At 32.2% G+C, this 144179-nt stretch overlaps 1 protein-coding gene across 1 annotated transcript; it reads right to left on the reverse strand.

Moving 5' to 3' along the window:
- Positions 1 to 14559: 14559 nt before the first annotated feature.
- Positions 14560 to 109990, reverse strand: LOC143389982 (cadherin-10-like). Its single transcript, XM_077108072.1, is given in 12 exon segments — positions 14560 to 14754; positions 17742 to 17854; positions 57792 to 58043; positions 60850 to 60958; positions 65808 to 65929; positions 77826 to 77962; positions 81607 to 81860; positions 83711 to 83898; positions 102055 to 102222; positions 102611 to 102730; positions 105012 to 105306; positions 109835 to 109990. Coding segments are annotated over 12 exon segments (2109 nt in total).
- Between the last annotated feature and the right edge of the window lie 34189 nt (positions 109991 to 144179).

Genomic DNA, 144179 nt, shown 5'->3' on the forward strand with positions numbered 1-144179 from the left:
AAACTTAGATAAAATGTGAATTTGTGATTGATCCAATGACAAAGAATAATCTATTATCTTAGAGAAAAATAGAGATGCTCATAAGAGAACCAGTGCTGTTGCTAGAAAAGTGAGTGGAAGAAAAAGTGTAAAAATATTTTTGTGTCAATGGTTTATTTCCTTTAGATGACCACATTATGTGGGAGCAAAATACTTGTTTTATACATTGTTTAGATGTTCTTGGTGTTTTGTAGAAAGAAAGAACACTGAGTAGAAAATGAATTAATTCTAAAGAACACCTGATCAAGGATTATTCTCATAATGTTTCTTTAAAGCAATAATAGCAGGGCTGGGGTTGTAGCTCAATGGTAGAGCACTTGCCTAGCATGTGTGAGGCACTGGGTTTTATTCTAAGCACTATATATATATATAAAATAATGGTACATTGACAACAAAAATTATATTTAAAAAAGTAATAATAGCAAAAGAAAGTGTGGTGCTAGTCAGGAGCATGATTTTACCCCAAGCATATATTATTTATTTTAATGATCTTTAAACTTCCCAGAAAGTAGTGAGTATAGGAAGAGTGAACAACGATCTTTCTCAAGTTAGATCATGCACAATGTTGTGTTCAATTGATTTGCCAGTTAGACAATAGTATTCCAAATGTAAATATCAGGTGTGTTCTACCAGAAACCTGTCAAGAACATTTGGGTTACCTCTTAATATGGGGCTGATGAAATGTTCAAATAGGAAATCATGGAAATTGTATTATGGAAGATGTAGTGGAAAATGTATACACATTTTATACAAATTAAGACAAAAATAGAACCTAAGAATAGATGTAGAAACTAGAAAAATATTCTGATTCTTTCAACAACCTATTACAAATGCTGAGAAATCTGTTAGACTATGGGGTTCAAATATTAATTTCTCATTTCCTCCTGTGTCATTTTAAATATCCCCCACTTATGCTCTCTGTTCTCTTTAGTTTTGAAATTCTTTCTTTGTACTGCACTTCATCTTCATGTCCTTATCACTGTGCTTTTGCATGAACATACTATTCAACTAGGATCCATATAATTCTGTGAAAATAATTCTAAATCTATAAATATCAAAGTTTGTAATAATTTTATTTTTCCCATTGTACTTTTCAAAAAATGGGTTATTTGGTTTTAAGCATAATTTTTGAAATCAGTGTGTATTAATTGGAGCAATATGTGGTACTTCTAATAAAATCCTCAGAAACTCAGTAACTTAAATTTATTTTATGCTAACTTGATAGTTTATTGCAGGTCCACTGACTCTCCTGGGCAGTTCTTCCATTCTGGCTTTCAAATGTTGCATTTCACGAATCTTCTTTTATATTAGAATATTTTCACACAAAGTTCCATCATTTGCATGTTTTTATTCACTCATAGCAGTTAAATAGCTGATTTTATAGAAGTGAAAATTAGAATAGTAGTGACTATACAATAGGAAGAGTAGGGGGAAGGACAAACAGAGTTTGTAGAACAAGTACCAAAGTATGTTATTGCATGGAAGTAGTAAAGTTCTAGTCTCTTCCAACGCAGCGGGGTCATTATAGTATATAATAACTTATAAAATATTTTAGGAAGAACTAAAAAAGAAGAGGTCAAAAATTACTGGTACAAGTGAATAAATGTATTCAGAAATGCTAATTATGCTGATTTGATCTTTACACATAATATAAATATATCAAATTTTCATATTGCATTTCATAAATACACACAATTGTTACGTCAATTAAAAGTTTTAAAAATATTTTTGAAAAATTTTATAATCCAGTTTCCTTTGGAGACCAATCTCAGAACCTTTAATTTATCAAGAGTTTTATCCATCAGGTCTAGATCTAGATTGTTCCCTGTTCAGAAAGCTAACTTATGAACACTAGCAGACATGTCATTGCACATGCATGCAGATGTGCTCCCATGTGCAGGAGCATGCACACACACACACACACATCAGTTGCACTGGGAAAAAAATCTCCTTTGAAGATGAAAAGTACATAAATTAGCTGATCCATTTTATTCTTTTTAATTTTTTAAAATTGATTCTAATTTGATATATATGACAGGAGAATGCATTACAATTCATATTACCAGTATAGAACACATGTTTTTTATATCTCTGGATGTACACAAATTAGAGCTACACAACTTATGTCTTCATACAAGTACTTTGGGTAATGATGTCCATTTCATTCCACCATCTTTTCTACCCCCATGCCACCTCCCTTCACCTCCCACCACTTTGCCGTATCTAGTGTTCATTCAGTTCTCCAATGCTCCCCCAACCTCACCCCACCCCTGCAACCTCATTGTGAATCACTAACCTTATATCAGATAAAAATTCAGCATTTGGTTTTGGGGGATTGGCTAACTTCACTCAGCATTATTTTTTCCAACTCCATCAATTTACCTGCAAATGTCATGATTTTTTCTCTTTTATTGCTGAATAATATTCCATTGTTTATATATACCAGATTTTCTTTATCCATTAATCTACTGAAGGGCATCTAGGTTGGTTCCACAGTTTACCTATTGTGAATTGTGCTGCTATGAACACTAATGTGGCAATGGCCCTGGAGTATGCTGTTTTTAAGTCCTTTGTGTATAGACTGAGGAGTGGGATAGCTGGGTAAAATGGTGGTTCTTTCCAAGTTTTCCAAGGAAGCTCCATACCGCTTTCCATATTTGCAGTCCCAATTTGCAGTCACACCAGCAATGTATGAGTGTGCCTTTCCCCCTACATCCTTGCCAACACATATTGTTATTTGTGTTTTTAAGAGCTGCCATTCTGACTGGAGTGGGATGAAATCTTAGTTTTGATTTGCATTTCTCTAATTGTTAGAGATGTGCAACATTTTTTCATGTATTTGTTGATGTATATCATCTTCTGAGAATTGTCTGTTGAGTTCCTTGGCCCATTTATTTACTGGGTTATTTGGTTTTGTTTTGGTGTTCAGATTTTTGAGTTCTTTATATATCCTAGAGATTAGTGCTCTATCTGATTGATGTGCTTGTGGTAAATAGTTTCTCCCAAAATGCAGGCTCTCTATTCACCTCACTGATTGTTACTTTTGCTGAGAAGAAGTTTTTGAATTTAAATGCATACCGTTTATTGAATCTTGATTTTAATTCTTGTGTTATAGGAGTTTTATTAAGGAAGTTGGGGCCTAATTCTACATGATGGAGATTTGGTCTTACATTTTGTTCTATTAGGCACACAATCTCTGGTTTAATTCCTAGGTCCCTGATCCATTTTGAGTTGAGTTTTGTGCATGGTGAGGGATAGGGGTTTAATTTAATTCTGTTGCATATGGATTTCCAGTTTTCTCTGTTTTATCCTATAGGCTTATAGGGTCTCTGCCGGGTTCCAATACCTCTCCTTTAGGGGGGTGGAGAACAATTTTAACAGATCCCAATATACAAACTTAAACCTAATAGTTGCTATTAAGATGTTTCAGTTTGGTCACAATATACAGAAATGGTGAATTCAATTATTATCTACAATATAGGTTTGTAAATGGGTTTACAGTTTCTGATGGTGGGAAAAGAAAACCTTGGATGAGGTGTAGAATGATATGCTGAGGAGGTAGGAGGTGAGAGTATAGAGTTATTATATCTTAGAACGTATGAAATAGGAATCTTAAGGAGATTAGAAGCAGGAATAGAAAGAGAAAGTGAGATTTGGAGTAAACAAGTAAGTGGGGAGTCAGTAGAGTACATAAAGCACATAAATATTAAGAACATTTTTTAAAATGTAACAATATTAAAAATGGGAGAAAAAGAAAGAAAAAAAGAATATACAGCACAACTGTAATATACTATTTAGACATTCCAGTTTTCAGTATCCAAATTCATGAAAAATACTTGGTTTCACAAATGTTGGGGGATGTGAGGTGGGAAAATAGGTAGAAAAAAATAAATAAAGAAAAACGTGAGGTGGGAAAATAGGTAGAAAAAAATAAATAAAGAAAAACATGAAGGAAGAAACAATAATTTTTTTTTTGGTTGGTGATCAACATCTTTCTTGTTTCCCTTTTCATCTAATAGGTGAGGTTGTCTGTACTTAGCTGGTATCTCAGCCCTTAGGATGGTCGAGGCTACCAGGGTATGAGGATTGGTCTTGGCTGCAGGGCACTAGGAGGTGGGGTATGGTACCCATCTGTCCCAATGGGAGACTGCACCTCAAGAATCTCCTTTGGTCTTTGCTCCTGTGATGTGGGTGCCTGGTCTTATCTCCTAGTCTCTCCTGTAGACCTCACAGCTCCTGGCCTCTAAATTAGTCTCTAAAGTTTATCTCTCTCACCCTCTCCTTTTCTACTTTCTAATCATGAACATTTCTCTTTGAAGATCTTGTGTGTTGCACTCTGTTGGCTACTCACTTGTTGCAAAGGACTGTTTTGTATTGTGCAGTCACTGTGCTGGTTAGTGGCTGCTGTGATTGGGGGAATTAGAAACTATGAGTACCAGGCTATCTGGTGTTGCAAACTGGTAGTTGCCCCAACTAATGATTGCAATTGAGGTGACCCTAGATGGAGGCTGCTGCTTTCAGCTAGGGGGTGGTAGGTTGGGTGGGGGGAGCCAGGCAATAGTGTTGTGTGATATGTTCAGAGATGAGCTCTGTGATGTGCAGTGTTGTGGCTGTTAGCTGTCTTTAGAGACTATGCAAGGTCCCCAGGTGCAGGTAGGCTACCAGGTGGGCATAAGGGACTATAGCAGGAGCTGCAAGTCCCAAGATGGAGCCTACCAGGGGGAGCCCATGTTGGTAGATGGGAATCCACACAGGAGTGTAGCTGGAGTTCCTGCACATGGGTAGCTGCTGAGTGTCCTTCATGGGAGCGGTGTCTGGGAATTCTCTGCCAGTCCTGATGCTGGTGGTCCCACTAAGGCACCCTTGAGACAGCGTGGGCAAGTAGTCCTGCTGTAATATTGAGGCCTGGAGCTCTGCACATTCAGGGAGGCTGTGATTACTACGTGGGAGCAGCTGTGGAGGGGTCCTCTATCACTCTCAGAGAAGCAGTATTTCCACTAGTTGAGACCCAGGTCACAGAGTGACACAGAATGCTGCCTCTCTCTGACCTGCCATCTTGGATCCCCCACCATCTGATTCTTTGTATCTACAAAATCTAAGTAATGGGAAAGATCTTAGTGTTCTTTCCTTGGGGGGCTTTGTCATATCATCATTATTGGAACTAATCTGAGGTCTGATAATAATATATTATTCAGGAAAATGCTGAACATTTCAAAGAGAAGGTTTAAAACTTTCTATTGCTTTAGCCAAAACAAGTCACCCTTAGAAGCAAAAGATGCCTGGAAATATAATCCTGTATGACTACAGGAAAAGCAAATTGATTTTAGGAAAATAAAATTATATAAGCTTAGCTTCTCCTAGGACACAACAATTCTGCTCTGCCTCTTTCTGATCTGAACTCATCATGTTACTCAATCTATATTCTTCTTTCTTCATTAAAATGAGAGTGATATCTTAATATAATTTATTATTTAAGGAATATTAAGTTCCTGATTGATACTGAGTTTTAAATTAATCTTGCCTTGGGCAATTACATAGGAACCCTGATACATTTTCTTTAGCATTTTCTTCTCTGCTTAAAGTGGTAAAGGTGATTCTGCAGTTTGAATTTTCCTTACCATCATCTAGAAAACAGTAGAACAAAATAGACATTTTTTAACCTGAATTTTATTAGCATGAGTTTAATTTATTTAGAACAATATTTAAATTTGAAGCTAGTTTGTTCTTTTAGGTTTGATAAATATACTTCTTCTATTCCATATGTGTTATCCTCCCCCAGGATTGTATGAACTTTTTGTGAGATACTTGTGCTACAATTTGGAATGAAACAATTCTTCCCTTTAAATATTTTCTTACAGGAATCTAGGAACAATATTTATAAAACAATAAGGTGAGCCCTTAATACTCTTAAATGTGCACTTATTTATCATGTATCAAGGTTTAGTTCTTGAAGTATTTAAATAACCACAGTTCCTGGCAATACACATACTCTTCTGTGTTAAATGTTAAACTGAATAAGGGAAACTACTTAACCAAAATAACTCTATCCCTAAGCAACAGGACAGGGATCTTTATTTGATTCATTTAATTATACACATTGTCTATCACAAACTCTTTTGAATTAAACAGGTGTTCTATCTTTGAAGGGTGTTAAGATTATTGATTGCTTATAAGAAGCAAAACAAAAAGCAAGATATGTTATACCTATTTGAGATTGTGTCATAAAGACTACCAGGTTGAAATGTTTTGTTTTCATAATTTGAACATAGAAGCACAATAAGTCTCCATGCTACACCAACATTCTCATAAGTACATTGAAATCCAACACTTCTGCATTTTCAAACCACTGAACTAAAAATCGATTTTTAAATAGTATTTTATTTAGATAGGTAAATGATATAAAAATAAGATGAAAAAAATCAACCTACTTCTTTATTTGTATTTAGTATCTGAGCACTGAAATTTTCATGTAGTGCTGAACAGAAAGCCTCAACCAACTCTGAATTTATCTTATTCTGAACATATATAATTCTAGAAATATGATAAAAAATTGATAGACAATTATATTGTCTGGCTTTGAGACGAACATCCATTAAAAATAGATATTTATATTTATATGCTTTCTACTTTAGAGTGTTTTATTTTTAGTTGAAATTAATAAGACTTGTACTCATTCAATATACCAAATATTTAATTTATTCAGTCATTAGAAATTTTAGTGTTATAAATTACTTAGGCAAAATATTTAAGTTTCTGGAAACAAAAATCACATAGTAGGCAGAAGAAAAATTCACAGGTCTCAGGACTAAGGAAAAAAATGCTGTTTCTTCCCCCCCCAATACCTGAAATCTCTGGATCAATGAAGGAAACTTTTTTCTTCAAAGTACACATTTTATTCAAAAGGTAATCCAATCCCAGGTTTGTACCTTAAATGAAATGTTATTCTGGTTAACAAGAACAGCAAATGGAGAGATAAATGTGATAAAAGATTTATAAAGCACTTAAAGTAAAAAATATAAATGAAACATTAAGTAAAACCATCTCTTCAATTTTCCATCGAGAACATGAAGCTCATGTCAAAAGCATATCTAATTTTAGCCTTCTTTCCTCCTTCTTCATACTATAAATTTTAGTTAAAAGAATGTACTTGTTTATGAATAGCTACATACATATGGGTTCTTATATAGAAGCATATATACATGTCAATTTTACTGGTTCTTTTGGAAAAGAGCTTTGAAAGAATCTTTCTGGAATTACAAATAGAAAGTTTTGTTGGAATTAAAATTAAACAATAGAAATGAATTTAATCTATTCTAGGAAGTTTTCAAATCAATTTATGTATAATATTGAAAAGTGTCACATCATATCCCAACAGATTGTTTTGTGCTAATCTACCATATTATTTCAACAAGAATGCTGGTTTTCATAAAACACTGCTCCATTTAAATAGTAATGCAGATACTGCTATGGAGTTCTCTCAAAGACTATAGGTTCTAAATGCTTAGTTATAGAACAGGTGGCCTTCATAGATATAATTGCTTTACTTAAGTTAAAAAGCTGTAACTATTACATCAGTTACACATCCACATTTTTACATAATGCCATATTAGTAACTGTTGTATTCCTTTCATATGTAATTCTGCAATCTGTATACAGGGTAAAAATGGGAGTTCATAACCCACTTGAATCTAAAGTATGAAATATGATATGTCAAGAGCTATGTAATGTTTTGAACAACCAATAAAAAAATAAAAAAAAAAACTTAAAGTAATGAAAAATAAGGTCAAGATTAATCCAAAGGCAGGAAAGGACAGATACAAAGAAATGATAATCACAATAAAGTGTATATAAGTTAAAATCTGTTTATTAAGGATGATGATTGAAAAAAAAGCTGTATCTAGAAAGAAAAATGACTTTGTCACTGTATTGGTTCTTAATATTATTAAATATTTATTAACATTCAACAGTACACTTAGAACTGTTTAATTAACCTACTTTCAGAAGACTCTTAATGGAGACATGGAGAGTACACACATTTATGTTTATGAACTTCTTAAATATAGCTAGGATTCAGATTCCATAACTTAAGTCTGTGTTCATTTGCTAATTTTTACAGAATTATAAAAAACAAGAAAATTTTCCCTTAGCCTCTTATAATCAGCTTCTTAAAGTAAAAACAGATACATTGTTCTAGACAATGATGGTATCCAGAATGATCAAAAAAAGTATAATCTACTTATATTACAACATGGTCATTTTCTTTAACTTTTTATTTCTTTTAATTAGTTATACATGACAGTAGTTTGCATTTATGTACTTTTATATATCATACATAGACGGGATATAATTTTTCATTTTTCTGAGTGTACATGTTACAGAATCGTATTGGTCATACAGTCACATACATACATACAGTAATAATGTCTGTATCATTCTATTATCTTTCCTATCCCCACATCCCCTCTCTTCCCCTTCCATCACTTTCCTCTACCTAATCCAGGGTAATGCTATTCTTCCCTAGTGCTCCCCAATTTATTGTGAATTAGTATCTGCATATTAGAGAAAACATTCAGTCTTGGTTTTGTTGGATTGGCTTATTTCACTTAGCATGATATTCTCCAACTCCAATCATTTACTGGCAAATGCCACAATTTTATTCTTCTTTAAAGCTGAGTAATATTCCATTGAGTATATATGCCACATTTTCTTTATCCATTCACCTATTGAGGGACACCTAGGTTGGTTCAATAGTATAGATGTTGTGAATTGAGCTGCTATAAATATTGATGTGGTTGTGTCACTTTAGTATGCTGGTTTTAACTCCTTTGGGTATAAATCAAGGAGTGGGATAGCTTGGTCAAATTGTAGTTCCATTCCCAATTTTCTCCATACTGCATTCCATAGTGGTTGCACCAATTTGCAGTCCTATCATCAATGTATGAGTGAAACATTTTCACCACATCCTTGGCAACATTTATTGATGCGTGAATTCTTGATGATGGCCATTTGGACAGGAGTGAGATGAAAATTTAGAGTACTTTTTATTTGCATTTCTCTAATTGCTAGAGATGTTCAACACTTTTTCATATATTTGTTGATCAATTGTATTTATTCTTCTGTGAAGTGTCTGTTCAGTTCCTTAGCCTATTTATTGATTGGGTTATTTGATTTTTTGGTGCTAAGTTTTTTGAGTTCTTTATATATCCTAGAGATTAATGCTTTATTGGAGGTGCATGTGGTGAAGTTTTTCTCCAAATATGTAGGCTTTCTCCTCACATTTTTAATTGTTACCTTTGATGAGAAAAATCTTTTTAATTTGAACATACCCATTTATTAATTCTTGATTTTACTTCTTGCACTTTAGAAGTCTCATTAAGGAAGTCAGATCCTAGGTCAACATGGTGAAGATTTGCCTGTTTTTTATTCTATTAGGCACAGGGTCTCTGTTCTGCTGCCTTAATCTTTGATCCACTTTGAGTTGATTTTTATGCATGGTGAGAGATAGAGTTTTAATTTTATTTTGCTATGTATGGATTTCCAGTTTTGCCTGTACCATTTGTTGAATAGGCTATCTTTTCTCCAATGAATGTTTCTGGAACCTTGGTCTGGTATGACATAATCATATTTATGTGGGTTTGTCTCTGGGTCCTCTATTGTGTTCCATTGGTCTATAAGTCTATATTGCTGCCAATACCATGCCATTTTTATTACTATAGCTCTGTAGTATAGTTTAAAATCTGGTATTGTAATGCTTCTGCTTCACTTTTCTTACTAAGGATTGCTTTAGCTATTTTTGGTCTCTTATTTTTTCAAATGAATTTCATGATTGCTTTTTCTATTTCTATGAAGAATACCATTTGTTTTTGATTGGAGATCGGAATTGCATTAAATATGTGCAATGCTTTTGGTAGTATGGCCATTTTGAAAATATTAATTCTGTCTATCCAGGATCATGGGAGACCTTACCATCTTTTGAAGTTTTCTTCAATTTCTTTATTCAGTGTTCTGTAGTTTTCATTGTAGAGGTCTTTCACCTCTTTTGTTAGATTGATTATCAGGCTTGTATGTTTCTGAGGCTATTTTGGGTGGAGTAGTTTTCCTAATTTCTCTTTCAGTAGATTCATTGCTGATGTATAGGAACGTGTTTGATTTATGGGTGTTGATTTTATATCCTGCTACTTTGGTGAATTCATTTATTAGTTCTAGAAGTTTTCTTGTGGAATTTTTTTGGTCTTCTAGATATAGAATGTCATCATCAAATAGTGATAGTTTTGAGTTCTTCTTTACCTATTCATATCTCTTTAATTTCTTTCTTTTGTCCAATTGCTCTGGCTAGGGTTGCTGATGTTGAAGATAATTGGTGAGAGAGGACATCCTTGTGTTGTTCCTGTTTTTAGCAGGAATGCTTTCATGTTTTCTCCATTTAGAATGATGCTTGCCTTGGGTTTAGCATATATAGCTTTTACAATATTGAGGTATGTTCCTACTATCCCTAGTTTTTCTTGTGTTTTGAAGATGAAGATATGCTGTATTTTGACAAATGTCTTTTCTGCATCTATTGAGATGATCATATTATTCTTGTTTTCATGTATTACATTTATTGATTTCCAATTATTGAATCAACCCTGAATCCTTGGAATGAATCTCACTTGAGTGTGGTGCACTATCTTTTTAATATATTTAATATGTTTTAATATGTTTTGTATGAAATTTGTCAGAATTTTATTAACAATTTTTGCATCTGTGTTTTTCAGCGATATTGATCTGAAATTTTCTTTTCTTGATGTGCCTTTGTCTGGTTTTGGTATCAGGATGATATTAGCTCATAAAATGTGTTTGGAAGGGTTCCCTACTTTATAATTACATGGAATACTTTCAGGAGTATTGGTGTTAATTCTTCTTTGAAAGTCTTGTAGAATTCAGCTGAGAATCCATCTGGTCCTGGGCTTTTCTTGGTTGGTAGGCTTTTGAGGCATTTTCCATTTCATTACTTGAAACTCCCTCTATTTAAATCATGTAAGACCTTCTCATTCAGTTTGGGTAGGTCATATGTTTTTAGAAATTTGTCTATGTCTTCAATATTTTCTATTTTATTAGTGTATAAATTTTCAAAATAGTTTTTAATTATCTTCTGTATTTCAGATGTGTCCATTGTGATATTTCCTTCTTCATTTGTATTTTAGTAATTTGAGTCTTCTCTTTTTCTCTTTATTGGCATGGCCAGGGTTTTATCTATTTTATCTATTTTTACAAAGAACCAACTTTTTGTTTTGTTAATTTTTTCATTTTTTTGTTTCAATTTCATTAATTACAGCTCCAATTTTAATTATTTCCTGTCTTCTGCTTTTGGTGTTTATTCATTATTTTTAGGGCTTTGAGATGTAGTGTTAGATCATTTATTCATTGACTCATTATTCTTTTAATGAATGCACTCAATGCAATAAACTTTCCTCTTAGTATTGCCTTCATAGTGTCCCAGAGAATTTAATATGTTGTGTCAGTATTCTCATTTACTTCTAAAATTATTTTATTTCATTCTTGATTTCTTCTACTATTCATTCATCATTCAATTGTGTATTATTTAGTCTCTGTCACAGTAGCTTCTATTTTTAATTTTATCATTGATTTCTAGTTTCATTCCATCTCTTATTTTTAATTTAATAAGAATTGCTTTGTGGTAAGATATATTCTGTTTAAGAGAAGGAGTCATGTGCTACTGAGAAGAAAGTGTATTTGCTTGTTAATGGATGAAATTTTCTATATATCTGTTAAATCTAAATTATTAATTTTATTATTTAGTTCTATAATTTATTTATATAGATTTTGTTTGGAAAATCTGTCAGTAGTGAGAGAGGTGTGTTAAAGTCACCTAGTATTATTGTATTGTGTTCTATTTGACTCTTGAAATTGATAGGGGTTTGTCTGATGCTCATAGATGCTTCATTGTTTGTGGCATAAATATTTATAATTTTTATGTCCTGCTTATATATACTTCCATTCAGAAGTATTAAGTGTCCTTGTTTGCCTCTTCTGATTAACTTTGGTTTGAAGTCTTCTTTATCTGAAATGAGAACAGAAATCCCTGCTTGTTTATGCAATTCATATGTATGATAAGTTTTTTTCCATCTTTTCACCTTCAGCCTGTGGATGTCTTTGCCCATGAGGTGAGTCTCTTGAAGACAGCATATTTTTGGGCCTTTCTTTTTAATCCAATATGCCAGTCTGTTTTTTTTAATTGATGAATTTAGGCCATTAACATTCAAGGTTATTATTGAGATATGATTAGTATTTCCTGTCATTTTGACTTATTTCTGATTTTTGATTTGTCTTAGTTTCTTATTTGGTTGAATGTTACTTTACTGTAGATCTTCCCTTTGTTGGCTTTTACTTATTTTTTTTTGCTACTTCATCCTCATGGAATATTTTTTTAAAAAATGCTGTGTAGTGTAGGCGTTCTAGTTGTGAAATCTTTTAATTTTTGTTTATCATGAAATGTTTTAATTTCATATTAAAATCTGAAATTTAATTTTGCTGGATATAAAGTTCTATTGGCATTCGTTTTTTTTTTTTTTTCCAGAGCTTGGAATATGTTATTCTAGGACTTCCTAGCTTTGAGGGTCTGGGCTGAGAAATCTGTTGAAATCCAAATTGGTTTGTCCTCATACATAACTTAGTTTTTTCCTCTCATAGCCTTTAAGATTTTATCTTTATTCTCTGTGTTAGTCATTCTCATTATAATATGTCTTGGTATGGGTCTGCTGGAATTTTGTGCTTTTGAGGTCCTGTAAGATACTGGTATTTGATTTTCCATTTTATTCTTTAGGTTTGGGAAATTTTCTGCTATTATATCATTGAAAAGATTTCGCATTTATTTGGTTTGTATCTCTGCTCCTTCATCTATTCTGGTAACTTGTTAATTTGGTCTTTTCATGTTATCCCATAATTCTTGGATGTTCTATTCATGGTTTCTTATCAACTTCTCCACATGTTAAAATCTACTTTCAAGGTTATATATTTTGTCTTCATTGTCTGAGATTCTGTCTTCCAAGTGGTTTAATCTATTGGTGATGATTTTTATTGAATTTAAAATTTGATTTACTGATTCGTTTTTTTTCAAGGATTTCTGCTTATTGTATTGTATGTTTCATGATCTCTAACTTTTTATTGAAGTGCCCTTTCACTTCCTGTATTTTTTCTTTGATTTCACTCTTTATACTATCCTTTACTTCACATATCAGTTTACCTATATACAATCTGAAGTTACACTATGTTATTAGTGGCTTCTATTGTTGAAGAATCTCAGTTGGTTTGGGGTGCTTTATTCTCTTGTTTTTTTGTTTGTTTTTTAAAATATTGTTAGTGTGTTTTTCCATCTAAAAATATGAATCTAAGGCAGAATAAATTCTATCCTGTAGACCTATAGTATTCCTGAAGGTTTCTAGTGCTTTGCCTTTACTGGTAAGACCAATATCAACAGCACCCAATGAACACAATATATTGCCTTAAACCTAATAGCTCCCACTAAGGTATTTCCTGTTTTCTTGCATTGAACCAAAATGATGAGTTCAATAACTATCTGTAATATAAATATAATGTTTGTTAAAATGATTTACAATTTCAAATGGTGGATGGGAGAACTGAGGCAGTGTAGTATGCAATATTTTCGAGGGAGGAAATTAGAAGCTAGAAGTAAAAATTCACAGGAGGAGTGGAAGAGTAGCCAACAAATATTGGCTGTTGATTGGAGAAAAGTTGAAAATAAAATCCAAGTAAATAGACAAGAGAGAGGAAAAATAGAAACAAAGAGAAAAACTTAAATATATAAGAATAAAACAAAAATGCAAAAAAACTAATTATATATCATTGTCCTCCACACACTGATGCATTAAAAGCATCCTGTTCCAAATATGGTAGAGTGATCAAAAAAATAAATAGTGAATCAAAAAAATAAAATAAAACAAGTCTTGCTGGAAAGTCAGACTGTCTCTGTCAGTGTTCAACAGTTTCACAGCCCTGTATCTGACATCTCTTGTGATCACCAAACCCAGGTTAGCCCTGGCAAACCCAGTCTCTATCCAACGGATCTGTGCTTCAGATACCTCAGGATCAGCCTTGCTGTAGTCCCACAATCTCAATGATGTTCCAACTTGCAGAGAGACCACAAGGGATACACTCACATAAAGAAGCAACCCTGAGATTCAGCAGAAAGAGAATGGCAACCAACACTCTCAGTAGGAAGACTCCAGGCTCCTCCAAACCTGCAGGCAACCCCACAGGAGACCTGCAGGTCCCAGCTGTAGTCCCCAGACAGAGGCCCTTATGGTGGTAAACCTACCCACACCTAGTCCCTGGCTGGTGTCCCAAAATGGATGCAGCCACATAAAACCAAACCTAGAGTCTCTCTGAAAGAAGTCCTCTAGGCTGTGGTAGCAGCAGTAGTGGCAGTGGTCCTTGGCCCCAGAGTCAGCATTAGCTGTGGCTTCAAAGTCAGCTGCAACTGCAGCTGTGAGGGCAGCTTCACTAGGGATCAGCAGCAGGGTTGGCTTCAGTTACATCTAGGGCAACGGTTTCTTCTGTGGCAGCAGCACCCAGAAAGAAGGCCTCCAGGTGATCTAAAGCTGGCAACAGCAGTATCAGAGGCAATGGCAGCAGTGGTGCAGGTGGTGGTTGATTGACAAGAGATTTCCTTTCAATGGCAGGAATCGAGGAGATTTCCTTTCAATGGCAGCAATCAAGGAGATTAGTGTGTTGGAATTCTCAACCAAGGTAACCAAAGCTGTGCCCAAAGAAGAGACCTCTGGGCATAACAGCAGCATCTGCCCATCATTTTCATTAATACATTGAATCACCAACTGTAGGAACATCATGAGACTCTGAGATATATTCATTAGCTTTGCCAGCAAAGAGCTTGTGTCCTAGATGAGACTTTTTAAGTGAGACTCAATGGGCATAATTGGACCTTAGGTGTTTTCTTTGACAATATAAGGTTTATACCAATGTGTCAATGATGAGGACACATATACACCATTCAGAAGTTAAGTTATAAAGCTATATATTTAGCTAGAAAAAAATAGACCTTATAAACTTCAAATAAAAGCCACTATCCTAAGTAGCTGCAAATGACTCTGAACTCTTTTGTAGAACTTTTCTATCATTTTTTTCATATTAAATTTATAGTGTTCTTTAAAGTGTTTGATTAAAATGATGTCTCTAAATTATTTGTTTTGATTGAGGAAAACATCCCTTGAAGGGAAGTTTTTAATGATAAGGTCACATATTTATAGAGAAAGTATTATTTTTTGTAGGGTTAAGAGTGAGGAAAAGAAACCCTTGTTCTATGCAAAAAAAAAAAACTCTTATAATTGAACTATTTCTCATACTTAACTGGTAAATATTCTCTTCCTTTATTTAAAAATTTCTCTTTGAATTTTTAGGGTCAAATATTTCTACTCTTATTATTAAAATTAGTTAAATACAGACTGACCAAAGACTAGACATAAGTTTTGTATGCTTCATATTTTCCTCCACTATTAAAGAAGTAGGAATTAATCTTCAGTACCATCATATGCCAAGGGATGACTCAGAACTCTCCAAGACTTCTCTAGTTCTTGCTGTAATGAATCATGTGTGATACCATTTGGCTTCCACATGACATAGAATCATTTTGTATTAATTTTTACTCTCTTATCTTCTCAACAGATGTCATTATGTTCAGAGAGGCTATGCAGTGTCCAATAGCAAGCATTGAGATGAAATCATGTGCTTAATTTGTGATGATGTTTATGATTGTTGTAGTGGTGGTGGAAATAATTATCATTTGTAACATAATTGTGAACATCTAATGCTATCTACCATTGATCTGAGAACTCCTAGATAATTAGGCATTGCTCTTTTCACTCCAGGCTTATTATCTCATTTATTTGTCCACACAGTCCTATGAAGGAACTAATATGACAGTTCTCTAATTTTAGATGAGTAAACTTTGACAAGGTTGAAAGAACCCACATTAAAGACCTTCATGCCAGCCCAATTCACTTACAAAGTATATACTCCAATTTATTCATATACTATTTATAGATATAATATATAATGCAATATGTAACATATATGTGTGCATTATATCCAGGTGTATGTATCTGGATGCATACTTGTATGTGTATATATTATATGTGTAAAAGTTGTCAGAAATGAAATGGAAGCAGTTTTGTCAACCCCTACCCCCACAAAAAGGAAATAAAACATAAAGGTGGGAGGTTATATAGGTGGGCATCTCATGCACATATTCCTAATAAGCATTATCATCACAAGACTCTGACCTAAACCAAATCATGATCTTGTCCAAAGTGCACAGCAATGTTTTACACATGAAAAATAATTCTGCGAGAACAACTGTCCAACCATGAGCCATTTCATCTTGTATTGGCATTCTTATTGTTCTTGGTTCATGCATCAACAGGTCATTGTTTCATAATAATTTTTTCTAATCCTTCTTATTTTGCTTTTAAAATCTTTCCATTGAATAGCTCGTGATTTCCTTCATCATCCTGCAATTTACAAAATTTATACTGTCTGTCATTTGTCCTTATCAGAATCCTTATTCACTTTACAAATTGTTTTGGCTTACTTCAGTGACTCAATTATCCATTGCACAATGTTAGAAAGAAAATCAGGGTCTTAAAATCATATAAAAGTGCATATTCATATAAACTGACTAGAGGAGTCAAACCAGATTAAAAGGTTATTTGGAAGTTCCCTTATGTTTTTATAGCTGTTGGGATTTGAATTTACTTAATCTTCAATTTGGTATGAAAAAAGAATTTGAAATATAAGGAATAGTGTTTTCTTAAGTTTAATGAGTTCTACTACATGTGTTATAAATAATTAGATATTTCAAGCTGCTTAGAGGGAAGCTCAATAATTCAAAACAATCTATTTTCTTCTCCCTTCTCCCCAACAGGTGCAAAAACTCCTTCTACATATAAATCATGGAGTTCCTGTGATGGTCCGAATATTAGTTGTTCTTTCAAATTAGTATGGTAAAGCTCTAACCTTTAGTGTGATTATACTAGGAGACAGAAAAATCTCTCAGAAAGCAATTAAGGTTATACACTGTTATACCTGTGGAACCCTGATATAATAGGATCAGTGTGCTTAAAAGAAGACATATCACATATCTTTTTCAAAGAAGACACAAAGAAGGTGAGAAAACAATGAGAGGACAGTGGTCTATAAGTCACAAAAAGAGGTTCCACCAGAAACATCCATGCTTGGTAACATGATCTCATACTTCCAAACTCCAGACCAATGAAAAACAAATTTCAGTTGCTGAAGCCACTGATCTTTATCATTTTGTTATGGCATAGTTCTGAAATACGATGTTCCCTTATATTTTCAAATTAATAAAATATTTTCATGTAATAAAATATTTTTTACTGAACATTATGGGGGCAATGTAATACACAGGATTACATTTAAATAGTGTCTTTAGGCATTTCAGGAATAGCTTCCAGCCTTGATTCCATTTGGCCTCATTGCAGCATTCAGGGGATACTGGCATCACCTCCAGGTTATGAGAGTTAGTTCTGAAGACTTAGAGAAGCTCCTGCACTTATGACTGGGGTTATGTACTGATAACATCACCACAAACTGAAAATATTATGCCAAAAACATATTTAAAACATCTAAGCTACTGAACATCCTACCTTAGCAGCACAGTACATGAGAGAGAACCATTTGCTTCCCTTCATGATAGTGAGGGAACTGCACCTGGTGCTGCTGTTCAGCCATGAAAGATAATCATGTCCCCTTTCACAAACTGAGGAAAAGAGCAGCATTCCAAATTAAAGTATGGGTTCTAATGAATGAATGTTGCTGTCACCCCATAGTAAAGTAAAAAAAAAAAAAATTCGTAAGCTGAATTATTGTAAGACAGAATCTATATATACTTATTTCTAAGTCTTTGACTTTTAAAAAAATTGTTTATCAAATCTTCTCTATCTCAAATATGCAAAGTTAAATAAGACTCACTTGTTCCCCCAAAGCCTTACAGTGGTAATGATGATTTTATTTCCAGATTTAGAATGAGATTAGAGAAGCTCAAAATGGTTAACTTATTTAAATATTATTTTTATTATTATTGTTATATTAGTTTTTTTTTCTGTGCTAGAGATCAACCTCAGGTCATGCAACCTAGGACAGAATGCTACCACTGAGCCACATCCCCAGCCCACCAATTTTTAATGGTTTTAACAAATCACCTATGATACATAATCATCTCTTCCTAAAAACAAAACAAAAACATTATCCTGGAACTAATTGTAACTAATTTGTATCATAAGATCCTGCTAAGCTCTTTTGTACCTTAACCTCTTGATTTTTACTAAAGTATGTATGTCATAAAAGAACAAGAAGCAGATCTAGTCTTCAAGACTGGCATAGATATTATCTATTAATGGCTGTGAAACAGAATGCTTAGAAATTTCAATTAGATGATAGTTTATTATCGTACAATCTAAAGAAATAGTTTCTAACAATATTTGTTACCTTTGAAATATTCTCACTTAAATAAGAAGGAAGTAGATATTTGCTTTTACTAAACATTGGCAAATATTAAGCAACTTGATTAATTCTAATAATCTATGAGAATAATTTTACTTAAGAATATCTATCTAGAGTGACAAAATTATTGTAAAACTTTTAAGGAGGTCATTAAATTCTTAATCTATGTTAGACATAGAAGTAAAATATAATTTCAATATACAACATTGATTGGAAAATTCTATTCTGCTGCAGTCTCTGGCTGGGCACAAATCACCAGTCTCCACACAGCTTGTAGATTCAAACAGCAATTCTTTATTCCCGAACTCACACCGGCCGTCTACAAACACGTTCTGGGAAATCCACCTTCTCTGCCCAAATCCACTTCTCCCAAATCCACTCTCCACCCAAATCCACTCTGCATGGGCTTCTGTCTCCCAAAATATACTGTCTGACCCTAAGAACTCAAGAGGAACTCAGCAGCAGGATACGCCCTATTCTAAAGGGGAACACCCTAATCTCCTATTATGCTAAACTGCCCTATTCTAAAGGGGGAACACCCTAAACACGGATCCTGCCCTGGTCCTTGAGCAAGGTCACCTTTCAGAAGTCCTTCCACTAGACAGCATGGGAGTAAGCTGGCAAGGAATTTGTCATACCTACTTGGCTGATGGCTCCCAGCACTATTCCATGAATGACAATACTTTAGCCATGGCATTATATGACACCTCATTTTGTTGTTGTACTATAATTAGGTTAGCTGTACTATTGGGAAAGTTAAGGTTTAATTACACAGGCTCTAGGTATGCTTTATAAATAAACAATCATTTATGGGTGCATTTAATGCACTATTGATTCCCAAGCTCATTGTGGACCCAGTGTCAAATTCTGACTTTAGGCAGGTGAAGGAGCTTTTCTTCAAGGATACAATCTAAATTTACTGAATGGCTTAACATTTTCTTATTTTGTGCAAAACTATTTTACAAAGTTTGAAAGATAATGATTTAGATTAAACTATTTTAATGGATTCTGGAAATGGAATTTTTTTTTTCATCTTTGGAGGATGTCTCTGGAAGTACCTGCCTCTAGAGAAATTAGATCCTATTCTCTGCCTGATTCATTTAGCGTGCAATTCTCACAAAACAAACAGCACTGCCCGTCACCAGAGGCTTTATATTTGAAGAAGAAACCACTTTGGTCTTAAAGCCTATGGATTTTTTTTTTTATCATCTTCTCAGTGTGCTTAGGTAAACAACATCTAACTATTCGCTCTGTGCCTTAGAAGGACTGTAAAGAAATGCTTCAGCTCTCTGTAACTCGTCTTAACTTTTAAAGAAATAAGGATTCCACAGTACAGCTGACTCCAAGCAGCCCCTGTTCTCCACCTCCTCTATATTTTCTGAGCTGTTGTCAGTTGTCTCTTCTGAAACACCTAGTTCTTTTATACATACCATTAAGTGGTCATTTATGTTATCAGCTTGCCAAGAGCCATAGAGAGAAGTCACGTGTTGTCATTAAAAGTTGCACAGGCAGGATTTGAGATTTTTGCAACTACAGCAGTCCAGTAATTCTTAATGTCTCTCCTGATCTACTTGTCACCCCCTATTCCACCCCCATTTGCAAAAGGGAATTCACAGTTTATTCAATCTCCAAAACCAATTTAACTTTGGGGTTGAAAAATAGATGCTGAATGGCTCTCAGACACTTGAACGGGCATATTTGCTGTTTAGTTATGTGAAAACTTAGCAAAAAATCTAAAAAAATCATCAGGTATTAGAAGTGTATGTTCAGATATCTTGAAAAATATTCCACATCCTTTCTTTGGTATGAGTGAGAAGAATATTAAAAAGCTAAAACATTATTAAAAACAACTACCTACATTAACATAGGTAATGGAATCGATCCAATGGATTTTTATGACTTATACTCAGGGAATTTTCACTAAAATTATATTTTAAAATGTATTAAAAGTATATTAATCCTGAATATAACTGGATTTCTCTCTGTATTTCTTTTTGGTTCTGAGGATTGAACCCAGGGGTGCTGTACCACTGTGCTATATCCTCAAACCTTTGTTTTTTATTTTGATACAGGGTCTCTCTAAGTCACCAAGGCTGGCTTCCCAAGTTAAGTATTTTCATTTTTAACGTTTCTCCCGCTAGTCCATACCATTCAGGCATCTACTAATGTGAGAAGGTATCAACTAGGTAGGGAAAAGATGCATTATCCTAAGGGAAAAAATGAGAAAGAAGTTATGTAGCCACAGCATTGCCTTCATTTTAAAAGACTTTTTAAATATTACCACAAAGTATAGAAAGTGAGAAAGCAAAGACATAAGAACAAGAAGTAAAAAATGAGATGCAAGAATCTCCTGATTAAATCTCTCTACAGTGACATGTGTTTAAGACAATAAAGTAAAGGTGCTTATGGAGTTAGAAAGTCTATGCCATTGATTATGAACTAACTGTTTTACTCAGCTCTGAATTTCTACATTGAAATCCTAACCTTCCATGTGAGGCCATGCTAGCTTTTCAAGGTACTTAGGTCATAAGGTGGGACCTCCAGAAAGGGGATTAGTGACCTTGCAAGATGAGACTTGACTGTTCTCTCCCTGCTGTCTGACCTGTGAGGGTATAGCAAGGAGTTGGCATAAGTGAATAAGGTCATTTTGTTCATTTCAGCTTCAACACAAACATCTTCAGAGTTTACACAGTGTTGTATATTCTTTCTTTAGGCCCAAGTCAAGCAAATTGAAACTTTATTTTTTTTAGTATTCACACCATATGGGATACTGGATGAGCCTGCCCATTTTTGAAATTTACTTTATGCACTTTAATAAAGTCATGTTTCTTGTCTTGATGAAAATCAGATTTTCTTTTAGAAATCACAACACTGGCATTTTGCTCACATCAGGCATCTTCTTTCTTTATCACAGCAACATTAGTTTGACAAGTGTGGTTGTTCCTTGTCTCCCAAGGCTGAGTCATTTCAGCTTACTGTGATTTCAGACCCAGTGAGGACTTTCCACATGTATCCATAAGAAATACATCCATTATTCTTTCTACTCTTGCTCAAGTCTAGGAGATAGATCATATACCTCTTCTTATCCTCTGCTCCCCTCTGGCAACCTCAGTGTTTTAGAAACTCATAGAGTTCTCTGTAATAGCAACAGCTTAGAGACTGGCAAGAGATGTTCACTTCTGCTCTGTTCTTCACAGGCCGATCTTGGGACAAATGGAAATTTATATGTTGTATTAAAAATATTTTCAAATATCAGGTTTTAAAGGTTAAAAAACACTACAGGGCTATTTAAAGGTGGAAAATAATTTCATATATCATCATAAAAACTAAAAGCATTGTTACAGCTACTGGGAAGGCTAAAGTAGGAGGATCATAAGTTTGAACCCAGCTTGGGAACAGAGATCCTGTATCAAAATAGAAAAATTAAGAAAGGGTCAGAGATGTAGTTCAGTGAAAAGTTGGGTTCATTCCATGGGTTCATTTCTCAAACTATCAAAGACAAGAAAATAAAGCAAAAGAAAACTGTTATTTTATTTTCTTGTATAAATAAAAAGGTATAGAAACATACAATGTAATTCTTGGGCAGTCTATACACTAGAGAGTATATAAAAATGGCATATATTTTGACATATATTGGAAACAACATTGCAAAAAGCAACTTGTTCAGAAAATAGTCTAAGGAATTTATTATTACATATTCTGATCTCTCCAAGTGTTTTAGATGTGATTTATTATATAATCTTGTCTTATATAATATTTCATTTGAAACCACATATTAATACTCATTTATGTTATTAACACCCATTTATTAATGACAGTCTTAGAAATTTAAGTGACTGGGTTTGAGGATCAACAGCCAAAAAGTTGTAGACATTAAATTAAAAGTGAGGAAAAAGTTTTGCTCTTATTCACTCACGTATCTTTCTCCATGCCTTGAACCAATATCAGGCTTTTTCCTAATGGAGCACACTTATAAGAATAAATGAAATGAATTGACTTTCCTTTCAGAATTTAGCTTCTTTCAGAATTTGTTAAATGTATGTGCCACGTGATGTGCCTGGAAATGATACATACGGAAAGATTAAAACCCACATCATTAGGATCGTGCTTTGTCTACTTCCGTTGTTTCTTCATCTAGAACTGGGATCGACGTGCTAGTCAGACATCTTTCATCTGTTCTCTTATTGATATTTGTCAGCTTCTCTGTGTAGTAATCTACTTACTCTGTGCCTACATGGATCACTGTTTAATTATAGAATGCCTTCTTTGTACTACTTTATTTTTCAATTCTCTCCCATCTAGAAGATTTAGTAATTTCTGCAATATAGGCAAAGATGTTGATTTGTAATCTCGCAGGCTTAATCTCATGTCATCAAAACTCTAGTATTAAATACTTTCCCTCTTTTATCTCATTATTATACTGTTTATTAAATTATAAATGTAGATGTGATGCTAAAATTGAAAGCTATTTGAATTTATTAGAAACCAAAAATGTCTTCTTTCATTGTACATAAGTATCTAAAATGTTTTAGAGAAGTTAACTTTAAACAATATGTCACTAAAGGACCATGTCTAGCTGATCTTTCACACCAATTCACTGTTATATAAAGCTGTACTTTCAAGGTCATAACTTTTGTCACCAAGCTTTCTTGTAAGACTCTAAGAAGATGATGTAAACACATTTAGTTGCATTCTCTGGTAGTGGCAAACATAAGAAATAGACACCAGAGTATGTAACGCTGCTCCAAGAGTGAGTTATGATATGACCTTGGGCAAGATACTTAAATTTTTAAGCTCAGTTCTCTTAAATAGAAATCACAAAATTTGTCTTAAACCGATACTGTGGGATTTCCACTCTGTCAATAATAGAGTGCCACCCATAACACAAGTCTAACTCAGCATCTAAATGAAATAATGAATGAATGAGTTAATAAATAAGTAAACTAAACAAAAGACCATTTTTAGGTGTTGGACAGAGCAGTATTCAATTTTCTCTGAGAAAGAGAAGTCACTAAGATCATTCTACCACTTTGCTTAGAGAGAATTTCTAGATTTTGATGAACAAAAATGATGCTGAAGCCAAGCACAAATGTTTTGAGAATTAAGAAGGTAGAGATTAGAGTTCTTGGACACTTAGATGGCTGCAATTTAAGGTTCTGAAGAAGACAGTTTTACAAAAAAGAAGGTCTAGAAATTTGCACAAGTTATTCTTAAGTTTTTGACCATGAAATATGTGGTGAATTTGCAGTGTTTATTAGTTTGAAAAAGAAAAATTACCTAACACTAGACTCTTGATAGACCCCATGAAAGCCTTGTGCAATCATTAGGGTGACTTTCCTGAATGATCTTCTTGGATTACCCTAATTAATATAAAAGTAAATATCTAAAAGATAAAGCTGACACAGTATCAAATTATCTATCTTATCATTACCTCCACCCCAAAAAAGTTAATAAAACTCAATAAATTTTCTTGAAAGATAGATAATACAATTCAGTGTCAACTATGGAGTATTAATAATGTCCAGCAAACAGTGAAAGTTTCCTAAGCATACTAAGATAAGAAGACTGTGAAAGATAACCAAAGAAAAAGTAGTCAACACAAAGGCAACCAGAGATACCAAGCTGTTGAAATTAGTATCAAAGAATTTAAAATAAATTATTCAAATTAAATAACAGAGGAATACTGAAAAGTTAAAATGAGTTTCAGTGACATCAAATTTTCTAAGGCCTAGCAGAGATAAAAGAGACTATACAAAGATGTAAATTGCTAAATACAAAAACTAAAAAGATAAATGTAAAAAGTGTATATGAAAAAATACTAAAAAAAATCATGAATGTGGGGAATAATAAAATTATAATTGTTTCTCTTTGGAAACTATGTGTATTATAGATATTGAAAAACTTTCAAAATTCAATTTTTACATTTCATAAATATTGATAATATCTTTCTGAAATGGGGGAAATAAAAATATTTGAGATAAATCAGCACTGAAAAAAATTCAACATCTGGAGACATGTATCACAAAATATGCTTAAATACATCATGAAGGCCAAGGAAAATTCATAGCAAATTGAAACTTCATCTGACATAAATTTTTAAAGATAGCAGAAAAGTGAATATAGGTAAATATAAAGAATATTTTCATCTGTACATTTTTAAAAATGAATGTCCATTTATACAAAATAACAGTGATTTAAAAGTCTATGGTATAATTAATAGCAACTTGTATGATGAACAGTGAAGTCATGAGACGGGGCTAAAACGAGACATGATATGATAAGATTTATATTTTACCTGGTGTTTTATGATATTGATCAATGAACAGAATAAGAAGCAAGTTGTTTTCTCTACTGCAATTATTAAAAATGAGTTCAACTTAATAAATCCAAAAAAAGGAAAATGGAATAGGTAGGTTATTCAATCCAATTAAAAAGAGGAGAAAAATTAGAAAACTATCTATATTTTACTTGTGAGATACCATTGTATCCTAATCAGAACTGAGATTTATATGTATTGTATTGCAAAGAGTGAGATTTTGTAAGAATGCAAATTGGATGATGTAAAGTGAAATTTTATTTCATAGAACTTACTATCATTATTATTTAAAAGTCAAGTGTGTAACCAAGTATTTTTTCATAAGAATCTAATTAAACTGTTTTCCTTAATTACTAAGATTAGAAAACTTTGAGTGCATTTATGGCTAGACTGTTTGTTTTATAGCCATTATCTCAGCAATGATAGCAGCTATTACATATTTAACTATATTGTTATTAACTGGCATTGTATTAGATAAATTATAATTTGATTGAAGATAACTATAGGTTAAGAAAATAAGCCTTATTTATTACATTGTTTCTGGAGAAATAATATTCTGAGTAGTAAAAAACCAAGTAATAAATAATTAAATATGAGAATTAATTTCATTTCATGAGGATTAATTACCTTATGTGAACTGTATAAATCATTTAAGCTTCTTTGCTAAAAACAACATGTGTTTTGAAAAAGTCTCTGATTACCTTCCATGAATAACAAGTAGGAGCAATTTTAGTCAGATTGCTTGGTACCTAGAGGAGTGTTAATGTTGCCCATCTTCGCTATAGGTACTCTGTTCGAGGTCAAATTGTGGCCATGCATCTGCTGTGGCCATATGTCATCTCAGTAGCATGCCATCAAGTGAAATTTGTAATATAACAAACTCAGATTCTTAAAACGATCACAGTAGATGCCATAATACACAAGATGTTCCCCTACATGACCTTTCAGTCCAAATAGGGGAAATGATTCCATATTTCAGCTAATATTATTTTGAATTCTGCCATGAAGCTGGAAACATTGTTTGCTTTTTAGAATCTCCCACTGGTTCCAAGAAAGTAAACATAAGATTAAACATCAGAAAAAAAAATAATCCCCATGAGGAAATATTTTTGAGCACAAGAAAAAAAATCTGTAAATCTTACTTAGTTTGCCTGAACTTAAATCTCTCACTCTCAGAAACACTCAGTGATTAGATTTTTTTCTGCTTTGAAGTAGCCATGTAGTCTAGCTACCTTACTTTCCATAAAATATAGACATTCTAGATTTAGTAAGATATTTCCAATACCTTAAAATTTGTTGTAGTTTTATATCATACTTAAGCTGTTATGTCCATCTTTCACTACTGTGGATCACTTTATTTGCTTTTTAACCACAATGACATCTCAATTTTTCAATAAATTAAGATACATGATGCCAGGCACGGTGGTGCACACCTGTAATTCCAGTGGCTCAGGAGGCTGAGACAGGAGGATTGTGATTTCAAAGCTAGCCTCAGCAAAAAGTAAGGAGCTAAGCAATTCCGTGAGATCCTATCTCTAAATAAAATACAAGACAGGACTGGGGATGTGGCTCAATGGTCCAGTGTCCCTGAGTTCAATCCCTGGTACCCCCCCAAAAAAAAAAAATAAAAAAGATTCACGATGTCCAGTACATAAAAATCTTCAGCATTAAAACACATAGTATGTAATTTTAAAATAAATACAAGTAATTATTGTTGACATTCAAATACTCAAATGACAATGTGGCCTAGAACAGGAGTAGTGAAATTTAAATGTGAGAATATCAGCACAACGACAAAAGCAATCAGGGTCAAAATAGAAAAAAATATAGTAAATATTAAACAGTAGTATTTTATATGTGGAAATGTACATAAAAATTATGTATCTAGATATGACATGACATCCAATGTATCTCTGATTTTTAAGAGTTAAATCTTTCCTAGTCACCTACATGAAGGGTGGTTAGTAATGTTTCTTTCTTTCTTTTTTTTTTTTTTTAACTGGGAAATAGGAGACTAGGATTTTTTGTTTGTTTTTTTGTTTGTTTTTTAGTTGTAGATAGACACAATATACTTATTTTATTTAATTTTATGTGATGCTGAGGATTGAACCCAGTGCCTTACACATGCTAGGCAAGCACTCTGCCACTGAACCCCAGCCCCTATTAAATTTTGGGGAAAAAAATCTGTGGGAGAATTCTAAGATTCCTCAAGCTTCCTGTCTCCTGGTATATACAGATAGATAGATCTCTCTGTATCTATTTCACATGTATGTACATTCATGTCTTTTCCTCTTGAGTGTAGGTGAATCTGTAATATGATGGGCTGTCATTTCTATGCTTCGATTACCAAAAATTTACTTTGGGTTGATCAAAGGGGAGATTGTCATGGGTGGACTTGTTTTAGTGAGATGAATGTTTAAAAAGAAGTGAAGCCTCAGAAAGACCTTCCTATGTTGGCCTTGAGGAAGTGAACTTAGGCTGTGGAAAAGGCCACCAGGAACAAAAACAGTGGGTGGCATCTTGGAGTTGAGGACTTCTTTTCTTGTTACTACAAGAAAATAAGTTCTGTCAGAAGCCAATTTAGTGATAGAGAAACAACCCCAGGCCTAAAATGAGATTTCATATCTCTGTATGAAGACTCTCAGCATAGAAAGACCCTCAGCAAAGGCCCTTCCTTAACCACATCCAGATTCCTGACCCAATGAAATTATAAGTAATGAATACGTACACTAGGAAGTTTGTAGTAAATTGTTACACAGAAATAGAAAGCTATTACATTGTCATATTGAGCTTGTAGTTACTCTCTCCAAAGAACTAAAATTACTGAAAATGTTAGGAAGCATACATATCCAAGTCCATAATATGAAGGAAACTTTAACTGGCTTTCGTTCTTTTTTCAAACATGAAAACCTATAAGTCCTGCTTATGTAATATTATTATGTCTAAAATTTTTGTTATTCATAGAAAAACAATACCCAGTTGAAATAATTTCTCTCAAGAATGAAATTCAAAAAATAAAGTTATATTTCATGCCTGCTCTACTTAATTCATGTATTGCTTTTTCAGATGCATGATATGTTAAGGTCTTTAAAGAAGATAATGTTTTTTAAAGTTAGCAACTTCTTTGTTTTGTTTACTCTATTTGACATTGTATTTCATCTTCCAATTTCTCCTTCAGGTTACCTTATCTGCATGTCTTTAAATCACCCTGTTTAATTTTACTATGTGACCATATTCTCAGTTTGCTTGGTTGTTTACAAAATTGTCAAAGTTAGTTCATCAAAGGAATAATGAATACTACATATTACATTTGTTATTTTGATTTTCAATAAATAGGTGAATTGCATCTACATCTTATTACTAATTTCACTTTGAAATGATACAGATCATTTTCCCAATAATTATTCTCTCTTTATATCAACAACAACCAGTCTCTTACAAGAATATCAAGTATCAAGTAGACAGTGGCTTATGTCCGTAATTCCAGGGACTCAGGAGGCTGAGGCAAGAGGAACCATGTTCAAATCCAGCCTCAGCAACTTAGTGAGGCCCTAAGCAATTCAGAAAGACCCTGAAGACTATCTCTAAATCAAACATAAATTAGGACTAGGGATGAATCTTAGTGGTTAAGCTCCCCTAGGCTCATCCCCACTATTAAAAAAAAAGAAGAAGAACATCTACTAATGGCTCTTTGGGTTTTTATATATTAACAAGCACACTCTGTGCCACATAGACAAAAAATATATTTCTATAAAACATAAAATTAAACAACGTGAGTTAAAAGAATATAGAAAGCAAATATAGTCCCTTTGTTAGGCAGAATAATGCACTGAGCTGTCCTAACGATATTCATATCCTAAAGATATTCATGTCCCAATCCCAAAAAACCTGTTAATGTGTTATGTTACATGATGAAAGGAAATTAAGGTTGCAGATGGAATTAAGATTGCTAAATAGTTGAGTTTTACATAAGGAGATTACTACAGATTATCTAAGGGGAGGGAACAATGTTATCACTTAAAAGTGGGAGAAAAGTTCAGAGGAGGAATTCAGAAGGTACACTGGAGGATTCAAGCTGCCCTTTTGAAATGGAGGAAGGGCCCCAGGAGCAAAGACTTCAGGGAAGCCTCTGGAGGCTGGAAAATACAAAGAAACAGATTCTCCATAGAGCTTCCAAAACAAAGCACAGTCAAACTTATCTCTTGATTTTAGTCCAGCGAGACCTGTTTCATGTTTCTGATCCACAGAACTGTGAGATACTGAATTTGTTTGCTGTTGTTTTGAGGCACTACATTGTGTACAGTGATTTGTTATGATAATAACCCAAAGCAAATACAGTCATCAACTTCTGGAGAGTACCTTATCATTGATTCATAGTCCAAGCAGAGTGGTTGCAAAATGAACAGATATGACCACAGACACATTCAGTTTTCTCCCAGTGTATTCTCCCAAGGAGGAAGAGTTCATGGGGTGCCACTGGAGAAACTTAGAAGATGCCTATGCGCCCACCAGTAAGATGGTGTATGGCAACAGATGACAGATTCACAAAAGTAACTTTCTTTGGAGAAAAAAAAATATTACCTTAATAGATTGCACAAATATATTTTGTATACATACGTTAGTGGTTTTCCCAATAATTTTTGTATTTTATTCCAATGATGATAAAAACATATTGCTTATATTCCACTTAACAGCTTAGAGATAGAACACCTAGATCTACTGTTCATATTGCTTCAGGGAACAAAAAAGTTTAAAAGTTATGCACACACACTCGTACACACAAATTCTTTGGCATTTGATAAATGACTATAAAGACAAGCCTTTGATTTGGTTTTGGAAATATAAGACTGTAGTCACTTATGAATTTGCCATAATAAATTGAAATATGCTTTTTTCCTCTTTATCTGTTTGTGAGAACATTCTTGCTTTGCTTGTCAACATTTGAAGAGGAATGAAAAAATTACTTTATAAGGTATGAAGGAGCAGGAAATTCCTCCCTAATGTTGTCATGTTATCATTCTGGCCACCTGGCCAGAAGAGACACAAGACAGAACATTGTAGCTTATTATTTAAAGCTGAACTTTCAGTTCTTCGTGAGAAGGCTAAGAATCTAAAGGTAATACTTTAACACAAGCTGTATTAAAGTACTGTGACTTGGCTCCCTGTTTCATTAATAGTGAACTCTTTTCATTTCAAATTCCCTTTTCTATTAAAGCAGTAATTTGTGTCAAATTTAAATTTATAGAGAGAATTGTGACACATTTGTAGATTGGTTATTCTCAAAAATATGAGTATTGAAAGGTATTGTTTTATTTCAGGGTGACAATGTAGTGAAGTCAAGTCATGTCCTAATATATAGCAAAAATAGATATAAAAAGCAGATGTACATGTAAACATTTAAAAAAAATTATTTTAAATCATTCATCTCTGAGATAAAGCACTAATTTTGAGTAATTATTTTTATTTCTTCCTTTTCCTCTTTCTTCTTTTATAAATAAATCCTATTAACCAATTCTGTTAAATGCAAAACTCATACCATCAAATGGACTATTTTACATTAGAAAGTGGCATATAATATGGATTGGTAAAACAAATTTAAAATTCTTGCTATATCAGAGGACACAAGCAAGAGTTGATGTTTATACTTACTAAGAGCAAGACACTATTCCAAATATTTTACCTCCATAAACTCATTTTGTTGGCACAAAAAGTAGGAACATTATTACTTGCATTTTACACAAGGTTAAGTAATTTGCCTAGAAACACACATTGGATCTAATAGAAAGAATAATCAGGGCCAGAGTTGTGGCTCAGTAGTTGAGTGCTTGCCTAGCACACATGAGGCACTGGGTTTGATCCTCAGTACCATATAAAAATAAGAATAAATAAAATAAAGGTATTGTGTCCATATACAACTTAAAATATTGTAGTAATATTTTTTCTCTGTCCATTCAAAAGTTAGATTAACATTAATTTAGGTTCTTTGGTTGCAAATAACAGAATAACTTCAAGAAATAAGACCCTCAACAGATTAAATAAGGAATGTAAGAGTAGGTTCTCATGGAAAATAATGACAGGAAGCCTGGGGTTTGAACCACGCAATAAAAACATCTAGAATCACATATCCATCATTTTACTCCAATCTTGCTCTTCTTGATCTTCTTTGTAAACTAGTCTTATCTGTTTTGCATTCTTCCCAGTTGATAGCAGACACAACAGAGCTCTCATGGCCCACTATGTTTTTTTTTATGTCCAGATCATGTAGGCATCCTCCAAATTATGCATTTTAATACTGGAGTATTAGATTGGTTTGATTAAGTCTAATTAACCACCTATATCAAAATAGTGCCACTGTTTGCAACTTGGTTTTCAAATAAAAGAAGTGGAACGAGTGACTAGGAAACACAATTTTTGGTATCATGTGACAGCATCAGTGAGAGGCTGATTATCTCCTGTTATGTAAACTATGTGACTAAAGAAATGAATATCAAAACTAAAATGAGAAGTTATTTCTTGATTCCAAACTGTCTGCCTCCTAAAAAGAATTAAGCACAGGGCAACTTAAAATGTAAGAAAATAATTATTTCAAAATGGCATAATTATGTGATTGATAAATATTTTTATTATTAATTTGAAATTAGCATCACTAAGTGTGAAACAACAGTCCTCTCATTGTAATCTGTGATTCTATGTTCATTTTTATATAAAAATTCTTAATTGTTTAAGTAGCTATATTCCAGTGTTTCATGTATATAATTAAAAACAAAATAAAACAAAAGGTTAAGTTTGAGCAGGTCAGCTATGCAACCTGCTTTTAACACATTTCCAGATAAGATGCTTTTGGAAAGAAGCTTATTAATTATATGATAACTAAATTTTGCAAAAACAAGCAAACATAAATCTTATGAAAATTGGTTGATTCCAGCATGATATGGAAAACTCTGAGTGAACAAACAGAACACTGGGCCTTAAAGAATGGCAGGAATCTCTGAAACAAGAACTGGTGTCAGTGATGTAATTGGAACATAAGACTGGGGAACCTGGAGTGCCCCATGTCAATAGGTCATTACGACCATAGCACAGGGAGGTGAAAGTTCTGCAGAGAAGGAAACATCATTAATTTAGGATTCAGATTTCTACAAACTAAAAATTATCCAATAATGAACTAAGAGTGAAATATCACCACTACCACCCCAACACACACACATATATCAGAAGTAAAAATTTGTGGGGGTAAAAAGGCAAAAGCAAATTTAGATTACCAAGCACTTCAATGTTGAAGTTTAAAGACATTAATATAAATTGATTTACATTGAACTACACATGAGATAAATGGTAAAATATCAAAAATGAGTGGGCAACAATAAGTGAGAAAAAGCAAAGTTGTATGTATGTTATAACAATATTTTTAAAAAATTGAAAAGAAAGTAAACTAAACAATATGGTATGTAAAGATAAATAATTAGTGCAACTATGAATCAAAAGGAACAGCATGATAAATTCAAAAATCAAAATATTATTATCTATGAATGGAAGAATAAGAGGTATCAAGAATTTGGAAGTGAGTGTGGAAAATGCTAGATGGAAAAGTGATGACAATGTTGAGATTCTTAAGTTCTGTAAGATTCTCAGGTATTCTTTTATGTGTCATAAATTACATACATGTCATATATATTACATATATGAACTATTTTAAAATAAGAATACAACTAAAAAGTATTGCATTAGCTCTTTTCCCTAATATGAAATTAAATATTATTTTGTAAGCAGGCATTAGAGTACAAAGATAAACAGGTCTAAATCTGTTTCTCTCATAGAACCACATATTCCTGAAGGCTCTGAAAGTTTCCTTCTCATTCCCCTTCTCTTTTTGATGTACTTATTTCTCCCTTCCTCTTTCTTTTCCTTAGCAGTTACCTTCATAAATGTTTATATATATGCATTTACTTTAATTATAAGTTCAAACAATTCAATGTCTACCTTAGAACTACATAGTTAATTATAACTATAATGGCAACATTACTTACCAAACTCAGTAAAAGAATTTACTTTTATGTTTATGTTTTATTGAGTCAACATATTATTTTACATTTTAATGGGTTCAGGTTAATGAGGAAAGAATAGAGGTCAACAAATAAGTAAATAATGTATTTGTGTTTAACCAAGATCATGGATGTAACTTTATGGCATATTACATAAATTCATATTTTAGGGTAGTTAGAACAAGGCGTTTAAAACTGATACAGGAAAAGGATCAAAATGTATTAGACACTAGAGAAAGTATACAGAACTCAAGAAAATCATATTTTTGTGACAATGATGTCTTTATACTTAAAGTGGTTATTTAGTTTCATCAAATCACCAAATTAACTTGAAACATCATAATAACTTCCTAATTCATAGATATAATAGTATTATTTGATTTGTAATATTTAGTTGTATAATTGCATAAATGACAATGAAGATGATTTATAATTTTATGTATATTTAATTAACTTTGTGATAAATAATTTGATACCACTGAGAGACAGCTAATTTATTTTTCTCTTAAAGACTATGACTAAACATATCTCAAATAACCAGATTGTGCATTAAAATTCTCATATAGCTTTCAGAGTGATGCATTTCTGTTGACTTGAATTCTCATTTTAAAATCTGAGGGTGTCATAATTAATTGAATAAAACAAGTTAACATCTCTACTTATGATTACGACTGCTGAAAATAAATTAAATCAATAGTATTATGTAGTAGGTAAGATGGCAACCATGATTACAATCCTACATTGAGCACTTTATAATGACTCTTCAATTTTTTTAGGAGGGTTGGAAGATACTATATAGCTTTTATTAGAAAGTAATTCTAACCATTCTTGAAAATCTGACTGTTGGTTATTCTTACCCAACACTCAAGCTCACTGCAGGAAGGTCTATTCATACAAGACATTCATATTTATTTTATGATTGAATGAAGGAAATAAGGAATGAATCTTTGAGGAATCTGTTTTATTCCTGAGATAGTGATTTCTTTCAAATGAAGACCCATTCCAGGTTCCTAAGTGTTAGAAATGGAAAGTTTCTTATGGTATGTTCCTGATTCTTTTATGTTTTCTTTAATCCCCTTGCGTGTTCCTGCTCAAATGCTTCTTCTAAAGTGTATCTGGATATATTTAATTGAACAAGATTCCTTACAATCCAGTGTAATTTCATTTTTATGGAATTAAGATTTTGTAAATATAATTTTGAGACATCATACATGACGTCAGTGTGTGGTCTATGTGAAATTCAAGGAGCAAATCACCTTGCGAAGAGTCTACAAACAAAATATGAAATATTATTAATAAATTGATCTCAGGTTTTGAATTCTCTAACTTCAGTTTTATTAGAAATAAGAGCAAAAGGAATCTGATTCTAGGGAGAAGATATTTTGGAGTAAAAATATGATTTGATATCCATTTTCTCCCTTCCCTCTCCAAGGGAAGGCACTGATGCCTGCTCTCCAGTGCTCTTTTGGGCTCAGAACTCTCTCAGAGGTATTTGTAGAGGTCAACTTGTGATTCCATCATTGGTGAGGCAAAGCAGATTGGGACATGACTCCCAATTCATAATTCTTGTACAAGAAAAAAGAATGCAGTATTATTCTTAGATGAGTGTGTGTGATTTGGGATGGACCTACACCCCTTGGGTGTTTCATAATTGCATGTACAGTGCACATAGATATTGCCACATGGAATTGCGGAGGGAACTCAGTAGTAAGAAAGTCAAAGTGTATTACTTGGCTCAGGAAACTATGACCAGTGATTATTTAAGGTAGAGGTTAATATGCCTTGGCTAGGAAAATGGCAAGAAAGTGGTCCCCATTGAGGAATCTCAGAAGAATTCAGAATTCCCAGAATACATGTGTTTTCCAACATCTCCCTTCTTGATATGGCCATGTATTGTAAATATCAGGCACATTCTCTCAAAAGGAACAAAGACCATTTCCAATAATTTGTATGGATTACAAGTGTTAAAACAATTCATCAATTACTAACATTTGTGTATATGGTCTCTGATATGCTACCTTCCTAATCCTTAATTTTACATCAAGACTTATACCTTTTCCCTATTATCTCTTTTACATGTTCTGTACACAAGTTTAATCTCTGGGTATTTAATATCATTTCAAGAAAATTCATATTTCACAACAGTCACTCAACATAAAGAGAAGTGATAGATTTTAAGCTCCAAATCCTATAATTGGTTTGCATTTTTTAAAATACTGGAGGCTACTATATTTCCTTTCAATAAAAGTAATGTCACCTTGTTTTTCTATAGAACCATTAAAACATCTCTATCAGCATCTTTACCCAAAGCACTTTACTGACCTTGTAATTTGTGCTTCAAAGACTTTGCTGATTAAGCATTTGTTCAGATGATATTTTGAATCACATTTATTCTCCATCTTTGTCCTCCATACCAGGTATAAATCTATTGTGTCCCTAAAACACTTTGAAATATTAATCCCAAATTTGTCTTTTTATTCCTGTTTTCTTTTACACCACTATTACATTGTACCTCTTAAATAAAAGAAGATTAAGAATATATGTATATAATAAAGTTTTTAAAAGGAATATGTATATATACATATGTACATGTATATATGTATACATATTCCATGTTTTACTATATTTTACTTGTTATTTGATTGTCATACCATTGGCTATTTTCTCTATTGCTTCACTACCATCAGTAAGCTAAGAAAACTAAGCTATTGAGCCACGTGCACTTTGTCCCTTTCATTGGTCTCATTGAACATTCTTGGAATCATCACCCCAGCCTCTGCTTCCTGTGTGTCTTCTGATGTCAGGTCAGTTTCCTCTCACCTTTCTGCAGCATCATTTGGGCTGTTGGAATACCATCCCCCTTCTACCCAGCCTGAAACACTGTGTCATAGGGTGAAGTTCCACCTCTGCTCTTTCCTCTTTTGTATCTCTTGCTAAGATTCTATCACTTGAAATGCTGCAAGATCCTAATGACTTATAAATATATTTTTCTGGGATAAATCTCTTTCTCAACAGATGAATGGATAAATGCACATATAAGATGGAGTATTACTTAGTCAACCTTAAAGAAGAACCAAATTATGGCATTAATGGTAAAAATGGATGGAACTGGAGACCATCACGATAAGTAAAATAAACCAGACCCAGAAAGTCAAAGATCAAGTATTTTCTATGATATGTGAAAGCTAGTCCAAAATAGCGAGAGTGGGGAAGGCAGAAAATAAAGAGAGAGAATTACATCAAAATGGAAGAAAAATCAGTGGTGTAGAGAAAGGGGATTGAGGAGGAGGGAGGAGAAATGGGACAAAGGAACAACAGTGGAATGATTCTGACTTAACTCTCCTAACTAAGTAAAAGAATATACCATAGGGAATCTCAACTTTACTGAAGTGTACAAGACACTAATTTTAAAAAGATAACTGTAAGTTAATAGAAGACAGTTCAGTCGTGTAGAGGAAAGGGAACAGGGAAGGAGGAGGGGAGGAAAAGGAGAAGCACTGGGGAGTGAATTAGAGACAGTTCTGCTGCCTGTTTTATAATCATGTCAAAATCAATCAAAATTTTATATATAATTAATGAGAACTGATAATATTTTTTTCAGACACATACAAAACATATGATAACTTGAAAAACACAGAGATACTACAAAGGAATTTTTGTAACCTCTCTATATAAGTCAGACTAAGCACCACTCCCAAGATGGCAACCTCTTCCTAAACCCCACTCTTTTCCCTCTGATCTCTACACCTCAGAAGGATGTGTCTCTTCAGTGCAGGGCATTGGAAACTGCCTGGACTCATTAATTCCTTAGTCCAATTGTTATTAGCCAGCCTTGCCCTCAGATTCCTCAGATATATATGCAAAATAACATAGATCAAAAACCTAGGTTTTAATTAACTTTTATCTAATAAAAACAAAATAGATAAAAAAACAATCAAGGAGCCATCAAATGTATACCATATTATAGGGTGATAAAAAGTGCAATGAGTGAATGCGAATCAGAAAGAACAAAAATAGTGGAAATTGCTGTTTATTGAAAAAAGAAGTTCTAACAAAGATGTTCTCTCTAAAGAGATGACCTGGAGCATAACTCTGAAGAAAACTGCAAATGAGTTAGACAAATATTTAGGAAATTATCTTTCTGGGTAGAGAAAGCAACAGCTATAAAGATATAAGGTAGGAGAACATTACAGAGTCTTCAAGAAATATGATGGAGATAACATGACTGGAGCTTCTCAAATGATATATTTTAATACAAAGGTAAAGCTATACTATATGACCTAACAAAGCAGACAGGTGCTTGCCCTTATGTATTGAATTACTGAAGCTTGCAGGTATAGCTTTTGCCTGATTTTGCAACCCGACTTCACTGACACTTTTACTGTTGGCAACGCAGTTGTTCAAATTGTGAACAACACCTGCCATAGTTAGGAGGATAACACAGCCCTAACTTAATTGATTTGTCTAATTTTTTTCTACCTAGAAATTGGAAAGTAACTTTCCTTTAAATCTAATGTGATGTTGGGGTAGACCAGACATTGACAAAATATGAACATGCAGGTCAAATCTTGGTTGTGTGGTATCATCCCTTGGATTTCACAATATCTGTCTTTTGAATCTTACTAAATGTAGTCGTGTTACAGGTAAGTGTTTTAATTTTTTTTTTCAAATTGTTCCTTGGACATATTGATAAACATCTTAAATATATTTAGGTCTAATAGGGAATGATTTTAGTCTATTAAAGAAGAACAACATAGTCAGATTTATATTTTAAAAAGATCATTTGAGCTGGACCCATACCCTAATGACTTGTGAAGCTGAAACAGTAGGATCGATTGAACTCGAGGGGCCTAAGGCCAGACTGAACAACATAGCAAGACCCTACCTGAAAAAAAATATTCTATCGATTAAATGCTGAAATTTAGGGCATGAAAACCAAAATCAAAAAGAATATCTTTATTTATATATGTTTTGCTTGTGTTTATTTTACCCACCATGTTTTAGAATGAGTTGTTATTTTAGGACAAATATTTGAATTTATTTTAAAATATCAAGCTTAAGTATTATAGCAGAAAACAAGTTTGAAAGAACTCAAGAATATGGGCAATTTAGAAAATAGCCTCAAACTTGAGCTTTGGAGTTGATGTTCTTGAGTTATAATAGTGCCTGTACTGTTAACCACCATGGGAAATTGAGGAGCTGCTTCTCCACCCTCATAAATGTGAATCTGAAATTGCATTCTATTTCCAAATGACTCCCTATTAAAAATAGCAGGAGATAACAGAGTTTTCTCTCTCATTTCAAACAAATACATAATATAGCAGTGGACAAACAAATGGAAAAAAAGCAGGGGATGGATACTCTTGGCTTAAAAGTGAATTGCTATTTATCTTGTTTTGCTTTCGGTTTCTTTCTCCTGATACAAGCTTTTTAATCTCTTAAATCATCCAGAGATGAACTGGCAGTGTAGTAAGGAAGACTACTCAATGCAAAGAGCTGAGTAGTCCCAGTGGAGCCTAAACTTCTCTCTGAGCTTTATACTATACACCATTGATTCAAAAAAAAAAAAAAAGATAGTTTAAGAGAGATGCTTTTTCCTAGGTCCAATTCATCAAATATATTAGAAAAGTTTTCACACTAAAAAAACTGTGTGTAGCAATAAATCATTTGATAGTGTCTGTGAGATGGAAAAGGAAAATCTCTTTTAATTGTTACAGCAGTTAAATCAGTCACAAAGGAAGCACCAATTAAGAAATTTTGACAGTCAAATCTCATTTATGAACCATCTGTTAAGTTCACTTATCAAGACCATCAAGTGAATCATTAATTGCATATAAGGAAGCATTTTATTTGATGTTATTAGCATCCAAATATTAACCTATATTAATACCAGAAAAATGTGGGCCCAGAGCTGCACATGGTGGTGCATGCCTGTAATCCCAGCTACTTGGGAGACTGAGGTAGGAGTACCACAGGTTTGAAGCCAGCCTGGGCAATTTGGTGAGACCCTGTCTCAAGATATAAAACAAACTGTGGATGTAGCTCAGTGGTGCAGTGCTCCAGATTTCAAAGAAAATCACAGAAAAACAATGAATAGTGGGTTCAGGATCAAACAATGATCACATGATTGCATGCACAGCACTGGAGGAAGCCTAGCACTTGATTTAAGACAGAGCTCTGTATTTTGATGCTCTTGATTTAAATTAGCTGTACCACTATCCAGATATGTTACCTCCAGCAAGATACTTTCTTTTTCTGATCTCAGTTTCTGTGTCTGTGAAGGAATTATCTACTTCCAGGTGTCCTGTGAGGAATGAGTAAAGTCGTCTTGGCACTCAGAATACTGAAAATATAGCCAGTACACAGGAACACATGGAAAGGATTTGACATCACTGCAATTATTCAGAGGACAAGATATACTAAAAGTTGTGTTTTGGTTTAAAGGAAAGGGACATATATATTGATGCAAGGATAAGGGAGGATATAAAATTAAATACTTAATTGAGCTTAAGGAACACATTTTTCCTATTATATAATGAACCCCAATGCTTAAATAAGTTTGTCTCTCTCTTTTAAACTGAAAAACAAACAAACCAAAAACCACATATATCTGAACTTTAATCTCTTCTTTTTGCACAATAGGCAGTTTCTTTTGTCACAGTTGGATTAAAGACAAGATGTATATGATGACAGCACAAATATTCTTTAATCAATGTGTGTGTGTGTGTGTGTGTGTGTGTGTGTGTGTGGTTTGAGTTCATAACCTTTATTGAATTTTGTAACATGCAAAGACAGAAATAATAGCTATGAATAACTTTGTGGTTTATACTTATTTCTATGAGGTCCTGGAGGAAAACAGAGAAGCTAAGAAAAGTGATAGTAAACAAGGAAAGCAAACTTTGAGAATTATCAAGATTATTTAGCAAACACAAAGTTTCTGCTTTGACTCAAGGCATTCAAACAAATTCACCCAAGTTGGGATATCTGATTGATACCTGCTCCCATTTTCAACTTAATTTTAATTGAGATATCATTTATATAAAATATTAAAATTATCAAAGAATGTAGAATACAATAGAATCTTACTCTAATTTTAAAGATTAATAAATATGCATTGAGTACATTTTCCAAAAAAAAGGTTGAAAAATCCTAAAATAATATAATATATTGTAATAATGTTGACAAACTGTAAAGGAACCCACAAAAGAGACAGAAAACATTATAAAATATTAATTATAACTTGAAAAAGTTTCATACAACTTGTTTCTTGATCCTTGATTTAAAAAAGGTAAAGAATATGTGACTCCTAGTTTTCAGTTGTCTCTGATTCATGTGAAAGAAAATAAAATAATTAAATAAAAAATTACAATAAATCACAATGATTTTGGTAAATGTTAAGATAGAGGGCTACTTAACGGGCATGGTGGTGCACGCCTATAATCCCAGCAATTTGGGGGGCTGAGGCAGGGGAATCAAATTCAAAGCCAGCCTCAGAAGATTAGTGAGTTACTTAGCAAATCAGCAAGATCCTGTCTCTAAGTAAAATATAAAAAAGGACTGGGGATGTAGTTCAGTGATTAAGCACCCCTGGGTAAAATCCCAGTACCCCCCCAAAAAAATATATGTGTATATTAATTACAAATTTTATATATATGTGTGCATATATGTACATATTTGTATACTTATCTAAATATACATTTATGTAAATATATATTCGTACACATTAAATATTTAATATATTAAATAATAAATATCTAAATATATGTATTAAAGATCTCTCATGAAGGAAGAATTTGATAGGTCTCAGGAGTTAATGAAGAAACGACATGAAAGATTTTAGTTTTGAAAGCTCACATTCCTTCTTCAAGATTCTCAAGAAGACAAATATTATAAACAGAGAGATAGACCCCAAAAAAAGAAAAAAAAATATATATATATACATATATATCAAGGGCTTTTCTGATATGTGCACAATTATGAGAGTCTCACATGAAAAGAAATTACATTGGATAGCATGAATGAAAGGCCAGAGACAAATAGAAAAGAAAAAACATAAATTATATGTGTGAATTAACATTTCTTACAAACACTTTATAGTAGGCTAGTACCACACTTTTTTAAACTTTCACCAGAACAATGTTTTTCTACTTCCTGATGGAAAATCTCGTATCTCTTTATAAATTTCTACAATCTTATTCAAATTTGCATTACCCTTGCCTAAAGATATCACCCAGAATATAATAAGCACCTCCCTCTTCCAATGCTGTTGCTCAACAGAATCATGCTAATTGGACCAGTTAATTCACTTTTTTTTCAAGACTCAAAATGCAATTCCTTGGGGAGCATACTTATTGCCTTTAATTCACTTGGAAGCATAAAAGACTAACAGATACTTTTTTTTACTGAGTTCTGTTTTGATAGGAAATAAAACATAAAAGATGTTAGAGATGAAAATATTCCCAGACAGGTAGTAAAAAAAAAGAAAATTTTAAGTAAGGGGAGAAACCTTCTTTTCTTTGTTTGACCTTTGAGCTTATGGCGCACACACACATGCACACAATATAGATGAGAAGAAAATCTGTATTTATTTTAGTTTATCAACGAGCAAAATTCATTTAAAGTGAACTTTATTTATATATTTTACCCTTATTCAAAATCATGGCAGAGAAAAAACATTTTAAAGTAAACTTTATTTATACATTTTACCCTTATTCAAAATCATGGAAGAGAAAAAACATATAATGGCAACAACAAAAAAAGCCCCCCCAAAAATCATAGTTCAAATATATGGCATTTTTTTCCAGATTTGTGTAAGGACCAAGAATACAGGAAAAATCTAAAACTGCCATTACATTATTAGAACTCTCACAAACACTATTCATCAAAGGTTGTATTATTTTTGTGTGCATGGGAGGATAAAAAGAAAGAATTCCTATATTTTTTTTATGACTAACTCCTTCATTTTATGTTATTTGTCCATCAAATACTGCTATTGTGTTGCTCTCCATTTTGGAGTTCTTACTGTGCTAAGCAAAACTACAATGTAATTCTTTATTATTGGTTCTATGAACAATGTTAGTCCTCACTGAGGTATCAGCAGCAACTGCAATAGCAGGAATGACCACATCTTGCAAACTAAAAAGATTTCTGAAAGTCTGAAAAAGAGGATTGGGAGTTCTCTTTCCAATTATTGTTAAAATAATATGTATTTGACCATATGTACAAGGTGCTTATTATATGTTGGGTGATATCTGTAGGCAAACTTGAATGAGATAGTAGAAACTCCGACCAAAGCCTCAGCAGCTTTACTCAAGAGCAAATACCTGAATCCATTTGAGGATACTCAGACCGCTGTTCTTCACACCTCTCCTTTATTATCAGTGTTGGCAAATATTGTTAGCAATAATTCCAAACTGAATGAAGGAGCACTGTTTATGGAAGTGGGGAAAAGAGGAGGGTCTACAAAGAACAAACAAGCTTCCTGCATCTTTACGTTTCAGTAAGGCAGACACTAATCTTAGGTGGTGACACTTTCAGTGCTCAAGAATTGCTTTCAATATTTGTATTGACCATAGCTTATTCTTTGAAGCTGCTAAAAGAAACACAAACTGAGTGGCCTATAAATGACAGAAACAGACAGGTACACACCTGTAATCCCAGCTACTCTGGAGGCTGAAGCAGGAGGATCCTAAGTTCCACTTTAGAGAGACACTGTCTTAAATATTTTTTTTTAAAAATGAGTAGGGATTACTTGTGGTGGGGACTTGCCTAGCATGCAGACGAATTTGAAGGGATAGTATGGAGTAATGACTTAAGATTGCAATGCAAATGGAGAGGAAGTATCAGGTATGATATAAGCCAGACTAAGTGCACCACAGATGGATTTGATGGTATAGAAGGGAGTAATGACTAAGAAATGCAAATGGAATATAGAAACAGAACAAAGAATGGCAACAGATTCTCCCCTGAAGCTGCCAAAAAGTAATTTAGCTGGTGTTCACCCTGATTTTACCCAGTGAGAACTGTGTCAGACTTCTGAATTACTGAACTGTAAGAAAATAAGCTTTTACTGTTTTAAGCTAAGGAATTTGTGGTAAACTTCAGCAGGAGGCACAAAAAACTAATAAAATTATTCACCTGTTATGCCTAAAGTTAGAAATATACAAAATTTAAATAGACCTCTGATATAAAAGAAATGAAAAGCAAAGTATTATAGCAGATAATTATTATATAGAAAATACACAAACCCATAAACAAAAAAGTATATTTTATTGGTATTACTTGAAGTGAATATTGAAGATAAATAGTTGAAGATTTTAAAAAGTAATAAAAAAATCCATATTGTCAGATATCCAGAAAATAGGAATAAATATCCAAAATAGGAATAAATGCTAATAGATATGATTATACACTGGTAAATCAGGAAAAAAAGTATAAAATAAAATTGCTAAGTGAAAAGAAATTAGAATTAAATCTGATAACAGATTTACTAAGAAAGACTAAACTACAACAAAAAAATACACAAAATTTATATAAATAAGGAGAATTTTAAAAATGCAAAGAAATAGAAAGAATATGTAAAACTCTTATGCTAGAGTTTTTTAGAAATGATTTCCAAATATTAAATAAGTTATTTCCCACCATGTTCCTTGAGAAACTTAGGCTATGTGAGATATAATTTAATTAAAGTTATAGAATTTGAGACAATGAAAAAAAATTCTGGAAACTCTAAGCAAAAATCATATTAATTAAAAGTTTGTAAAATTAGGCCAGCTTAAGATTATTCAAATAGTATCTACCAAAAAAAAAAAAGAAATCAGGCAATAGAAATTTTTAAAAATTCTGGAAATTCGGGGGACATATCATATTCAAACCATAGTTTTCTATTTAGCAATATTTTCATTTAATTCTGAAACTTTCAAAAATACATTTTGGGGCTGGGGATGTGGCTCAAGCGGTAGTGCGCTCGCCTGGCATGCGTGCAGCCCAGATTCGCTCCTCAGTACCACATAGAAACAGAGATGTTGTGTCCGCCAAGAACTAAAAAATATTAAAATTCTCTCTCTCTCTCTCTCTCTCTCTCTCTCTCTCTCTCTCTCTCTCTCTCTCTTTCTCTCTCTTAAAAAAATACATTTTGAAAATGGAAAAACCCAAAGACTTCTTGTGAGTGTGTCTTTATTATTTTAGTAGAATAGAAGCTTCATCCAAACATGAGATAACTGGCAAAAGCTGAAAAAAATTTAAAAGAATATGAATCAGTATATTTAATAGTGTAACTGGGAATAAAACAAGAGTCCACTGCCCGTAATTTTCTATCCCTGTCTCTGTCTCTCTCTTTCTCTCTCTATCTAGATAGTGGACAGACAAAAATATAAAAAGAGGCAGAGTCTCTGAGATTTATTACACAGCTTCATTTAATTACATAGGCTGGGAATTCCCACCATCTACATAATGCAAAATGTTACCTCCAGGATGCTATTTATGTAATTTACCTTGAATCTGAAGGCCTAAGAAATAAGAGAAACAATGTTTGAGGATAAGGGAAAGATGGATATACCAGCTGAAATAAGAACAAATCATTTTTTCTCTGGCTTTTTCTCTTTAGGCCCTCAGTGAGTTGCATAATGCTCACCCACACTGGAGAGAGTGATCTTCACTCATCTTACCCATTAAAATGCTTACCTCTTTTAAAAACTCCTTCAAAGAGGCATCTAGACACAGACTTTACCAGGTCTGTGTATGCCTTAGCCCAGTCGGGTTGACGCATAAAATTAAACCACAGCACATACACATTATATTTTTTTGACAACATAGAAAAGTTGGAAGTAAATTATGGGAGAAGTGAAACAAAAGGGGAAGTCAATAAATTTTGTATATGTAGTAGGTGAGGGCCCAAAGATACTGCTAAAGTCAATATTCCAGCAAGTAAAGTGTTCTATAAAACAAACAAAGGTATTCAGTATAACAAAATGATAAACATTTCTAGCTGCTAAGTATAATTTAAATGGAAAACAATACACTGCATATGAAGAATTAAACCAACGCTTACTATAATCACAGTAACATAATATATGTAACACATACATTCATATATATGTATGTATGTATATATATATATATATATATATATATACATGTATATGCTGTGATATTTATAGAAATACATGTATAATTGTATACATTAATTATAACACAATATGATCAGAGACTAAAGAAATGTTTCATATCAATAAATGTGAATGGATGTATTTGGTTCAAATGAATTCATAATGCTTTTGTTTCATTAACAAAGTTTTATATTTTTTTATTCACTGCAGAATAATTTATAAAACTCAAAGAGTTTACTGTCATAAAGCCATTTTATTACAAGCAAAGGATGCCCTCCTGTAACAACCTAAATCTCAGGTGTAAGATATTTTAGTTTACAAATCCTTGAGAAACTCATAACATTTATACCTGAAACAACTGCTGACATCATACAAAGTTCCTTAGCAGGGGACAGACTACTTTCTCATGATGGAGGTCTCCAATGGTGAGCTGGTCATGGACACAATCTAATTCTACATATGACGTTGATAATTACATCCATCACCCCCCAAACTGCATAGTCTCTCTTGAAACTTGATACAAATCAAGAATCTAATTATTTTTCTTTAAAAAAAATGCTAACACAGTGATACATCCTTCTATGAAACAACTGCCAAAGCATGGTTAAAAAATACTATTTTTAATTAATAAAGCCCAAGTATTGGTCACTACCTGTTAGCTTTAGGAATGAGCATATCATCAATTCAGACTTGCTAACAGTAACCCACACTAGCAATTCTGTATATCAAAGACACACTAAATCAAGGTGATTAAGGCTGCCAACAATGTCATAGGAAAAATAGTCCTGTACATGAAAATGATAAGAAAGAAGTTGACAACTTGATAATAGGCAAATCTGAGTTAAAAATTAAGTGAAACAAAGAAGTAATATAATACTAAACGGATTTATAATGAAGATATATCAGCTATGATTGTCTATATAGAAAAGAGTAATTGCTCAATTCAAAAAATATAGGAAATGAAAAGAAAAATACAAACATAATACTGATAGAAGACTTTAATATGCCAATAATATACAAGTCTTAATGATAATACAGTACAAATATTCTAAAAATAAGGATTTAAACCATAGAAAATAACACAATTTATAAAAATCTTAACTTCAGTGTCTAATTATACAAGATATGCAGGAAATAAATATTGTTATTCTAGCATTGTAAATTTTACTCATTTTAATATAAAACTATAAATAAAAAAAACTATAGGTCAAAAGCAGAACTGTAGATTCATAAGAACAATTTTAATACTTATAAGCTATTAAAAATGGGCATTGGTTGTTATGCAGCATTATTATTGGCAAAACATGACTAATACTTTCCCCTAAGTCTTGATATACACTGTTGAGAGGTATCTTGAAACACTAAGCATGGACATAAAATCAATCACCATCCTGATGAGATATGAGCCAGGAGAAGTTTGAATACTATTTTAAATAATAAACTTAAAACTCCTCATCACATTGTCTAGTCTAAGAATAAAATTGACTACATTGAAATTATTATATTATTGTGATATTAAAATTCTAAGATACACTCTGGTAAACGGATGCTTAATTGGTGAGGGGCAAATGTTAACTGCTTAATAAAACAAATAATGGAAACAAAAGCATTATTTGTCAGTATTTTTCTCATTAATACATAATTACTTTTACTTCAACTTGCAAAAGTTTCTAAATTTATCCAGACTCATTTTTGTTTTTACTTTTTCCAATGAGATGCAATTAAAACTATATTTGGAAAATTACATTTATTCTAATTATACTCATCATATATTTCTGAGAGAAAAGAAATTGTCTAATAGATTTTTTAAAGCCTCTTTATGATGGTTATATTATAGGGGTGTTGGCTCTATGTATGGTTAACATTCTTTTTTACACAAAAACTTCATTTGCTTTATCAGCACTGCTGATATAAATGTTTTTACTATCATTACTACCCTGGATATCTATAAATATATATCTATTATTTATCTATAGCTATATATAGAGATATATATTTTAGTATTCCTACTAGATATTATGAGTGTAAGAGTTTTAACCTTAAAACTAAGACTTTTATTTCGAACTAGGAGTAGAATTTTGTGTAATTTTATTTAACCTGACTGTTCTTGGATTTTCCCCACAGATAAAAGGGAGAGAACAATAGTGATTACCTCAGAGTCATTTATGACAATTAAATGTATTAATGTTTTAAAATAATTAGTAATCCTGGCATACAGGAGGCAAATAAAAGTCATTAACATCATAATCTATATAATCTTATTCTTTTCTAGTATCTTACAAAAGATAGTCATAAAACTCTATATATCAGTTTTCCATGTAAGCACAAAAAATATTGTTTTTTTATTGATGTTTTAAATATTTTACTCTACCAATACAAAGATGCCTTGTTTTGTTCTAAATGATTTGGAGAATATCCTTGAGTTTGTGTGTATTTTTCTTGCATTTTTAACAAAATTGAAATATTTATATTAAAAAACATATCAAAATTGATTGTGCTAAATATTCTATATTAGAAATGGACAAGGATTTCAATGTGATAGGAGAGTGAAGGTATAAAATATTTTTCTTAAAATAACTTAAGTCATCCAGTTTTACACTAAAGATACTCCTAAATTAAAGTTAACTTTTCTATTCCTATCTAAAAAATAAAACTTATTAAAGAGTACATCAAGTTTGTGTTTTCTTTCATGCAATCATCTTCATGCTGTCTGTTCAGGCTATCACTTTTGGGAAGATGATGTAAGAAAGTTTCGATATATAGCTGGCATAATTGTGCATAGATGCTGTCAAGAATTCCTAGTCAGAGACTGTCATCTTAAAAGGTTACTGTGACATTTCTAAAATATGCTTTTTCAAATATGAATGAAACATGCTGCCTTTTTGGTTGAAGGTGGGGAAGGTATGGAACCTGACATTTTCCACAGTGCCAAAATTAGAAAACAAATTTTTTTGGAATGCCAACATTAATCAATCACTCAACAAGAATTTATGTAATACCTATTTAGATGCCCAAGGCACTATGGGAACTATAGTTTTATCAAATTTAAGCACTTAACCAAATGTAACCTAAAAAATCTAAGAATTTTCTTAATCTAAATTATGTAGACCCATCAACAGAGTGTAACACTCATACATCGGAACTACTGATGTCAATAAAGTCTTTGAATGCTCACAGTAACTGCAAATGAAGCCAAGTTATGACTAAAAGAAATGTAGCACCTTGAGGAAATAGAAATATGAAATTTAATTATGTATTCAAGTGATGATAATTTCTCACTCATGAATTTACTGTGCTAAAATCTTACTTTTCTAAAAGAAAAGTAGAACATTCCAAAAGTAGAAACAATCATTGACTTTGGCTTTTGTTTGTTTGTTTGTTTTTGTTTTTTTAAGATGCACTGATGTTAACAAAATCACTAAGGAGAAATTCATTTAAAATGAATCATTATTTATCAAAATAAAGGCAAATTGTAACAGTGGCACAATTGTACATATTGTGAACAAAACTCATTTAAAATCCTTTTGATTGTAAAATAGAGACAAAGAATATAACATAGCAAGAGTCTTAGGCCTGTTTCTAATTATTTTACATTGTGTGGGAGGTTTGCTCAGATAAATTTGGGAATGAAGTAGCTGTGTTATCCTTCCTGTGGAGTTGTAAATGTCATGTTCCAAATTGAGGATAATTCCACAGCTGGAAAAATTTTCACAAATGGTCTACCACTTCTTTTGTGCTCTTGTTAATCTTTAATCCTTTCCTATATAAACCCTTTAATTAAAAACTATCCATTGAATTAACTCATGGATGCTTTAGATTGGTTCTCTTTATAATGAATGGAAAAATATGATGGTATGAATGATTTTTGTTTGCCCCTTTTACTATTTGTTGTTGTTGTCATTGTTATTATTATTTCTTATATTTGTGAAAAGTAACTTTTTCCATCTTTGTTTCATTTATCAGTAACAAAATCTGTAAATAAGTAGAAAATATGGCAAGGAGGTAAGTACTATATATTAAGACTTAAAGAATTAATGAGATTTTTCAGGAGGCCCATGTGCAAATTGTAATATGCATAAAAAGAGTCTGAAAAGTATAAAATAAATGCAATATTTCAGAATTTACCTAATTTACATAAAATTTTACTTACTTTATAGGAGCTGGAATTTAAAATATATTCTTTCATTTTACTTTATTTTTAAATCAACACCATGTCTTTTGGCTTCATGCTCATTCTTATCAATTATCTCACCTCACTTCCTTGGTTTTGCTGTAGATTCATGAAGTTAGTCTCCAAAGTTTGTGGATCATGAGTTTGAGAACTGTCATTGGATATTAATACTTGGTATATCTTGATAATATCAAAAAGTGAAACTTATTAAAAATGCAAATTTAACCCTTATGACCTGGAAATAATAAGCAAAAAAAAACAATACAAAAAGAAAATAATCTCAAATAGTGAAGCTTTTTCTAGAAAAGTTTTTCTTGTGATCTAACATCATGGCATTATAGTCTTTTTCAAAACTTTCTGTAAGGAATAGTTCCCCTTCAACTCAGTCTTTCCACAGTATTAGACTATGAAGTTTCCACAAACTGTGACCCAGACTCAAATTTATCAGAACAGAATCTGAAAAGACTATCATTCTCTAATTGCTAGCACATATTTTAGCTTATTTTGATTCCTATTACCATAGTCAGTGGCTTTTCACAAATATCCCAAACCTATTTGTAATAAAATTTCAGTGAAAATAGTATTTTGCCTTTCTCAGATTTTAATGCCCTTAAATATTTATTTATAACTTCCTAAACTAATTAATCAAAATTCTTATTTCCTGAATATTATTCAATGGTGATCCAGCACAGCTGGATTCTGGGAGAAAAATTGTTGCCAAAAAATAAACAAAGAAATCCTTAAAACACTTCCTACAACTTTTAGCAGTTCACTACCTGAGGATCAAAATATTATAAGCACATAATACATATATGCACATATTTAAAAATAAATATAGTAAATGAATGAGTGAAATTAAATAAAATGGGTAATGAATCTAATAGTAAATATGTTTTAATTTGTCCAAAAAATGTTTATTGAGCACCTAGTCAGATGTAAGTGGGACATAATAATGAAGAAAAGTTAGACAACCATGCTATCATGAATTTTACCATTCTGTTTGGGAGAGACAGAAAATATCATAGTATACAATAATTCATTAAAATGTTAAGAATGTTGAAGTGTTAGGAAGAAAACAAATACATGGTTGAGACAGGCTGGGGAAATACTATACATTTAATTTGAAATAAACTGGATCAGGTGACCTCAATTGGAAACAAACATTTTTATTATTATTATTAGTTACACATGACAGTACAATGATCAAACTTTTTGATCAAGAACTTAAAAAAGGCAAGGAAATGAAAGGAGGAAGAAGAAGCTGTCACTGTAAACACACAGAGGTAGGAAATAATAATAGAGCTGCTGGAGTGGAGCAAATGTGAGGAAAAAAAGAAAAAAAAAGAAAAAGAGTCACAGGGAAGAATTGAGGCCATTGTTAGAATTTTGTACTCAACTTTGACTAAAAGAGTTTATGAGAAAGCAACAGCCACTGAGTAAATTCACTGTGAACAAGTCTTCTGACCTCATTTCTGACAGTAGTGTGTACCTGCATCAAAATGAAATGAGAGTCCACCTAGCAAGATATTTGATTTGAATATCAGACAAGGAAGTTGTTGCCTCGCACCAGGAAGTTGCAAGATTCTTTACATATTCTAATCAGTTTTACTGTCAATGTGACCAAAAATTCTGACAAGGACAATGCAGGGGAGGAAAAGTTGGGCCACAGTTTCAGAGGTTCAGTCCATATGCCCAAGGAAGTGAGGCAGAACATCACAGCAGAAGGGCAAGCAAAGGAAAGCAGCTCAGAACATGGCAACCAGGAAGCAGAGAGAGTGCTGAGCTTCCTTCACCAAGGACAAAATATATACTCCAAGGGCACAACCTTCTGACCACACCCTACCAGTCTATAGTTACCATCCAGTTAATCCATATAACTGGATTAACCCACTGTTTAAATCATGCCTGTCATAATACAATCATTCAACCTCTGAAATCTAATAATTTCACATTGTCTTACACATGAACTTTGGGTGCCACCACATATCTGAACTATTAACAGTGTATTTTAAAAATAAAACAAATCCAACCACATGAATATGAGATTTGTAAGAATAGGTAGGATGGAGAATTACTCCAATAACTTGATTGAGCATTTTACTGGAAAAACAACATTGCCAATCACACGTGAAGCAGAGAGCAGGTAGAGAAGGTTCAATATGGATTTGGTGGGAATTAGATGGCTCATCTCTGAGTATGTGAAGTAATTGATGCTACTAATAATTAGTAATAGTATTCGAAGTTTCCAAAAAATTTTAGGCTTGTAAACTAGGTAATCTTGAGCATTAAAATGATGTTTATAAACATATCAACGAGGAAAAAACCCACAGGTAATTTTAAGTTGAGTTCAAACTGTTTGTTCAAAACAAAAGTGTTTCAGTTGGGCAAATTTATTAATCTTTTATAGGAATTCAGAATTAAATGTATAGGTAAGGAGGCTTCAGTGAAATCTTGAGAAACAGAACAATACAAACTTTTTAAAAAAAAATTCTTCAGAACAATCACTGATTTCTTTTTTTACAAGACTGGATGGATTACTAGGCAAAACTATATTTGGAGGAAGGAAAGAAATTCGGCATGTGTTACCTTGGCAATTGTCCAAGTGTACAATTTCAAGTCCCGACTGAAAGGAGGGCATAGCAGTACTTAGCCAATCTAGTAATTTATTTAAAAGGGATAATATGGATATATTAACACTATATAACCTATTGTAATGATTAAACTCTTTTAAGTGTGTGGCAAAAACTAACAAGAGTGCTGCTTAGTGCTTAGGAAAATTGAAAAAAAAGGTAACAGACTAAATAAAGTCCATTTACATTTTAAGAGTCTCCAGTAAAAGAATGATTGACACATGTAAGGAAGTTGATTGGATTAATAAATAAGGCCCCAATTCTACCTTGAATAACCATAATGGATGAGATGCTTTGATAGTGACTAGATATATATTTAGTGAATAACTATCATGTGCTACATACTCAGCACTATCTACTGAGAGAACCGTTGAGGGGAAGACAGATAGCACCCTTACATTAGAGGTCCTCGCCACACATTTATTCATTTTATTTCTTACTTGTCATTCTGCATATTGTTTTGTTATTGTTGAACATATGTAACATTGGTTATACTTACTTGCCTAGAGGCAAGGTCCACAATTCAGCCATTTATTCTATCAAAACGTTTTGAAAATTTATTAGCTTTGTATGATTTTATTCTTCAAATAAACTTCAGAGGTAAGTATTGATCATGATTAATAAAGGAGTTCTGAATGATTTCAGGCATCAGTCTATCCTTCCATCCCTTTATGTATTCATTGGATCAAAAGACCTGTAATAAATGAGAAGTGATTCATTTTCTTATAAATATGTCTAGTGAAAATTATTTAATAAATATCTGAGTTTATGTGTTTGTCTATATGTATTTGTAAACTTCACAATGTGAATGAAATCATTGAACATTTTATGGAATTAATTTTATTGTTTTCATAGTTTGTATGTACATATCTATGAATACACTATTGATATAAATTATAGACAGTTAAGTACATACATTGATACCTAAACTAGATAAGAAGACATCCTTAATCCTCAATCCTAAATCTAAAATTATTTTATTTTAGAATATATAGCAAATAGATATATCTGTATATATATAGAGAAAGAGATAACTCAATCTAAGACTTAATATAAAATTATATATAAGTCTTTGGTAATTTGTTGAAAGTAAAAAAATGAGAACTCAGTTATCATTACTAATGATCAAAAGATTTATAAGCCAATATTTTTTTACTTATCTGAATATTTAATCATGAAAAAGAACAGAATGATTTATTATTATGTGTTTAGAAATTTTGATTATAGGAAAATCTAGGTGTTTTGTCATAAAATCAGAGTTTTTCAATAACAATTTTACCATATTTTCATTTGTAGAAGAATGTTTATATGAGTTGTTTTTACATATCTAGGAGTTAAAATATTTGTTGATTTTAATAGATGCTCAATAATTATTTGACAAATGAGCATATACATGGATAAATAAATAAGTATCCCACATTGGTTCCATGAAATCAATAGTCTGTGATACTGAAGACAGTTGCCTTAATCCCTACACAAAACAAAATTTGGACATAGAATAAGCTATACCTTGTGTGTTCCTTTGGTAGTAAATAATTCAAGAAGAACAAATAATTCTAGAAGAATACTAATTCTAGAAGAACAATTACGAAAAATTAAACAGGTTAATATAGGCATACATTTTGAATTTCAGGGTTACCAAGAAATCTCACACCTTTACCATACCACCTTCATTGCCAACAAATATTAGTTCGGAGAGTATTTTTGGAAAATTGGTTTGGATCATTGTCACAATCCTTGAATTCTTAAAAAAAAATGTATGTCAAAATAAATGACAAGTTAATGTCGCTTTTAAATTATTTGAGCATAGATAATTAAATCCTTTAATTAAGAATGTCAATTACCAACATCTAATATTAATAAAAACAACTAATGCTGGAAACATTAAAACTAATGTTTAAACAAAATTATATTTTGAACCATAATATAAAATGCTCATAAGATACATATCCTATTATCTTTTCCATTGTTAACCAAATTTTTAAAAATGGATCCACCTCTAATATTTTACTGCTTTACAAGTAGTGCAAGTACCTTATTATGAAGTATTCTTTTTAAAATATATATTTTTAGTTGTTAGTGAACATAATACTTTTATTTTGTTTTATTTTATTTTTTATCTGGTGCTGAGGGTGGAACCCAGTGCCTCATGTATGCTAGGCAAGTGCTCTACCACCGTGCCATATCCCCAGCCCCAATTTTATTTTTAATGAACTCTTTTTCTAGGGGTTTTGGAGAATTTTTCTTTCTTTCAGTTCCACATATAAAACATTTTTTGTTGTTGTTGTTGTTTCTTAAACTTTATATTTTTGGTAGCCAGACTTCAGTATATTATTAATGGGCTCTTGAACTTGAGGGAGTGTGCCAAATTAGATCTTATTATACAGTGTGATGTGTATTTGGTCTTAAATGTGGCTGTAATTTTAATTAGACCACCTGGCTTGTTTATCTTTCATTATCTTTTCATTATCTTTCATTATTACTATGCAAACCTAAGTATCTGTGGTCAGAGTGATGTGGGGCAACCTGGGAGTTAGAAAACATTAGTGTTCAAAAAGAGTGAAATAACTAATTCTGCACTAAGGACATGTCAATATCATACCTTGACTTACTCCAAAACCATAGCATTTTCACTAATTAACACACAAATCTTTGGTATTGTTTACAGTATACTCAACAGGGCACATAACTTTTCTTAGATCCAATAAAGTATTCCACTTATAAATAAATTATGTTGTGGAGTTTGAGAAACAAAGAATCAGTTAGTGGCAGCTAAACTCCATGATTCTCAGAAATTTGGACTGGCACTAACTGCCAGTGTATTTAACTAAAAAATCCTCCCTCCCTTTTCTTTGCTATTGAATCATTCATTGACAGAAAAACAGACTTTGTTACACATAAATGTGTAATGCATTTTTGGAAAGTTGACATAATTGCAACAATGTATCTTAATGGAACATTCAGCATTATTACTGTCATTACTATCCATTTTCAAAGTCACCATGGGAGGTAAATATATTTTCCATTAAAACATGATTTCAGTCTGAGATCTGTCTGAACTATTATTGCCTATAAACCTCAATAGCATAGATGTCATACAAAAATGAGAAAAATATTTTATTCCTTTCTCAATTATTTCAGGAAATATGAACAAAATGAAATTATTGCATTGCTTGGTGTCTTTAGTACAAGGATGACAATATTTTAAAGTTGTTTGAATGGTATATTTAAATGATATATAAATTAAAATTTTAATATTAAGATTTTTTTTCACATATTATAACACAACAAGACTCACTAGGAAGGATAAGTCTTCACTAAGTTATATTAAATTGGTTACCGTTTTCAATATTAAAGTGACTTTGTCTTCTTACCTGTATTTAATATAATTTTCTAACAAGATATTTAGTTCATGGAGAACTTGTTTTCTTCCTGGCGGGGGGGAAGCTGGAGACAAAGTAGTTGTAAAAACTGGTTTATTTTTTTAAAAATAAAAACAAAAATATAAATATAAAACATTAGCAGATAGAATTTGATGAAATGAAATTGCACAAATGTTTGTATACCAGGTTGCATATCACACCTACTAACACCACATGTACATTTTTTCTTTTTAAATTTAATGTACAGAACAGGACATATCTTAAAATTTGTCTGCACCTTTTCAAAAACTTCATTTGCAAGGGCAGAACATGTATCTAACAGAAGCGGCTCATTTCTGAGGTTGCTTAAGGGAGAGCTATCCTGTTCATGTTTTTGAATTTTTTTTTTATTTTTATTTTTTACTAAGATGGACAACACTGAATTTCCATAGCTTTGGCTCTTGGAAGTGATTAAATAAAATGTCGCATATATTCCATGAGACATCCTACAGGAAAGAATTAATGCATCTGGAGAGTAAATTTAATCTCATTCTTAACTCAAAAGCAGTTAAAAAGCAATTTACTCTAGGTTATAAAATCAAGAATCATTATTTTAGAGACAAGTAAATCAAATAAAGGGAGAGTTTTAACATTTTTTCAGTGAACACATAAGACAGTGAGGTCTCAACCCAGCCATTATGAGGAAAAAAAAACATGGACAAGAACTCCAAATTTCACTGGAAAATTGTACACACAATCACCAAGAAGCAAGGTGCTTTGGTTCAACCTCTCACAAATTGATGGCCTTAGAGAATGCTTTAAATATTTTGAACATTCATCTTTATTGTGTATAAAGTGAAGATAACCATACATACTGCATACATTGTTTCATCAAATGAAAGATAAAAGTGTTTTTCATTATATTATTGTTTACACTGTTTGACCAAATCAACTTAATAAAAGCTTGCTACTCTTGATGTTATTCTTATTGGAGATTTTATATTTAATACATATTTCAGCAGAATGACTGAATATAATTTAGATATAAATTATAAAGTCCTCAAATAAATAGATTATTTATATTTGAACTTTTTGATTTAATTAGTATAAAGTCTGTTTCTTGACTTCTCTTAATATGTTTAGTAATACAGAAAAGTCAAATTATAAAAATAAACTTTTATCAATTCTCCCATATTCTGTTAAGTGAAATCATTTATTATTTTTGTTATATATGAAAATACCTCATAACTAAATATATTTTAAAAAGACTTATTATTATTATTATTATTATTATTATTATTATTATTTTGGCATCGGGGATTGGACCTAAGGATCTTTTTTATCACTGAGATACATCCCCAATCCTTTTCCTTTTCTATTTTGAGACAGGCTTTCACTAAGATGCCAAGCTTCTCCTTAAATTGCTTAGACTGTCCTGGAATTGTGATTTTATGCTCAACCTTCTTAATTGTTGGAATTATAGGAATGCACCACCATTCCAGTCAATAATACATATTTTTAAAGGTGCACATTTTCATTTCCTAAACAACATGTAAATCGAATGTAAAGTCTAATGTGGTGGTACACACCAATAAACCCAGTAAGAGACTCGAGACTTAGTGAGAACCTGTCTGGGAGGGTGGGGAGAAGCGGGGGATGTGGGGGATGGATCTCATTGTTAGAAAACTCCTGGCATCAATTGCCAGTAAAAAACAAAACTAAAAAAGGAAAGACAGAAAGTTATGTAGAATTGATCATTCCATTAATTTAGTGATTTATTTCATATGTATAATTTACCTTTGGCAATGTCTTTGTTATTGGTCCTAACTTCACATAAAAAGGTGCTGTCTTTTTATAACAGTAAAAATTGTTAAAATAAATTATTGTAAAGATTATTTTAGAATTTGAAATGAAGGCTTAATTATTAAATTAACTTTAATGTAAGTATGAAAAATTGATAGTGAGTATAGTTATGCTGGTGAGAAGTCCTATACTAGATCAAATTTGTGAATTGTGTTTCTAACAGAATGTATCTTAAACCTTATCAATGTTGTTTTACCCTTACTGAGATTTGCTGATATCTAACTTTTAGAGTTGAGGTTAAAATCTTATCATACTCTTCCAGCTTCTACCCTCCTCCTGAAGTAGAGTTTGGCAGATCATCCAAAATGAAACAACGCCATAGAGTTACTACAGGGCTCAGGAGAGCAGTGATGGGCCAGCTATAAACTAATTGGAGGTACCAATCATTGATGTTTTTTTCAAGAATTGCAATCACTTACCTCTCAACTTTCTAAAATCTAACACAGCCATTCTGCCCTCAACCCTTCTTGCTTTCTCATTACTTATTTCATATATTGTAATGACAGTATGAAAGCTGCTTTTTTACATTTTGATTCACATCTGAATGATGAAAAGTCTCATTGCTTCTATATTCTGGCTGGATATCCTAAAACTTTTGTGTAAGTTTGGGCAAGGGACTATTCTGATAGCAATATTCCTTGTTTAAAATCATACAACAGTAAGTGTCCTAGAACATGATTCAATTTTCTATAAAGTTTCTTACCCAGCATAATAATGATGCAGAGGAGAATGGCGAACAAGGCCCCAGTGCTGAGACCAGCAGGGAGGAGCGGGGCTTCAGCATTGCAGGACTGCATGTTGCCTTGGCTGTCACAGGCACATACTCTGATGGTCAGTGTGCCTGTGCAGCTCTGAATTGGGTAATCATTGTCTGAGATCACCACAGGCAAGAGATAGGTACTTATTTCATGTCTATTGAAGCCATTTTTTCGAGTTAAAATTCTGGCAGTGTTATCTAAAATAAATTTTAAAACATTACAAATGTTTGTTTCATATAGTAAACTGATAACTCATGGTGATAACCAGGATTGTATATATAAATAAAACTCTCTTCATAAAAAATATAAAACATTATAAAGTTTTCTATTACATATGTACAATGCCATTAAACAAGACAAACAAGATAGTTCAAAGAATCTAACATTATGGATTGAGTACTAACTTCAAAAATTATCCCATAGTATTTTCAAAATGGTGAGTTTGTATAAGTAAATATCAAGTTTACATAGATGAGAAGGTTTTTTTTACTGTTTTCTGAAAATCTGCTTTGTAGACCAAAAGAAAATATTATTTTCTTTCATTTATTCATTTACACACACACAGCATATCTCAATCCAATATTCATGAAGAAAATAGGATTGGATACATTGTAAGCATTGTTACATTGTTTAAAGCAATAAAATAGTCAAAATCCATGAAGAATCTTAATATATACCCAGCAGCATGCAAATTATTTAATATTTCTGAGCATTGATTTCCACTCATTCAAACAAACACATAACTTAAAGGATGTATTTAACTGAAAGTAATAACAGAAAGCCTGGGCTAACTCTTAGAAGTGCCTAATAAAGTGCCAGACTGAAGTAAAGATTTAATAAAGACAAATATCCCACTACCTAGCATATTATACTACTGACTTTTTCTTTACATGTTAATTGATCTAGTATTCTCACATGGAATTTGTTGGGTTAAAATGAAAAAAGACTTCTATCCCCAAACAAGTAGTATTTAAAAAATAATTGGTATGATAGTTTCTATCCCGGTTGTTTGCCCAGAGAAGTTAGTTTTGTTTAGTCAGCCCTGCAGAGTTGTTTAAAATGCCAATATAGGGAGGGAGTCAGTGAGCTGCTAAATCAAACAAACAGGAGAGAAAAAAATAGAGGTAATCTGTTGCAGGTACAGTGTTTGAATACAAAATAATTTATTCCTTAATTATGAGTTGGAACTTAATGATACCAGTTAACTACATAAGCTGGGAAAGCAGACTAACAAAATAACATGCACATAAACAAATTTTAAAATTTATCTTTCAATAACTATTTTTCCCCTGAAATATCCTAAGATAATATGAGCATATATATATATGGTACTTTTAGAATCTTGCTTGTCTAATTTTTAATTTTATTAACAAATGTTTGAACCTTAGTTTTGTAATAGTTTTGACAGGTTGAGGGACCAAATAAAGTCTGACTCATTTCAAATTATTTTATGGAATATTTAGAAATTCATGATATAATTTTTGACCTATGATAGAATAAACAAAATTAATTTTAAACAGGAATAACCTAGAAATAAGGGAGTTTAAGGCAAATATTAATTAATACAAGGCTAGAAAATTAACACTAAGGTAGTATATATGCTATTTCAATTTTTTAAAAAAAACTTCACCCAGTATCACAGCATCATTAATTTTATATGATTAGGTTAAATATTCTGGTTTATATTCTGTGGGCTTATTTCCTGCTTTGAGTACCATATATAGATTAAAGAACTCTTGGTAATATTTGTCAAAAATTAATTAAGGCTGGTCTTGAGTGATTTCCCCAATAACTTTGAAATGCCATGCTAAGACAATACTATTTCATGTCTATATCACTTTTTAATAACCAGTGCTCAGTTTCACTGGAGCAGGGAGAAAATTAAAATACAACTAGAAGCAGGTACTGTCAATTCAATACTGTAAATTCAGTACTAGGGACAGCTCCAGTCTAAATTCAATGTTTGATTACTGTCATGTATAACAACAACAACAAAACTCAATGCATCTGTTGCCAGGTTCAGCAAATTAAAAAGTAGGATGTTGTTTATCTCTAATTCAGACTTAATCTCTAATTCATATTTCATATGAATGTCTACAATTCATGTTTAGAAATTAAATATTCATTCTGCATTTTTACTGCCACCTTCATGTTAATTTTTTTCAACTTGATAACTTTAGGTGTTTGGAGTGATAGAAAACATGAGCATTTTAATAAATTCATATTTAATAAAAAACAGATGTTTACAATAGATACTCCCCTTTCAGTTGGTTTTTGCTAAGATTCTATCAGAAAAAAACTCATGTCTTTTTGCAAACAGAAGCTTGCATAGTTAGCTGAACATAACATACAATAAGTCGAGTAGAGATCTGACAACATAATTTTGTTTAACTAGAATGACTCCAATGACATATTTATCAGGGAACAGAGCTGTTCAACTTTTAAACAATCATAACTATTCTGTAAAATGTGTTTTATTTTTATGAGACTATGAGAAAAATTAATTTCTGAAAAATAAAATTTGTATACTATAAGGACAACAGCATATCTTGCAATGCCTTTGCACCATATTTTCTAAGGGGCTAGTGAGGCTACATCACATTCTTACTCTTCCTTTATGCCTACTTGGCTTCAATAAACCTGCTGCTATTCAATCTCATCAGAGTTTGCATAACACTTTCACTGAGTTACTTATTTCTCCATTCATATTTTCTATACCTTTTCTTAGGCAAAGTGATTATTTCTAGCCTTTCTAATCATTTCAATATCAATTTCATTGTTCATATCTACACAGACACTTCTCTCATATAGTTTATTAAATGAAACAGAGCTAACATTTTCAAACAAGACATTATCATAAAATATCATTAACTATCAGACAAAAACAAAATTTCATAATGCAGATCAATAAATTGACAGATCATATATATTATAATAGTTACTTTTGAAGAAATTTCCAGTTAATGTCATGTTATATCATAATGAACAAATTCTAAAACTTACCTTCATTATACTGTACTCTGAAGTTTGGATTGACAGCAGCTAAACTGAAGAAAAATTTCTGACCACCTAAAGGGTCATCTTTGTCTACTGCACTTATAGTCTGTATTAGCTGTAGGAGAGAGAAATATTATATAGTCATCAAACATATACATGTATAATCTGCTTTTGTAATACATAATTTAAAAAAAATTGCTTTATAGAAGAATTTAAAAGAATTTATTTTGTTCATGGTGAATAAATCCTAATGATCATTTTCTTTTTAATGATATTTCTCTTCTACCACTCAGTCCCACTTATTTCTCTCTCATAAATATTGTCTTTTCCTTCAAAATGGTAAATTGTAAGATATTATATTTTTTGAGGGTTTCTATATTTAAATGTAGAACCAGTATGTTATTTCACATAAATCTAAACATTGATTGGGAAGAGTTGATCTGATGTAGGAAAAATTGTGGAAATAAAAATATTGCTTTGCTCCTCCCCAAAGTTAGGTGAAACATAATAAAATAAAATAGATACTTCATACATAATGTTGAATATAAATTTTATAAAGAAACATTTATATATTATTTTCTACTGTAATAGCAATAGTTTGCTTCATTTGCACTTTAAATACAAGTATATATTTTTAAATTCAAGATATGTATTATATAGGGAAATGGTAATTGGTTTTAATACAAGAGTTAATAAAAAACTGTCTGATAACAGTGGAAAATTTAACGGTTTATACATAATCATATCATTGTTTTTGATACAGTATATGATTGATACTATATAAATATATAATATATGTAACAGTTATGTATTTGGGTCGGTATATGATTTCTTTATTCTTTAAGTTACATATGAAATAATTTTTTTGTTTTTAAAAAATATTTAAATTATTATCAGGGCTTCAAAAGTTGCTTTTTATGCATATTGATGTCTATTTATGCCTGTAAAAATCATCAAATATGCTTAATTAAAGGGAATATGCTTTTTAATGCATCAGTTCAATTTAATTTTGTGTGGATAGTTGGTGGAAATATTTGTTGCTGAGGTTTTCTTGATTTAATTAGGGATTTCAAGTTTAAAACATTAAACAAAACAAGAAATAAATGAAGAGATCATTATAACCATTCTTATTTTCTTTCAAAGTTTGCTACACCAACAGAAATGTGAAAAATTTCAAGTATTAACTTTTAAAATTATAATTTTACTCATTTATCAAAAATGACACAAGAATTTAATTAAGACGTGCAAAAATATGTTTTTATCTAGAAATAAGCATCAAAAATTATTTAAAACTAACTTAGTTTAAAACAATTTAAAAATATATTTGACTAAATCTTATTTATAATAAGATTAAGTAGAAGCCAGACATATAAAATATAAAAATGGTATAGGAGTTAAAGATAAAAACATAAAAAGGTATTTAAACTACTCAGGAATTATTAATTCATTTACCAAAGAATTTCTTAACTGATTTGTATCTATCAAATATACTTAAAAGATTTATTTTTAAAATTTTGATTCATAAGAATATATTGAAGAGAAATAAATGAAGTAACATATCCTGAAAGACAGTAGAGTAGTTCAAATTCCTAGTCACAAAGATTTCTATATGAATATAACTATAAACACAAGAAAGAGCTAATTTCTTTAGAATAAAAACTACAACGTCTCAAAATAAACATATGATTGTAACTGTTATTACAAATAACAATTGCAGTTCATTTTTATCCTCAAAATAATACAATAATACATTTCTGAGGACATATATCCACATCTTTATATATATGTAAACCATAAAGTTTTATATAAAATGCTCAATGATATTTTAATAAAAAAGTCGATTCATTGATTTAAATGTCAGTGGTTAATTGATATACTTTGTTATGAAAGGAGTAATTCCAATTCATATTAAAGTTACAAAAAACAGAATCACATTTTGCAGAGTCCCTATCATTTTAAAATAAATTTTATGACTCTAAGACTTCTCTGTTACAAATAGAGGTACTGCTTCATAAGATTTTTTTTTAGGGGGAGGGCATACTTGGCTTTAGTGTTTAACCCCTTTATTTTGAAAATTTACCTTTCAATTTAACCTTACTTTCTATTCCAATCATACATTCAAAATCACAAAACTATTGTTTGGGTAAGTGTGCCATAAAGACTTGCAATCAATACCAGAAGTTCACAACAAGAAGTAGATAAAAGTTTTCTGCTGGCTCTCTATATGAACACTCAATATTTTATTTCTACTGGAGACAAATCATTTTAATCTGATTGCATTGAAACAATTTATCACACTTAGGAAACAAATGAACACAAGCTGGTGATATCCAATATTCATTTTGAGCTATGGAAAAGAGATATAGGTAACTCTTTCTTAGCTTTTCTTCTTGGCAATAATATAATTGTTTATATTATCATTGTATTTTTACATTTGATATAAGCATTAAGAATGTTTCAGTGATCATACTACAACCAATTGTGGAATAATGAGTGGATTTTAATGTATTTAAAATTAAACAAATAGTTATTATGCTGTAATGTTTTAGCTAGGAGTTTTTGTTGATAAAAAAAACTTTCTTTTATTCTGGAAAACTTCAATCTTTTATCTGTTAGGAAGTAACTAAATTTTGTCCTATGAAAACTACGTGAAACAATTTTTGGTTTGATAAAGTCTTGGTTGCTATCTGGTTTGATATTTGCTGTCAGTGGTATTAGCTTTAATAAGGTGCTTAGTGAACAGTAAATATAAACAGCAACCCTCCCTAGAGAGATTCCTTGGGAAAGGTTCTTTGTGATTAACATGGTATTTTCTTCATCTAGACTTGGAAAATTATTAAATACATTTTACAGACCGCAGGAGTGAAGGTAAGTGAGGGAAACCGAAGGGAAGTAAAAGACCTATTGTTCCTTCCTTCAAGGTCCTGTCTCTTTGAAGTAGAAAGGTGAGAATTTAAGTAACCCTGTTAGGCAGGAGAGGACTGACTTCTAATACTTCATCAGTTGCAAACTGCACCCTATCTAAGAAAGTCTTGTATGCTTAGATAAAGAAAGAGCTAAGGCCAGGAAATAAGGAGGAGGAGGGAGTAGCAATTAGTTTTATTTCTGACTTATCAATTTGTCTGCACGCCAAATGAATGGAATTATTCCCCATGTTGCTTTCTAAGTGCTACTTAAAGAGCACTTAATTTGCAGGAGTATTGGGTGAACTGAGATTTCAATAAATAACTGCAGCATTCCCAGACATCCTAATCTTCCTTTCCTAGGAGGAGGGGAGGCCAAACTAATGAGTGATTATCATAAAAGGCACAGAGAAGAAGTTTATCAAATAATCACTTTAAGTTTGCAAGCTTGGATGTCAGAACCTAGAATTCTATCATTTATTATAACATTTTTGTATAAGCAGAACTAGTTTTCAGCAAATGAGAACACGGTGGCATTTCACAAACTGGTCATATTAACAATAACTAGTGTGGAAGACTTGTCCATGCAGTCAATTAAACAAGAATTATTAATCATGTCCTTTCTATCAGGATAGTCAAGGTAGGCTAACTGCTTTCTATTAAAATCATCTTTCATTGGATTATTTTTTCTTCATTATGCCAACTAGGTTTTACACGTACAGAAATTCTGGAGCATTACTGAACCAACTATAGTTAAAAAGAGAAAAGGCACTGGAAAATAAACACAATTCTTTATTCTGTATATTTTGAATACATTTGTAAGTCTGCATTATATAATAATTGAAATGCTTTGAAAAGATATCTCTTGAAAATCAAATAGAATAATCATAGAGGGAGCAATGAATGCATTAGTAGCAAAATGGGTAATTTATCTCTTAGAGAAAATATTTTAACTTATCTCATGCTGAGCCTGCCAAGCAGAGGACTATTTTGAATGGTATTTTAGGGTGGACACTGTTTCGTTAAGAAGTTGGAAGTAGCTAAGTCATTTAAATATTCCCAATTAAACACTTCTATAATATTTTCAAGTTAAAAAAAAAAGGAATCCAATTGCAGCCATTTTACCATTTCTCACAGTAGACAGGCTATTGAATTCCTGTTAGTATATTCAAAAGGAAGTATTCGAGTTATTCCACAATATAATTTGCATAAAAATGTAACAAGGACATTGATGTTTATAAAAGCATCAAATGATGTCAAAACACAATACAGCTTCATGATGGCTTCTCTGTCTCTAATAAAGTACATTGGATTCCCAATTATTATTTATAACATGCAGCTTCCTTCTGTGAAGACAGCACTCAAAGCAATTAAGAACAGTCTTTTCAGCCATATATTCTGGAGCTTTTTAAACAACAAAATGAGTCCACTGAGGAAAAGATTTAAATAATTATAAACAAAGCTGATGTAGGGAGAATGCTTTAAAGGACTAAAACTGAGTCATTAAGCACTTTACATGTTGGCGTAATGATGAAAACCAATGTATAAGCAAATTCTGCTGCCCTACTTCAAAATGTATTTGCACATTTATCTGAATATTGATGGAATGTTTCAAAGATTCCATGCATTTGTTGCTGGGTTTTCACCAACTTTCATTCCCATTTTTCTAGCAATTTCAATATTTACCTAATGGTACAGCAGAGGATTCTAGTTTGCTCATGTTTTCGAGGGCTTTAAATGTTGAAGTTGTGGGGCTGGGGATGTGGCTCAAGCGGTAGTGCGCTCGCCTGGCAGGTGCAGGGCGCTGAAGTTGTTTCTATACATTTGTGTTCAAATGATAATGTCTTTTCTTTTACACCAGAACTTTAGGAAGGAATTAAGAAACCTGGTACACTGCTATTTTAGATACTCTCAATTTTAAAAACATGTCACCGTTTTGAAAATATTGCAGGGAGTATATGTGAGTGTTCCTATCCCTTTTTCATTCATTCCTGTCAAGTTTGTGAAAATAAAACATTTAATACAGAACTGCCCTGTGTTTTCTATCTTCCAGTTGCTCACCTGTCCTGGTCTGGCATTTTCACATACAAAAGTATCATAGAACACAGCAAATTGTGGGGCATAGTCATTAACATCCAAAATTCTCACAGAAACAGCTACACGAGTTGTCTCTTTGGGATTGTCTAGAAAAAATAAAGGAGAAATTATTTTTAGGAATGCATGTTTGTGCACCAGATTTAATTTATATAGGCATCTTATGGATTTTTAAGAGCTCACATACTAATAAACATTTCATTCATTCTCCTAACATAATGAGCAAATGCAATGAAGAAATTTACTGCAGGGCCTAATTAAGTAGTCATGAATTCTGTTAATATTGAGCACAAGGGGATTATTTTTACTTTGTAAAAAAATTAACAGTAAAACCTAGTATAATTGAGCTCATATCTGTGTCTTTCCTGTCCAAATATACAAGATGTGAATACATGTTTATTACATAATTTTTACATATAACTTATTTAATCTTTAACATATTTTTGAGATGAAGAACTATTTTTAAATAAATTAGTTACTTATCCAAGATCAATAAATCTTTGTTCTACTAAAAACCTATTTTTTGACTATGATAATTAAAATGTATTCTACTAGTAACATTCAAATTGCTTCTTGGAAATTATAATATATGGCTACTAATTCTACAATGTGATAGAATATTTACCCTGAGATATAAAGTTTCAGACATTTTATTTATATAGTCATGAATGATACCATTTCAACAGCCATGACTTGATTTTGCATAACAATTTATTGGTTCTAAATTATCTCTACAAACAAATGGAAAGCTAATAATGATGTCTTTACTACAAATGCTAAAATAAAGAGCATCAAAATTTTCAAATAAAGTGATACAGTTAAAATATTTTGATTTGTAAAGGAAATAAAAAATGTTCCTTATTTACCTTAGCTTGAGTAACAAACCTATAATAGTCACAATTGCATCATCTTCACTGAATATTTTTCTAAGCAGTTTTATTGATATCTGAGTGTTTTAACATTTTAAAATCATGTTATAGTTATTCAGAATTAAATACAAATATCACAATCTTTAGATAAAATCCAACTTCTTTGAAAACTTTGACAAAGTAGAGGAACAATATTAGAAAATAGATAGAAATGTTGAAGAAACATCTGCAATTCCATATCCCTTCCAGCACCACTGAAAACAGTAAAGAAATGGATACAACCTAAGTGTCCGTCAACTGATTAATGGATAAAGAAAATGTGGTCCATATACACAATGGAATATTATTTGATTCTGAAAAAGAATCAATTGCTGTCTTTGGCAACAATCTGGAAGTAACTGGAGATTGTTGTATTAAGTGAAATAAGCCAGACACAAAAAGACAAGTACTTCATGATTTCACTCATATGTTAAATCTCAAAAAGTGGAATGCATAAAAGTTGAGAGTAGAATGCTGGTTACCAGAGGCTGTAAAAAGTAGAGAAGTGAGAAAAAATAAGAAAAGATTGATCAATGGATACAAAGTTATAGTTACAAAGTAGTAAGAAATTCTGGTGTGCTTATGCTCAGGAGGGGAAATACAGATAACAACAATGTGCTATATATTTTAAAACTCAGAAGAAAGGATTTTGGGAGTTTCCATCATAAAGAAATTATAAATATTTGAGGAGAAGCTTATGTTTAACCTGATTAATCACCATGCATTATGTGTGTGTATAAGAATATATATATATTTTAATATAAAACAGTAAGTGGAATCCCACTAATATGTACATTTTTTGTTTTTAATGTATAAGTTAAAACTAAATTTAAAAGAATAAAAGGGAAGTTTAACTTTATAAAAGCCCAAAGAGTATATTTAACAATCTTATTAAGTGATATAAACCAAAAAGTGCTATGGATATTATCATTTGCCCTTATAAAATTTATCTGACTTCCTAATTTTAACTAAATAATTTTCAGATACAAAAAAATACTGTCCTATGCAAATAGAGTATATATTACTGCTGAAAAGAATTCTTCTTCCAGCTATGTGTAATTGTATTGTTATTAATATAATAATTTCAGCTTTTTAAAAATAATGTGTAAGAACTGATTTCTTAGCAGGCATATTTAAAGTCTGAAGTAGTAAAAAGGAAGGCAAATAGGATTCTAAATCTATCTGAAGTATATTCAACTTCTGTTCCTCTTTCCAAGAGGGAATTTAAAATGGATCTCTTGACACTCCTCTTAAGTCTTAGCTCTGACTTCTTAATCCACATATATTCTGTTGACAGGTTCTAATTTCCTGTTTGCAATGTATGGCTGAATGCCCTCCACCTTTTCCTGCATCAGGTGGCTGAGAGTTCATACCCTGGAGGTAAAGTGAGCTTCTTTTATATCTAAGTCCACTCATGTTCATGCATTGTGACTTTGCCCAATGCCTTATTACTCAGTATGTGTAAAAACACAGGGCTTCTGATCTCACATAGTTATTTGGAAAATTAGGTGTGATAAATCAGGAAAAGTTCTTGTCAGAGCATCAGTTTGATGACTAGTACTTCAAACATGTTAAATGTTATGAACATCATCTTTATTACCAATATCATGTATTCATGGCTATTTTATAAGTGTTTGTGCAATCTTTTTCCATGTAATGCATTCACACATTAAAAACCTGTTAACAAGCTTTCTCACAATTCACGTTGGTCTGAAGAGGTACCCATTGGGAAGAAGAAGAGAGAAAAGGAAAATAAACAGAAAAATATTTACCATTGTATCTTCACCTTTATCTGTCTCATTCTATTCATAAGACCCAGAGGTAGAGTACTCACCAAAAATGGACCCCTGACTCTCTAGTTACCTGTTGCTATGAAGAAGAGTGGAAATGCACACTTCTTCCATTTCTCTAGAACTTGCTCTTTAATCTACTGCTATAGTAAGTGGACATAAACAAAATGTGTATTTTCAATATAAAGTGGGACATAAAAGTAACTTTTGTTGGTAGCAATTCAATCACAAGCTATGTCACAGAAAACAAGAAGAAAAAGGAAAGTTTCAAGCCTCAAAAATGGCTTTGTTAGATTTTGCCCTAACACAATATGTAGATTCTTTAGCCTCTTTCCAAATAGCCCAAGGATCTTCAAAAGCTAAAGCCACAGGGATGAATGTCTTTGTAAAGCATTGGGTCTGCATCACCTATTAAAAAAGCAATGTGTGTGTGTGATATATGTATGTGTGTGTATGTGTGTGTGTGTGTGTGTGTGTGTGTGTGTGTGTGTGTGTGTGTATATATATATATATATATATATATATATATATATATATATATATATACACATTTGTTGGCAAATGCCATGGCTTATGTATAAATAAACAAACAAGCATTCTGAGAATGCAGAATCATACAGAAGAGCTGCTGGCATTTATTTACCACTTGAGTCTCCCTCAGAGTCCTTCAGGAAAGCAGGAGAGTAGCACAATGTACCAGCAACAAAGGATCTTAAAATGTGTGTGCTGAGGTGAGACTATGTCTAGAATTCCAAAAGCTTTTGCAAATCTCTAAATAGAAGTCTTCAATTATTGTCTAGATACCCCAGATTTTCAAAAAATAGAACTGTATGTTGCACATGCTTAGGACACAACTTTTTTTACTAATATGTAATGGAGTCCTTTCTTCCTATACCAAGCTCCATTGTCCTCAGAGTGTATTGAAATGATTATAGCTAAATTTTCTTGAAGGAACTCTTTGGCCGCTACAATAAATGTGTTCCAAAACTTCAAGTTTATTATTAAGACCCTGATTATGTCCTTAATTTTAGATTTTTTTTATTCTCTGCATGGCATTTTAAAATATTTTTTAAAGACGAAAAGGGGAATTATGCCATGGAATAATGCACTAAATAATTACTTGCAGTAGATAGCACTTGCCACATGATGTGATACATTGCATTGGAATGTAGAATTAAACTGTTTGAGGCAGGGCCTGGAAACACATTGGTAAGAAGTACATTTGTATGTCATTCTGTCCTGCTCCAGGCGAGGTATGTGACACGCTTAGCATAAAACCAGTGTTTGAAGTCTCGTAAAAACAATTCCCTATATGCAGTTTCCCTTTCACTCTCATTGCTTAATTTAATTCCCAGAATAGCATAATGGGACCCTTACTGGTGTTGGTTTGGCAGGTAGGTAATTGCAACAGTTGTGCCACAGATTGAATTCAGTTAGTGGCAAAAAATAGGTTCAGTTCTTAGAAGAGGTAGTTGGATTAGCTTTTTACTGAATCATAATTACTTCAACTAGCTTTAGAAGTTAAATTTCTCACAGTATCTGAAATGGAAAGTGCAATTCCAAGCTCATTGGACTTGAGAAAGTATCTTGAAATGAGCAGAGCACAAACAACCTTACTTTTGGAATGAGGAGAATCATGTTGGACACAATCAACTCTTAGGATGAAGACAGAGAAGTGACAGCTTTCATAAAGGAAAACTCCAACAATTGTTAGTATTAACAGGTACCACTGTTTATATCTCATTGTGATGAAACTGGATTTTTTTAGGGTTGGTCTGTATTTCAGAGCCAAATTAGAAAGATAAACTAAATCTATTACTTTAGCTTGAAGCTTTGAATGATTGCTGATGATCTGCCTAGCCTAGTTACATTCTTCAGAGGCACTTGGTGATTCAGACCTGATGTTTTGCCTTCCAAAGTCTGGAATGGTTACTTCAAATAACTTGACCTTGATACCTATTTGAGGATTCAGCTTAGTATTTCAGATGTGGAAATTACCAGCTTGCTATCTGACCATGACTTAACTCCTGATGAATATTTATTTTTAAAGCAGTTTGAACTGCACTGCTTCATGTTTGTCTCAGTATGTAATCAGAAATGGAGCAGGTTTGTGAGACCTGAACATGTGATTTCACCTGTTGACCAGAACCGCCCATCTTAAAGAACCCCACACTAGACTGAAGAAGCTACTGTTGAATTTCTTAATACTTTTTGAAAAGGCCATCTGTCATTTCAACTTGAAAATGAGTTCCATAAATGATGCTGGCCATCCTGTGTTCAGGCCACACATTTTGCAACTAAAGAAAGAGGGGGTTTGAATCCTTGATCTCTGTTTAGAGTTTGAAGAAATTTTGTAAATTATGTGTAGAATTATTAGAGCTAGAACTGGAATAACCTGTTTTAAGTCCCAATTTACTACCTCTAGCATTATTTCAGAAAGTTTCAAAAATCTCCAGATTTTTAGTTTTAGTTTCTTCTCATTTAAATGAGGCTAATTTAATATATTAGCAAGATGAAATGTAATTTAAAATTCTTAGAATCATAACCCATACCTGGTTTATCATAGATTCACAATAATAGTGTTGATGTAAAAATTTAACATCTCAGTTGTTTCCTCAAAAGAGAAAATTTGCAGTATCCATTCTACTTGAATGTTATTAGTTAATAATAAATGTTAGATTTAGAGATACTTTAGAGTTGCAGAATATGCTAACACAAAATATATAATTTTGCTATAAGGATTACGTTGACCCAAAGACATTAAGAAAAAAAAAAGAAAAAAAAGTAAGAAAGAAAGAAAAAGAGAAAATCAAGGTTGAGGATATAGCTCAGGGGTAGAGCACTTGCCTAGCATGTGAAAGGCCCTGGATTCAATCCCCAGGACTGTCATATAAGATTACATAAAATACAATAGTATAAATAGAATGTACAAGAAGGATACTCTGAACCTTTCCTTTTTTTTTTCCTGAAAGCAGAAGAAAAAACTCTTATATGAAAAGTATTCTTACATATCATGAAGACAGTGACATTCTTAATATTGAGGAGGACAGGCAATTGAAACAGAGATAATTCTGTACAAAAACAAACAAAAATTAACATTCTGTAAATATTTAGTTATTTTTTCACTATTGCCTCTTTTTGTTCATCTTAGTTCAAAAGTATTCAGGCTTTGCAACATTTTTTGGTTCCTCATTTCCTTAAGAATGCTCCTTATTACATAAATCTTAAATAAATGTGTGTGCCTTTCTCCTCTTAATCTGCCATAATATCAATTTAATTTTCAGACGTGGTAAAAAATTCTAAGATAGCATAAATGCAATTTTGCTTCTTTTACAATACCTATAGTCACCTCTCAGCATATATCTAAAAGAAATACTGAAAAAAAATAGGTTTTTGATGAATCAATTTAAGATTTCAACTAAAACTATAATTCGTAGACCTGCCTGTGTGGAACTCAGGCTCACAGGGGAGCCAGTCTACGCCTCCCTTGCAAGGCAGACACTCACCAGAGCCTAGCATCTGACTCAGGACTGACTCTTCCCACCAGCAGACTAGTGTGCCTCAGGCACAGGACCACCCCTTCCAACCAGCTGACTACCATGGCAGGCCAAGCCTAGTGGCCCAGATCCACCCACACCAGTCTTTGAGAGACCCAGGCTCACAGCCAGCCTGGTAACTCCCCCCCCACCCCCACCTTCCAGGCGGGGCCAGACACCTGCCAGAGACTAGCCTGTGACGCAGGAACTCCCCTTCTGACAAGTAGACTACTAGGGAGGTTAAGCCCAGAGGCCCAGATTCAACCACTCTAACTTGCACAGATCCAGGATGCAGTAATATGCATTTAGGGACACCAGCAAGGTCTGGAAGCCCAACATCAAGGTGAGGTACAGACAATCTGCATAGGTACTAAAAGAATATAGGAAAGAAATTGTAATATCTCAGATCCACACTGCAAGAAAGGAAAACACACAGACAACATGAAAAAACAAGTGAGGAAAGTGCCCTGAACAAACCAGGACACTATAATAACAGAACCAATGGACAGCAAAGTTGATGAAATGTCAGAGAAGGAGTTCAGAAGATTCATAGTTAAAATATCTGTGAATTAAAGAATAACTTAAAAGAGCAAATACAGGAAAAAAGTTGATCACTCCAACAATGAGATAAGAGAGCAAATACAGGTAGCAAAAGATTACTTCAAGAGAAAGATTCTGGGAAAAAAATAGTCAAAAATCCTTGAAATGAAGGATATAATAAATCAAATAAAAAACTCAGTAGAAAGCATAGCCAACAGACTAGATCACTTGGAAGAAAGAATACAGACAATGGAGACAAATTATACAATCCAGAAAATAAAGTTGATCACTCAGTAAAGATAGTTAGAAACCATAAACAGAACATCCAATAATTATGGGACAGCATGAAAAGACCAAATCTAAGAGTTATTGGGATACAGGAAGGCACAGAGTTTCAAACCAAAGAAATGCACAATCTCGTCAATGAGATAATATCAGAAAATTTTCCAAGCATGAAGAGTGAGTTGATAAAAACAAATACAAGATCCTTACAGGACACCAAATGTACAAAATCACAATCAATCTACACCAAGATACATTATAATGAAAATACCTAGGATACAGAATAAGGATAGAATCTTAAAAGCTGCAAGAGAGAGGAATCAGATCACACATAGTGGGAGACAAATTCAAATATCAGCAGATTTTTGAACCCAGACCCTCAAGGCCAGGAGATCTGGAACAACATATACCAAGCTCCAAAAGAAAATGGATGCCAACCAAGAATCTTATATCCAACAAAACTAAGCTTTAGATTTGATGATGAAATAAAAATCTTCCATGATAAACTAAAAGTTAAAAGAGTTTACAACTAGAAAGCCTGAACTACAGAACATCCACAGCAAAATATTCCAAGAAAAGGAAATGAAAAACAATGTTGAAAATCAGCAGAGAGAGGGATTACACTAAAGGAAAATCTAATCAGAGGAGATTCCAAGTCACATTAAATACCAAAAATAAACAAAAATGTTTGGGAATACAAATCATGTCTCAATAATAATACTGAATGTTAATGGCCTAAACTCACCAATCAAAAGACATAGATTAGCAGATTGGATTAAAAAAAGAAAAAGAAAGACCCAACAATATGCTGCCTCCAAGACACTCATCTCCAAGAAAAAGACATCCACAGACTGAAATTAAATGGTTGGGAAAAATCATAACACTTACATGGACTGCGGAAGCAAGCAGCGGTTTTCATCCTTATATCAAATAAAGTAGACTTCAAACTAAAGTCAATCAAAAAGGATAAAGAAGGATACTATATACTGCTCACAGGAACCATACACCAACAAGAATTAACAATTATAAATATATATGCCCCAAACAATGTAGCATCTACATTCATCAAAGAAAATTTTCTCAAGTTTAAAAGTCAACTAGACCACGAGACAATAATTTTGGGTGACTTTAACACACCTCTTTCATCACTAGATAGATCTTCCAAACAAAAGCTGAACAAAGAAACTATGGAACTCAATAATACAATCAGTAACTTAGACTTAACTGACATATATAGAATATTTCATCCTTCAAAGAGAGAATACACTTCTTCCCAGCAGCACATGGATCATTCTCTAAAATAGACCATATACTATGCTACAAAGTAACTCTTAACAAATATATAAAAGTAGAGCTACTACCCTGCATTTCGTCAGATCATAATGGAATTAAATTAGAAATCAATGATAGAATAAGAAATAAAATCCACTCCAACACCTGGTGACTAAATAACATGCTACTGAATGAACAGTGGACTACAGAAGACACCAAGGAGAAGATTTAAAAAATTTTAGAGGTGAATGAGAACACAGATATAACATATCAAAATCTCTGGGACACTATGAAAGCAGTTCTAAGAGGAAAGTTCATTGCATGGAGTTCGTTTCTTAAAATAAGAAAACGTCAACAAATAAATGACTTAACATACATCTCAAAGCCCTAGAAAAAGAAAAACAAATCAATACCAAAAGCAGCAGAAGATAGGAAATAATTAAAATCAGAGCTGAAATGAATGAAATTGAAACAAAATAAACAAATGAAAAAATTGACAAGAACAAAAAGTTGGTTGTTTGAAAAAATAAAAAAAAAACTGATAGACCCTTAGCCATGCTAACAAAGAGAAGAAGAGAGAAAACCCAAATCACTAACATACATGATGAAAAAGAAAATATCACAACAGACACTACAGAAATATAGAAGACAATTAGAAATTATTTTGAAAACTTGCACTCCAATAAAATAGAAAATATTGAAGGCATTGACAAATTTCTAGAGTTATATAATTTGCCCAAATTGAATCAGGATGATACACAGAATTTAAACAGCTCAATTTCCAGTGATGAAATAGCAGACATCATCACAAGTCTACCAATCAAGTAAAGCCCAAGACTGGACAGATACACAGCCAAGTTCTACATAAGACCTTTAAAGAAAAACTAATACCAATACTCTTCAATTCATTTCAGGAAATAGAAAAAGAGGCAGCACTTCAAAACTCATTGTATGATGCCAATATCACTCTGATTCCAAAACCAGGCAAAGACACATCAACAAAAGAAAACTTCAGACCAATATCTCTAATAAATACAGATGCAAAAATTCTAAATAAAATTCTGGCAAATCAAATTGAAAAACATATCAAAAAGATCATGCACGATGGTCAAGTAGGATTCATCCAGGAATGCAAGGTTAATTCAACACATGAAAATCAATAAATATAATTCATCACATCAATAGAATGAAAGATAAGAATCATATGATCATCTCAATAGACTCAGAAAAAGCATTTGAAAAAATATAGCACACATTTATGTTCAAAACAGTGGAAAAACTAGGTATAACAAGAACATATCTCTATATCCTAAAGGCTATCTATGCTAAGCCCCAGGCCAACATCATTCTAATTGAAGAGAAATTGAAGTCATTCCCTCTAAAAACTGGAACAAGACAGGGATGCCCACTTTCATCCCTTCTATTTAACATAGTTCTTGAAACACTGGCCAGAGCAATTAAACAGATGAAAGAAATTAAAGGATACACATAGGAAAAGAAGAACTCAAACTGGCACTATTTGCTGATGATGTGATTCTGTACCTAGAAGACCCTAAAAGTTCCACCAGAAAACTTCTACAATCAGTAAATGAATTCAACAAAGTATCAGGATATAAAATCAATGCCCATAAATCAAAGACATTTCTGTATATCAGTGACAAATCCTCAGAAAGGGAAATGAAGAAAACTACCCCATTCTCAGTAGCCTCAAAAAATTTGGAATGAATTTAATGAAGGAGGTAAAAGACCCATATAATGAAAATTACAGAACCCTAAAGAATGAAGTCAAAGAAGACCTTAGAAGATGAAAAGATCTACCTTTCTCTTAGATAGACAGACTTAATATTATCAAGATGACCATACTTCCAAAAGCACTCTACAGATTTAATGCAATTCTGATAAAAATCCCCAAGACATTCTTCATAGAAATATAAAAAGCAGTTTAAAAATTCATCTGGAAAAATAAAAAGCCCAAAATAGCTAAAGCAATCCTTAACAGGAAGAGTGAAGCAGGTAGCATAACTATACCAGACCTTAAACTATATAGGATAGAGAAATAGTAACAAAAACAGCATGGTATTGGCACCAAAACAGACTGGTAGACCAATGGTACAGAATAGAGGACACAGAGATTAACCCACAAAATTACAATTATCTTATATTAGACAAAGGTGCCAACAACATGCATTGGAGAAAAGATAGCCTGTTGAACAAATGGTACTAGGAAAACTGAAAATCCATATGCAACAAAATGAAATTAAACCCCTATCTCACACCATGCACAAAACTCAAGTCAAAATGGATCAAGGACTTAGGAATACAACCAGAGACTCTGCATATAATATAAGAAAAAGTAGGCCCTAATCTCCATGATGTGGGATTAGGCCCCAACTTCCTTAATAATACTCTGGTGGCACAAGAATTAAAATCAAGAATCAATAAATGGGATGGACTCAAACTAAAAAGTTTCTTCTCAGCAAAAGAAACAATCTGTGAGGTGAATACAGAGCCTACATCCTGAGAGCAAATCTTTATCCCTCACACATCAGATCACTAATCTCTAGGGTATATAAAGAACTCAAAAAGTGAAACATCAAAAAAAACCCAAATAACCCTATCAATAAATGGGCCAAGGACCTGAACAGACACTTCTCAGAAGAAGATATACAATCAATCAACAAATATATGAAAAATGTTCATTATCTCTAGCAATTAGAGAAATGCAAATCAAAACCACTTTAAGATTTCATCTTACTCCAGTCAGAATGGCAGCTATTATGAAGACACACAACAATAAGTTCTGGCGAGGATGTGGGAAAAAATGTACACTCATACACTGCTGGTGAGACTGCAAATTGGGACAGCCAACATGGAAAGCAGTATGGAGAATCTTTGGACAATTGGAAATGTACCCTCTATTTGACCCAGCTATCCCTCTCCTTGGTCTGTATCCAAAGGACTTAAAAACAGCATACTATAGGGACACAGCCACATCAATGTTTATAGCAGCACAATTCACAATAGCTAAACTGTGAAATCAACTAGATGCCCTTTAATTGATGAATGGATAAAAATGGAATATTATTCATCAATAAAAGTGAATAAAATCATGGCATTTTCAGGTAAATTGATAAAATTAGAGAAGATAATGCTAAGTGAAATTTGCCAATCCCAAACCATCAAACACTGAAAGTTTTATTTGATATAAGGAGGTTGATTCATATTGGGTTAGGAAGAGGGAGCATGGGAGGTACAGATGAACTCTAGATAGGGCAGAGGGGTTGAAAGGGAAGGGAGGGGGCATGGGGTTATAAATGATGGTGCAATGTGATGATCATTATTATCCAAAGTAACATGTATGAAGACATGAATTGTTGTGAATATACTTTGTATACAACCAGAGATATGAAAAATTGTACTCTATATGTTTAATAAGAATTAGAATGCATTCTGCTGTCATATATAAATAAATTTTAAAGATAAATAAAATAAATATAAATTTCTTAGAACAAAAACTATAATTTGTATAATTTGTATAAGCAATGAATGAATTATTTTAGTATATAATTAAATCTATAAATATATGTTAAATATACAAAACTAAAATATACAGAATTATAAACATAAATATGTATTATAGACATAAAGTCATCTTACTGATTTCAGCAGCTATGACAGTAAGATTGTGCCATTGAGATAGTTCATGGTCAAGTGGTTTTGATGTGTAAAGCGATCCATTTCCAGAATATATATTAAAGATCCGATCAAGGTCAGTATGGCGATCCAAAGAAAATCTGAACGTAGAGGCCAAAGAAAAGCACATGGCAATGTTATTGAAGTGTTACAGGAGAAAATGGTAAAATTAAAAGACACACATATTACTAATAATTATCAGAAGAAACACAGTACTGATCTAGAATGTAGAGTTTCATGAGTTAATCACAGAAATACACTCTCTCCAAGTACTTGGTTCTGTATAGAAATGCTAGTGTTCTAAAATCTCTGCTCTTAAAATCATTGTCTATTTTCATGTGAACTAATATTGACATATTTGACCATAACATAGTATGCATTACATGTGGTTACATTGCTTTATTTATTAGTGGAGAATTACTGCAGTAATCCATTGCAACAGATCAATCCCAGAAGCTCAGATTTTTCTTAATAACAAAATTGGAGATAACAGTAGGTTCATCAAACTGGTTGGGCATCAACTAATGGTGTTTTGGAGCTTCAGAGTATGATATATACATAGCTTCAGTTTCTAACCACATGTATTATAAAATGTATAACTTTAAAATAGTATAATTCCAGATGAGAAATCTTCATACATCTGTATTAAAATAGGCAGCAATTGGTTATTGTGGCATTGTATTGTATATCATTCTGAAACCTAATACCAGGTTTTTCAATCTTAATGAAGTCATTGGGATAAATCCCATTTTTAAAAAAAAAAAACACACTACATGTTTTAGCCTTCACAAATAAAGCAAATAATTTTATCCCTATATCTAGAATAATTCCCAAATTCCACCCCAGATTGACAAAATTAGTTTACTACTGAAAGACCCAAGATACATTTTATCTCCTCCTTATAGTCTTCCATGATCACCTAAATTTCAAGAATCTATCTGCTTCCTACCTAAAGTAACTGTACAACTATATCTGTCATTTATCTCATGTATTTGGAATTTGTTTCATTCCAAATCTAAAACAGGAATTTAAACTTGAAAACAATGTGCCTACTGACCACTATCATAATATATCTACTACTGTAACTTTAGTAGGCAGTTAGTGAATATTATTTGATTCTCATATTCTTCTCCAATGGAATGAAAACTCCTTGAATAATATGTTAATATCTGATATGGTTATCTAAAAATATTTATCCAATGTAAGAAAGAATGACAGAATTATTAGGAATTTTGGCAAATAGAAGTTCCCTTATTTATATAGAAATGTGATGTGAAGTTGAAATATGTACATTAATAGAAAGCTTTTGTTATCATGTATCATGATTTTGCCAAACACAGTTTTTGTGTTTTTCTTAGTTTTTTGCAGTTCAGTTTAAAGAAGCAATAATAAGATTTAGAGTATTATGTGATATTATCTTGAAGATGTAGAGAAACTACAGCCCTTCTTTTTCAAATATTATTCAAAATATAATTTTATTTTCTGATTCTTAATCACCAAATTATATGTTAACTTTCATTTTTCTTTTAAAATCATTTCCAAGATACATGTTTTCAGTAAAACTTTTTGATTACTGCATTACCATTTAGGATATATGACATAATTTGTAACATGTCCAGAATGATGACATAAATACATTAGACTTGCAAGGCTATTTTATTTCTTTGAATATATAAAATTGTCCTTTTATATCTACTGGAAATTAGAACCAATGCACATTCTCCTTTAAATCATTTCTAGATTGTTTATAATACCTATTATAAGATAAATGCCATATCCTACACAAGTAATTATTGTGCTATACTATTTAGGAAATAATGACAAGAAAAATGTCTTCATACATTCAGTACAAACAAAATTATTCCAAAAACTTTCCATTGATTTTGTTTGAATTGGTAGATGCAGAACCTGTAGAATATATAAATTTACTACATATATGTGCATACTTATCCACAATATTTATATTTATTTGATTATAAAATAGTATAGTATGTCACATGTATACATTGTATCTGCTTGTTCTACAAAAATAATAAGATATAAGAGTATGCCTTCCTACTTTCTACAACAAGGTGATACAAAGCCATACCTATTGGCATTGTATATTCTATGCATGAATGGACTCTTCCTGGTCCTTTGATTTGTGTTTTCATTAAACATTATATTTATTGTGTTTTTAAGTACCTACATATAGATTTTAATATAAAATAGCCATCAATCTATGTGAGGATGGAATGTATATTTCACTTTGTGGAGATATATCTTTATATCAGGACTTAATAGTAGTCAACTTAATTTTGTATCATCAAAACTCTGATGTATCATTTTTTAAAAGGATCATTTTGAAATCAGGGACCCAGAACAGAGACGGCTGATGTTAGTTAGAATTTCTGCCAAGAAAATGCTTGGTAAGTATTTAAGGGGTAAAATTAAACATGTATATTAGTTATTTTAAAGCTTAAAGAAAAATTCAGGGAATGCAGCCACTTAGATGAAGACAAGTGGACTGGAGGGGTGATATTCATAGGGAAGTCCTGCTGGCAGTTGGGAGAAATATGTGAATATTATGTACAGTTTTCTTCTGCAGCATGTAAACTGTGATGCTGCACATCAATCCAAGAAATAGTATTTATGCATAATTATATAATTAAATAAAACCATACATACATTTGTCACTGTATATAGTATGACTTCACTTGAAAGTTGGCAGAATTTATACAATTTTCAAAGTAAGTCTGACCAGAGTCAGGTGAATGATTCATGAGTACATACAGAAATTGTACAGCAAACCTTTAAACTCATACTTTACTAGCTCATGTGGAAGCAAAATCAACCTGCTGAGAATTAAGGAAACAAATGAAATCCAGAACACATGATGGAAAAACAGACTAAAGTAAGCGCTCACTTTGATGATGAATATTAGGTATATCTGTGTTTCCTTGCTATGTCAGTGCAAATGTCAATGCAAACTTTGAGTCTTTCTCATTTTTATGTGTCTATCACATCTCACGTGTTTTGATTGCCATAATAAAGAAAAATGTTGAGTGACTGATATTTCTGGAATGTCCTTGCATTTTTTGAGACAGCTAAACAACAACAACAACAACAAAGCCAAAAACCGAGAACAATGCAAAAATTCCCTTCTTTGATGACTAGAGTATAAGTACAATTTGTAAAAATTATGAGAAAACTGAATTATAACACAATCACATTATTTTTAACCATTTATATTTATCTCACATACAAATATCATGGCTTAGTTGCAACATGAATGTACATCTAAAAAAGTATTATTGAGCCCAGGCACAGTGATGTACATTTGTAATCCTAGTGGGAGGTTGACACAGGAAGAGTTCAAAGCCAGCTTCAGCAACTCATTGAGACCCTGTCTCTAAATAAAATACAAAATAGGCTGGGGATATGGCAGTGGTTGAGTGCCTCTGAGTACAATCCCCAGTACCTCGTTTCCCCCAGAAAACAACAAACACTTTAAGGAGACAAACAGATGATACAAGCCAGACTTCAGTCTATAGAATGTGATAAGAATAAGCTATAACCCTTGTGCACACCTGCTCCCAGATATTTAAAGCCAATTTACCTTAAACACTGGGCTCACCAAATTTATGTATAACTTACAGAAAAACTCCTGTAGTATTTTATTGCATTAAATGTTTCAAATAGAATTTCATAATCTCTATGTGAATTTCAATTTCTTCTGTTTCATCTCAAACACAGGCATAATTACCTAATGGGGCTGGAAGCAGAGTCTGGATCCCTTGCCATTACAGTCCCGATTATTGTGCCCACTTCAATATCTTCATGAACCTCAAAGAGGTAGGAGGACCTGCTGAAAACAGGAGGTTCATCTATATCTTCCATAGAGATTTTCACAATTGTGGTATCTTTGAATGGTCCTAGATAATAAAAACTTGGGTCCACATGGGTATTTTCTGCTTCAACCTTCAGCGTGTAAAGTCTCCGGCTCTCATAGTCAAGTGGCTGTAAAAAGACAAATGTCATTCAATTAAAGTGAGGGGAATTGTATGACATGCTCATTTCAAGTTAGAGAATGATTTTTAAAATCCAGGTTGAATGCATTTGATTTGCTTATTAATAAGTTTAGAAAGTAGCACAGATAATTATATAATCCTTAAATATTGTTTAGGATTCAATTTTTACTTTTTATATATTCAAAATGTAACACTTTGGAACTTAAGAAAATGAGATTTTAAACCTTGCAAAAAATTGGGCTATATGTTCAAACCTATCTCATAGGTGGTGATTCCCTACAAAAAAAATGGACTGGCAGATTATGTATATGTTGGCATGCACACATGTGTGTTTTGAGGTATTGGGTACTGCTAAATTTTTCTAAGCAAAAAAAAGTGAAGCTGGGTTTGGTGACATACACCTCTAATCCCAGCAGCTTAGGAGGCTGAGGCAGGAGGACTGTGAGTTCAAAGTCAGCCTCAGCAAAAGTGAGGTGCTAAGCAACTCAGTGATACCTTATCTCTAAATAAAATACCAAATAAGCCTGGGAGGGGCTGTGGATATAGCTCAGTTAGTGGAGTGCTTACTTTGCATGTGTAAGGCCCTGGGTTTAATCCCCAGCATCAAAAAAAAAAAAAAAAAAATAGCGCTAGGGTTTTTGCTCAGTGGCTGAGTACTCCTGAGTTCAATCCCTGGTACCAAAATTTTTTTTAAATTTTAAATTTACAAAATCTTGGTGATAAATTTCCATACTTGCTTGAAAGAGTCAAAATAAAGAAAATCTCAGGAATAAGAAAGGACAATATCCTGTACAACCACAAGAATGAGAAGTTATACTTCATGTATATATAACATGCCAAAATACATTCTACTGTCACGTATAAGTAAAAATAACACATAAAAAAGAGAGCAAAGATTTAATAGCAAGTTGGCATGAGGATGCATTAATAAACAAAAAAGGGGCTTTAAATATCAATATAGTTTAACTGTCACAAATAAAGAACTATGTCTCTCACCTCACATTCACTCTGAAAGATAAGTTTTATTAACAGAGAAGACATTGCTGAATCAGACTTCCTCCATTTTCTTTTTCATTTTTAGATGCACAAGATTCTGTTTGCATGAGTGCTACATTCTGGTCATGGAAAATAATAAAGCTGCTTTGCCCTTTGCTGGTCACTGTTTAATGAAGGTTGAGTACCTCCTGCCTTGCCATGCACTCTCAGGAGAGTTTTCTTATTAACCAGTGCCTCAGTGGTTACTTGATGGTTGGCATTTCATTAGAAATTATTGTTTTTTTAAATTTTCCCTGCATTTTCTCATAAGATGGCACTGATCCTACAATAACATTACTGGTTACCTTAAAATTGTATCACTGAACATATGTTAGCAGAAAAGTTTAAATTACATAGCATAAGGGGAAATGTGAACAATTGAATTATGTTCCAATCCATTCTGTTTTTATTAGCATCTCTAGTTATTGCTTCATGAATCTGGATGGTGTACTACATTTTATGCTTCCAACTATAATGATATATTGATCTTATTAGCTATTAAGCATTTTCTTAAGAAAATAATGTTATTATTGTGGCCTTTTATTAATATGACTTGAAAAAATAATCACACATACATTAACTTTTTAAATTTTGTAAAATCTCAAGACTCATGTTTCAATCAATAGAAACACAGTGAACATGTCTAAGAAGCTTTTTGGCTTTATATCCTTCTTAAGTAAACTATGAATTACATTCAAGCATGGCAGTGATATATCTTTTAATGGATAATGCATGAGTGAAAAGTACATAATGAAACCTCAACTCTCTAAACACATGATGCTTTTTTCTGCTGATGCAGAGCACCTTTTTCATGGTTATGATGCCTTCCTGGGTGTCCTTCTCAGTTATAATGTCAAACATATCAGTCCCATCACCATCAATAATTCGGTATTCTACTTCAGCATTTTTCCCAGTGTCGGCATCGGTTGCTTTCACACTTCCAACAGCTGTGCCGACTGGGGAAGATTCAAGAACCCGAAGATGAATGGTGTCTGCAGAGAATAAGAAGAGATGAATACAGAGATTTCTGAACAGAATTTTCAGAAGTAAAATGTATCTGAGAATCCTGTAAATCTTAAACTCTACATTAGATGTTGATTGATTCATTCTTTGAGTATACCAATTATGGTTAACATTCTATTAAAGTCTAGGAGCATGAGGGCTTTGACTTGTGTGTGTGTGTGTGTGTGTGTGTGTGTGTGTGTGTGTGTTAAAATGAATACTGAGAACCAACCTCTAATAGTATCAGGAGTTCTGGTTTTGAAAATAAGCATGTTGTCTTTTTTTTCTTTTGATTTGAGTGCAGTTATATATCTATGTGTGTTTATACAATCACAATAAATCACAGGATACACAGTGACTATTTCTATTTAATTAATTTTGCTATGCTGTATTTGGTAATTTTCTTCTCTTCCTTTAGCTGCAAGACAGAACGTTCCAAAATTCCAGTGAAATCAGCTGTAACAGGTAGGAATCTAATTTCTATTTGTGACAACAAAAAACAAAGGAAAGTCTATGGCAGAAATATCAAGATGCCCTTCTCAGAGTCAGAGAAAAAAAAAAACAACACTAAAATCTGACAAACTCACCTTCCTTCCAGAGCAAAACAAGAATTTATCTAAGCCCTTGGTGTACCTGGATGTGCTTCCAGCTTGAACAACCTCTACTGCTAATGAGATTTATGTTTAGCACCTGGTCATAAACTACATATTTCTGACAGGTTAATCGACTGGAAGCAGTTCTGATTATTGCGCCTTCTTGCTCATTAACCTTAAGTAATTCACCTTAATATACATAATAAAGTTCAGACCTCTTGTCTAGCCATGTTATTGCCTACATATATCTTTCCTAACATATTTGGCTTTTGTTCACTTTCATGAAAGATTTGCATCGAACTAGACCATTTAGTTTTTTCTGACCCCTACTTTCTTTCTAACATCATTCTATGTATTTTTCTCATGCTATTTCCCTCAAGTAAAATCCTCTCCCAATTATACAAATATATTTAAAATGCAGTTTGTCAGAAGGAAATAGCACTTTCATGGGTGAAGCGCTTCAGGAATAGTGTTATGCCAAGGGGTCGGGGGCAGGGGGCAGCTCAGAAGAAATAAACCTGCTGACAGCATGATTTTAGAAATCTAGCCTCTAGAACTGTGAGATGATAAATTTCCTTTTCTTTAGGCTACCAAGCCTATGGAATTTCTGTGGCAGATGTAACAACCTAATACAGGCATATACATTCACTCAGTTTTAAAAGTAATTTTCTAGGAGAACATTGTGAAAACTCAGTTTTCATCACATACCAGTTGGTCTCAGAGGGTATTTTCTTACCTTTTTCTCTGTCTCTCGTATCACACTATGGAAAGTCAGTTAACTCATTTCGTGACTACTCTCCTACTGCCTCTCCTGGCCTTTTTCATCACTTCACTTTGGAACACCTGAGCCCTGGGTATTTGGATGGTTCCCTTGATCACCTCCTTCAAGTACTTGCCCAACTCTGACCTTCTCAGAAACATTCCATCAGTAACCTAATTGCAAATAGACTGGTCAGAAACAGTAATACCAGTCGTGCTTCTTACCTCTTTCCATTGCCAGGCACTATACTATCTACATACCTATTTATGTGTGCCACAAGGACATAAAACATAGGCTGGTTGAATTTTTTCACCAATGTTTTCCCTCTGAATATTATAAGCACTATATGATGATTGCTCCCATTTTACTTAAGGTACAACAAAAGATCCATAGGCTGACTTTTCCTAATTTTGCTCTTTCATTCTCTCCCTTAATTTATACTTAGGAGTAACATCTTTCTCCTTGAGGTTTTCCTACATGTTTTTCTTATTTCAGTTTAATACATTTTTCCTCCTCATAAAAAATTACCCATTTAAATCTATAGAACTGCTTATTATTTGTTTGATATATGCCTGTATCATCAATCTTCTAGTGCACAACTAGAACTCTAGCCTTCTTACTTCAAGAACTTTCTTTAAAAAATTAAATGTCATACAGTCAACAAATCAATCTATTAAAATACAGAAAAATGTCCTTTGTGAAACGCAAAAATCATCACAATACAGAAAGAATACAAAAATTATCACTACAATACAGAAAGAACTCATTATGAAGGTCAACGGTTTAACTTCATTTGTTTTAGAAAGCCTAAAATCTGATCTCTGCTAAAAACCTTAGTATTTTTATTATCTATTTTCAAATCTACAGTACATAAGAAATGCAGCCAAGCTAATGTGTTCTCAACTAAGTATCAGTTAACCATCCACAAAATTACAAATATATGATATGTTTGGAAAACAAATATAAATAATATGAATGATTTGATTTATATGTACATAAAACTTAATGATATCCATTTTGAGATTACATATTTTTTTAAGCAGATAGCATTTATTGCAATATGATCAAGGACTATTTTATGAGGCAAGTTTGAGTAAAATTTTTAAAACAGTATTTATTAAACTCTTTGACTATGCCACCAGCTAAACATTAGCATAAAATGGTAAATTAAAATCTTTATATTTTTGAAAAAAACTTGAAAGAAAAATATCAAAATTAACTTATAAATGTTCAAATTAAGAAGAAAATAAAGTTGAGGGGAAAATCCTACAATTGAAGAAGTAATGAAGTAAAATGTGGTGCACAGAAAATACTACCAAAAGAAGATAATTTATCAATTTGTATACTTATAAAAAAATAAAGACAAGATGAAATTAAATTAATAGTTCAAGCCTGAAACATAGGAAAATGACATAAACACAAAGCTAAAGAAATAGGAGAGAGTAAAAAAATATAGAAACTAATAAAGTTGATACATATAAAAGGAAGAGATTAAAAATATAAAACATTGGGCTGGGGATGTGGCTCAGGTGGTAGCTCACTCGCCTGGCATGCGTGTGGTGTGGCCCGGGTTCGATCCTCAACACCACATATAAACAAAGATGTTGTGTCCGCCGAAAACTAAAAAATAAATATTAAAAAAATTCTCTCTCTCTCTCTCTCTCTCTCTCTCTCTCTCTCTCGCTCTCCCTCTCTCACTCTCTCTTTAAAAAAAATATAAAACATTGTTTCTTATATTAAAGACCTTACAAAACAATCAAATGTCTGGAAACGTTTCTTATGGAAAAGGAAGAAAAAGAAAAACCTATTATTAAAAATTTTACAGAAAAAGACTACAACTGCAGAAGATTGAAAAATTAGAAAATATTAGAAATATTGTATGTTGAAAAATGAATACAAATAATTTAAACTATACCAAACGCTACTAATGAAGAAGTAAAGGATGATTTTAAAATCATCTACCATTCAGACACAAATAGCTCATTTTTCAAAGAACAGAAAATTCATGGACCAGAAAATTCTAGTTTTATGCAAAGTCTTCCAGAGAACAGAAAGGAAAGACTGTTTTCTAACTCACTATATGAGATCAGTATAACCCTGGTAAAGAAAGCAAATGATAAGTGTTTGGTGGGTAATATAGTATGATCAAAATTTCAAGTCTACCACATGTAAATACTCAGTCCATTTTTTTATATTTCATAATCTCAATTGTAAAGTTCAGTTAATGCCAAATATTTTTTCAAATCACTTTTCTATTGTTATGCCAGATTTGTGGGACCCCAATAGACCTCCAGGAGCTGAATCCGATGCAATCACACAAAAGTCTTTATCTCAAGCCTGGACTCACAACTGTTCCCGATGCAGTGTTTTAGGGAGTGAGTCCTGGTCCTTTGTTCAGTGAGATTTTATAGATTTTGGGGGGATACTCTATGTGTCACAACATCACACAGCAAATCATTCCATACTGTGGGAAAATCAAACAACAACTCTTAACATTGATTAGCACATTCAATGGAGGGAACAAATTGGGTAGGGGTGACTGGTTAGTACAATAGGGGGATTCATTTGAACTGATTGGTTTAGGCCGTGAGGGGTATATGTGCTAAACTACCTGGTTCCCCAACATGTTATCAACCACCATAAACTACTTGGGCGTCATCTGGCATTCCAAGTATTTTCCCTGTCTCATGCTGATTGGAGGTTGCTAGGGGGGTTGCTATGGGTCCTCACCTAGCCTAACTGAATCAGGGACACCTGGCACCAGCGACCTCTCCTGTAATTTACAAACAACTCAGCAGGGTGGGTATGTGCCTAGGAGTGCTCTGTGGGTTTTTCCAAGGACAAGGATCACGCCCCCTCCTTGGAGAGGCTTTGTTCTGAGGTAGAGTCCAGTTTCTCAAAAATGGAGTCACATTAGTTTCTCACTATCAAATTTCTTACTGTTTGAATTTCATCATCTTTTCCATTAGTCTTTAGGAGATCTCATTTTGCTTTTGGTTATCATATCTTCTTACTGACTTCCAGTGTGTGAGTTCAGGCTTTGTTTTCACTCCATTGATACTTTACAGGAACACTAGTCAGTTCTTTCAGAGTATCTTCAAATTGGGTTTGTCTGATATTTTCTCATGAGTAGATTAAAGCTATGCACCTTTGTGAGATATATCCAAAAGGGATGTGTTGTCCGTATGTCATAACTTATCAGGGAGTACATGCTGTCAATTTTTCTTAGGACTGATGAAGTTAACCTTGGTCACCTGGCTAAAGTGTTTCTGCCAGGTAATTAATGTCATCAAAATTGATGATAAAATTATTTTTAACCATGACTACTTACTCTAGCCTCTATGTTTTCTTTTACTTTTTCATGTTAGCTTGGACTTCTTTGTATTCTTAGACACAACCTTAGATTCTGAAAGTTGGTCTGCTGTGAACTTGCTATTATAGCTCTGGTGAAGTATCAAAAATTATTTATCATTTTATTTAATTTCTTGATTTGTACAGGACAATATCCATTACAAGGTGTATATTTCATTTTGATTATAATTAGTGATATTCCTGTTAATTTCTAGTACCTTCTGAGACTTAAATAGGATATTCTTCATGCTCCATTGGTTCACACCAAGGGGAACCCTAGTTTTAGAACTGTATTGTTATAATTGCAATGATTATCTCTCAGTATTTTTCCTCAGTAATTTGTTGGAAAGTATATATGTGGATAAAGGTGTATGCATATTTGCAAATACATATATTTGTTTTTTCCTAAGATATTAATTAAAATATTTTCAAGGTGTTCTGTACTTTTCTGAAAAACTACAATTGAGATGGAGCCTTCATCAAAATAAAAACTTTGGTCTTCTGTCAAATAATCTAAATAGATTTATTAAAAATACATATGTTGCTGAGCACAGTGGCACAAGCCTATAATCTCAGTAGCTCAGGAGTTTGAGGCAGAAGGATCACAAGCCAGCCTCAGCAATTTAACAAGGCCATAAGCAACTTAATGAGACCCTGTCTGAAAATAAATAATAAAAGGGCTCCAGATGTAGCACAGTGGTTAAGTACTCATGGGTTCAATTCCCAGTACCAAAAAGGAAAAAAAAAATGTTGTACACATATCACAGTTGGTTTCATGGCACGTCAATTTCAGTAGTTAATTCATTCAAAATACTTTTATTCAGGGTCCTACATGTATACTTTAATAATGCTTCTTTTTCAGAATTACTCGGAAACCATTTTTAGGGCAAGATTTATTGAGTATTTTTCAAAATTAAAAAGTGTTTCTCTACATTTTAAACACATGGAAGAATGATTTATTCATACTTTATTTATTTGCATGTCCTGTGTGTTGAATACAAGTATTTCAGTTTGTCAAGTTCACTGAAATTGATTTAATTGAGAGCCAGTCTGTTCTCCCTACAAGAGCATTTACCACATAGGGCATGCAGCAGAGGAGAGCTGGAAAAGGTGCAAAGATTGTTACTTACACAGTGACTAAGGCAAAGGAGCACCTGTCACCCATCTTAAGTTTAATTTCTCCTTAAAGACATCTATTTGCATGCTTCTTATTTTTTATCTTACAGTTGATGGATCTTTAATTATGTGGTATGCTTCCCTATCAATTCCAATTTATAGTTGTTTTAAATTCATTCTCAGGTGTCAGATTGAATCATCTGCTTCTCTTTTAAAGTTGAGGGCAGATAAATAATTCTTCCTGGTAAGTATGCTCTGGCCAAGGCAAGAATGTGAGGAGACAGGTAATTGCCATTTCTGTAAAGCATACAAAGAATTGTAATAAGCAAGTAAAAATCTAGACAGTGATGTTGCAGAGAAGGTTCCCTGAAAACTGAACAAAATATATGGCTACTTTAATAAACATGCTTTTGCACAGCACCTGAATTGTCATTATTAAAGATTTCAAAAGATTTTGAGTTATTTCTGTGTTGTTGTTGTTGTTTTCTGCTTCTGACATTTGAGACTGATATTTCAAGTCACTTGTTCTACCATACATTTGATCAATAGGACTTTTCACTAGAATATTAAAAACATTACAGATTGGTGCACCAGAATTGAAATCATCGATAGCTCAATGTAGGTAAGAAACATTGGAGGACAGACATAAGACAGGCAAAGTAAGAAATGTGACACAGACTTCCCTAAGAGCCACACAAGAAGTGGCAGAAATCAGCGAGAGGGGAAGACAGGCAAATTTTTCACCTTCAGTTTTTGAATTTAGCCCCAAATAGCTACTGTTTTGTTTTGTTGATTCAAAAACAATGAGGTTCAAAGAGCTGTAATTTGTCTTTATCCTTTGTTCCCTGCCCTTGTTGCTATTCACATTTATATAATAGTGCTCTGATTTTCCAGAGTTGAGATAAAAAAGCACCACACATGTGAATCAACAAAATAATTTAACATTAGTTTAATTTTTTATTTGCTTTCTGTGCAATCTTATGGTAACATCTCTATGCTGCATAATAATCTCAAACAATACTTGCTTCAAGAAAAATGACACAATTATGCATGTTTATAAACCATTCCATTGTATAATGTTTAAAATATGTTTTTTAATGAGCTTAACAGGAAGAAATTAAAAACTAGATAAAGCTCCTTGGAGGCAACTGCAGAGTAGTTAAGGAAATTATGCAATGCTAAATGGGCATTTAGGAGAAAGCAGAGGAGAATTGAAAGTCACACTAGAGACTGAGGAAGTGCTAAGACTTTGGAATTGAAGATACTCATCAGAGGAAAGAGAGAAACCTATATTTGTGAACCCTGGAGACCTTATCACAAACTTAGCTTTGGGCATTTAAGTTAAATTGGAGCAAACAGAGATTCTTCATAATATATTAGTTTCCTGTTTATACCATTGAGGAAAGTAGCATGACAAAGCTTTCAGATAGGCTGCCAGTGATCCCCATAGTTTTTAGAATTTATCTTTATACATTTCTTTGAAATTGTCTCTGAGTTAATTGGCATCAACAGTTATGCAGAATTGCAATGTGTACAAACATAAAAAGTATATAGGTTTGGGGAAGGTTATGATAAACCTTAAGTTAATCATTCTTAGATATAGTACTATTCAGTCTTCTGACAGACAATATGAATTTTAAGTGCATTAAAAATTCTTAAACAACAGCCTAATTTTCCATACCTCACTTATTTAAACACACAGACACACCACACACAAACACACACAAACACACACAGACACACACACCACACACTAACACACACACACACACACACACACATACACAAGTTTGTTCTAGAGAGTATCATGATACAGAAGGACTTTGAATCCCATTACACAAAATGCCAAGTTCATTGGTGTAGGTCAAGTTTCCTTTAGAATAACTGGAATATTGCAAGTGAGTTTTTACATATTTCTGTATTTCTGATTTCTCTTGAACTCATATGATTTTATCACATGTGGGAAATAGTATATTTTCCCACTTGTGGTCACCCTAAACCTTTAGCCAAGATTGGTCACATCTGTGTTCACTTGTGTGTCACATACATAGCTCCGATAGTCATTTTTTACTGGTTATAGATATTTATAACCCACTGTCTTTCTTTAGCTCTCTCAATTCAAAATGTTCAAATTGAATTGAAATCTCTTTCTCTTCAAAGAGACTTGTCTGGTAGAAAGCGTGAAAGTATCTTTGTATTGATATTTTACCTTTTATCCCACAAATCTTTTATCGACCTGGTTTCTAAGTCCTGTGGATCACCTCCTTAAATACACTATAATCTCAAATCCCTCCTCTCCTCAGCATTAGTTCTGACTCTCATCAATTCTTGCCTTTCCTGTCCAAGTAGGATGCTTCACTGATATCAAAACAATTAGTCAAAAAGAAGAGCTATGCCTGATGCTTTGAAAATAGTAAGGATCTCTTAGATAATACATGCAGTGCTTTATATTCAGCCCTTCTCCTGATACTAACACTGCTTGCACTTCATTTCTTTCACAATCCCTGCTTTGAACACTGGGGCCCCACCATGCTAAATCATACACCTTTCACTGAATACCAATGGTGTTCACTCTGTTCTAGCAACAAAACAAAACAAAACAAAAAAATGCTCTTTGCCTCAGTGCCAATATTTTTGTTGTTGTTGTTGTTTATTTTAGAGGGAGTTTTAGATAATTTTCTCTTTACTGATGGTTTTACATGTGAGAGGGCACATCATTTGTGTTACAGCAGTCTTTGATAGCTGTAGCACTGATCTTCATAGATAATCTCTACTTACATGTTCATTCATGTTTTGTATATATATGTGGTGTATACATTTGTATTTTCACTTATACACATGATATATATTTATAAACATAATATATGCATGCAAAAGCATCAAGATTGTAAGATAAATTACAAAGTGACATCATAAACTCTGTGTGTGTGTGTGAGAGAGAGAGAGAGAGAGAGAGAGAGAGAGAGAGAGAATCAATCTCTATACTTTATCCAAATGCAGATTATTGTGGGTCTACCCTGCTTCTTAATACTTGCTTTATGATTATTATAAACTATTATTATTTCCCAGCATAGTTCTTGACACACACTAGGAATTTAATCAATATTTATTAAATTGACAAATTCTTAATAATATTATTTCTGTGTAATTCTTGCAAACTGTAGGCATTGGGGCGAAGAGGTAAAAAATCCAACAATTATTTGATATTATTTTCATGGTTGCAGTAAAAATCAAACTATATCTAACTAAATAAATTATAGAACAGTTCTGTGAAACATGAGTATATTTATTTTTTTCTAGAAAATAAGAAGGTGAAAAGAGACATTTTAAATTTCATTTTCTTTTCAAGCTGAAGCATCTTCCTTGGGACATACCTGACAGTTACTCTAGTTGAAAAGTGCTTGCTAACTTTAAAATATGCAGATCAGCCTGGGGCCTACATTATCTTTGGATCCCCAGTTGAGGGGAGGTTGACTCTATTTACAAAGAGAAAACCAGCAGTTATTAAATCAAATCTCTTTGGTACCAGGCAGGGATTATGGTAGTCTCAGAGCTCCCTGAATATACATGCCTTAAATTCCTATGCATATCATATAAAATTTCCTTGAAAGACCTTGTCTAGTGAAAACTTGATTATGCATCTGCCCAAGCAGTATAGAGAACTCACGAAAAGGACCAGTCATGTTTGGTCTTTAAGTATCACAAAAGCACCCACCTATGAAGGTATGATTTCATGCTCTTGTACCAAAATGCTTAGATGTTGAAGAATTCAGTGTGTCCTCCTTGAAGCTGACCCTATAATCCAGATGTTTAAAGTGAATCATATAATTAACTAAAAGTGGAATGCAAGATGGAGGAACAATTTTTTAATGTACTATTTTCTTTATATACTGCTTAGAAGTACAGAATTGAGAGCCAAATTATGTCAGTCTTCAGGCTGTTCCTTCTATTCCAACTGCATAATTATGAATAGTGACTTCAGTTTATAAATTTCTATTGTTTTAACTAATAAAAGGAGGGAGAAAATTATAATAGTCTTCCTCATACACATGTTGTGAAGATTAAATGAGAATGTTTGTGTTATATTTTATACTATTTAGCACATGCTATAAAAATACCTATTATTTTATAATATTGTTCTATCTTGTTTATTTTGAGCAAAACATATAATCTATACTTACAAGAAATTAATGGGATAATATAAGTCATCAATCAAGAACATCAACATCATACTAAATGGAAAAACTAAAAGCATTTCCTCTAAAATCAAGAACAAGACAATGCTGTCCACTCTCACCATTCCTATTCAATATAGTTCTTGAAACATTAGCCAGAGCATGCAAAAAAGAAAAGGAAATCTTAGGGATAAAACTAAATAAGAAGTCAAATGATCTATGTTTGCCAATGATATGATTCTATAAGATTCAAAAAACTGTACCAGAAGACTTTTACAGTTTATAAATGAGGTTAGCAACATAGCAGGATATAAGATCAATACCCATAAGTCAATAGCTCCCCTGTACTCCAATACTGATTGAGTTGAATAAGACATCAGAAAAACCATCTCATTCACAATGACCAAAAAAAAAATTAATACTTGGGAATTAACCTAACCAAGGAGAAAAAATAGCTCTACAATGAAAAGTATAGAACACTGAAGAAAGAAAATGGACACAATTTTAGAAGATAAAGACATCCCATATTTTTGAATAGGCAGGAGCATTATTGTCAAAGTGGACATTCTGCCAAAAGCATTGTATAGCTTTAATTCAATCCCCATCAATATACCACTGATATTCTTCAAAGAATTAGAAGAGACAATTCTTAAATTCATTTGGAAGAATAAGAGATCCAGAATAGCCAAAGCAATACTAAACAGGAAAAGAGAAGCAAGAGGAATCACAATATCTGATCAATTTCTAATCTGAAACATACTACAAAGAGGTAGTAACAAAAACAGCATGGTATTGGCATCAAAATAAACATAAAGACCAATAGAATAGAATAGAAGACACAGAGACAAATCTACATACCAATAGGTCATCTAATATTTGACCAAGGTGCCAAAAATATATCTTGGAGAAAAGATAGCTTTTTTAACAAATGGTGCTGGGAAAACTGGATAGTTATATGTAGAAAAATAAAACTAGACACTGCAAAAAACTCAGATTGAAATGTATTAGATTAAGAAAATAGTCTGGAAGCTTTAAAACTACTAGAAGAAAATATAAGGGTCAACACTCCACCATATCGGTGCTGACACCTATCCCCAAAGTGTAAGAAATAAAACCAAGAATCAATAAGTGGGATGTCATTAAACTGAAAAGCTTTTCCACAGCAAATGAAATGATTAATAGTATGAAGAGGGAGACTATAGAGTGGGAGAAAATCTTGGCCAGCTACTCCTCCTCCAGTAGGGGATTAATAGCCAGCATATACAATGAACTAAAAAAATGACCCAATCAATAAATGCGCAAAAAAAAAAAAAAAAACTAAACAGAAACTTCTCAAAAGAAGAAACACAAATAGCCAACAAATACATGAAAAAATGTTTAAGATCTGTAGCAATCAGGGAAATGCAAATTAAAAGTGCATTAATATTTTGCATCATTCCAGTCAGAATGGCAATAATCAAGACTACAGATAATAAAAAATGCTGATAAGATTGTGGGGGAAAAGATACACTTATACATTGTGGGTGGGACTGCAGACTAGTACAACCATTCTGGAAAGTAGTATGGACGATCCTTAAAAAATTAGGGATGGAGCCACTATGTGGGACCCAGCTATCCCACTCCTTTGTATTGCCCCCAAAGGTCTAACATTGATATACTGTAGCAAATCAGCCACCTCAATATTCATAGCAGCACAATTCACAATCGCTAATTTATGAAATCAACCCAGATGCCCATCAATAGATGAATGGAATAAGAAATTATTACACACACACACACACACACACACGGTTTTTTTTCCAGCATAGAAAATAATGAAATTATGTCATTTGCTGCTAAATGGATGGAAATGGAGACTATCAGGCAAAGTGAAATAAGCCAAAATCAGAAACTGAAAATTGAATGTTCTCTCTCATATGTGAAAGCTAGAGTAAAATAAAGGAAAGAGGGAAGGAAGGACAGGATATTATATAGAACCAATCAAATACAAATTTATACACAAACAAAAGGAAGTCAAGCAGAGAAAGATGAGTCAGAGCGGGGAGAGAAAATGGGAGGGCAAAAGAGGAGGAAAAAAGTGGGGGATCATAACTGAAATTGATTTCCATGCATTGATAAGTTTGTCAGGATAACCCCAACTGCTATGTATAACTATAAAGCTGTAATAAAAAAGAACATCCAAATAAAAAGAACAAAAAGCATATATAAATATGAAATTGTTTCCAGACCTCAGTGATTCTGAATTGTTTTTTACTTTTTCTTTTAAATAGTTATAGTTGTGTATAATCTTTAGTGATAATCGAAGGGAAATATGAAGAGACAGCATTTTCTTTTTTTGTTGTTGTTTTATTGGGTACCAGGGATTGAACTCAGAGGCACTTTGACCACTGAGCCAACTCCCCAACCTTATTTTGTATTTTATTTTGAGACAGGGTCTCGCTAAAGTTGCTCAGGACCTCACTAAGTTGCAGAGGCAGGCTTTGAACTTGCACTCCTCCTGCCTCAGCCTGCCAAGCTGATTATAGGCACATGCTACTGTGCCCAGCTAAGGGATGGTTTTGAAATATGCAGAAGATGAGTCTTGTTAAATTAATGTTCAATCACAAAGCTCATCCATCACCTATAATTTATTTTAACAAAAACTTTCCTGTGAGAAATTTTGCATTAGTTCTCAGGTCATTAATAAATGGTGGACAACAACTGATTTTTGTTACTATTCTCAATAGTTCATGGGAAAAAAAATATAACAGACAGTAATAAATTCACTATTCTGAGTACACTTTGGATAAATCTGGATGCTATATAATAAATACCATATCAGATTCTCATTAATTTGACATGTATCTTATATATATACATATATATATGTATATATATATATATATATATATATAAATAATATATAATATATCATATTAATTTGACATATATCTAATATACCACAAAGGAGGGTTTTTCATTCATTGCATGATCTTTGGTTTATAATTTAAAAGTTTTCCCTTCGTAAAATCTCAGCTAACCTGACGTTACATAAATTTACTTGCTATTGGTTTATGATTTCTCAACCTCAGTTGTACGAAATAAGTTCTGTGAGTAAATGCTAGGACAGCAGACACATCCTTAGCTAGAATGTAAAGTAATCTGTTCCCTTTGTATTTTGTTTCAGTGTTGTGTAGATAGCTGTAGCCTCTGAAAATTTTGCAAGGGTTTGCATCCATTTGTGGGTCAGGTCTGTATGTTTTGCCTGAGTCTCAGTCTTGTATACCAAATCAAGTCTCTTGAGTCCTATTGCTTTCTTGACACTTGCAGTTCCTTCAAAAACTGGAGCCAAATCTTAAACACTAACTAGGTGAATGAAAACCTGACCACCGGTTTAACTGCTTTTGCAAACTCTTTTTCTCTAGAAGAGGGGCTTCCTTTCTGGTGTTTTTGTTTTGTTTTGCTTGAAAGAAATTGAGAGTAGAGTTCTGCAGCTGTTCTCTGCAACATTTAAGTAAGGATGCTGGGCCTAGCATGCTCACTATAGATGAGATATCTCTCATATAAGCCTTGATATTTACCCTTTTCCTTCTCAAGACTCTCGACTCAAAATTGAATTATTTTTCCAGGGATGTTTTTATTAAAAATAAATAAATAAAATGTAATTTTGAAAAAAATCCTGTTGTCCAGTTGCTTTTGCCAAAATACTATGATCTAGTTACAGTAATTTAATATTTGCTTAGATTATTTCCATAAAGCCTATTTGGTTTTATTATGATTTTAGGAAATTCATACAGGAAGTGAACAAAAGTAGATGGATAGGCCTAAAATATTCAAATTGGGATGCATTACAGATATATTTAAGGTATGGACATATAATATCTTTCTAACTTTTGCAACATGAAATAGCAAATCTCATGGAACATTGAATATTTGACTAATTTGCCCTGTAGTCCTCATTAAAGATAGTGTTAAGCAGTTATTTATGAGACAAGCACATTTAGTTTATTGTGAAACTCATGATTATACATCTTTCCAGGTTTGAGGTGTTTTTATTTAATATTTGACCATTAATAAATGGCAGCTTGGCATCAGAACAAGAAAAACACTAAAATTTGAAAACTGAGATATAATCCTTGATATTTACCCTTTTCCTTCTCAAGAGGAAATCCATGTATTGAAATACTATTATATGCTATGAGAATTACTGAAGCCATTTTATTTATCTGACCTTATTGATTATTTGCAACATTATTATGAGTAACAAGTGATTTATATACAGGGATTGAGGTTCAGGAAAATCAAATTGCCTAATTTTATGCACTTTCAGTTTTTAAACTTATTGAGGCAACCTTAGAAAAAATATTTTGAGTCACATGAATTAATTGTTTTTCATTTAACATATTTTAAAATGTCAACCTAAATATTATTGATATGTTGGCTTAAATAATTGTCTTTTTTATTATAAGGATTCTTAGCAGCCTCCCCAGCATCCATCCACTAGATGTCAGTAGGACCCACCAGGTAACACAAAAAAATATGTCAAGATATTGACAATTGACATCTTGCAGGCAAAATTGCCCTAAACTGAGAACCACTGTTATAAATTCACACAATAAAATAAACAAATGAGTCAGGACATCTTAGCTTGCATGGGTCCCTGTCCCTTCCAAATGACAGAAGTATTTATGCAGCATATTGAGAAATATTAAATTTGGATGATTCAACTTTATTGAAAGCTTAAGTTTTGACTCTACTTTTATAATATTTAAAGATGAAGATGCTAAAAGAGCAGCACTTGCACAGATCAACATTATTGGACACTAAATAAATAAACTAAGTGCTAGACAGTGAGTCAATGCCTCAGAGAGTTATTTATTTAGTCTTACATCAGGCCACAAAGTATATACTAGTGTCCAGTGTAACTAATGACACTGGAAAATAGAAAGTGGAGTTTAGTTCATCAAGGTGAAAATGCTCTTAGAAGTACGAGATCACTGAGTCTCATGCAGGTTGATCGCAGGATCTGCTCCTGAACTGCAAATATGGCAGGTTACAATCAAATCACTCAAACTCTTGTGCTATGCATTTAAAATGCAGTTCATCTGAATTAAAATTTGATGACAGTGGAATATATTTGACCCAAGTATAAGACTTGGAGGGGAAAAAGAATGGAAAACTATCTAACTGTGTCCTATACTGATGACATATATAAAGGACAATACTGGGTTAAAAAATATATAATTAGGGCTGGGATTGTGGCTCAGCAGGAGAATGCTCGCCTAGCACAGGTGGGACCCAGGCTTGATCCTCAGCACCACATACAAATAAAATGTGTTGTGTCCATACACACCAAAAATAAATTTAAAAAAAAATACATGTATATAATTAAAATAAATTCCTCCTGTCTCCCTTATTTTTTTTAACATGGCTGATAGAAAATTTACACTTACACATGTAGCAAACATTCTAAATTTACATTATATTGTTAGTAGACAGCATTGGTTTTCTCTTTATTATACCCACTCTTAGTTTCAAAGTTAGTATGAGATTTCTATGATACATTGCACATGAAAGATTAAATAAACAGAACTAACTTTGTGTATCTAATAAAATGATATTAGAAATTAAAATCAAGTTTCTTGAATGTTAGATGATTTAGGCTATCAAATGACATTCTAATTGCCATGACTGAGTGTTCCCAACAGTCAGATACAGTTGCAAATGTTTGTAATATAAAAGATAATTTAGCAAATAAAAATCACTAAATTATGTTTCCATCCATATTTTAAAATAATGAGTCAGGAAGCAGGATGTGCTAAAATCCCTTTAAATATATTGTGCTTCACATTTAGAATTGAACATTGATGTCAACACATCTCTGTCATAACTATCACTTTGGCCTTAACATCTTTAACCACTCATTTTCTTCTCATTTATATAATTGAGATCATAACACTGATCTGAATGAGTTGTTCTGATTAAATAAGGTAGGTCAATAAATAATATGGCACAGTGACCTATAAAAATGCCATTTAGAAAATGCAAAAATTATTGCAGTTTTTTCCTTTCATTATTATTAGCATCTTAATGATTATTATTGCCACTGTTACTACAGCAGGGTTTATATACTGTGCCTAAGAGATGGCAATCAAAAATTTCAAGTTAATAAAATAAAAAGAAATATTTATTAAATGAATGAATAAAGGACTCACAGCAATTGAAAACATAATCAAGTGTATTTTCATTGATCATTACTGCCTATAAAATGTCTAATTTTCTTAATTTAATTAGAATCGATATATTTGCTTATCAAATGTGCTATTAGTGAATGGACTGCATTTTAGACTACTGAGAATTTAAGAATATAGTACTAATCCAAATGATTATTAACTACTGATAAAATACATTTTTTTTCCAAAATACTTTGCTCATTGTACATTGTGAAATTAATTAGTTATGGCTTATTCTCTTCAATTTGCATGTTCATTCTCCTGGTAAAAGGCTCAAGATAAGAGGTGGCCAGGAATACATTTGTAATCTAAAATTTGTTTTATTTAATTTTTATTTGTTGCATATTTATTATACAGAATTGTGGGTTTTAATATGATATGTTCATACATACTTTAAAACAAAATATGATCAATTTAACTCCCCAATACCTTACTCGCCCTACCCTCCTCCCTACCTCAGTCCTTCTTTCTCCATCTTAATGATCTTGTATATTTACAGTGTTCTTTTTTTTTCCTGTTATGAAATTTCTTTTAAATTGTTTATATCTTTAAACCTGTTTTATGGAATTATGTGTATTTATTATCAGTTTGCTTTTTATTGTAAATTGACAAAGATAATGTGAAGATGAAACCTGATTTCTTGAAAATAGAGTACATGGATGCCATCCTTCCTCATTGTCCTGGGCTCAACCTTATGTGTGATGGGCACTTGCATCGAACACCCAGCAAGCAGTCGCCATGGGTACAGAGGCAGGCCATTGGTCTTCTGAAGAAGGTTCTATCTGAACTTAACATTCCTTCACATAAGTAATTGTAGGCAATATAATTAAAAAAATACACTACTAATAATCACATTTTGATTAAAAAAACAGAGAAAAGAATAAAATGCTTTAAAAACATCCAACAGTGCTGGGGCTATAGCTCAGTAAATAAATAAAATAAAGGCATGCTGTCCATCTAGAACTACAAAAGTAAATAAATAAATAGCAAAAAAAGAAAGAAAAAAAGAAACCCACAGTGAATTCTTACACTACCATTCATTCTGAGTAATAGTCTTCAAAGATACAAATATCACAAAAAAGCCATTGCATTTTATATTTTAATATTTTATTAGGAAAATATTTAAACCAAAACACTAACTGAAATGGAGATATATTTAGAAGTAAATATTCAGCAAATGATGAGAAATTAGATTATCACTAGAATTTGATTTTTATGTCTCATTTCTAACAACATTAAATTCCATCTTGAAGTATAGGCTCTTTTAGAATAGAAAAAAATTGATTTGGTCTTGGGTGTGTCCACTGAGACTCATTATCATTCTCTGTATGTACAATTAGGCATGTAGTCACACAAATTTGTACAAGAAAAAAAAGAATAAATGTATGAATTATAAGGGCAGAGCTAGGGGGTCTTAATATATCCTGAATTTATTTTGAGGATTTGAAGTGTTAACAGTTGACATTAAATACACAGTGATTGGAAATATTTCTCAGGTTTTAGAAGATTTTTCTATATAGCCCTTTCTGATGAAGTATTTATAATTTGTCAAATTATATTTTGTATCATAAAAATTTACCTTTAATCTAGCATCCTTTTATTAAGTTCTAAACAGAGAGGAGTGAATTGTTAATTATAACAGTGCATTTTCAGTAAAATATTAAACTAAATGTATAAATATAAAGATGTTTGTTAATCACAGCTCCTGTCTGAATAAAATATGCCTGAAATATTTCATTTTATTTTGAATAACAGTGAACTCATCAACATATAGTTTTAGTTCATTTGTTTAGCACATTTTCAAGTGTTTCAAATAAAATTGATAGTTCCTTTTTTATTTCTTCTTTTAACTCTATTTTGTTTTATTTTTCTAAAACTTAAAAAAAAATTCTAAAACTTTCTTCAGAATGAGCATAAATTACCATTAAAGGCCACTTACTCTGTGGGAAGCGAGGTGGATTGTCATTGATGTCTGTCAGTGTGATGTTCACTGTGGTGGTCCCAGACAAACCTCCCATCTAGCCACCCATGTCTATGGCTTGGATGACCACCTGGTATTGTTCTCTGTTTTCTCTGTTCATATTTGGTAAAGCAGTTCTGATGATACCTGAAGAAAATACAAATACTTTCATTATTCTAACTGGATGTTCAGTTATTATTTGATTCAGCTCACAAGTAGTATTTTTAGACTAGTGAATTTTTAAAAGATATTCTTTTGATATTGATTTCTATTAATTGTAAAAATAATTCCATATAAATATTTTCTGGCAGTTCCCAGTGTATTCTAGAGTCATCTGAATCCATGTATAAAAACATGAAAACAATTACATTTCCATTAGCATATTTGATATTTTAACATTGAGTTTTGTCATCTTTAATTGTGGCATCCTCAGACTTTCCTGAGTATTAATGCTTTGTTCTCATTCTCCCCTCTCTGTACTAATAAAGATGACAAAGATGGTTAAATGAATGAACACCGATTCATTATTCCTGACCTGTTTCCGGCTCCACAGAGAAATAGGGCTGCCCTTGAAGTATGCTGTAAATGACTCTGGCGCTGTTCCCATAGGAAGGGTCATCGGCATCTGTAGCTGTGACTTGCACCACAGAAGTACCTGAAGTATCCAAACTCAGCTTAGTTCTGCACAGTACCAGAAGGAGGAGCAAAAGCACTCGTTTTCATTGAAGACTTCATTGATGTTTGTCTTTAATAATGACCACTTAATAAAACTTTTACATATAATTTGGATGATAATCAATTATATGTGTGTGTGTGTGTGTGTGTGTGTGTGTGTGTGTGTGTGTATTTCATGAACTACTAAAATAAAGTTCATATTTATAAGGGCTTTATAGTAAGATGATAAAGTATAAATATTTGATTTTTATATTTATATAGTGTTACTGCAGTTCAACTTTAAGTTCAACTGCATAATCTATATTTAATCAACAGTATTTTATGTATAAAATAGATAATGCTGCAGTTTTTCAAATGTTAACAAATATGATCATTTTTCAAATTCTCAGTTTTGATATTTAAATTTATTTTTATATAATAGATTTGTTTTTTAAAGGCATATCTAAGCACAAAGTAATAAGTCTGTTCTCTTCCTCACCCCTGCACTAATTAACTCTAAAAATAATTACCATCTGATCTAGAATACATCTTTATGAATATATTAAATTCTAAACTTAGAAACAATCTAAGATGATCCTAATTTTTATGAACTACTAAAATCTAATAAAGTTCATGATATTTATAAGGGCTTTAGAGTTAGGTGATTGTCCCAAGCCCTTGAAATTTAGTAAGTAAACATTAAATAACAATCCAGACCAAATCTTTTGAGAATTGCAGTTTAAAACATTACTATTTAAATTGTTACATGTAAAAAAAAAGTCATCATAGCGGTCACATCAGTTTAAAAAATGTACATACATTTGAAATGTGTGTATTTGTATTAAATTCAAATGTGTGTCTCTCTAAAAATATTATCTGAATTTCTTGGTGCATTTAATTCTTTGTCATCCTCTATCTAATTAAAAATGACAGTATTAGCATTATTCTCCTACAAATATGTTTATTTTTATTTAAATTGAAAAAGTAAACTCCACTTTCTTGAATTTTACCCTTTTCATGACTTCTGTTTTATAAGTTTCAAAATTCAACCTTGTAATTCTCTACCAGCAAATGATTAATTGTGTGTTTTCAACTGGAGGTTTATTTCAATTTGAGATTCATATCAGCAGGTTTAAATATATTGTATATTTTTATATACATGTATATTTTATGTATACAAATACATATATGTATGTGTATGTATACATATATGTGTTATAATAAATGAGTATCTTAATACATAATAAGAAATAAATCAGTAATTGAATTCCATCATTTGGTATATATAGATAAGCTAAATAAACTCTTTTGGTAATTTGTAACTAATACACATAGCTAAAATTCTACATTGCATTAAAAGTAATATTTTTCTTGTGTGTATGTGGTACTGTAATTAAACCCAAGGCCTCGTGAATGCTAGCCAAATGGTCTTCCACTGTGCCATAAACCCCAATCTTTCTATTTATTTGAGACAGGTTCTCAGTAAGCTACTCAGGCTGGCCTCAGGATTAGAATTCTCTTGCCTCCATCTCTCCAGTGACTGGCTTTACATGTGTGAACCACTGCAACAGGCAATACTATTCTTAAAATCATTGGCCACCTATATCTGCAGGTTCTTTATTTTAGGACTCAATTTTCCTAGGTTCAAAAATATTTTTTAAAAATGTATATCTACTGAATATGAGTAGAAGTTTTTCCTGTAATAGTCTCTATCCAATGTAGCATAGCTACTATTTCTATAGCATTTTCATTGCAGTAGGTATTATAAATAATCTAGAAATGATTTAAAATACATGTGTGGATGGGTATTCATTGTATGCAAATACTGTGCGATTTTATATGAGGAAATTGAGCATCCAAGAATTTCAGTATCTGTGGGCAGCCCTGAACCAGCCTTTGTGGAAAGAAAGAGATGACTATAATTATATCCTAGGACAGAATTTTACACAACTGTTAAACAAATCCATGTGACATAAAATTAATATTCTCACATTTTTTATTGAAAGTCAATTTTTAATTAATTTTTAAAAGAAGATCTATCATATATATATATATATATATATATATATATATATATATATATATATATGATTTACAAATTCACAAGCACTGTGAAATGAATTAATTTCTTTTTTCCTTATTTCCTAACTAAAATAATGTTAAACATGTAGTCTTGATAAGGAATATAAAAAATGTTTTCAGTTAATTTATCCTAATATTTTAAGTATTTCTTGAAATTTTTCATGTTTTAAATATCTTCATAATGCTGTAAATAAACTTACCTACAACAGACATTTCAGGAACACTAGCTGTGTAAATTTCTTCTGGAAATGTTGGTTCATTGTCATTGATATCATGGATTTTTATCATAAATTCAGATTCTGGCTACACTGGCCGCAGAGTTCTTCTGTTAATTGCTTGCGCACGTAGAGTGTAAAAGGCCATTTCCTCCCTATCAATTCTTCTTGTGGCATAAATATCACCTGTTTTTTTATCAATAATAAAAAGAGTTCCAGCTCCATCTCCAGATAAAATATATTTGAGTGATCCATCTCCTTTATCTTGGTCTGAATGAAGCTATGGGAAATAAAAGTGAGCATATCCATGATAACGTTTAAAGGCGAATAATGCTGAAAGAATTCAAAGAAGGTCCTTCAAATCCCATCACAGAATAATGGGGTCAGTAATCTTACTTCTGGAAATGAGAGTTGAATAGGTTTGATAACGCTCATTTATATGCTTTAAGCACCAGGAATAGTCTTTTATGTATCATTGTGATTTTTTTTATAAATGGGAAAAAGTAATAAAATGAACCAAATCCCTTCTTCCCTTTACTTGGTAAATAACCATTTTCATGGGCAAATAAATCTGATTGAGACAGCAACCATCAGTCTTGATGTGTTGTTGTAAACAGTTCTCTCAATCTTTTGCTGTATGGAAAAGTCTTTAACTCTCATATTTTGCAGGAATTTCACCTTCTACAAACTTATTATTAGTCATTGTATTTCTATCAGGGAATTAGAAATATTTTAGGATTTGTAAGATAGACAAAGCTGAAAAGCATAGTGTATACTTTAGGAAAAATATACACCATTTTTGGTTCAAACAAAAGACAGAGACTACCTCATAAATGTTTGTAGGTCTCATAGCACAAGTTCAGATAGAAATCTACAAAAAAACACACAATATATATGTCGTAAGTCAAATTAAAAATTATTTGATACTTATTACTAAAAAAAATAGGAAACTATAAAATAAAAAATGTTCTGGCTTCTTGCCTTATCAAATCTATCTTCTTAAAATCCTTAAATGGCAAGACAATGCAGGGCAAGTCTTTTTCTTTCTTCCTTGCTTGTGTCCAAAGAAAACCACACTCAATCTTTCAAAATTAATTCACATCAAAGAGCTTTGCATGCATCCACATGGACATCCCATTCCAGTACCATCAGAGTGAGTACAAATGCAAACCCAGGAATCTGTGTGTCATGGGAAAGTTCCGTATATTCTGCCTTTCACCAGATACCCACCTATAAGGTCAGCCCCCAGACTTATGGATACAGGTATCAGTGAGTGAATTTGGTCTTAAGAAGACTTGGAGAAGAGATACCCATAGAACCTAAAGGAAGCCCAAGGATGTTTGAGCAGGTAGTAATGTGTCCCTCATGCATTGTGGATTATAAAAATGGATATGGATTCTAGTGAGTGTATCTCTTGCCTTCCACTGGATTTGTGTCCTTAAGGAATGAGGTTGGCCATAGGAAGCACGAAGTTTGGCTTTGAAAACCACAAGGATTGTAAGGTTTTCTTCACTTGTAGCACACAACCAGTAAACATTTTTATGTTAGGATTACAGTTTTATTATTTGAAACAAAATATTACACTTCAAATTTTTATTATTTGCCTTAAGATATATTTAATAAATTGTAGATTTTTCTTAATTTCTAATATTAGCACTATCAACAAAAGTAGTTTGATTTTTAATGATTATCAGTAATTTGTATTTACCTATCAACTCTTGAAAAATATTTTTATTTCTCTTATTTCAGGATTGATAACTCATTATTACAAATATAATGCAAGACAGAAAACCCAAAAGGCATATTCACTTTAGAGACAAAGATAAAGAAATTAGAGAACAAAATTTTAAATACATTTTTAGCTATTCATAAACAGTAAGGTAGGGGTGGAAAACTCAGGAAATATCTACTTTTAACTGAAAAGCTCTTAGAAGTAACATATGATTGTGTTGTCCAGGGAACCATTCTCAAAAAGTCACAAGATTGATGCTTTTTAGTAAATGAAAATGCACATAGTTGCTGGGAAACTTTCCAATTATATGCATGTACCACACAGTGGCAATTTTCCATATGGCAGATCTAGGCATTGCACATTTCTTTCTGCCTGGGAATCAAAATAATTCAAGAAAAGAGCATTGATAATATCAATATCCATCATTTGAACAGATGACTTTATGGTTTGCAATAGACAGTTCTGATTCTTTTTATTCATTCAGTAATTTGAATGGATAAATATTTGTTTATTATCAGAAGAGTCAGGTACAACTAAGTGAAATCAAAAATTTCATTCTAGTTCAATGAAAGATTCAAACAAAGTGTGGATGGATATTCACAGGACAGCTACCAAACTAGCCTACAGGAATAATGGAGGGTTTGTTAAGTATACACAACCAAACTACCCAATTAAGAATAAGAAGACATTTGAACTAGGAAAAGTTTTCCATTTTACAAATTTTACATCTTAGAAAAGAGGATGAATATAGAACATAGATTTTGGTCAAGGATATAAAGCAAGATATGAAACTGATTAAAATCAGTTCAACTATTCTAATCAATAAAACATATTTATAAAGCTGCTCATATGGTGAGATATTAATTTCTATAATGCTGAATTTTAGAATATAAATCACAGCAGGATTTTTACCTATACTTATATTATACTACAGAGAGTAAAAATTAGATCCTATAATTGGATCACATACTGTGGGAGTTTCCATTGGATTAGAAAATTGTACATGTAGCAGGGAATCAAAGAGATGAGAATTGTAAGTCAGACTGTGACATTAAAAATTGGAAAATGAAGGATGTCTACTTTCTCCAACAGAAATATAACTAAGAGAATAAAATAGTTATAATTCTAACCATCGCATTAGTTTTCTCTATGTATTTGTGTTTTATTGTTAAGAAACTATCGACAATAATTTTTTGAACTATACAATATTGAAGTAATGATAATTTGTATTTAAAGAAAACTTTACTTACAGAGGGCCACAAGTAAACTCTATTATATTAGTTAAGAGTAATAAATAAATAAATATATTTTTTTTAAAAAGAGTAAAACATGAAGCTGGATGTTGTGATGCACGGCTGTAATCCCAGCTACCAGGGAAGTTAAGGCAGGAAGATTTGCAATTTGAGACCACCTTTAACAACTTAGTCAGACACTGTCTCAAAATAAAAATTAAAAAGGGCTGGGGATGTAAATCACTGAAGAGTGTCCCTGCATTAAATTTCAAGTACTGCAAAAAAAAAAAAAAAAAAAAGACAGTAAGCAAAGGAATTTAAAAAAAAAAAGAAACAAAGAAAAGAAAAAGAAAAACAAATGTTGGAACTGAGCACGTAGCTCAGTGGTAGAGCTTTTGGCTAGCATGTCATGTGTGAGGCACTGGGTTCAAATATCAGCACCACCTAAAAATAAATAAATAAAATAAATGTATTGTGTCCATTTACAACTAAAAACAAACAAAAAGAAAACAAAGATTAAAATGACCTTATTTACTGTCTTGATATTAACCTCTGTTTAATGATAGAAGGGTTTTTAAAAAATTGAGAAATGTATAAGTAAAAAACTAAAATTGATATCTGTCATATTAAATGAGTCAGAGAAATGAATTCCTATACTCTTGAGATTGGAGAAAATGCCTCTTCCCGAAGATAAAACCCATGGTTGTTAAAGGCAGCTCCTTGCAGGGACACTGAATGCTGATGCTTTCCTAGCAGATATAGGAAGAGACAAATGGGCAATCCTTCTCCTCTATTTTTACATATCTCCTTAGTTTTCCAATCATCTTTTCTGAGCAGACTCTATTCACATGTCCACTGGCATTGTTTCCTTCCGTCATTCTGTGTATGTGTGATACAGTTTATTTCTTGTTCTGCCTCATTTACTAAGTTCAGACAATAATTAATTATTATGATTGCAACCCTCTAATTACTCTTCCTTTTTTTATTTGGATATGAGGCGTCAGTGCTTGAATTTGTTAAACATTTAATTGAATAAGATCACTTATTTTTGTTGCAGAGAAGAGGCATCAATGGAACATGTGTTAAAAAACTTATCGCATCTATTTACAGAGAAATAACTTTCATAAGAACTTGTCTTGTGCTATTTTATTATATGAGACTAAGTTTTCTTTAAACAGGGAAAAAATATTAGATTATTATGGCTTTAGTTTCTCACTAACACCTGTTTTGCGGTGTGAAACATTTGTGCCACAAATCTTTAAGAAGAAATTTATGATAATACTGACCTTTTCTTTCCTTGAGGAAAGCCTATTAAAAATTCACAACCTGCTGTGTTACTTGTAAATTCACAAGCAGATAAAGGACATGGCAAGATACATGACAACTAATGAAAATAGAACAACTGGTACTGCACTGCACATTTAAAAGTCATCTTCCTATGCCTTAACTTTATTCAGATATGTTTAATTATAACATCATTATGTTTGTTTATATTGACTAGTTGTAATATTTAAAACTAAGCAATCCATTTATATTAAAGAATTATTTGAAATATAAATGATTAATAAATGCCTGGTAATTTGAAATGTAGCACATATCTGATATTTTTATAGAATTTCTAATAAAACAGTTATTTGAGATATTTACATAAAATAAAGCTTATAAGCTAAAAGGAACTCTGGATTACCCAGTTTAGGAACTAGAGAGTCAATTGTTTATTACATGGAAGTTAAATCAAGAGTAAACTCCAGGATGGGTTCATGTTGGAGGATCCTTGTTTCACAGTGTTCAGTCTGCTATAATCAGCTCCACAGACACATAGTTTCTATACAACAGAAATTTACATTCACAGTTCTGGAGGCTGGAAAGTCCAAGAACAATGTGTCAGCAGATTCAGGGTCTGCTGACACCTTCTCTTCCGTACCTTCTGGCTGTGCCCTCCATGGCAGAAGGAACCAGGGGTCTGCCTGAGGCTTCTTATATAAGGGCACTGTACCCATCTTATTCCTGAAGGCTTTTTAACCTGCACATTCTAACCACCACCCAAAGGCCCATCTAATACCATCACCTTGGAGGATAGGGATTCAAAATGTGAATTTAGGGTGAAACATATATTCAGACCATAGCAAATCTTTTACCTCTTGATAGCAGTTCATTTTTTTTCTGTTCATTCATAAAATAAGAAAATATCACTAAAACAATAAAAGAATCTATCTTCAGAGTACATAGACATTTAACATGTTACTGAAAGAATCCATAAAGGCTTTTACCTCATTTTTCCACTTTTGGCTAGAAAAAAATATTGAAAAAATTTAAAAGTGAAAATAAATACCAAGCCAGTCATAGTGGCACATGCCAGGGGTTTAGGAGGCTGTGGCAGGAGGATCACAGGTTCAAAGCCAGCCTAATCAGTTTAGAGATGCTGTAAGCAACCTGGTTAAACCCTGTATCAAAAATAAAAGGGGATGAGGATATGGCACAGTGATTAAGTGCCTTTGGGTTCAATTCTTGGTAGGAAAGAAACTAAAGAAAAGAAAAGAAAAGAAAAGAAGAGAGAGAGAGAGAGAGAAAGAGAGAGAGAGAGAGAGAGAGAGGAGAGAGAGAGAGAGAGAGAGAGAGAGGTGGGGGCGGTGGGGGAGGAAGAGAGGGAGAGGGATAAGGAAAGGAAAAGAAAAAAATACTAGTACTTCCTGTAAAAGTCAGATGACTAGTTCTGAGAAATTTCTTCTATTGTTTATAATGTGAGATTCTTTCTTATTCAGAATATTAAGACCATTTTAGATATTGGTAATTGTTAGTATTTGACTCCAGTCCAAAATCTGAGAAATAATTGTATAGATAAGTAGAATCACATTTGTAGTGTTTATAGTTCTCTGAAAGATGAATTTTGATAAAAGAATCAAGAGAACTATAACATACATTCTCTGAATTTAACAATTTCAGTTCATTTTCATGTTCATTGTTGTAAAAATATCAGATATTGTTGAATAGTTTCTGACATACAACGAGCATTTTATGATTGATTTTCTTTCAAATAGCTTAGATATTTTATTGTTGCTGAAAAGAAATCTAGAATATAACAGATATCCTTTGTGATTCTGGTGGTATCAACATTAACATACTGCTCTTACTGGTTCAGTGAATTATATCTTATGAAAAGTAAGGCAATGACTCAAATAACCAAATTCAATAAAATATACCAGTGAAGGTAGCCTAGCATCAGAAATCAGCTGAGAGCACATTAATGCCAGCAAACACAATCTGGTCAGAAATAAATAAATAGTTAATCTTTTTTGGGGGCTGGGGAAGTAAAATATGGACAGGGTGGTTGGCCTTGCAATTATGAGCCCCTGACTGGTGACCCTAATCTGGATTGTCAAGGAAGTTTGGGAGTTCTTTCTGAAGCCATTAAGAATTCCTCAAGACTCTTCAAGAAATCAGTTTTCATATCAGTGAGTGCTGTACAATTCTAGAAGGTACCACCTTTTAGAAAATCAGTTAACTAGCCAGGGATGATGGTGTATACCTGTAATCCCAGCAACTTGGGAGGATGAAGAAGGAGTTATCACAAGTTCAAAGTCAGCCTTAGCAACTTAGGGAGGCTCTAAGCAACTTAGCAAGACCTTGTCTCAAAATTAAAAAAATGAAAGGGCTGGGATGTGGCTCAGTGGTTAAATAAAACTGAGGTAAATCCCCAGTACCAAAGAAGAGAAAGTTTAGTAAACTTACATCTTGAAGCATATCAATTAGGGTTTTTTTTTCTAGTACAGAAAAACAGCGAGAAAACATCAAAAGCATTGATTTTTTTTCATAGACATATTTTTATAGGCATTATCTACTTCAGAGGCCCACAATTAAAAAAGAAAAAAAAAACCACCATTCTATATGGCAAGAACATCAGTGTCATGTATAATATACAGTAGACATATTATTTCTAACTTGGGAGATTATCCTTTGTAAATAGAGTTACATTATTTAATAGAGTTATATTATTTAATAGAGTTATATTATTTAATAAGTTAGTATCTTCCTTCTTATAGTTTTGAAAATGAGTAAATTCTGCAAACTATTCCTTTGTGGTCCAAAAAAAAAAAAATGGTGGACATTGATACCTTATTTTCCCACAGTTTAGAAAAGTCTTAACAATTGTGGATTTACAATACATACATAAAATATGTATATATTCAAATATATATGAATTTTTTTTGTGTGTGGGGGATACTGGGGAATTAACCCAGAAGCACTTTACAACTGAGCTGCAAGCCCAGATTTTTTTTTTTTTTTTGAGACAGGAGCTCACTAAGTTATCCAAGGCCTTGTTAAGTTGCTGAGGCTGTCCTCAAACCTGCAATCCTCCTGTCTCAGCCTCCCAAGACACCGGGATTACAGATGTGTGTCACCATGCCTGACTTCATTTTTTATTAATTATGTGAAAAGAGATTGAAGAATAATTAGTAAAGGAAGATCATGTCAATTCTATAAACTGTGAAAGCAACTGAGAATATTTCTGTCCACCTCTTCACCAAAAAAATGTGTGATAACAGATGCTATGAAAGGAAAGTGAGGGCTAGGAATAAATACCAATGGAAGGAGTTTATTTAAATATTTCTTGAACTGAAATGTACTACACCAAATTGAAGATAATGGTGAAAATTCTGCACGTGGTGTTTTATGATTTCAAGAGAATTTAAGAATAGGCTACAAAGGGTGATTTGAAGGGGTTGCTAAGCCCATAGAGGTCCTTTGTGTAGGGAGGAGAACTAGAAAGAGGAGTTTGGATGTTTATATTCATACGTTTAAAGTAATTATTAAAATGAGAATTGTTTTAAGATGCAATAAATGTTATTGTATAAAAAACTTAATTATATGTATGTGGTATGTATGTGTGAAAAATACAAAAACAATACTGAATGCAGTATCTGATAGATGCACAGATCCTCTGAAATATAGGGCATTAGGTTAAAATGGAAAAACTTATTCTAGGTTAACTTTCTGTGTTTTCCTAATCAAAAGAATAGAGAGATCAAGATATGAGGCTGTCATCAATAAAGCAGGCTGCTTCTCTGGCTGAGACATCTGCACCTTTATCAGATAGAAAGACAAGTTCCCCAGAACTACTAGATGCCATGTGTCCATAACTTCTCCCCTTATCCATTGTGCAAAATTCTTACTCCGCCTTCAAGGTCATAACTGTGATCCTACATAAATTGATTTCTAAAGTACATTTAAAACTTGTGTCTCTTTCCTTCTGCCTGAATTATAATTTTAGTATATGAATATATAAATTCTCTATATTTTATTCATAACTACGTATATAAATTATGTGTATACATATATGTATGTAAATACGTGTATAAACTTTCAAAACACATGTGACAATTTTGAAATATTATTTCTGTAAGTCATCCTGAAAGAAAATATGTATTTATTTTTAGGACAGGAACCAAGCCTTCTATTCTTTTGGACTCTTAATAATAAATACAGTATATAGTACGTCATTAACTATTACTAGAAGGAAATGAACATTGCAGTCAAATGCCACTATAAGGGCCCATTTTGTGTAGGGTTCGTTCGTTAGTTTGTTTTTTGTACTGTGACTTGAACTCCAAGGTGCTTTACCCTTGAGCTACATCATCAGTCCTTTTAAATTTTATTTGGAGGCAGCATCTTACTAGGTTGCTTAGTTAGGATCATGCTAAATGTCTGAGGCTGGCCTTGACTTCTCCTGCCTCAGCTTCAGGTGCCACTGGGATTAGAGGTGTGTACAAATACACCTAGCCCATTTCTTAAAAATCCTCAATATTTTGGATGAGTGGAAAAGTTAAAGTTAGATGATGAAAAGTGGGGATCAACAACTGCTTAAGAAAATCTTATTATTCATATTGAAGAATATTGAGGTTATAAGTTAAGACAGGAGCTCAAATCAACTATGAATATTAATCAATGGGAATATGATGCATACATGGATTACCAAGAAACATATTTAATTTTTGTAGGAATAAGAATGCAAATATAGGGTTGGGAATATAGCTCAGTTGATAGAGTGCTTGCCTTGAATGAATAAGGCCCTTGGTTCGATCCCCAGCACCACCAAAAAAAAAAAAAAAAGAGTGCAAATCTAGCCAGGTGTAGTGGTTCACAACTGTAGTAATCCCAGTAGCTTGTGAGGCTGAGGCAGAAAGATTCAGAGTTCAAAGCCAGCCTCAACAAAAACAAGGTGCAAAGCAACTGAGAGAAACCCTGTCTCTAAACAAAATACAAAAATAGGGCTCTGGATGTTGATCAGTGATTGATTGCCCCTGAGTTCAATCCTCAGATGCCACTCCCCACCCCAAAAGGATGCAAATTTAAATTTTCTCTGAAATTGTCAGGGTATCATACACCTCTCTAATTTATCTTAGGAACAGCATTACTCAGGTTAGTAATAGCAGGCTCACTTTCCCATTGGTGGCATGTACAATAACCAGATTGATTTAGAAACAATCCTATTGCTATGGCCCCATCACTGTATATACAACAAGAACCAGAACGTGAGAGGAGAAATGTGTGCAGAGGTAACTAATGACCAGAAACAGTTTTCTCCCCTGAAAAACTGGCCATTCTTGCTATAGGTTTGAAGTGAAGACCTGTGGTTGACCAAAGAAGAGGGTATTTCTGGGAATTAGAGACCCAGAGCTCACATAGCATCAAAGGGCAAACACTGTTGAAGCAAGGGACTTCAAGCACATTATCATTCTTCAGCAAAAGACTTAAGATGTGTTGAATTATGAGTCTGGAGGGAGGCTTAAGAATAAGGCTGAAAGCTTCAGAAAGCAGAACACAACTGTCCATATTACTAGAGACTAATGGCTATTAGGTTCAAAACAAAAAAATCATATAAAAGTAGGAAATAGGTGAGAGTGGAGAGTCCTCCAAGGAATGGTAAATTGAACTGACGATTTATATGTTTTTCTCTAAAGGCATTCAATCTCAGTGCTTCTTAAAGTTTAAAAATACAGACCTGGTCCCGTGGCGAACGTGCACTGCCAGGAAGAGAAAGCAGGAGATACATTCTTCATGCAAAGCTGAAATGGCAAAACAGACAGCCGATCTACTTTTGGAGAATTTGTCAATCATTGATGAAAATGTGTGTGTGTGTGTGTGAGAGAGAGAGAGAGAGAGAGAGAGAGAGAGAGAGAGAGAGAGAGAGAGAGAGAAAGAGAAATTGGTTCATGCAATTGTGGGGACAGGCAATTTTGAGATCTGTAAGGAAGGATGGGATTTTTAAAATTCTAGTAAGACTTGATGTTGAAATCTCAAGTCAAAAACCCATATGACAGAGTAGCAAGATGAAAACTCAAGCTGCATTTCTGTTAGAATCTTGAGAAGTCTTCTTTAGGATCCCTCTGTCTTTGATTTTAAGCCCTTTAACTAATTGGATGAGTCCCAGACACATTGTGGAGGTTAATCTATATATGTAATATTTACTGATTAAAATTGTTAATCCTATTTAAAAATATCTTAACAGCAATAGTAAGACAAATATTTGACCACACAATTGGGCACCCTATCTTTATCATGATGATCACAGGTGATAAGCAAATAATATGAGAAAAACCTTCCCAGTAATAGTACTAACACTTGTCCTAAAACAAGTGCATCATTTTCATCCTCTGAACAAATCATGGCTCTCCAATTCAGTTAACTGTGATTATCAAACTACTCATTCAACCAAAAACCTAGGCTGGGGACCTAGACCAGTTGGTAGAGCACTTGTCTCACATGCACAAAGCCTTGGGTGGGTTCCATCCCAGCATCGCCCCCTTCTCCCCCCAAAAAAAGTCTAAGCAAAGTGAAATCCTAGGAGTCACTGACTCTTCCCCCTTGCTCTACCCTTTTATTCCACAAGTAAAACCCTTCTGGCTTCAAGATATATCTTCAGTTGCTTCTCATAATCTCTACTGTTGCTATTTGAATGCCAGTCTCCATAGTTTGCCACTGAAGCTCTTGAAGCTGGTCACTCCACTTCTATTTTTGTCCTTCCAGGATTACTCTCTACCTTCTAGCCAAAGAGATCATCTTTCAGTGTAAAACAGTGCATGCCACTACTTTGCTCAAAATCCATCAGTGGATTCCCCTTGTACTTAGAACTTTATCTAAAGCCCATAACTTAATTTATAATTAATTATAAGTAACTTAAAATTATTTATAATTAATTCATAATGATGTAGCCTCTGCCTGTCACTTTGACTTCATACTCCTTTCAACCAACTATACTCAAACTGGCCTGTTTCTTGAATATACCCTTGCTATTTTTATGAATGAGATCACCCCTTCACTTATTTTTTTGTACACTATACAATTTTCCTCTGTTGTGAATTCATATCTTTCTTCCCTCTCTGTTCTTCTTGATCTGCTTGACATATTCTCAATTTTAAGGGTTTCTTTATACATTCTGATATGACAATTTATAGTTATGTCATTAGAAATGACTTCTTTAAGTTTGAGATTTTTATTTTATCATTGATAATAGTTTCCTTTGTCCTAGGGAAATGTTTAATTTTAATATAGTCAAATTTATCAATCATTCATTATATGATTATTATTCTCTGTATCTCTTTAAAGAAATATTTTTCTAACTCAAAATCATATATTTTGAGCCATAAAATTCTCTCTTTTAATATTTTATAAGTTTTCCTTTTGACATTGGATTCACTTTTACCATCTGAATGTGTGTGTGGATGTATGTCTATGATGCTATACATATCACAAAGGCCTATTTGTATTTCTAATCAGCATTCAAAAAAGATTGTTCTTAAGCCATTAATTCTTAACTGTAACTAGATCATCAATGTATTTTTGTCTGTTTTAGATCCTTCCATTTTGCTCCATTTGTCCATTGGCACTGCTGTGGTTTGAATGTGTCTCCCCTTACACTCCAATAAGCATTTGGTGAGAGCTGAAACACCAGTGCAGCAGTCTTGGCATATGAGGACAATGAGGGAAGGTTAGGCCATTAGAGCTCTGCCTTAATGAGAAAGTTAATGCTGTTGTTACAAGAGTGGCTTCCTTATCATGGAAATAGGTTTAAATAAAATGACAAGTTTGGTCCTCTCTTGCTTTCTCATCCTCTCATCTTCCACTATGAGATAATGCAGCAAAATTGTTCTTGTCAGATGCCAACTGTTTGTCACGGACCTTGGCATTCTCCAGATACGTGAGAAATATTTTTTTTTTCCTTACTCAGTTTCTGGTATTTTGATAAAGCAGCACAAAACAAACTAAATTATGACAGGCATGATTATTTCATTAAAAACACTCTCAATTTGTTGTAATAATTATTGATATCTGTTCAAATAAATAATAATTTCTATCTATTTTTTAAAAATGTCTTGGCATTCTTGGTTTATACCATATAGATTTTTTAATTAGTATGCAACATTCTGATATAATAGCAAAACAATCACTATAGAATAATAGAATTATTGCTTACAATTACACTCAACCACAGGCTTTTCTATAACTGCCTATGTTTTTGCCTGGACAGTGAGGTCAACCAGGTTTCATCTTTTTCAAGACACATCCCCCAGAGTCTGCTGATATGATCCAAAAGGGAATTTGTGAGATTCAAACTGTGTTTATCTCTGTCACCCTGTGATAGTTCTTCATCAGTGCCCTGTGTCTTTCCAACTCCAGTATGTTATACCCTTATTTTTTTTTTTTCATTTCGATGTGATAAATACTGAGTATATGTGCACTTATTCTCTTGGGCAGAAAGAGAAGCCTGGATATTGTTTTTCTTGAATGGACAACTTCTTTATCTTCATTTTCACATTACAGTAAAAAAAATAAGCTATAGCTACCAGGCGCATAGGCGCATGCCTGTACTCCCAGTGGCTCAGGAGGCTGAGATGGAAAGATCGCAAGTTCAAAGCCAGCCTCAACAAAAGCAAGGCACTAAGCAACTGAGTGAGAACCTGTCTCTAAACAAAATACAAAATAGGGCTGGGGATGTGGTTCAGTGGTTGAGTGCCCCTGAGATTAATCCCCTGTACCAAAAAAAAAAAGTTATACTTATTCTCACTTCTGATCTTTTGTATAAAACTCATGGGTTTATTTCCTTCTAAAAGTTTGCAGAAATTTTTGTTTATCCAGATTTCCGAAAGTTTATAGTATTAAAACTGCAACACACTCACCAAGTCCTTTCAGTCAGCAGCCTCATACCATTCAGTTATGGGACATTCTAATAAAAAATTTTATTAGTGCCCCTCTCCTCCATTTTAACATTCAACATTTTTGGACATCCTATTTATTCAGACATCAATCCTCATCATTTTTCCTTTAATTCCATTATCCCTTAGCTTCTATTTTTTTCTTTGTCTTCATGTTTTATTCCCTTGACTGTGTTTGTTACATTTCTCTCCAAGTCATATATTGAGAATTTTATTTCCAAAGGCATATTCTTCACCTATGATACTTCATTTTTAATTACATATATAATGCACAGTAATTTCCATAGGGGTATCCAACAATCTTTTCATCATATAACCTCTTTTAGTAACTTATCACTCCCTAATCAAGAGAAAGAATTTTATATCCTTTCTATGGTTTCCACATCAAGAACACAATTCCTCTCCCCCTGAATCTCTTGTAATGAACAGAATATACCTAAGGGGAAGCTTCAAGAATTCTCATGCTGAATGAGAAAAGATGGAGAACCTTTTGCCTTGTGAACTGGGTTTCTTGCACTATTGCACTGAGCAGTTATTATGTGATTATTTGAGTTGCTCTGATGTCAGCATGCTATGAGGAGCACCAACTAGCTCTTACTTAATCCATATAAGTACAGGGAGCAAAAACAAGAATGAAGGGGAGAAAAAGAAAAAGAGTTAGGTACCCAGTTATCTGTCAGACACTCCAGCTGCTAGGCCACTCACGGAGTGCACCTTCATGAAAAACTCAGGTTGAATCGTCCAGTCAAGTTCTTACTTTTGTCCTGAATCATAGGCATCATAACAGCTACTTAAATTACTATTGTTGTGCTAAATCATTAAATTTAGTGGGGTTAGTCAACAAATATATATAGTACTTACATTGAATATTTTCATACATGTGGAATTGACCTTTTAATTTTTTTTGCATATTCTCTAATTCCTTCAAATTATTTTTTCCCCATTTGTTTACTTTCTTTGGTTTTTTGGAATGGTTTTTCTTTAAAAATTTTGGTTGATAGTTTCACTAAGGTAAACAAAGCAATGTTCAAAATTTTATCTTATAAAATTTTAGAAATTATTCCAATTTATTCTTTTCTTTCTTCTCATTTTGTGTACTGAGTATTTTACTTCTTTTTTTTTAAGTATTACACATTTTTTAAACATTCTATTGTTGTTGTATATTTTTTAAAGATTAGGTTCAACAGTAGGTAGTCACACTTACTATATCACCTCCAGGGAAATATATGATTGCCTATTTTATTTATGTCATTAGTAGATTTGGAAAGCTGGGGAGATAGGGATGCAAACCCAATCAATACAGTTGATGACTGTGGAGAAAGTAAATTCAATAAACATTGAGTTCAAATTAAAGGTGAAAATAATGCCACTTCAGCCTCAGCATTCTTCTGTAGTGCATTTCTGCTGAAGTGATGGGGGTGACTAGCATGGTGACCCTGTATTAATTCCCAATAAATTCTTCATAATTTTTTTTGTCTAGTATCATATGTTCCTTGTGCTTCTAATGTATACTTATATAATTTTCTTCTTTTGTAAATAAGAAAGAAAGAGTTAAGAGTAATTAGGCAACCATGTTAAAACATACCCTTTTGAGAAAAAATAATGCAATTGTTCTAAGTTAAATTGAATTGTAGTGTATAATTACCCAAAAAATAATTGTGATTTGATTTACAGTAATAAATAATATATAACTGTATGTTCATTTTTATATTTCACTGTTGAAACTCCAAAACCTATAAAATATAGTTATTCTACATATTAGTCCCACAAGGTCTTTTTATAAGAATTAATTAAATCAACATTATAGTCTAAGTTCCATCCTTCCTGAAAAATTCATTACATGTCCTTTTACCACTAATGATCAGACAAAATTTTTGATTGAACTAACCATTATGTGTAATTTCTTGGAAGTTTTTGAAAAAAATTTAGTGACTAGAAAATTACAAGAATTAATACAATTTAATTAAATATTTAATATAACCATTAAAAATTAGCCCCTGTCTTTATTAATACTGCCATTATGTAAGAAAGAAAAATTAATTGAGCATAATTTATTTATAACACTGTGGTAACACATATTCACTTAGACACTAGAGTTGTTCAGAAATATTTTTACATATACTACCAATCAATTGAAATAATTCAAACCAAATAATTAAATTATGTTCTGAAGATTATTTTCATAGTTTTTATTTAAAAAATAATGAGAAAATGAATTTGAAGATATTCTTCTTTTCAATATTTCCTAAACAATATCACTTCATCTGCCTAAATTCTATGAAAGATGGCTTTCTATTGTTATACCATATTCTGTAACTTTGATCAAAAGTAAAAAGATTATTAAAATTCATTGTTTTTTATTTTGCATTTACTTCCAATTCTTTAGACTTTTTTTTATTTACATCTGACATTACTATAAAATTTTCTAGTTGAAATTTTCTGGGTTTTATTTCCATTACTTATAGTTTACTTTTTTTGCCAGTTAAGAAAGTTGTATTGTTTTTCTTTATTGTCATGCTCTTAATTTAAATAATCATCGTTCTTTCCTACTGATTACATTTTCCTATGTTTTTAGTAAAACAGAACCAATTGCTAGCTAAAAAAAGAGTTCAATGCATTTCCATATAATTTCATGTATAATTTGATTGGCGATTCCCAGCCCCTTGCACATAAAAATAAAGACAACACACACCATTAAAATTCCATAGCTTAATTTCATTTTCAGCTCAATTGTTTGCTTGTATCCTTTAGTCATAGTCAAGGGAACAAAAATGATATGAATTCATAGTGCTTATTTCTAGTCATTGAAAAAAAGGCCTGAGGTTAACAATAAGTATCTCTGTCTAATATGAGAACAAATAATTCCTTTAGCATCTGTGACAATCAATGCTGTTCCAATGAAATCTTCCCTGATGAATTTAACAATTATTTAAAAATTGGTATAGTCACTTAACAAAATAAGATGAATGGAATGGATTAAAGATGGAAGTAATGGTGCATATATATCAGTTCTCTCAAGCAAGAATTAAATTTAATTGTTTTAGCCCCTTTGAGTTAACATCCCAACAATTTTATATTCTGCATAAAACTTTTAACAGCTCCCAGAATTAAAGTTTTTTGAAATTAGAGAAAAGGGAAAAATGTAAAATGTTTTTTGTGTCTGTTATAAATTTATGTGACAGTAAGTAAAATAGGAATAGGAAAAATGAAAAAGATGAACTCTATTTTTAAATTGAGTTTAACAGAGTAAGTACAGTGTGCACCAAAGATCATTTAAATGCTGAAAACTTGTAAAACTCTAAGTAGTGTTAAAATTTATTTATATTTCTGGGCAAACTTTCTGTAATTAAGGGCATTTAATGCAATCACTATATTTCTCATTTCAGGATGTTTGTCTATAAAAAATTAATAGTCCATTATTACAAACTACAATCAAGATTCTCAATTTTCTAGGATATTCATAAACTTAAATATTTTCAATCTCTCATTTAGGATAAGAAGCAATCCCATGAATAAAAAGGATTTATAAGATATTAAAATAATAATATCTATTAGGATAAAAATTGTTAAAGATAATTATTACATTAGTTACTAGAATTAGTTATTTTAGAAAACAAGATTTATTTAGATGACCATACTTTTTTTACTACACTCTGTTAAACTGACAAAGGACAAGGATGTATGTATATACTGGAAAGGCAAAAATTTCATTACCCACCTAATGCAAATTAAAAATGTCAGAGTTAAGAAAAGGAGATGTATGACTAAAAATCAAAGATAAAAAGAAACACAGAAGGTCAGGTAAACACACACACCCATATGTATATAATAATAAAGAATAACATCTATCTAGATTATTACAACGTATATTAAGTCTTGATCAACTGAAACATACGCTAGGTAAGAATCAGCATATTTCACCTTGTGAAGTCTTACTGTCATTTCACATTGACTGCCACTATGAATTCTTGCATCTAAAATCAAAACTTTAATGTGGGATGGGGTTGTGGCTCAGTAGTAGAGCGTTTGCCTCCCATGTGTGAAGCACTGGGTTCAATTCTCAGCAACACATATAAATAAATGAATAAAATAAAGGTTTAACAACAACTAAAAAAACAACAATTAAAAAAAGACTTAAATGTGCTTCATAAGCCAGATTATTTTCACAAGAGTCTTATCCAATCTCATTCAGCATACTACTTTTAATTTTTTTATATATTCAGTGACTTTAAAAATCTTATTCTTAAACTCAAACATTTTCCTTGGGTAATGTAATGGTGGTGGGTGGATGTGTAGTTTGAATTATTTATTTTAATGTATCTTTTCAGTAGTATATAATTCTTATCAAAATATGCACTGTATTTTGTGTATTTTAAATTAGCACACACAGATAAATATGCTGTTCAAAAATAAGTACCATAGGAATTAATACGATGCTAACATTTTACTCTTCTAGCAAATGAATCATCCCACCTTTCATTTTTAGACAACATGCCACAGCCAATTTTAGCCATGTTGAAATTTTAGCATGTTAAAATTTAATACTTATTTCTGACATTAAATCTGTGCAAGCAATGTATATCTAGACACACGGAGAAACATTCTAAATTAATTATCTTTGTTTCTATAAAATAAAAATGTAGTTACAATATGTGTAAGTTGAACTTAGATGAATATTCATCAACAGCACTTTGTTTAGACAGTGTATTATTGCACTCATTCACATGGAAGGACCCATTTCATCTTGAGAAATCTTTATTTGAAAAGAAAATTCAAAAGTTTTCTGACCACTTGAAAATATTTCAGGAAAGAGAAAAAAAGGCTATTCCAATACAGTGAAGTTTTGGTTAAAATATTATTATCCAAAGTAGTCAGGCTCAGCCCATGCCTATGATCACATGGATTGGGGAGGCTGAAGAAGGAGATTTCCTAGGTTGAAGCTAGCCTGTGTAACTTAGTGAGACCCTGTCTCAAATAAAACAAAAGAGCACGGGACATAGCTCAGTAGTAAAGTACCCCCTAGTTCAATCACTAGTACCACCCCCCCAAAAATAAATGAATAATTACCCAAAACATGCATTTTGCAAGGCAATAAAAAGTGGTATTAGTAACTGATAACTGTGTTATAAAAAAAAGTGCTTTCCGAATTTATACTTTAAAATCTAAGTCTAGTTATCATAAGTAAGAAATGTTGAAGTCTGGTTACCCTATTCAATAAATGGTAAATGAGCATTTTTATTTGGAAATGTTTAACTGATTAAAGTTCCAAATAAAATCAGTTTATTACACAGGCCAGATTCCAGTTGCTATGTATTTCTACTGGCTAGAAAAAAATTAAATGTGTGGTCAAACTTTCTGTACTTCAATGTGGTACTCTTTAATATTTGCTACTTTTATACCACTGCTTTTGAGTAACATCAGTTTTCAGTATTTCATCTCTAAATCTGTTAATATCTCAATATATTTGTCTTGCCTTTAACTTTAAAAACTTTAGGTAACATGTCTTTAGCTTTTTTGATTAAATCAAAATGAACTAATGATATTTTGTTCAGAAATATTTCCAGTTCCTTGAATGTGTGTATGTTTTTCAATATTCTATCCATTTCCTTCAGTTTGCATATTTCTGGCATATTAAAGATGCTGGCAGGAAAAATATGCTTGGGAAGAAAATCAACCACCAACATAGTACATGCCCAACATATAATTATCACTAATGCTGCCACTTCCAATTCTGCCTATGTTTTTAGATTCTTTTTTTATTTATATAACTAAAATTGCATTTAATTAAATATTCTGTTTGATAATAATTATTATATTTTCTCATGGAAGTTTTAATAGGGCTGCACATTTGGGTAGGGCTTGATAAATTCTAAAGAGTTTGTATATTGATCACCTAATTTTGATTTCTGGAATTATGATTTGCATAAATGGATACCATTATTTCATTTATAAACATGGAAACTGAGACTCTGAAAGATTAGGTCATGTTTTCAAGAAATTCCATGCTGAAGTTAAAACTCCAGGGTTTTTTTCCCCCTATGAATGTCTGTCTGTACATTTTTTGAGTAAAACAATTTCAGTCTGAGAAATTGTTGCTGATAGATTTTTGTACTCAATCAGAACCCTGCCCATAAAACAAAACAAAATAATGCAGTAACTCTGTGATGCTTTGCATATAAGTATTAATATGCTCTTACACTATAGAGGCATATATAATCCAGGTTTCTAAATTATGTAGTTTTTGATTTGATTCCTAGCTGTGTTGTTTATTAACTAAATGGCTAGATATGATAACTGACTTTAATAAGTTAGTTTCCTCCTGTGGAATGACCATATCTATCTTGCAATAGTGTTGAGAAGATTTAAACACAGCACCTAAATAGTAACTGGCACAGATGAAGGGAACAGAATGTGGTCCCTGGTATTATTTTAATTATGTTATAAAATATCACATATTTTATTTTTAAGTATAATGCTCAAATATCAATGTGTATTATACATAGAAAAAAATGTGAATGGTACAGCATATGTATGAGGTTTGAAAGCAGTAATATCTAGGAGATTAACAGAAATTTCATATAATGTATTAATTACTGCAGAAACATGCTTGGTATGAATTTTAAATTATTTCATAATCAAGATAAATTAAAAAATTAAAAACAATCCTATGAGGATATGACTATACATATTTCTAACTGTGTTACGGTTAAACTACTCTGGACTTAATTCAAAGGTCATTTTCCTTGTGATTAGCTCAAAATGAGCCATCATTTGTGACCCATTTGCATTAATCCATTTTCTTATTACTCTCTGTAGTAACTCCACAAGTCTTCTCCAAACTTCAGAAGTACTCAATTTTCCACAGTTAGGTGAACATTAAAGACTATGCCTATGCTCTTAAAGAAAATGTCCCTGTAGTGTATAAGAACAGATGCCATAAAATGATTAAAAAATACCACATTTTAAGATTAAATGTATATTATTTGGAATCATGAGAATTAAAATAAACACAAAAAGACAGCATAAAGCAATCGTAAAATCAGATCTTTCCAAGACATTCTGAAAAAGCTAAAGCTTGGAGAAAAACCATAATTTTATAAAGGAGCCATGAGACAATGATCCCAGTAATTAATTAGAGATAGCAATTCATAATGTTAGATAAGGCCATCCCCTATTTCTATTCCAATGTGGATCATGCAAAGAAACTAAAATTATAAAGCAAAAATCAAATGGTCCTGGTCTAACATATCAGCATCTTTCTAAGTAGAGCCAATGATATATATATATATATATACACACACACACATTAGCACCAGTACTAATCCAATGTTATAAGAAGAGGAAATGGGAAACAGAAACCCAGAAGAGATCATGTGAGTACATGACAAAAACTAGCTACCTGTATGCCAATGAGAGATCACAGAAAAAAAGCAATCCTTCTGACAGACATCCTGATCTTGGACTTGTGGCCATCAAAACTGGGAGAAACAAAGTTCTGTTCTTTAAGCCTCCCCATCTGTTGTATTTTGTTATGGCAGCCCTAGAAAACTCACACAATGAGAACACAATTCTCTATAAAATGCTCTGACCCAGGAAAGATGCTACATGCAAATACAACCTTAGGGAATTTTTGATGGCTTTGTCTATCTCAAGTCATCTCATCTCAGTTACTGAAAAAAATGCATTCATAATATGCATCTATAGTTTTATCCAATCTGAACTCCTCCATAATACCAATCATAATGCACTCTTAAACACATTTTCCTTTGCTAGAGAAATCATCAAGATCTGGTGCCATTCTCTGTCATTTCAACTTTAATATTTCCAGGACCATATGCTACAAACCATATCCTGGGGCTCCGGTGTAGATGGAAAACTTAAAATACCAATGCTTTCCTCAAAATTTCTTCACAAAGTGATATTTTGGCATTCATTTTTGATTTTTTTTAGTTGTTGATAGACTTTTATTTTATTTATTAATATGCAGTGCTGAGAGTCGAATTCAGTGCCTCATGCCAGACAACAGAGCTACTGCTGAGCCCCAGGCCTAGCCCCAGCCCCTTTTTGGTATTCTTATAATTATGATCAATCTAAATTCAAAGTTTCACTACTGTAGGTCTCTGAAGACACCATGAAGCTTAGAAGTTTTACAGATGATCAGAAGGTGATGCATGAAAGCAATCACCTTCTGATCATCTGTAAAACTTCTAATAATCATTTGAAAATCAAAAGAAGCTTTACCTCCTCCATGAAGTATTTTGAAAAACATTTTCACCCCTAATGTTGACTGGCTCGCAATGCTGTAATTATTTACAAAAGCGTCTGTCTCCTTCATTAGACTATAATGTTCTGATACCAGGATTTGTACTCATATTTGAACTGCAAATTTGCATTTGCAGAGCCCCCAGTATATGATATTTGTAAATGTATACTGAATAAAGGAATGCCACCAGTAAATCCATGTGCTATAAATCAGTTATTACTATGGGTCACTCCTGGAACTGTAACTAAATAATCAGTGCTCCCCAAAAATTTGAATGAATCTCACAGACAATACATTTGCACATATGAATATGTAACAATGGGGCTGGGGTAGAACACTTGCAAGTGTGAGGTGCTGGGTTTGATCCTCAGCACCACGTATAAATAAGTAAATTAAATAAAGGTATTGTGTCCATCTACAACTAATTTTTAAAATGTAACAATGAATTTTAATGTTGTATAAAACCATAATATACCAATAAAAATTTGAAAAAAAACTAAAAGAAACTAGGATATTATAGTTGATAAAAAGAAGAGCAAGATTAATGAAAACTTAGAAAAAAAGAGAAAAAAAACAAGAAAATACAATACATAGAAGTTAAAAAAATATGCTTAACAAACTATATTCACAAATTTTATATAACCATGATAAATGCAAATTATCATTTCATAATTTGAAAACACTGCTCTTTAGATACTGATTTACAAAATTTAAATAGAGATACATAATCATTCAGTCTGATGGTAATTAACTTCTATATAGCTTATGTTTTTCATTCTTTATTTTTGTCATCTATGTTAATATCATTTTGGAAGAGGACCACCATTTGTCCCAGTTATCCCACTCCTTGTTATATACCCAATGGATTTGAAATTAGTATACAATAGTGAAACAGCCACATCAAGTTTTATAACAGCACAATTCACAATTGCTAAGCTATGGAACCATCATAAGTGTCATTCAAATGATGAATGGATAAATAAATTACGTTATATATAAAAAATGAAATATTACTCATCCATTAAAAAAAGAATGACTTTGTGATATTTTTCAGTAAATGGATAGATCTGGAAACTGTCATGCTAATGAAATAAGCCAGTCTCAAAAAACTAAAGGCTGAATGTTCTCTCTGATATGTGGATGCTAAACCCAACAAGGTCAGGAAGGGGAAGAATAGAAGTAAAGGGGATTAGACAAAGGGGAAGGAAGGGAAAGGAAAAGGATAGGAATAAGAAAGACGGTACAATGTATCTGATATAACTTTCTTATGTACATATATAAATATACTACAGTGAAACTCCATGTTATGTACAACTGTAAAAATGGGATCCTAATTAGAATAAGTTACACTCCATGTGTATATATTAAAATACACTCTATGTGTGTATCTAAAAAAGAACAAATAAAAAAGGAAAAAATGGCAGAAGTAATGATGTTTTTAATTTAATCTTATCCGAATGCACCATTTGATTCATGACCAAACCAGAAAACCAAGAAATTAAATGATTTTCCCATTTCCATACATATAATTGGTGGCAGAGAATGGCATTCAAGAGTGTCATTATATAACTCACAAAAAAAAAGTATCTGCAAGGGTGTTGAATTTGTATATTTATGAGCAATTTTAAAACATGAGTTTGCATTTATTCTATAAAGATTTCTGTAGTTAACATCATATATGATTTTGGAAGACAAAAGGGGTTTCCTCCACACTCAAAATCAAAGCCAAAAGACAGACTCATCCATCTCACCATTTTCTTTAACACAGTTCCCCAAATACTCATACTTTCAATGAGTACATACAAATATATTATCAAGCGTACTAACTGAAAAGGAAAAAAAAAAAGAAAATCTTTTAAAAGATATTTGAAAGTCAAAATAATAGGATGTTGGAATGAAGTAAGAACACATTTTATCCTAAACGATTTGACTCTCAAATAACCTGCCCATTTAGTTGGTATGTTTGTTTAGGATATTTGAGTCTGGAACTGTTTGTCAGTATTCCTTAATGAAGATTTAGACAATCATAGTAATTACAGATGAGCTGAACTTCAAGATCTGCCTCGATTTAGTTTTTGTGTTTCCTTATATTTAGATATGGGGTAGGCATTTTGGTGGGATTATCACAAAAGTGGTACTATGTTCTTTTTTCACCTTGATAATGAGCACTAAATATCATTTTCTGTTTTTACATATTGTATTCATTTTGTTCAACATAAATCTTCTCTACTGGAAAGTTTGGTGCCTTCCCCTTGTAATTAATACATATTTTCATAAGAAACAACAATGTAAGCATTGTACTTCTTATTTTTTTATTCCATCAATGAATCAATAATTTATATCTTCATGAGTTGTTTCTTATCTTCTTCAATGGGTTATGATTCATGACTAATATTATTTATTTTGATGTTCAAACATTATAGAGTTGCTTTTAAGTACAAGTTGCCTTCATTCTTTGACAATCTATTTGCTTTCTGATAAAACATGAATGAGATTTGTATAAACCCTGATCTTCTTGTGGACTCATCCTCAAAAATCAAGCTACTAGGGACACTCTCATTAAATAGAACTAAGGTTTATATTTGTGTACATATACCATACATGGGTATTATATATATGTTTGTATATATATGTACATATGTTAAAATGAATTCATTCTAGTGCCTCTAATTGTTGTTCAATAACACAGTTTTATTCATTTCCTTACTTCTGTGACAGAAAGAATATTTGCTGAAATGATCCTTACATAGTGTATTTACTTTTTAATTAGTCCTTCTTTCTATAACAAATCTCCCCTCTCTGCCACCATCATCTCTCAGGTGACCGCATCTACCTCCCTGCTTCAGTACCTCATACTGAGCCCCCTGTGCATGAATTCCCTCCTCATTCTGCTAACTCTTACTCTCACACTGCCACTGCACTGTGCATATGACCATCTTCTTCCTCATCTTACTGTGCCTATAGCAATCCGACTCCCTAAACTATAACTTCATCCATCTCTGAGATGCCACATCTGACTGTCATCTCTAAAAATGACTACTTACTCAGATTTGGTTCTGAAAACTTATTCTATAGAATGGAGGTTCTTTGAGCCCTGAAAATGTCTAGCTTAATTTGCCCTTAATATACTTAAAAATGTAACACTCAGGAAAGAAAGGAGAAGAGGAAAGAAGGGATTCTGGAATTATTCAGACAACACGATTACCTATGTAGAAAAAAATATGTATGTATAAAATTTTAAAGATTATAGATAATTGAATCAAGGTCACATTTTGCAAGGTGAAACAAAAAATAATTATATATTCCAATAAACTAGTATCATATACTTGAAAATTGTCTCTAAACTATAGAACCTTTTACCATAGCACTAATACCACAAAATACTTTGGGAAACTGTATTGAGATACATATAAGATCCTTACACTAAAATCTAAAAAATATTGTTAAATGAAATTCTAAATAGATGGAAACATATAATCTGTTCAGTGATTTGAAAACTCGATGTTAAGATATGGTGTGGACTTAACTTGTATTCACCCGGCAAAAGTTTATGTTGACACCCTAGCTGCATTTGGAGATGGGCCCTCTGAGGAAATGATGAAGGTCAAATGAGACCATAAGAGTGAGACCCTGACCCTAAGGATTTATGTCATTATAAGCAGAGACACTTTTATTTTTCTCTCTTTTTTTCAGTTCCACACCATTTTATCCATTCACTCACAAGAAAGAAAAGACACGTTAAGTATTTGTTTGCAAGTCAGGAAGACAGCCTTCAATAGAAACCAACCTTGCATACCTATGTCTAAGACTTCTAGCCTTCAGAACAATGAGAAAATAAATTTCTGTTTTTTTAAACAACTTAATCCATGATAGTTTCATTTTAGGAGTCCAAGCACGGTACCTGAATATGCTAGTTCTCTCCAACCTCACTTACAAATAAAACCTCAATAATATAAAAATAATATCCCTGAATGTTTTTTATATATATTTAAAATTTTTATGAAATTGCAAAGAACATAGAATTAAAAAAAAACTTAGGGGAAAATTACATTTGGTGTACTTACTGGATTTTAAAACTTGGTTTGAAGCTATAGTAATCAGGGTAATGTTATATTGGCATAACAATCTATAAATAAATCAATGAACCAGAATTTATCACTCATAATTAGACCCCAGTGTACATGGTCAATGGATTTGTGACTGATGCATGACAACATCTCAATATGAACAGAAAAGATTTTTTTTCACAAATTATGCTAGAACAGCTAACTATATAGAAAAAATATTCATATATTATACACAAAAATATTCAAATATTTATTTGGGATATGTAAAACTGTAAATTTGCTTAGAAGCAAATAAAGGTAATTAAAGATTTGTAAGATAACCCCCCAAAAGACAAAAATGCACCAATCATAAAAAGTACAAAAATTATACACTGGACTTCATTGAAATGTAAACCTTTTCCTCGAACATAAAGAAAATGAATATGCCAGTGAAAGATTAAAGGAAAAGCCACTAACAATAACTTTACATCTGACACAGAATAAGCAAATTTCTCTGACTCCATGGTAAATTTCCTGCAACATAGCACAATATTTGCCCTGACCTTAGAAATACATTGTACAAAATAATATATACAATTGGTCATTAAGCCATTTTCTTGGGCCATATTTGGTATTTTGAACATCTTTAGTTATAAGGGAAATGAAAATTAAACAACATTGAAATATCAATACACACCTCTTGGATCAACTCAATCTGAAATCCAAAAAAAACACCAGTGAATTCTCTGCTTCCTGATGGCCATGTCCTGAGCTACTTTCCTCTACCATGCGCTTCCACCATGATATTCTGCCTCATCTCAGGCCAACAATAAGTCAGTTGTCTATAGATTGAGACCTCTGAAGCTGAGATTTCAGCAATAGTGTCTTCCTATGTCCTGTCTCTTCTTTTGGATCAAGGGAAGAGCACATGCTCAGGAGAGGAAATCCTGCTGCAGACATACCTTCATTCCTGAGTTTATTGTTGCAACTGTTCAGTGTCCACATTATGAAATCATCTAAGTGTCCATCATTGGATGAGCAGATGAAGGAAATGTACATATGGACAATGGATTATTATATAGACTTAAAAAAGAAAAAATACTGTCATTTGTGATAACATGGGTGAAAATAGAAAATTTCAAGTTTAGTGAAAGAAGTCAGGGACAGGAAGACTAAATACTACACTATCCCACTCATGTGGAAGATTTTCAAAAAGCAGATCTCGTAGAAAAAGAGAGTATAAACGTGGATGTGTAACCAATGTGAATCTGCAATCTGCATACGTGGTAAAAATGGGAGTTAATAACCCACTTGAATCAAATGTATGAAATATGATATGTCAAGAGCATTGCAATGTTTTGGACAACCAATAAAAAAAGAAAAAGAAAAAGAGAGTAGAATAGTAGTCACTAGAGGTAGAGGAAGGCTGGAGGCAAATGAGAAAGGGAAGAGTTTGATCAAGAGATACAAAGTTACAAGTGCAGAAATAATTTCTGATACTCTATTGCAGAGTACAGTGGCTGTACTTAACAATAAGAGGTTATGTAATACAAGTAGGAGAGAGGATTTCAAATATTTTCTCACAAAGAAATGATAAGTGTACAAGCTTACAGATATGCTGAAGCCCCTGATTTCATCAATATATAATGGATACATGTTCAGATGCTCTATATTGAAACCGATAAGTTTGTACAATTATTATATGTCAATTAAAAATTAAAAGCATTTAAGAATTTTAAAAGTCAGTGAAATTCATTGCATTAAGCCATAGGCATTCTCATACATTAATAAAGATCATGTAAAATTTTATATTCATCTATTTCAGAAAATTAGAATGTTCTCATTAAGGTAATTATATACCTTGTCCAAGATGCAAAATTTGACTTCTAGTAATTTGGGGATAAAGGAAAATATATAGACACAAAAGGACATAAAATTCACATCAATGGAGTTGGGATAATACAGTACAGTTGCTCTCCACAATAAATAGAAATGACCACTGACAAATGTAATAGATATCCTCAAAATATGATGATGAGAAGAAGAAGCCATATAAGAAATAGTAGGTGCTTCTTAAGTCCTTTGATAGAAAATTATAAAGAAATTATATTAATTTTTTGACTTTTTAATTTTGATTTGATAAAATTTTACTGTATACACTGGTAATGTATATGCAAATTTGGAACAACTATAACTTTTAAAATTTGTTCTAATTATCTATACATGATAGTGGAGTGCAATTTTTGAGAGCAATACTTCTCATTCCTCTAGCTGTACATGGAAGAAGTCACGCCAGTAGTGTAAATATACATGTATGTAGGGTAATAATGTCTGCCTCATCAACCATCCTTCCCATCCCTAACACTCCACCCTTTCTCTCACTCCCCTCTGCATAATCCAAAGTTTTTTAATTCTTCCTATCCCCCCCAACTATGGATCAGTATCCACTCATCAGAGAAAAAATTTCACCTTTGGTGTTTGGGGATTGGCTTATTTCACATAGCATCACATTCCCTAGCTCTATACATTTACTTGCAAATGCCATAATTTCATTCTTCTTTAAGGCTGAGTACTTTATTGTACTTTTCTTTATCCATTTACCTTTTGAAGGGCATCTAGGTTGGTTCCACAGTTTAGCTATTGTGAACTGGGCTGCTATAAACATTGATGTGGCTATGTCACTGTATTGTACTGATTTAAAGTCCTTAGGGTATAAAGGAATGATTGGAATAGCTGGGTCAAATGGTGGTTCCCTCCTTCCCAGTTTTCTGAGGAATCTCCATACTGCTTTCCAGAGTGGTTGCACCAATTTGCACTACCACCAGCAATGTATGAATGTACCTTTTCCCCTGACATCCTCACTAATTCTTATTATTGCTTGTATACTTGATAATTGTCATTCTGATTGTAGTGAGATGAAATTCTAGAGCAGTTTTGATTTGCACTTCTTTAATCACTAGAGATAATAAACATTTTTTTCATGTGTTTGTTGATAAATTGTATGTCTTCTTATTTGAAGTGTCTGTTCATTTTCTTAGCCCATTTATTGATTGTTTTTCTTTTTTTGGTGTTAAATTTTTGAGTTCTTTATATATCCTGGATATTACTGATCTCTCTGATGTTCTTTTGGTAAAAATTTGCTCCCATTCTGTAGGCTTTCTCTTCAAATTATTCTGAGAAGTAACTTTCTGAATCAATCCCATTTATTGATTCTTAATTTTACTTCTTGTGCATTAGAAGTATTGTTAAGGAAGTCAGGTCATAAGCCAAAATAGTGCAGATTTGGGCTTACTTCTTCTTCTATTGGGCACAGAGTCTTTGCTACAGTGCCTACGTCTTTGATCCACTCTGAGTTGATTTTTGTGCAGTGTGAGAGATAGAGGTTTAATTTCATTTTTGTATTTTCAGATTCCCAGTTTTACCAGCACTATTGGTTAAATAGGCTCTTTTCTAGAATGTATGTTTTTGGCACCTTTGTCCAGTATCAGATAACTATATTTATGTGTTTGTCTCTGCATCTTCTATTTTGTACCACTGGTCTACAGATCTATTTTGGTGCCAATACCATGCCACTTTTGTTACCATACTACTATACTATGTAGTATAATTTAAGGTCTGGTATTGTAATGCTTCCTGCTTCACTCTTTTTGCTAAGAATTACTTTGGCTATTCTGGGTCTCTCATTTTTCCAAATCAATTTCATGATTGCTTTTTCTAGTTCTAGGAAGAATGTCATTGGGATTTTAATAAGAATTGCATTAAACTGTACCCTTGATGAAAACAGATACAAAAATTCTCAATAAAATTCTGGCTAATTGCACACAAAAACATATTAAAAGATAGTGAACCATGGTCAAGTGGGGTTTATCCCAGAGATGCAAGATTGATTCAACATATGGAAATAAATAAACATAATTCATCATATCAGTAAACTTAAAGATAACAATCAAATGATCATTTCAATAGACGCAGAAAAAGATTTTGACAAACTACACCATGACTTCATGTTCAAACCACTAGAAAATCTAAAGATAGTACAAATGTACCTCTACATTGTAGAAGCTTTTTATGCTAAACTCAAGGCCAACAACGTTCTAAATGGAGAAAAATTGAAAGCATTCCCTGTAAAAACTGGAACAAGTCAGGGATGCCCTCTTTCATCACTTGTATTCAACATATTCCTTGAAACTCTAGCCAGAGCAATCAGACAGATGAAAGAAATTAAAAGGATACAAAAAGGAAAAGAAGAACTCAAACTAGCACTATTTGCCGACAACAATATTCTATATTTAGAAGATTCAAAAAAATTCCACCAGAAAACCTCTAGAATAAATGAATTCATCCAAGTAGCAGGTTATAAAATCAACACCCACATATCAAATGCATTTCTATACATAAGTTATGAAGCCACTGCCAGAGAAATTAGGAAAACTACCCATTGAAAACAGCCTCAAAAAATTAAAATAGTTGGGAATCAATCTAACAAAAGAGGTGAAAGAACTCTACAATTCTAACTACAGAACACTAAAGAAAGAAATTGAAGAAGATCTTAGAAAATGGAAAGATTCCTCATTCTCTTGGATAGACAGAATTAATATTGTGAAAATGACCATACTGCCAAAATTGTTTTATAGATTTAATGCAATTCCTATTAGAATATTGATTTATGTCAAGAGAAATCAGAGAAATTATCATGGAGATAGGACAAGTGCAGGGAAATTACAATGTAATTCAAATTCAAATGTTCTATATCTTCATATGATAACAACAGTATATGCATTTTTCAAAACTTATATGCAGCTATACTCAAAATCACTGTATTTTGCTACAGAAAACCAAACTGCTCATGAGGATTATAGGTAAAGTTTAAATAAGCCAACAAGTCATAGCCCTGTCCTGTTATTGTGTGCAGACTTTTTTTCTTTCTTTTTTTAGTAGTGTTCATATATAATTAAATAATGTATTTTTATTGCAATGTTTATTATTTTATATTCTTATATTTCTTTCTGTATTGTGTTGCAGAAATGGTATATATGTTAACATACCTATATAGATTGATAATATATAATCTATTAATTTATTACAAAAGATGTCAAAGTATCATAGGTATATAATGTATTTTTGTGGTGTCTCAATTTTATGGGGTGGTCTCAATTTGTGGTGTCTCAATTTTAATCTCACCCAAAAACCTTTCAAAGTTAAATTGTTTTCCCATAATCAGTTCAAGAGCAGCAGGGCAGTCAGTTGAACAAAACCTCATGATCTACACTCCAGAAAAATATCTAGGAGATATTGCCATAACTAAATTTTTACTTTTATATTTTAAGACAAGCAGCTTTGAAACTGTTTCAAGGTAAGGTCGTTTCAAAGATAAGAAAAAACATATAACAGAAATCAGAGGGCAATTATTAATATAGTGTTATATTGCCTCCAAAAAGAAATGTTGGGCATAAAGAACGTTCTTAAATCACATTATTTTAAAAAGATCAAAATAATGGAATTTTAAATAAGGACTCAATTAAAAACTGATCTAAGCACTTCAACACATGTTTCTCCAAAGAATACATTCCAAGACAAATAAATACATGAAAAAATAGAAAGCATCACTAGTCATTAGAAAAATGCACAATTGAACCACAAAGAGGTCTTCCTTCATGCCCAGTTAGGATGGTGGTTTTCAACAGTGGAGAAAAACAAAAACAAAACTAGTGTTGGTGAGGATGTAGTGAAACGGAATCCCATGTACACTGCTGCTGGAAATGAAGAATAGTACAAATACTGTCCTAAAGAGCATGATTGTTCTGCAGGAAATTCTAAGTGGAATGGACTTATAACCTAGCACTTCCATTTTCAGGTGTGTATACAGAGACATGAAAGCAGGGACTTCAACAGTTATTTGTATTCCAATGTTCAGAGCAGCATATTTCAGATTTGACAAAGGGAAGAAATCATCCAAATGTTCATCTTCACAGGAATGAATAAACAAAATTAGTGTACATGCAAAATTGATATTATTCAATCTTTAAAAAGAATAGAATTCTGAGACCTGATACAAGGTGAAAAATCCATGAGAGAAATACAGTAAGTAAAACAGTAGAGACATAATAAGACAAATAATGTATCATTCCTTTACATAAAAGAACAAATATTGTATCATTCCTTTATACTTCATATAGAGGTAACCAGAAGAGCCAAATTAATAGACTAAAAATAGTATACTGATTGCAAGAAGATGGGCAGGGCAATATTTGGAATTATGGTTTAATGGGAAAAACTTCCTCTGAGAAGGGTGAAAATGTTATGGAGATGGACATTGATATTTGTACAAGTCTGTGAATCTAATTGATCTCACTAAATTGCACACTTATAAATGGTTAAAATGGTGGAACATTATATTTTACAATAAAAATAAAAGAATTGTAGGAATTTTATCAGTGTACTAATTTCAGTAAATTTCAAATGTGATGGCTTTTTTCTGATTAATAAAATGCATACTATATATGTATTCCTCATTAAGATATATCAAAAATAACTTTTGTCAAAAAATATGTTGCCCACAAAATCATTAATTTGTGCAAAATTGTTATTTAAAATTGCTTCATTCTTTTCACTCAAATAATTTATGCTTCTCAAAATTTTAGAAGGCTTGATATACTTATATCAAACATATACATATTTTTCTTTAAATTTTTATTATTTATTAGGACATTCATTGTCATCACTGTGCATATTTAAATGAACAAATGAATGTTTTATATAAGATTTATTTTCGTCTAAAATTGTTACAGTTTCCTGTCCCATCTGGGAATATTATCTTAGCAATATTAATTTTTAGAAGCTTTTACATAAATTTTTAATACTAATGAATTATTTCTATTAATTGAAAACTATAGGCCAATATATGCATTGGGAATTTATGCAGAGTTGATAGTTCCACTTTTGCCTTGAAGGATTGAATCTTGCTCTGGCTGTGTAAAATCACTTTAAAATATTCTGTTGGTTTCAGAAAATAGGTAACCATCTCAGATGGCACCTACATTCAGAGTCTGACAGATGTGGAATTGTGAAGGACTGCCTTCAATTCCTTCACTCTGTGCCTGATTCTGTTCTTTACCTCTCCCTTCCATAGGTGTCTATAGCAAGACACTTCTTAATGGATATTCCAAAAGGCTTCATTTTAAGATGCAACATGTATACAATGTAATTGTTATTTGATTACTGCAAAGAATGTGTACTAGTAAAATGTTCTCTACCTTTCTGTCTAGTCAGATGTCATTTTTAAAAAGTCTCTGTAGAATATATAAAAAAATGCTTATGATAATTTGTTGTTTCCTACTTTTAACCTACTTTGCTCAACCTCATTTACATTTTTGCACTTAGTAGTAAGGTTTTTTTGTGAATGATTTGAAATCGTTTTTTCCTTTTTTCAAAGGAATTTACATGATGGCTAAACTGATGATCATATGTAGTGTGAAAGTTTTATTGCCTCTGAATTTCAAATCTTATTGGCTTATTATTTTAATAAGACTTGTCTCTGATGTCTTAAGATTTAATCCAAATGAAGAAGAAAAATGGTGTGCATTAACTCATCACTTTGCTTGAAGGTTTCACATTACTTAAAATGGAGTTTTGTATCAGTAAAAATGCAGTTGAAGAGATTTAGGCCAAACAATTCTCTTTCACATTATTATGGAATTCATCATAATTGGCATATTTGCAGTTAGTTGTGAACTGTATACACATGAAGTAAATATATTAATAATTGATAGGCTGCAGTGAATTCTAACCATTAGATTCACAATGAGTCCTGAATATTGTAAAGATGAAGGGAAATAATTTTTAAGAATTTTGGCAGAAAAACAGGATATAAATAATAGGAACAGCTTCAATTAAGCCAAGTAGAGACTGATTAATACTAAAAGCCACAGGGGTCAGGAGTAAGAAAATGCCTCAGAGAAAGGAATAGTTGATGAGTCATATGACAGGAAAATAAATTAGTTTATATCAGAAGCCAAGAAAGCATTACTCATCTTGAGTCAAGGTCAGTGTAAGAACAATGAGTGAATTCAGAAGTGGTTCCAATGTGGCCTTAAGATCTGTACAAAAGATACTGGTTATACCAGAGCAGCAACAAGTCAGGAAGTATATATAGAAGGTTTACTGAGTATTTTTAATATGCCAGGAAAAATGTAACATAGGCCCCAAAGTAGATTCAATTCTAACATTAGTTCTATAAAATAAATTAAAGATGATATTATATGGTGCTGGGCTACAAGTCTTTGACAAATAACGATCTGGAGACAGAAGGCCTGTAGTGTCCTCCAATTTCTGTGATATAAAAGTACCCTATGGCATTAGCTAACATAAAAACATTCTGAAAAATTAACAAAGTATTCTCATGAGCTGACTCAAGCAGAGCATTGCTATGTATATTTCACAAGTGATCATTCTTATAGATCATAAAGCCACAAAAGGTGAACTCAATTTCAAACATTGCTATTCTCATCTATTTCATTTTAGATCTGGAATGTCCCCCAAAAGCTCATGTGTTGAAGGCTTAGTCCCCAATGTAACAATGTTCAGCTGGGGATTTGAGAGATAATGGATCATAAGAATCCAACCTCATTACTGGTTAACACTTGGATACATTTATACATTTAAAATACTTTATTATTCAAAGATCCATAATTTTATACAATCATAGTCTTCATGACAAAACCAGAAGATGCCCCTGAAAAAAACTTGTCTTTATGGCTATGGTAAAAATCAATATTATATTGAAATTCACACTGGACATGAAATAACAGATGAAGCTTCAAAGGGTTTGAGAAACTGAAAGACCAGGTATGTGTAATGAAGTCAACCATTCTCTAGGTGTCCTCTATGGTACCTTTGAAACATTCGTTATTAGTTCCTATATGGAGAATGTCCAAAGTTTCCCCACAAACTACAAATTAAACCATCATTCCTTATTCTCTAACAAATTAAAATCAGGACACCAAAAAGATTTCTGCATGCCTATGTTCGTTGTAGCACTATTTGCAATACGTTAGATGTGAAATAAACCTAAGTGCCTTTCAAGAGATAAAGGGGTATAAAAAATGTGATATATGTGCAATAGAATATGATACATGCAGAAACAATAATGAAATCCTGTCATTTGATAAAAAATGAATGAAACTGGAGGATATTATGTTAGTTGAAATAAGTCAGACACACAAAGACAAATGCAATATATTGTTTTATATATGGAAGCTAAAAATAAATTGACCTGAGTTTAACAGTGTTTACTAGAGGACTGGAAGACTGAGCATGGTAGATAAAGGGAGTCTAGATTTGGCTAGTGTATATTATGTGCATGTGTTGAAATATCACACTGAACTCCATTAAAATGTGTAATTAGGGCTAGGGTTATAGATGAGTGGTAGAGTGCTTGCCTAGTATGTGTGAAGCTCTGGGTTCAATCCTTAGCACCACATAAAAATAAATAAATTAAATGAATAGATTTAAAAAATATAATTAATACATATAAATAATTGAAATAAAATTTTAAAATAATGATATGTAGTGAGTTTCCCACTTTATCTTCTTTAAAACACCTTGAATAAATTTGAGAGATTAAGCAGAAGTAATATTAGTTCCCTTATTAAAGAAACTATGTGATACCCTAAGGTTATGCACATGATGTGAATTTTTAATTATCAGGGAGAAAAAGGAGAAAGATGGATAAATAGAGCTGAGAAACTAACAAAAAGCTGGCAGAGTTCAATTAGACCAAATATAGTTGACCATTGAACAATATGGGTTTTAAATGAGCAGGACCACATGCATGTGGATTTTTCTTTGGCAGAGTTGCAACAACTTGAAAGAACCAACACAAACACTATGCAAACTAGAAATATTGAAAAAAATAAGATAAAATTAGATGTAACATGAATGTATAAGTTACATGTAGAAAATAGTCTATCATTCCTATCATAAAACACGAGTCTACTATATAAATTTTAATTTATCAAAATTTATGCATGCAAAGATATTCTGTAGATGGGCCATTGATAGTTTAGATAATAACAAACAAATGTACAGATGCAGACTAAATCATGACTCTTACAATGTACTATTACAATAATGTGGTAGCTACCTATAATACCTTTGTGAGTTCATATTGCAAGCATTCCCTTAAAATGCCTTGTGATGCTAATCATCTGCATGAAAAGTTCAGTTCATGTGTATCAGAGTAAAAAGTGATCTCTCATATTTGTCTTATATTTTTCACCTTATTATAGAATGTATATATCATAAAATATGTGGTGAATGACTTTATATTATCAGTAATGCTTCCCCATAACAACAGGCTAATAGTTGTTAACTTTTGGGTTAATCAAAAGTTACACATGGATCTTCTTATGAGAAAATATTAACTATCTGCTCTCTGGGTATACATGTTGCTTAAGTAGATTGAACCTACAGGTAAGAAATATTGGTCTAATGCCCACACTTTAACCCCACCAAAAAATTGCCTTTGATAAGGTAATATTTACTGGGACTTCACCTCTAAGCATATATAAAAGATTTATATTAAAAAGGATCTGTTTCAAAAAATAGTCTTCTGACTTACAAAGCTGTGGTTGATGGTAGTGCTATTTTCTTACCCAGCATTTATCTGAAGTCTCACTTGGTGAACTTGCACTTGCTTAAAATTTTAGTGGAATATGTATATTTGTCTCTCCAGAGAAATGTTATAATTAATTGAACATAAGTAGTGAAATGGTGCTTTATAAAGCTTTGTTCTTCTTAAGTGTATTGAAGACAAAATCTCCCATTGATTTTCCTTCAGCCGTTTAGCCCCATGCCTTCCTGAAATGGTGTACCATTTCTTTTCTGAGAAAGAGTTTCAGACTGATTCCAAGCTAAGTTGTTCAATTAGAACCTCCCCCAACATTTCTTAATGTCTATTTTAGTTAATTCGTAGCAATGCAAATTCTTGCCAAACAAGGAATCTGAATTTTTCAAGATTGAATTTTATTTTATCTCCAGCTAGAGGTAGCGAGCCAATCTTCTGAGAGACACAAATTAGGAAGACAGCCAACGTTCATTCACATTAATGTAAACTTTTCTATATAATGAATCATTTGTCATAATTCTAGGAATTGGTTAAGTTGTAGCATTATAAATATATATTGTATTTTCAGAATAAAATATTAAGCTATACCATTAAAATCAAAATGATGTTTAAGGGAAAACTGTAACTATCCTCTTTAGTACATTAACATGTGATTTATTAGATAACACTTTATACATATATCATGTAAGAGAAAAATCTTAATATACTAGTTTTCTCTGCCTCATATGCAACACAGTTTTGGGAAATAAAATATAGAAATATTCAGCAAAAATTTACTCCAAGTTAGATTTAAATTAAATAAATATGTTTTTATTTATGACCTATTGCCTATAATGTATTTAGCTGATACCAGTTTTGATTTTGATCTGAGGTTAAGGTTCATGTATTTGTGTCTGACGATGAGATTTACTAATGATTTAAGTTTTTTTTTTTTTTAATTTACATAAGTAAAACATTTAAGTGCCTAAATTACTTTTAAAATTCAGGAAACATGAAAATATTACTTACATATAACTTATCCAAACTCCGATTCCTTTCATTGAGAAAAGAACCCTAGATAATATTAAAATTAAGTAATGTATGAAAGAGCAATTGATATATTGGAGCTACATAACTTGAACTGATATCAATCTATACCTACATACATTGCCTTATTCTATGTACTCATAGCCTCTAGACTTGTTATATTTTTGGTCTTTTGCTCCCTTTTCTGTGGTCTCACACATTATATTGGATGAAGATGATCTGGTAGTCAGCTTTCCTTTACTGTGGGAAAATACCTGAAGAATCTTCCCTATGAGAAGGGCTTATCTATATTTTTTGTTTTGGAAGCCCCATAAACACAGAAGAGAAGCATTTATGGTCACAAACAAAGGAATGCCAGAAGCCATTCGATATGAAAATATACATACATACATACATACATACATACATAAATAATATCTTCTCTTAGAGCTTTTAGAGGTAAAAAGTTTATTTTTGTATTTTGTAAGAAAACTAAAATTTCTCTTTGGCCTGACAATATTTTGATGTCTTAAACTTGCTTGCAATTTCTACCTGTGTTTTGAATTCACCTATGCCTGGCTATCCCTTACCAAATAACAACCCTCTCTAAAACCTTACTGGTGCCTCATAAATTCTGGCTCCTGCTGACCAAATAACAATTCTCTCTAAATCTCAGTGGCAGCTCATAAATTCTAATGTCTGGAGCTGAATTTATTTTCTACCTTGAAATGTTAGCCATGTAGATCCTTAATCTGCTCTTTGTCTTTGTATTATGATTGTCAAAATCTTGTTAGCTTTAAGTACCTTAGACACCCACCTCCTTAGTAACTTTTTGTGCTATAAAAACTTTTTCCTGAAGATCAGGGTAATGATCTCTAGCATGGAATTATGTAAGAGACAGTCCTGGACAGCTTTTGTGTACACAATACAATCTTTTTTTTTAAAAGAGAGAGAGAGAGAGAGAGAGAGAGAGAGAGAGAGAGAGAGAGAGAAAATTTTTAAATATATATATATATATATTTAGTTTTCGGCAGATACAACATCTTTTTTTTGTCTGTGGTGCTGAGGATCGAGCCCGGGCTGCACGCATGCCAGGCGAGCGCACTACCGATTGAGCCACATCCCCAGCCAGCCCACAATACAATCTTGATTTAATTTGATTTAAAATTTGAGTTGGTCGTCTTTTCTTTGTGTTTTGGTTTAACATTAACCTTTTTTTTTAACTTCACTGTAAATAAAACCAAAGAACACAAGAAAACTCCTGTAAATGAGCCAGGTGCATAAAAATAGTCATTCTTTATTGAAAGCACAGTATTCATTATAGAAATAATATAAGCTTAAAAATTAAAAGATCGCTCAAATATCAAGGGTGTTTAGGAGTTAGAAATTTTTTCTTTCAGAATATAGGTAGTAAAATAGGACAAAATAAAAGAACGTCTTATTTTATTCAATTCATGATGCACTTTGAATAGATAGCTAAAATGAAGGAAAAAAGAAATGTTTGCCAAATGCATATGCTTTGGGAACACTAAATTGTCATCATTTTCCTTCAGTTATTTGATACTGTGAAGAATGTTTATCAGAAATGATATAAGAATTAATATGTGTATGATAATTATAAGTGCATTACATTTTACCAAGAAAGTAGAAAGAGACAATTTCCATTGTCAAAATATATGTATGAAACTAAAAGTGGTTTGGAGAAAATAAGGAAAATTTTCTTAGAACTCTTTAAAATTGGCTTGTTTGTTTATTCAATCAATGTTTACTTTGTAACAGACACTAAGATAGGTACATTAGTTATGATCTGTGACCAAATTATATTTCTTATACAATTATAAAATATTATACTTAAATTATTTAGAAAATTCTAAAATGCAATTGTATAGTATTTGTAATCAAGATAATAAAAAGTGAATTAAATAAATATTAATATTTATTTTACAGAAATAGAAACAATTAGAAGCAAAAATGGTATCAAGATAATAGGTTAAGATAAAGGTTAAATACTCCACTTAAAAACTAACTGCTGGACTTCCA

This window comes from Callospermophilus lateralis, unplaced genomic scaffold (genome assembly GCF_048772815.1).
Source record: "Callospermophilus lateralis isolate mCalLat2 unplaced genomic scaffold, mCalLat2.hap1 Scaffold_130, whole genome shotgun sequence".
NCBI lineage: Eukaryota > Metazoa > Chordata > Mammalia > Rodentia > Sciuridae > Callospermophilus > Callospermophilus lateralis.